General features: G+C 34.1%; 16 protein-coding genes and 1 long non-coding RNA gene across 19 annotated transcripts; 7 read left to right on the top strand and 10 right to left on the bottom strand.

Moving 5' to 3' along the window:
• Positions 1–6,011: 6,011 nt before the first annotated feature.
• LOC144557968 (uncharacterized) lies at positions 6,012–17,187 on the bottom strand. Its single transcript, XM_078306645.1, has 6 exons — positions 13,778–17,187; positions 13,173–13,300; positions 12,800–12,871; positions 7,519–11,566; positions 7,305–7,377; positions 6,012–6,227 (listed from the first exon to the last, which is right to left on the bottom strand). Exons 1-4 carry the CDS (start codon positions 17,130–17,132, stop codon positions 7,826–7,828), a joined length of 7,296 nt encoding a protein of 2,431 aa, XP_078162771.1. The 5' UTR covers positions 17,133–17,187; the 3' UTR covers positions 6,012–6,227; positions 7,305–7,377; positions 7,519–7,825.
• Positions 17,188–17,606: 419 nt separating this feature from the next.
• LOC144558120 (DHHA1 domain protein) lies at positions 17,607–20,227 on the bottom strand. The gene is made up of 7 exons (XM_078306854.1): positions 19,925–20,227; positions 19,728–19,826; positions 19,303–19,633; positions 19,075–19,209; positions 18,909–18,991; positions 18,679–18,784; positions 17,607–18,248 (listed from the first exon to the last, which is right to left on the bottom strand). Exons 1-7 carry the CDS (start codon positions 20,212–20,214, stop codon positions 18,159–18,161), a joined length of 1,134 nt encoding a protein of 377 aa, XP_078162980.1. The 5' UTR covers positions 20,215–20,227; the 3' UTR covers positions 17,607–18,158.
• A 5,642-nt stretch (positions 20,228–25,869) lies between these two features.
• LOC144558498 (histone H4) lies at positions 25,870–26,514 on the top strand. The gene has a single exon (XM_078307334.1). It carries the CDS (start codon positions 26,039–26,041, stop codon positions 26,348–26,350), a length of 312 nt encoding a protein of 103 aa, XP_078163460.1. The 5' UTR covers positions 25,870–26,038; the 3' UTR covers positions 26,351–26,514.
• Positions 26,515–28,077: 1,563 nt separating this feature from the next.
• Positions 28,078–29,420, top strand: LOC144558499 (Pmr5/Cas1p GDSL/SGNH-like acyl-esterase family protein). The gene has a single exon (XM_078307335.1). The coding sequence runs from the start codon at positions 28,182–28,184 to the stop codon at positions 29,205–29,207; it is 1,026 nt and encodes a 341-aa protein (XP_078163461.1). The 5' UTR covers positions 28,078–28,181; the 3' UTR covers positions 29,208–29,420.
• A 2,048-nt stretch (positions 29,421–31,468) lies between these two features.
• EXPA13 (expansin A13) lies at positions 31,469–34,109 on the bottom strand. Its single transcript, XM_078307066.1, has 3 exons — positions 33,814–34,109; positions 33,398–33,713; positions 31,469–31,962 (listed from the first exon to the last, which is right to left on the bottom strand). The coding sequence occupies exons 1-3, from the start codon at positions 33,968–33,970 to the stop codon at positions 31,653–31,655; spliced, it is 783 nt and encodes a 260-aa protein (XP_078163192.1). The 5' UTR covers positions 33,971–34,109; the 3' UTR covers positions 31,469–31,652.
• Positions 34,110–43,801: 9,692 nt separating this feature from the next.
• Positions 43,802–49,164, top strand: LOC144558321 (NAC domain-containing protein 54-like). Of its 3 annotated transcripts, none has more exons than XM_078307135.1 (6): positions 43,802–44,063; positions 45,492–45,772; positions 46,037–46,384; positions 47,145–47,603; positions 47,721–47,799; positions 48,419–49,164. In XM_078307135.1, the coding sequence occupies exons 1-6, from the start codon at positions 43,907–43,909 to the stop codon at positions 48,955–48,957; spliced, it is 1,863 nt and encodes a 620-aa protein (XP_078163261.1). In that variant the 5' UTR covers positions 43,802–43,906; the 3' UTR covers positions 48,958–49,164. The 3 variants fall into 3 exon arrangements, with proteins under 3 accessions (XP_078163261.1, XP_078163262.1, XP_078163264.1); XM_078307136.1 differs by having other exon boundaries at positions 43,907–44,063; positions 48,412–48,594; XM_078307138.1 differs by having other exon boundaries at positions 43,907–44,063; positions 47,721–47,808; positions 48,422–48,527.
• A 782-nt stretch (positions 49,165–49,946) lies between these two features.
• LOC144557713 (uncharacterized) lies at positions 49,947–50,963 on the top strand. Its single transcript, XR_013512766.1, has 2 exons — positions 49,947–49,990; positions 50,495–50,963. It is a non-coding gene; the product is annotated as an uncharacterized LOC144557713 (long non-coding RNA).
• Positions 50,964–61,762: 10,799 nt separating this feature from the next.
• Positions 61,763–63,038, top strand: LOC144558626 (uncharacterized). The gene is made up of 2 exons (XM_078307475.1): positions 61,763–62,199; positions 62,431–63,038. Exons 1-2 carry the CDS (start codon positions 61,943–61,945, stop codon positions 62,762–62,764), a joined length of 591 nt encoding a protein of 196 aa, XP_078163601.1. The 5' UTR covers positions 61,763–61,942; the 3' UTR covers positions 62,765–63,038.
• Positions 63,039–65,626: 2,588 nt separating this feature from the next.
• Positions 65,627–67,131, top strand: LOC144558718 (putative F-box protein At5g55150). Its single transcript, XM_078307569.1, has one exon. The coding sequence runs from the start codon at positions 65,741–65,743 to the stop codon at positions 66,923–66,925; it is 1,185 nt and encodes a 394-aa protein (XP_078163695.1). The 5' UTR covers positions 65,627–65,740; the 3' UTR covers positions 66,926–67,131.
• Positions 67,132–67,870: 739 nt separating this feature from the next.
• On the bottom strand, positions 67,871–69,964 carry LOC144558387 (Pentatricopeptide repeat (PPR-like) superfamily protein). The gene has a single exon (XM_078307231.1). It carries the CDS (start codon positions 69,947–69,949, stop codon positions 68,123–68,125), a length of 1,827 nt encoding a protein of 608 aa, XP_078163357.1. The 5' UTR covers positions 69,950–69,964; the 3' UTR covers positions 67,871–68,122.
• A 3,293-nt stretch (positions 69,965–73,257) lies between these two features.
• Positions 73,258–74,677, bottom strand: LOC144557967 (F-box protein SKIP23-like). Its single transcript, XM_078306644.1, has one exon. It carries the CDS (start codon positions 74,675–74,677, stop codon positions 73,439–73,441), a length of 1,239 nt encoding a protein of 412 aa, XP_078162770.1. The 3' UTR covers positions 73,258–73,438.
• A 1,152-nt stretch (positions 74,678–75,829) lies between these two features.
• Positions 75,830–80,970, bottom strand: LOC144558283 (nucleoporin protein Ndc1-Nup protein). Its single transcript, XM_078307093.1, has 4 exons — positions 80,312–80,970; positions 79,348–79,572; positions 77,161–77,544; positions 75,830–76,624 (listed from the first exon to the last, which is right to left on the bottom strand). Exons 1-4 carry the CDS (start codon positions 80,858–80,860, stop codon positions 76,151–76,153), a joined length of 1,632 nt encoding a protein of 543 aa, XP_078163219.1. The 5' UTR covers positions 80,861–80,970; the 3' UTR covers positions 75,830–76,150.
• A 4,731-nt stretch (positions 80,971–85,701) lies between these two features.
• Positions 85,702–86,885, bottom strand: LOC144558405 (protein SLOW GREEN 1, chloroplastic-like). The gene has a single exon (XM_078307253.1). It carries the CDS (start codon positions 86,833–86,835, stop codon positions 85,765–85,767), a length of 1,071 nt encoding a protein of 356 aa, XP_078163379.1. The 5' UTR covers positions 86,836–86,885; the 3' UTR covers positions 85,702–85,764.
• A 917-nt stretch (positions 86,886–87,802) lies between these two features.
• Positions 87,803–90,786, bottom strand: LOC144557947 (tobamovirus multiplication protein 3-like). Its single transcript, XM_078306619.1, has 11 exons — positions 90,518–90,786; positions 90,343–90,433; positions 90,200–90,252; positions 89,648–89,740; positions 89,478–89,549; positions 89,315–89,387; positions 89,165–89,210; positions 88,499–88,562; positions 88,321–88,374; positions 88,147–88,224; positions 87,803–88,067 (listed from the first exon to the last, which is right to left on the bottom strand). The coding sequence occupies exons 1-11, from the start codon at positions 90,659–90,661 to the stop codon at positions 87,978–87,980; spliced, it is 858 nt and encodes a 285-aa protein (XP_078162745.1). The 5' UTR covers positions 90,662–90,786; the 3' UTR covers positions 87,803–87,977.
• Positions 90,787–97,379: 6,593 nt separating this feature from the next.
• On the bottom strand, positions 97,380–98,328 carry LOC144558473 (heavy metal-associated isoprenylated plant protein 45-like). Its single transcript, XM_078307314.1, has 3 exons — positions 98,257–98,328; positions 98,082–98,157; positions 97,380–97,792 (listed from the first exon to the last, which is right to left on the bottom strand). The coding sequence occupies exons 1-3, from the start codon at positions 98,302–98,304 to the stop codon at positions 97,470–97,472; spliced, it is 447 nt and encodes a 148-aa protein (XP_078163440.1). The 5' UTR covers positions 98,305–98,328; the 3' UTR covers positions 97,380–97,469.
• A 5,566-nt stretch (positions 98,329–103,894) lies between these two features.
• LOC144557966 (Heavy metal transport/detoxification superfamily protein) lies at positions 103,895–104,576 on the top strand. Its single transcript, XM_078306643.1, has 3 exons — positions 103,895–104,018; positions 104,119–104,366; positions 104,487–104,576. The coding sequence occupies exons 1-3, from the start codon at positions 103,895–103,897 to the stop codon at positions 104,574–104,576; spliced, it is 462 nt and encodes a 153-aa protein (XP_078162769.1).
• Positions 104,577–104,653: 77 nt separating this feature from the next.
• Positions 104,654–106,701, bottom strand: LOC144558592 (heavy metal-associated isoprenylated plant protein 44-like). Its single transcript, XM_078307436.1, has 3 exons — positions 106,450–106,701; positions 105,377–105,452; positions 104,654–105,297 (listed from the first exon to the last, which is right to left on the bottom strand). Exons 1-3 carry the CDS (start codon positions 106,486–106,488, stop codon positions 104,981–104,983), a joined length of 432 nt encoding a protein of 143 aa, XP_078163562.1. The 5' UTR covers positions 106,489–106,701; the 3' UTR covers positions 104,654–104,980.
• Between the last annotated feature and the right edge of the window lie 36,553 nt (positions 106,702–143,254).

The following is a 143,254-nucleotide window of genomic DNA, read 5'->3' as shown; positions in this document are numbered from 1 at the left end:
GTTAAAAAAATTCAAATATAAAAAAAAAGTGAATTTTGCTACAAAATGTCATAACATTATAGAGAATTTTTTTTTTAGAAATTATTATTAAATAATATAAGAATATAGATTCCGTACGTTAATTTTTTTGTGGCTTAACATGCACTGAGTGGGTAACTCGGATTTAAATTTTGAAATTGAGTTAGTAATTTGGGTTTGATATTGCTATATCCGACCTATTGTTTTGACCAATTTCAGTACCAAAACACGTATTCTGAGCCATCAAATAACGTCTATTATAATGATTACATGTAGAATTTGGTACTGCTGTGCTTTCATTCTTACTTTGCAGGAAATTGGTGAAATCGAGAGAATTTCTAAAGTTCAGAGACCTTGATGCGACCCGCATCAGGCTTGACGCGAGGCGCATCAACTACTCAGAGCCGCACCAGCAGGTCGCAGCACCATTGCATGCGAAGCGCATCCATCATACTCTGACGCGGGTCGCATCGCGAGCTTCCAGAGCAGACAGCAAAGGCCCAATAAAGGCCCAGAATTGAAGCACTCGTTTTAAAAAGCCTATAAATAGGCCACCCCCGCTACCAGAGAGGGAGTTCCGATTTTGAAGATTCAAAACCTTAAGAATTGGAGTATTGATCAAGAAAGAGAGGAAGGAGGGAAGATCCTTGCTAGATTGCTTCATTTGGTTTCATCATGATCCTATCTCTTATCTTTTCTCTTCTCTTTTCTTTTATGATGTTGTTTGAGTAGATCTTTCTTGTTTCTAGGGTTGATGTAGTCTAAAGCTTTGTTTGTAATGTATTGAATATGAATTTGAAGTTGTTCTTATGATCAATTGATTGAGTATTATTCTTTTATTGCTTGATTGTGATTGTTTGATTGAATCTTGTTGTCTATTGTTGAATGTTTCTTGCATCTCTTCTAATATCTTGACCTTGATCCTTCTTGCAATTTAATCAAGTACTTGAGGTAGGTTAGAGATCTGAAAAGGTAGATCAATTGAACCGAAATGTGAGATTTCCATCTATTGAGAGATAGTGGATACCTTTAGTAAACCGAACAATTGACTTAGATTGAACACGAATAAACGAGAGTTTGAAGTTGTAGATCTAAGAAGGTGAAATTGCAATTCCTTACTAGATTTCTGGTGCTAATAAACGAGAGTTGAGGTTCAGGAATCTTAGGTAGGGTCAGTAGAACCTTGCACAATCGAATAACTCAGAAACAGGTTCAATGCTGCATTCACTCGAGGACCACGCGAGTCGCATGGGAGACCATGCGGGTCGCATCACTAGGGTCGCATGCGAGAGCATGCGAGTCGCGTGAGGGTCCAGAGAGGCAAAGTTGAGGATGAAATCTGAAACCCTGGAAACATCATTTTAAAATTGACTGAAACAAACATTTATTTTCTTTTGTCATCTTCTGTTATTGAATTTAGAAATTGAAACAAATTCAAACCAAGTTTGTCACTTCTAGTACCTAACTCAGATTAGTAGGAATCCAGAGTTGAATTATACCGTTCCTGAGGATCGATACTTGATTATACTATACGGATAGGATTGTGCACTTGCAGTCTTAGACGAGAGTTGATTCAAGGTTTTTAAACGGGTACAGCTAGCTGTACCTAAGACTTTGTAGCATACTTTTGTGCGAACAGGGTTCAAAGTTTAAGTCGGAACCACTAATTCAGCTTCAAAGTTTTAATTCAAATCACTAACTCAGAGCCTTCTAGACCTTTAAAAATCTGACGTACTCAATCAATTTTCTTATATTATTTAATAATAATTTTTAAAATTCAAAATTCTCCCAAAATTTTTGTGCTATAAAATGGTCAAAGTTTTCTTTTTCATTTATATTTGAAAATTTATAACTCAAATTGCACATGCATCTCTTCTATATAAATTACTTTTTTTTCATAAAAAAAATATCTTATGGTAATTTGTTATAAATTTATTTTACTTGTGGTATCATAATATAAGAATGGAGATTTCATAAAGAAAAACTCGATTTTTATTTTTTTTATTTTTGTTGACCACGTGAGTTAATTTTTCTATAGTTAGAAATATTAATGACATACCAACTAATTAATTATTGTGAAAACTATCATTGAGAGGTCCAAAACGTGGCAGACCGGGATTGGTTAGTTTTCATATATGGCAGGAAAATTCTGCCCACCGGTGGGCAGAGGATTTGATTCCTTCATTTCTCCTCTTTCTCTATAGTTTTGACAATGAAAATGAAAACAATCATATTTTTCTGTATTTTGTTTAGGGCTATTGTATTTCTGTGAATAGATAAATATCAGATCTTGTGCTGACCAAAACAATAGTTCTTTCTGATCTGAAGAGAAAATAAATAATATCTAGAACTTTCATGTACAGAAATGATATGTAGAGAAATTTATATTGTTAAAATAATTTTCATGAAGAATATATATGTAGAGAAAATTCTTATTTGAATCATTTAATTATATATTTTTTTAATTTGTTTCTTCACATATCATCTCCTCTAAATCGTTTAATGACCTATCTCGCTTGTGGAGAAAATTAGATATTAAATCACAATGGTATTTAAAAAAAAAATCATGTTATATTTGATCTTTTTTTTTCATTTGTTGTTGTTTATTTTATTGTTATTTATTATTTGGATTTCCGTTATTTTCAATTTGTCTTTTATTTTCATTTAATTTTTTTTATTTTGTGTGAATGCATGTCAAATAAAAAGTCTATTCATATTCTATTAAATATTATAATGTCTCTGTTGCAACGCACGGGCACTATACTAGTATATATATAGAGAGAGAGAGAGAGAGGGAGAGAGAGAGGTTGGCTAAGATCAAAGTGGTAGTTCCTGAGCTTTGGTACTACCAATTCGTTTTTCAATTTTCAAAGTTCAAAACGTCGATCCAAACTGTTCAAGTTGGTTTCTATATTAAAATGTGCTTGGAGATCAACTTGAACGGTTCGGATCGATGTTTTGAACCTTGAAAATTGAAAAACAAATTGGTAGCACCAAAGCTCAGGAACTACCACTTTGATCTTAGCCAACCTCTATATATATCTATATATATATAGAGAGAGAGAGAGATGAGCTACGCTACTCCATGGAGTAAAACGCGTTTGTACTCCATGCCGTATTTTCATTTTGAAGGTCCAAACGACCGATCCGAACCGTTAGATGTGATCTCCATACTGAAATGTGCTTGGAGACCAAATTTTACATTTTTTGGAATTTTTTTACTATTTATTAAGCAATTTTGAAAATTGTTGTTTTGCTGTGAACAGTAAAAATTTCTGGACCATCGGATCAGCGATTTTCAAAATTGCTTAATAAATAGTAAAAAAATTTCAAAAAATATAAAATTTGGTCTCCAAGCACATTTCAATATGGAGATAATGTTGAGCGGTTTGGATCGGTCGTTTATATTTTCAAAATAAAAATATAGTGCCATGGAGCACCAACGCGTTTTACTCTATGGAGTAGCGTAGCTCATCTCTCTCTCTCTCTATATATATATATAAATCCGTATCTGCACGAATATTCAAATATCAGATATTCACATTTAATTTTTGAATACATATTGGATATTATCCGCTCCGTCGACTTCACCTCTATTTCAAGTGCATTTGAAATTAATTGGAACATAGTTGATGGCATGTTAAAATTAACTTTTTTTTAACTTATGAGAAAATCAATATTATCTTGAATTAAAATCTTCTGAAATTAATTCTTAATTTTTGAAAAAAAAAATGTTAATAGAAAACTACATCTAGTAAAAAAACTAAAATAAAAAGTCGCTGGTTCGGAATCCAATATTCATAGTTTCATACCATAGATGAGAGAAATATTTTCACCTTCATTCTATCCAAAAAAGAAAAAAGGAATTAATGCTTATTTGCAATAAGATCCTCAATTGTAACAAAGAAGTTAAACTTGTTAGCAGATTGGTGGTTGGTTTTGTCCACGTGAAGACAAATTTGACTAATATTTCCCCATTGCAAATTAAGTAAGTGCTCCTTAATTAAATCGGTGGTTAGGAATGATTGTTGTGAGATCTTTGTCGTTACTAATTGCATAATTGGTTTGGATAATGCAACAAAGTTGGCAGAATCAAATATCCCCTTGCAATTTTCAAAGCCCCTACACCCATGTGTTAGTTCTTGCTAGTGCACAAAAAAAAATTAACAATAGACTATCTAGCTAGGTTCGGTGGAATTGGATTTTTCCCACGTTACATCCTTAACTAACCGAAATTTTTATTTATACCATAATAAAAAAATAAAAATCAAAACACTCTGATTTTGGATAATTTTTAAAGCTACCTAAACCGCCAAGTCAATCTTTAGAAATTTTTCTCAGAACCAATTGTGCTACCATCCCATCTCATGTAGATGCTTTATCAATACGTAAATTGAGAGGATCTTTCGAACTTCTTTTACGTAATCATTTCCTTTAATCTTTTTAAATCACCTTTTAACTTCCTTAATCGCTTAATCTCTTCGAACATAATTCCTTAGTAATTAGAATTAAAATTATCTCATTAGATTAGTTTTTTTTGTCCGAAATCTTAAGCCCTGCATAACTCTTAAGACACTTTTATTCTTGAATTAAACCTTCTTAACCTCTACTTATGTATTAGAACAACCGCGCAAACATTAACTCCTTAGTGCGAATTAAAATTTAATTTTACTTGTGTTGTCAAACGGTCCCTGAGAGATGAACTATTGAGTCAAATAATATCCCCTAGCTGGTCCGGTCATGGAACTAATTGAAAGCTTTTTTTAGATGCGTTTCAGTTTTGCATGTTGTAAATAGAGTCAGTAAATGCTTTAATTTGTTCCCCTTTTCTATTCTTTGAACTGAGCATATGTAATTATTACTGAATGGTTTTGGTTTTTGAAGGGCTAAATAGTAATAACTGGCAAGGCATGAAGAAGCAGAGAAGCAGCAATTGGGCCAAGAGCATGATGGCCTGAGAGAGACATGCATGCAGTGGTCTCCCCTTGCACGGGCACAGCCACGTGTGACAGGTATATAAGAGGGGCTAAATGCTAATGGAGAAATAATATTGCACCAGTGTCAGTGCAACACATTTCCTTTACGTAGGTCCCTACTTACATCTTATGAGAGAACTATGTCTCTGTCCCATAAAGCAATTTATCATGTAGGTCATGGAACTATATATGTATGCTGCATAAATTGTTGCGTGAATCATGTAACTTATTTGGCGTTAAATTGAAATTTTGGTTTCATGCAGCATAAAAGTCATAATTAGTTAAAACATTATTATTCTTCTGTGTGAAAACTAATTAGTTGTTTATTACATTAATAGAAACTTAATATTATTAAGTGATCTAATTGGAGCAAAAAAAAAAAAGTTCCGTAATATGTGAGAAATAAATTAATTTACTGAAATTTGAAAGAAGGATCAAAGTTGCAGTCTTAAACTAAAACAATTTTCACTGTACAAGGCCCAATGGGCCAATGGCCCATATTGGAACTGGACTGGATAGTAAAATCCTTCTTAAGCAGGTCATGCTGTTTTAGTTTAATTATAACATCTACAAAAAAAAAATCATGACAATAAGAAAACTTGTTTTATTACAGCTTGATTACTAATGGCTGCTAATGAACAAAAGCCTTGTTCATGATCGGTCCGGACTGAAATTGAAATATATAAAGCCCTGTTCATGATCGGCCCGAAAGGAAAGACTAATTGCTTATGTTCAGCCCGTTCAGTTTTGTTCAAAGCTGAGCTCTGTTTGGAGTTGAGCCCTGTTCAAAACAGGCCCGTTCGGGCTGAACTGTGGACAACCAAACGGGCCCTACTTTGGACAACTTATGGACAGTTGCACTTTTTGGATTGCTGCCTTGGTTTTCAAACTGGACCACTTGTGAATAATATATGGACAATTCATGAAAATTTTGAATCAACTAAATATAGCCGATTTTGAATTATAACTAATTGTGAAACTAAAATTTTGTATCAGCAACTAAAAAATCCACTAATAGAACTGATTAATTGTAGCCTATTTTGAAAGAGGAAAAAACAGTTACATAATTCTACAAAATACAAAGATCAAACAATAGGAAAAACAAAGACCGTCATTAAATTTTCCCACAACACTAAAAATAAAAACATCAATTTACAACTCCAGTCATTAAATTTTCTGAACTCCAAGCATTCAAACATACAAATTTCACAACTTGAAGCATTCCAACATAACCTGTCAAATTTCACAAATAGAAGTATTAATAAGTGAAGAAATAAGTGATTGTATGTCATGCCAGCAAAACTGGCTTTTAATCACTACTAATCTATTGTGATTAACAGAACTAATTTAATTTTCTGTTTAGAAGGAACTATCAGCTCAAGTTAAAGCCTCGGCCCAAAGATCCAATTCATTTCCTTCATTTAAGTCTATAAAGTATAAATTTCCAATTCTTACACATAAGTCCCTATGACAAGAGATATTTCAGTTCTTATCTAGGTGACTTCATAAGTTCCTAGAATTTAGAATTCAGTCCTAGTCAGAACTCAGAGGTACCAGAACCTCATTCAATGCTAGTACCGGTCTGGTACCAGTATTTCTCATCCCAAATAGCAAGCAAGAACTGATACCGGATATTTAAAATCAATTAGGCACAAGCAACAAGGAAAGCAATCAGATTAGGAAGAGAAGGAAAAACAAAAATGATACGTTCAAAAATGAATGCACTAAAATTAATTTATTAACCTTCTAATTTTGACCACTTTACTTTATACTAAATTAATTCGAATGTTTAAAAATTTCACATGTAGATGCATCACACGCAAGGTAGGCAGGTTTCAACGGTTCAAATTCGTCATTTGAAATCGATTTGATGAGTTTTAGAGTTAAGCTTACCAAAACTTTGGTGAGCTTAAGAGCACCCTAGTTCTACTCTTAGCTTAATATCATTGCTTAGTACTAAATTTAGTATCAAACAAACTCTTGATTTAAAAACCCTAGAGACACAATCTAGTTCACTTTTAAATTTTTTTTTGCATTAACAGACCTTTTAGGATCTACAGCTCAAATTTTTATTGAAAATAAAATCATCACAGTTCTTACTGGACCTACAGTTCAAATTTTCTCATAATGCAAACAAGTGTAAGAATATCACAAGTCACAGCTACAACTACAGACTTGTCATTATGTGGCACAAATTACATTATAGTAAATTCCTGTGTCCTCTGAAACATGCACAAACCATCTAACATTAAATCTACTTCAACTTCAATCATAATAAAGTATTAAATTTACATTATAGCATTAACTGACCTTGTCCATATAGCTTTCCATAAAGCTTGATCATGTGCAAAATCTTAGTAACCTATTATTAACACACAATAAACTGGAGATACAGTATGTGTTAATGTTAAGCAATTTCAAGTTCCACTTCACAGAAAATTTCCAAACAGTTTCCATTAAATCTGATCAGAAACAATTTAAAATTCTGAAATAGGAAGCAGATAACGAAAGCAGTAATGCTTACCTTTCTTGCTTGAATTTTTGTGTGGGGAGGTTAATCTCCAATTAAACCTGCTGACTAATAATAAATGGCCTTAGTTCAGTTCTTGATATATTGTTATTGGAAAAATTTGTGTACTGGTAAGATATAGTCAGATTTCTGATCCCTCAAAAAACTGCCATGCTTACAAGAAATAAGTGCTTAAAATAGCTATATACACATTACTAAAGCAACATAACATGCTATCAAACACATTAATCCTAATATAATTTTTAAAAAAATAAAACAAATGCAATGTTCCTAAAACAAAATCTAACTAGCATATAATATTCTAAGGTATTCTAAACTGGCAACAATTGCAAACTAAACCGCAGGATCTCGACCCTCTCGTTTCGGGCTCACCAGGAGTAAGATTTCTATCAACTATACTAATTATTCTGACATGTGATATAATGCTCCAATCGTCGCCGGTATTCCTCTGACACCTCCTCTCCAGCACGGGACAACCTCGAATCCATAACCCCTCCAACCCGGTAAGCCTTCTCAGACTGTCTGGTAGGGATGCCACTGCTGGACTGTCATAAATTGACAAATCTTTCAGAGACTGGATTTCTCCTATTGAATCTGGTAAGGCTGTACCAGAAATGTGTTCTAATCTCAAATGTTCAAGTGAACTAGCATTTGACAACCCTTGTAGTAACGTATCCAGTCCATTATCGCAACAACAAATGGTGAAAGAGTTGCCCGTAAACAATTTACCAGGCTGGGGATGTCGGTTGTCGTGCCCACCATGAATAGTTAATGTTTTTAGATTGGTTAGATGCCGAAGCCACCCCGATACATTTCTTTTATTATTACAAATCTCTAAACTAAAATCACTTACTGAGCTCAACCCCTCTATGTCCATTTCTGTCCATGAGGTTACATTTTGGCAATCCGCAATGCTTATGGATTGCAAACTGGTGATACCAGTCCAGTTTTGTGGCAGTGATTCTAAACTTCTGCAATTGCGGATGTTTAAATTTCGGAGGCAAGTCAGCTGTACGGCATTGAAAGCAAGAGAATTCAGTTGAGGGCAGTCGAAAATCTCCAACGATTGAAGTGTAACAAGTTGTTGCATATCAATTAATGGCAAATGCTCCAGTTGCACGCAGGAACACACAATGAGTTTTCTGAGAGAACTAAAACAAAGTAGAAAGCCATCTGGCAAAAATGCCAAACCTTGTATGTTGTCTATTAGAAGAGATGAGAGTGCCGGGAGATTTGAAGTGTTTGGTAATGACTCTAGCAACGAGGGATTACAGTGAGAGAGGTCTAATTTTTGTAAGCTTTGAACCCATGGGATAGATCTCAATGCACTGCACCTTCCGATTGTTAACATACTTAATTGTGAAAATGGCATCACTTCTAAAATGGGCCACTCTACTAATTTTGGCATGTCAGAGAATGAAAGTTTCTCCAAAGAAGGGAACCCTTTAACAAGTCCAGTGCCATAAAAGTCACCCCTGATTTGCCACACTTCATGCATGCCAATTATCTGGAGATCTTTAAGCGATGCAATACCTCCGAATGATGGTAGATGCTCGCACTTTGTACAGTATGTTAGTTTAACTTCAACTAGGCTTGTAAGTAAAGAATCGGATAACCAAGGAGGGAATTTGAGCCCATTATAACTGTGCAGCTGCAGCCGCTTCAAGTTTTCATGAGGTCTGAGCAAGTTGAGCGCTCTTTCGCTGTCATTGTTTGAAGCTGAATTATTGTGATGGTACCATGTTAACCGCAACGAAACAAGGTTTTGTTTGTTTGATAAGATTGTATGTTCGATTTCTGTATCTTCGGTTTTGAAATTTTCAAGGTGGAATATGAATAGCTCTCCTGAGAGGTTGAGGTCTTTTAACTCTCCCAATGCACAGCTAGTTTTCTTATCGCCAACTGTGAAATCAGTTAGTGTCTGTAGATGTGTTAATCTTGCCACACCAACAGGCATGTCGGTCAAAAATATACATCCCCTGATATCTAAATGTCTCAAGCTCTGTAACTTTGTAAGACTTTCTGGTAATTTCTTGATTTTGGTTTTTGGGAGCTTTAGTACCTGAAGGTTTAGGAGACACCCAATCGACTGGGGCAACAATTCAATCAAACTACATGACAGGTCTAGGTACCTTAAATGAATCAAACAACCAACTGAATCAGGTATAACTTTAATTTGACTGCTACTCAAATCTAACACCCGCAGGCATCTCAGCATAACAAAAATTCTACTGAGAAAACTTTTCTCTATTGGATTACACCTTAATATAAGCAGTGTTCGTAAAGATTTGGCTTTCTTTGTTTCCTCAATCATATCCAAACTGGATGAGCATTCATTAATTAACAGATGATAAGTTGTTTTATTAATGGTATTGCCACTGATATCTTTAGTTGCCGTGTCATGCATTAAATTAACAGATGAGAAGTGTTTTCCGGCAACCCATCGGGCTAGGTCATGCATTAAATCGTGCAACTTGCATTTTCTAACATGCCCGTCATCATCCGTCTTGGCCTCCAAAAAGAAACACCTCCACAATAAATCATTGAAAATTTCATAACCATCCCGTTCATCGAGCAAAAATCCATTAGATGTCCATTGCCAGATTAGGACCTCCCTTTCCATTTCATAGGCTTTTGGAAACAAGGAACAGAAAGCAAAGCATTGCTTTGCCTGTGGGCTTAGGTGATCATAGCTTAATCTAAGTACAGGCATGAGTTCACCGGGTTTAGATTTAAATAACTCCCACATCTCACTTTCCAATATCTCCCTCCAATTAACCACTTCACTTTTAAACCGCAATAGACTCCCTAGAGCCCGTGCAGCTAATGGAATACCTGCGCATTTCTTAACTATCTCTTTGCCAATTGCCACAAAAGGCTCAATTGGTGTTGCGCCATCCTCAAAGGCTCGGCTCTGGAATAATTTCCAAGATATATCATCTGGTAAACGGCTCAATTGTAAATTTTCAGATGACCCCATAACTGAGGAGACTTTTAGGCTACGTGTTGTTATGACAATCTTACTACCTCGGAGACATGACCTTAACAGAACCTTCAAATCATCCCACTTCTTCTGTTCTTCATTCCACACATCATCTAGCACAAGAAAAAACCTCTTCCTACATAGCAACCCTCTAACTTTGTTTTGCAATAGATCCAGTTCGTTGACCTCACATTTCTTACCCGTAGTTAATTCAATTATAGATTTCAAAAGCCGCGACACATCAAAATTATCCGATACACATATCCAAATCTTCAAGTTGAAATAGCTATCCAATTCCGATGTGCTATCCGTATACACCAATTGAACAAGAGTGGTTTTCCCAACCCCTCCTACACCCACTATTGTAATAACAGAAAAATTTTCACTGGTTGCTGCAGCACTTAACAACATCGCAACAATTCTCTTTCTTTCCTCCTCTCTCCCAATAACATCAGCCGATTTAACAAAGGAATGAGTCACCCGCGGTGGCTCATCCATGTTTTGCAACGGTCTCTGCGAGACACCTGATTCGAGTTTAAACTGAGACACCTCCTGAGAAAAAGAGTCCATTTTTTCTCTGAGGTCTTTGATCTTGTGTGCCATCAAACACCTAAACTTTAACTGGTTATTACCAGAAAAGAAATCACGCACCTCTCTACAACAGCCATCATAGGATGCCGTTTTTCTCCTTAACACCTCAAAATTGAACTCATCTAACACATCCTCAGCGTGGCAGGCCACGTCAGTGAGCTTCTCTAACCAGTCTTGAAGCGCACGGTCTTGCAACTGCCTCGTCATCGCATCTTCGAGCACACTCCGGATCCTTGTAAAGACGCTTTCTAGTTTCTCCAACTCAGCTTTGAAGCCAGACAGGAGACTCAATTCTTCACGCAGAAGTGAACTCAACAAATTTAATATGAAACCGTATGTGGTTGATACTGTTGCAGCTACTAGTGCAGTTTTCATTGGCATTGAGGAATCTGAGGTGCTCTTGTTGGCTTGAGGATCAATTTTATCTCTTTCTCTGCTTTTTAAAAAAGAATTTCTTTTAGTTGATTTTCAGGATAAGGGTTAGTACAAGTTCCTTTGAACAGCCAATAATTGGTAGGTGATAGGAACAGGCGAACAGCCAATAATTGGTAGGTGTTGGTTTTTAATTTTAATAATTCTCTGACAGGAATCTCCTACCTACCTTCTGTCAAACCACCAAGCACCGTTGACTTTTGTTATTATTTCTTATGATGCTTAATTTGTTTTTACTTTTTACTATTATTGCTATCGACATCTGATCGGAATGTAAAATAAACTGAAATTATGAAAAAATTCAAAATAGAAAAGGATTTTCTTGGGCGGAAACATTTTCTGAATCTTAAATCTTAGTCTCACTTGAATTATTCTATTCGACCACAGTATCAGTTTCTGAAGCAATTGAATTTCATAAAAACAAATTAGAGTGATTAACATATAGCACAAAATTATATTAACAAAATTCCAGGCAGATAGATTCATCAGCTGAATGTTTAGAAGTAGAAAACAAAGAGAAATAAACACTCTCTTTTTTTTTTCTTTTTTTTTTTTTGAAAACTTGGTAATAGCTACCAAGATTCGTGAGGGGGAATCGAACTCTCGACCTTTGGGTATAACAACTTTAAGACATTTTTCTAGTCAATTGTGCTACCTCTCTTTTCTCGAAATAAACATTCTCGCAATAAGCAATTCTAGGTAAGAGCACCTCCATCAATACAATTGCTACATTGATTAGCAATTGCAACTCCATCAAATTAAAAGTAGCTACTAATTACAAAATAAATGCATTTATAAAAGAGTAGTAATTGCAAAATTTTACTTTTTAAAGAATAGTAACCGCTAATTTTCTAAGATGAAAGCGCTTTTGAAAGCTTTCATACTATGAAAACTTTCAAATTTTGAAAGGGCTCGATATTTTTTAAAATAAAATTGAAACGGCCAACAAAAACTTTGCAATTGCATTTGCAAGCCAAGATGTACCATTACAAAAATCAAGCAATTCTTATTTGGAAATCGCCTCCAATTAAATACAGATAGTCAAATTCTTATTTGATTTAAGCCATGACTTAAGCTACCAAATGAGGTATAAAATATGATGAGTAAGATGTAGTGAGCAACTTAATCCTCCTTAAAATGTAAGTAGCAACAAAACATGTGACCCATGAGTACAGACTTCACTGATCCAAGTAGAACCGAAGCTATACAAGTGCTAACTATTCTCCTCAAGCTTTGATTAGTGAAAAAGCCTCAGCTTGTACTATGCACTTTCCACTTCTCAAAATCAGAAACGGGCAGCATGAATGAACTCGCATTGCGATGCCCGCCACCACCATATTCCTTAGAAGAAAAAAAATTAAGATAAATGTTTGTTTTAATTAGTCACGATCCTAATTGCATACCACCATCGTATTCCTTGGAAAAAAAATATGATAAGTATTCTTTCTAATAAGTCTCAATCCTAACTGCATGACAAGAAATCATGCTGAACTCTTAAAGCGTTGCAATTTGTGCTTACGCATAAGGGAACCAAGAATCTGTTAAAAAAAATGAATCAGTCAAAATATACAATGCCACAAGGAAATTAAAGTCGACATTATGGTTGCGACTTGCGAGGCCAAGAAATGAGGATTATATTTACAATGGGACCGTAATGAAGAAGCAGAGAAGCAGCAATTGGGCCAAGAGCATGATGGCCTGAGAGAGACATGCATGCAGTGGTCTCCCCTTGCACGGGCACAGCCACGTGTGACAGGTATATAAGAGGGGCTAAAATTATTGGAAAAATTTGTGTACTAGTAAAATATAGTCACATTTCTGATCCATCAAAAAACTGCCATGCTTACAAGAAATAAGTGCTTAAAATAGCTATATACACATTACTAAAGCAACATAACATGCTATCAAACACATTAATCCTAACATAATTAAAAAAAAAAAAAAAAACAAATACAACGTTCCTAAAACAAAATCTAACTAACATATAATATTCTAAGGTATTCTAAACTGGCAACAATTGCAAACTAAACTGCAGGATCTCGACCCTCTCGTTTCGGGCTCACCAGGAGTAAGATTTCTATCAACTATACTAACTATTCTGACATGTGATATAATGCTCCAATCGTCGCCGGTATTCCTCTGACACCTCCTCTCCAGCACGGGGCAACCTTGAATCCATAACCCCTCCAACCTGGTAAGCCTTCTCAGACTGTCTGGTATGGATGCCACTGCTGGACTGTCATAAATTGACAAGTCTTTCAGAGATTGGATTTCTCCTATTGAATCTGGTAAGGTTGTACCATAAATGTGTTCTAATTCTCAAATGTTCAAGTGAACTAGCATTTGACAGCCCTTGTAGTAACGTATCCAATCCATTACCGCAACAACAAATGGATAAAGAGTTGCCCATAATCAATTTACCAGGCTGGGGATGTCGATTGTCGTGCCCACCATGAATAGTTAATGTTTGTAGATTGGTTAGATGCCGAAGCCACCCCGATACATTTCTTTTATTATTACAAATTTCTAAACTAAAATCACTTACTGAGCTCAACCCCTCTATGTCCATTTCTGTCCATGAGGTTATATTTCGGCAATCCGCAATGCTTATGGATTGCAAACTGGTGATACCAGTCCAGTTTTGTGGTAGCGATTCTAAACTTCTGCAATTGCGAATGTTTAAATTTCGGAGGCAAGTCAGCTGTACGGCATTGAAAGCTAGAGAATTCAGTTGATGGCAGTCAAAAATCTCCAGCGATTGAAGTGTAACAAGTTGTTGCATATCAATTAATGGCAAATGCTTCAGTTGCTCGCAGGAACACACAATAAGTTTTCTGAGAGAACTAAAACAAAGTAGAAAGCCATCCGGCAAAAATGTCAACCCTTGTATGTTGTCCATTAGAAGAGATGAGAGTACCGGTAGATTTGAAGTGTTTGGTAATGACGCCAGCAATGAGGAACTACAGTGAGAGAGGTCTAATTTTTGTATGTTTTGAACCCATGGGATAGATCTCAATGCACGGCACATTCCGATTGTTAGCATGGTTAATTGTGAGAATGGCATCAGTTCTAAAACGGACCACTCTTCTAATTTAGGCATGTCATAGAATGCGAGTTTCTCCAAAGAAGGGAACCCTTTAACACGTCCAGTGCCGTAAAATTCACCACTGATTTGTCTCACTTCATGCATGCCAATTATCTGGAGATCTTTAAGCGATGCAATACCTCCGAATGATGGCAGATGCTCGCACTTTGTACAGTATGCTAGTTTAACTTCAACTAGGCTTGTAAGTAAAGAATCGGATAACCAAGGAGGGAATTTGAGCCCATTATAACTGTGCAGCTGCAGCCGCTTCAAGTTTTCGTGAGGTCTGAGCAAGTTGAGCGCTCTTTCGCTGTCATTGTTTGAGGTGGAATTACTGCGATGGTGCCATGTTAACCGCAATGAAACAAGGTCTTCTTTGTTTGATAAGATTGCATGTTCAATTTGTGTATCTTCAGTTTTGAAATTTTCAAGGTGCCATATGAATAACTCTCCTGTGAGGTTGAGCTCTTTTAACTCTCCCAATCCACAGCTTGTTTTCTTTACGCCAATTGTGAAATCGGTTAGTGTCTGTAGCTGTGTCAATTTTTTTACACCAACTGGCATGTCGGTCAAAAATATACATCCCCTGATATCTAAATGTCTCAAGCTCTGTAACTTTGTAAGACTTTCTGGTAATTTCTTGATTTTGGTTTTTGGGAGCTTTAGTACCTGAAGGTTTAGGAGATACCCAATCGACTGGGGCAACGATTCAATCGAACTACATGACAGGTCTAGGTACCTTAAATGAATCAAACAACCAACTGAATCAGGTATAACTTTAATTTGACTGCTACTCAAATCTAACACCCGCAGGCATCTCAGCATAGCAAAAATTCTACTGAGAAAACTTTTCTCTATTGGATTACACCTTGATATAAGCAGTGTCCGTAAAGATTTGGCTTTCTTTGTTTTCTTAATCATACCCGACTTGGATGACCATTCATCAATTAACAGATGATAGGTTTTTTTATTAATGGTGTCACCACTGATATCTTTAGTTACCGTGCAGAGGTGTTTTCCGGCAACCCATCGGGCCAGGTCATGCATCAAATCGTGCAACTTGCATTTTCTAACCTGCCCGTCATCATCCATCTTGGCTTCCAAAAAGAAACACCTCCAAAATAAATCATTGAAAATTGCAAAACCATCCCGTTCATCAAGCACAAATCCATTAGATGTCCATTGCCAGATTAGGGTTTCCTTTTCCATTTCATAGGCTTTTGGAAACAAGGAACAGAAAGCAAAGCATTGCTTTGCCTGTGGGCTTAGGTGATCATAGCTTAATTTAAGTACAGGCATGAGTTCACCGGTTTCGGGTTTATATAACTCCCACATCTCACTTTCCAAGACCTTCCTCCAATCAACCACTTCATGTTTAAAAAACAATAGGCTCCCTAGAGCCTGTGCGGCTAATGGAATGCCTGCACATTTCTGAACTATCTTTTTGCCAACTTCTACAAAAGGCTCGCTCGGTGTTACCCCGGACTCAAAGGCTCGTCTCTGGAATAAAACCCAACAGATATTATCTGGTAAAGGACTCAATTGTAAATTTTCTGAGGACCCCATAACTGTGGAGACTTTTAGGCTATGTGTTGTTACGAGGACCTTACTACCTGAGACATTAGACCTTAACAGAATCTTTAATTTCTCCCACTTCTCCGGTTCTTCATTCCACACATCATCTAGCACAAGCAAAAACCTCTTCCCATGTAGCACCTCTCTAACTTTTCTTTGCAATTGATCCAGTTCATCGACCTCACAGTTCTTACCCGTCGTTTGTAGGATTATAGATTTCAAAAGCCGTGACACAACAAAATTATCCGATACACATATCCAAATTTTCAAATTGAAATATCTATCCAATTCTGATGTGATGTCGGTATACACCAATTGAGCAAGAGTGGTTTTCCCAAGCCCTCCTACACCCACTATTGCAATAACAGAAAAATCACTGGTTGCTACAGCACTTAACAACATCACAACAATTCTCTTTCTTTCCTCATCTCTCCCGATAACATCAGCCGATTCAACAAAGGAATGAGTCACCCGCTCATCCATGTTTTCTAATGGTCTCTGCAAGGCACCTGGTTTGAGTTTAAACTGAGATACCTCCTTAGAAAATGAGTCCATTTTTTCTCTGAGGTCTTTGATCTTGTGTGCCATTAAAAGCCTAAACTTTAACTGGTTATTACCAGAAAAGAAATCACGCACCTCTCTACAACGGCCATCACGGGATGCCGTTTTTCTCCTTAACACCTCAAAATTGAACTCTTCTAACACATCCTCGGCATGGTAGGCAATGTTAGTGAGCTTCTCTAACCAGTCTTGAAGAGCACGGTCCTGCAACTGCCTCGTCATCGCATCCTCGAGGACACTCTGGATCCTTGTAAAGACGCTTTCTAGTTTCTCCAACTCAGCTTTGAAGCCATAGAGGAGACCTAATTCTTCACGCAGCAGTGAACCCAACAAATTTAATATGAAACCGTATGTGGTTACCAGTGCACTTTGCATTGGCATTGAGGATCAATTTCTTCTCTGCTTTTGGAACAAGAAATCTTTTGTTGTTTTTCTGTTGATTTTCGGGATAAGGGTTAGTACAAGTTCCTTTGAACAAGCAGGATTAGCGACTAAGTTTTGTATATTACTAGAGTGGCATCTAAGTTTTGTATATTACTAAAGTGGCATCTACTAAAGTAGATGATAGGAACAGCCAATAATTGGTAGGATCCGTAGAATTCGTATCCCCTCAGGCCTTGTGATGCTTAATTTGTTATTACTTTTTACTATTATTGCTATCGACATCTGATCGGAATGTAAAATAAACTGAATTTATGAAAAAACTTGAGACGGAAAAGGATTTTCTTGGGCGGAAACATTTTCTGAATCTTAAATCTTATAGAGTGATAAACATATAAGCACCAAATTATATTCACAAAATTCCAGGCAGATAGATTCTTCAACTGAATATTTATAAGTAAGAAAGCAAAGAGAAAAAAAACATTCTCACAGTAAGCAATTCTAGGTAAGATGTAACATTACAAAATCAAGCAATTCTTATTTGGAAGCCTCTTCCAATTAAATACAGATAGTCAAATACAACTTCCACTTGTTATGGCATTGGGAAAATCTCTGCTGTAATAATGATCAGACTTTTTGTCTTGTTACAAAAGAATCACTACAACCGACTCCGGGCCATGTTATGGTCGTCGAGTAAGGGGTGGAGTAACTCCTTACTCCACACTTGAGCTGTCAAATCAGTAAAATAGGAGTAAGGTACTCCACCTCGCCAGGCGATTTAACTTAATCCAAACTTACTCAGATGCAGGACCCACTGTCATAGACAAATATTTATTTACCAACATCTTAAGCTGACAAACGAGGTATAAAATATGATGAGTAAGATGTAGTAAGCAACTTAATCCTCCTTAAATGTAAGTAGCAACAAAACATGTGACCCATGAGTACAGACTTCACTAATCCAAGTAGAACCGAAGCTATACAAGTGCTAACTATTCTCCTCAAGCTTTGATTAGTGAAAAAGCCTCAGCTTGTACTATGCACTTTCCACTTCTCAAAATCAGAAACGGGCAGCATGAATGAACTCGCATTGCGATGCCCGCCACCACCATATTCCTTAGAAAAAAAATTAAGATAAATGTTTGTTTTAATTAGTCACGATCCTAATTGCATACCACCATCGTATTCCTCGGAAAAAATTATGATAAGAATTCTTTCTAATAAGTCACAATCCTAATTGCATGACAAGAAATCATGCTTAACTCTTAAAGCGTTGTAATTTGTGCTTACGCATAAGGGAACCAAGAATCTGAAAAAAAAATGACTCAATCAAAATATACAATTCCACAAGGAAATTAAAATCGACATTATGGTTGCGACTTGCGAGGCCAAGAAATGAGGATTATATTTACAATGGGACCGTAATGATCAAATTAGAATATGTAAAAATATTCTATTAGAGTAAGTTCCTTTTTCTTTTTCATTTTCTGTTTTGTTTGAGAAATAAAATTGTTCAAGAGAGACATGTTTGTAGAGAGAGATGAACCTGGGAAATAGGAGTAGTGTCTTCTGAATCTAAACTCCTAAGACTTATCTTAAGAAATTCGTCGTTCTTGAGCTCTGGAACCTTGTATACCACGGCCCCAATCCCCCTGAAATTTCAAGATCAACACCTCCTGAATAACACGACTTGCATATGATTATCAACAGAAAACTAGGAACAAAAAACAGTATGAAAATTAAGAGAAGGAAACAACAAATGAGGACACTAATGACCTTAGATTTTGACTTCGGCTCTTTTCGGCTAGTTGATTTCCAAGCTCGCTCCTCAGATTTGAAATGGAATCAGCATCAACAGCCTGAAGATTATTAATTAAAAATAAGAAACTAAATTCCATAAAGAAAAAATTAGTTGAATTTGACATTGTAAAATTGTATTTACCAGGCAATGTCCAAACTGCCCAGAGCCTAGTGAAATTTCATAGGACTTGTCAAGGCATTCATTTATTAAGTTCTGTTTATGTGCCAAAGAATCTTGTCCAAGAGAAATCACCTGATCGGGATCTAGCTCCAATAACTGCCAAATAGAGCATTAATCAACTTTGGAAAAAAAAAACCCAATAACAAATAATAATGAACCAATAAAATGAAGAAGTGAGGAACATTTTACCTGATTAAATAATAACGGGTTGATATTAACATTGAACTCCAAATTCATATCTTTTAAGCCGCTACTGAAGGCCTTGCTATGCAGAAGTTTCCACCTCCAAAGATCACCGTCTTCTATAAACTTGAAAAGTTTTTCTACTTTTTCGAGCTTGCTATCCGGTACAAACTTTATGTCAGATGTTGGTGCCCTCAATAATTTATCTCTAAAGAAGTCGAATGCAATTGTGGCACCACTTCTATTCATATCTATGATTTTTGTTACATTCTTTCCTGTTGCAGCATCATCCGATAACGCTTCTAGTGCAGTCTTATGGTGATCTAAGATGGTCACACTGAGAATGCACCAAAACACAGAATTAGAAACCCTTTGAGATTTAAGGAAAGTTGAAATAGATAGAGAGAGGCAGAGAGATGGAGCAAAGATACCTATCAATTTTGGAAGACAGGTCATTGATAAAACCTGGGGGCCCCGAAAAATCAAGGAGGTAAGCCTCGCTTATTTCATCTAAAGGGAGAGAATTACATCTAATACAATAATTAGAAAGAGCACAAGAATTTAGTAATAAGCAATTTGATAGTCACCCATAACTATGTAAAAGAGAGGTGGATGAGCAAAGGAGTACCTAATTGGATCATAGACAGTGTTAGGGAAGAAAAGAGCAGGGGAGGAGATGGCGGAGAAGTAAAGGTGCGCCGCCAGCGCCGCAAATGCTCCGTCGGGGCAGGGGTAATGATAAAGAACAGCTGGTTTCTTAATGATTTCCATGGAAGAGCAAGCGGTGGTGAATAGATGGCGGCGAGCGACAGCCGCGAGAGAATGCGAAGGAGGCGATTTTATAGGAGACTTGAGAAGGGATGATGGATTAAGGCGGCGCAACTGCCGGAAGAGCAAGTGCTTACCAGTACAAGACATCAATTTTCATTTTCTGCACTAGACTCTTCTCTCCTAAGTTCGGACTGATTATCTGCGTAGATTCTGTGTTATGAATTTAGCCCAGCCCAGCCCAGCCCAGCCCAGCCCAGCCCAGAACAGACTTACGGGCCAGTTTGTCGGAAGGGAACTCTGACTGCCGGAGTCCGAAGGGAATTCGTATCACCTGTATGCTGTATCAAAGCAGCGTTTGAGTTCAAATCCAATCCGTTTGGTTGGAGTAAGAATAGGCTATTTTTAGAATAAGATTATTCGGAATAGTTTGTTCTTTGTTTGAATGGAGTTGAATAGTTAGAATAGTGAATTTAACTCTTTTGTCTTTTTAGAATAGTCTATTCTTACAAAAAATTGAATTTAATTATTCTAATAAGACAAATAACAAAAGAGATATTCTAACTATTCTTACTTTGCAATCAAACATACTCTAAAAGAGGAAACCGAACCTCCCGCATCTGTGGATAGGAAATTCTTGTCCACAGATAGCAAGTGATCTGGTTTCCTAAAAAAGACTTTGTATATTAAAGATGTGAATCAGGTTTGATTCAAATTCTAATTGAATGTTCTAGAATTAAACTCAAATAGTGTGTTGATGTGTTTCTTTTTTTATTAAATGCTTCATGGAAGCTACCAAGTGTGAAATAGTACGTTAATGTTAACGCAGAGGATGCAGACTCGTTTCGCTATGACTCTGTCAAGCGCCAGACACAATTCTAAACCTGATGACGTCTTTATTTGATGGAGTACCAAATATAGTTTATTTTAATTAATGATTTGAAATGCAATTTGTTCATGCATATGAAATATCACTGCATATTACATATTAAATATGCGAATTTTAAAATAAAATGTTGTTGAACTTTAAATAATTTGAGAATATGTCTATAGAATTTACCATATTAATTCTTTAAAAATTAGGTGAAAATAATACCTTAAAATCTTTCTTTTTTTTTGAAATTCACTAATAATGGACAGTTATTTTCGTAAAATAAAATTCATGATAAAATTATACATAATGAAATCCTAAAAACCCGAAAGAGGTGAATTTTATATGGAATTAAAAGTTCTAGAGATAATTATGGGTGCAGAGAATGGGATATCCTCAACATAAATCCTAATCAATTCCTAAGTGTTCATGATGATGCCAAATTATATAACGAAAATCACTATTTTTAAGTACGAAAAATGACAAAAAAAAACGTATGCAAAGTAGCCATTTTTCGAATTATTTACCACAAATATGATTTTAGGCCATTTTGGCTGTTTATAGAAAGTTGCGTACTTAGGCCGAAAACGGAGCAAAAATGTCATATTTAGGCTATTTCTGAAGATGGCGTCATAATAGGGCATCACATGGAGCATGCAGCACCTCACACGAAGTGCACGACATGCAAAATGGTGAAAAACACAGAAAATTCGCTAAGGAGTCGTACAGCTAAAGCCGAGTCCACATGCGACTACGCGAAGAGGCCGCACGAGTCCACAGATTTAGTCGATGGACTGTTTTGATTGGATTAAATCTCAGCCGTTGACGCGAATTTTTGAGCAGGATCCTCTAGAAGAATGCACCTACTTGACCTCTGAGTTTAGCGAGATATTTTTGGCAGAATCTACACATCACGGGTGGGCCCCGTGATCTCCCCCATCTCTACACCCCTTTAGGAATACTATAAATACCCGTCTTATAATATGATTTAGTGTGCGTGTTTAATTGTGTTAAGTCCATAAATTAGATTAGATTAGAGAATAAATTCTAGAGAAGAGAAAAGGCACCAATCAAAGCTACGAAGGCGTCATCTAAGGAGGCAAGAGTTCTTCAATCTTCAAGGGTTATGGTTTATGACTTTCTTATTTTATTCCTTTTATTTTGCCATGGCTTTGAGAAGCTAATCCTCTTATCTCTAGGCTATGGTTATATCGAATTTTTTATTATGCTTTAGTATAATTTATATTTTGTTTATGTTGATTTGAGATTTCTTTATGCTTTGAATTGCTATTTATCGTACCCTTGCATACATAGTTCTATCTATTATATGTCAAATCCATCCACATACCAATAGATGTAAAGTCTTTGTATCTTGGTGTGAATAGGATTACATGTAAGTGCTTCGAACACTTCGGCCAACAAGGCTTGGCAGTGGTTCAAAGACTAGGGTTAGAACCCAGTGGGCTTTCTTGGCAGGATATTGTAAATTGTATATTCAATTTATATTAAAAATTACTTAGAAATAAGTAGGGTCTTTGGGATATTAATTTGGGATAGGATAGGATATGATCAATTGTGTTGGTGTGAGGAAGACAATGGCATATTTTTTTTGTTGACGGTGAAATACCGTCAACAAATATATTAATACTAAAAAGGGAGGTTTAATTACAGCCCTTAGATGCAAAAGATGCACCGTTTGGGTAAAGCCGATCAAAAGATCGAAAAACCTTTTAAATCGCATGACGTAGAAACCTTAGGCATCTGCGGGTAGTGACAGTATAGTATGCGGGGTTTCTTTATGGGACAATCTATATTGTATGTGGCAATAACAGCGCCGTATGCGGGTAGAGAGACGTCGGAATTATACTTTGCTTAATTTAGAAGGAGATAACCTAAACCCTAGAGGCTCTTTATATCTGCTTACTTTTGTGATTTAATAATAATTAGCGCCACCGCCTCAAAACTATTATAAACCCGAGAACCTAGACTACTACACGGTAGGATCATGCACTTGTGATCTGAACAAAAGTAGAATTAGAGTATAAATGGTATATTATATATATATTGAAAGCTAGTAGTACCAATTTGATCCATCAGTTCACATATACATCTGCGTGGACGGTGACACATATAGTACAATGTATCCGCATGACCGCATATATGAGACTGCATGACATTTTGAATGCGATAGCAGACCGCATATGCATATTCGCTGCATATATAGTCCATGCAATGCATTTAAAAACACTGATTTTGATGATTTGTTGAAGCATGATGTTGTATTGCGCAATTTAATTTTGAATACTTTATTAAGAATTTTTTTATGTTTTATATAGTCATGTCTTTCGTGTATCATTCGTATTGTATATTTTTATTTTCCTTTTTTAATTCAAACAATCAATATGAACTTTTGATTATCTCTATAATATAGAAAGGGGAGGTAACATAATTGGTTAGAAAAATGTCATAGAGTTGTTGTACTCAAAGGTCGAGAGTTCAATTTCTCCTCACGATTAAAAAAAAATAAAAATAAAATGTGAATGGATACTAAATTTTATATTATTTGAATGTTTTTTACTATTTATTTAGATAGATATAATTTTTTTTATGATCCAGAATTTGTTAAAAACATTGATTTTCTAAGGAATGCTGGGCGTTTTCCCTACTTTCGAAAATTTAGAAAAATGATTATTCTTGTTAGCTTTGCCGTGTTTCTATCATCTTTATTCGCCTTTGTTATTAGTTATTGTTATAATCATTTTTGCTAATCTAATTTTTAATTGATCTTTTCGATGATCAAATAACAAATTCACTAGCAAAATTTTCGCTATAAAATGATAATAATTATCGCATGTTATTGTTAATTGATTTTATTTAATTTTTATTAATATTTATTAATAAAATAAAAGTAACTGTATTTTTTGAAAAAAATCAGATTAACCGTATTAAATATTAAATATTTTAAAAAGAAAATATGATTTCTTGTAACTATTTTTAAGATACAACTTATCATTCATTTAAGCTCACATAGTCACATTCCTACAATATTTTAATAGATATTAGTTTCCATAAATTAATTTGTAGATATTTGATATTCCTACAATACATTAATTATGCCACAACCGAACACATCCTTATATTTTAGGCTTAAGCAGTTAAGCTGCTATAAAGAAAACTTGTTCGAGAATAGTTTTTTGAAGGCATTTTAAGCTACGCAAAATTTATATTTTAAGAAATTGAGCAAACTTCATAAACATGATAAAAATGGACTAAAAACATGATATTAAACATTGTAAACAATATACTTACCAAGCTTTAAACTTTGTACTGGAAACCAGAGAGCTCTGACCTCTGAGTGCGCGCCGAACAGATTCGTGGAAAAATTCCAGATTTTTTTTTTAAATAGAATTACATTGAAATAATTTAATAGAACAAGCTCAGACTGTTGGAATTTTCGAAAACTAGCCTCCACCAATCCCTAGGATCGGTGGAGCAAAAAAAACACATCCTACACCGATCCCTAGGATCAGTGCAGCCCATTTATCACTCCACCATTCTCTTGCCGCAGAATGTCACAGAAAATCAGAAAATCAAAACAAAATAGCCCTCCACCGATCCTGTGGATCGGTGTAGTTTTTTTTTTTTTTTTTAACAGAAATTTCTAATTTTTTTTTTGTATTAAAATATTAGAAATGTTGAATATATTTCTTTGAAAATAGATGGAATACAATATAATTTGATTTATTAGAAATACTGCAACAAATAACCCGGATTAATATTTTTCAGGCAGGATTTTTCGCAGCTGTAAGAAAAATTAATATATTTATTTATGTGTTATTGGAAAAAAATAAAAATGCTTAGATTCTGAGTTATTGATCCCGGTTCAAAAGTCACTTCTAGGTAATCTAGAAAATATTGTCATCCATCTAGTACATTTAATTAATAAAAAGTTGTATCTATTTTTGAAAAAAAACAAAAATTTTAATTTATTTAATGATTGTTTTTCAAAAAGAATTCTCAAAATAGATACAACTTTTTATTAATTAAATGTACTAGATGGATCACAATATTTTTTAGATTACCTAGAAGTGACTTTTGAACCGGGATCAATAACTCAGAATCTAAGCATTTTTATTTTTTTCCAATAACACATAAAGAAATATATTAATTTTTCTTACAGCCGCGAAAAATATTGATCCGGGTTATTTGTTGCAATATTTCTAATAAATCAAATTATATTGTATTCCATCTATTTTCAAAGAAATATATTCAACATTTCTAATATTTTAATACAAAAAAAAATTAGAAATTTCTGTTAAAAAAAAAAAAAAAAACTACACCGATCCACAGGATCGGTGGAGGGCTATTTTGTTTTGATTTTTTGATTTTCTGTGACATTCTGCGGCAAGAGAATGGTGGAGTGATAAATGGGCTGCACTGATCCTAGGGATCGGTGTAGGATGTGTTTTTTTTGCTAGGATCGGTGGATGCTAGTTTTCGAAAATTCCAACAGTCTGGGCTTGTTCTATTAAATTATTTCCATGTAATTCTATTTTAAAAAAAAAAATCAAAACTCCAAGGACCCAGCTGTCCAAACTTTACCCGAATTCGCATCCTCTGAGATATCTCATATTTTGCGTGACCTTTTGGAAAATCTCAACCGTTGTAATACGTTCTGCGGGAATCTCAAAGCTAAATAATACTGACGCCCCCTACTCACCCCCGAATAGGAACCGGACACGTCGGTCACGCAAAATATAAGATATCTCAGAGGATACGCACTCACTTTACCCTTGTTTCTGAGAATCACGTGCAGTCCTTCCACGTCATCGATCCGCGACATAGCACACCGATAAATCGACACCGTTGTTTACAACAACAATCCAACCGTCACAGACACTCGATCCACGAATCCACTCCGACCCGAAATTAAAAACTTCAAAACCCCAAAAAATTTCGCAATTCTCCGTCTCCGCGCCATTTCCCCCAAATCCAAGAATCTTTTCCTTTATAAACCCCGACCTCTTCGAACTCCCAATTCATCTCGTCCTTCAATTTCTTCCTCTCTCACCTCAAATCTATTCAAACTATTACCAATCAATCATGTCTGGCCGTGGCAAGGGAGGTAAGGGTCTTGGAAAGGGAGGTGCCAAGCGTCACAGGAAGGTTCTTAGGGATAACATCCAGGGAATCACCAAGCCAGCGATCCGCCGTCTGGCTCGCCGTGGTGGCGTAAAGCGTATCTCCGGTCTCATCTATGAGGAGACACGTGGCGTCCTCAAGATCTTTCTCGAGAATGTGATTCGTGATGCTGTTACATACACAGAGCACGCCCGACGTAAGACTGTCACTGCCATGGACGTGGTGTACGCGCTGAAGCGCCAAGGTCGTACTCTCTACGGTTTCGGAGGCTGAGCAGGGTTGTTTAGCTGTTAGGAAATATAGTTGTGTTAGGATTTCAACGTGGCTTATTTTGTGGTTGCATTGTTAAAAAAATGTTATTGTGTGCGTGTATGACTATGATCTGGATCTATGCTATTAAATGAAATAGATGGTATAATATCATTTGACCAATTGTTCTTCGAGGTGTGTTTTATTTGATGTTTTTGACTGACCGATGACTTTATTTTCTTGGAATCTGTTGACTCACTCTCAGTGTTGCAATCTGGTGTGTTATGTGTTGAAAGCTAGTTTATTTTTTGTGATGATTTGGGATCTGAATTGTTCAATTAGATTCAATTTGGTTTGAGGTGGAATGTATGAAATTATTTTAATGTTCTTCTCAAAATAAATCGAACAGTTTAGATCTAAACTTAAATTTGGAGTTATTTTAGGCGATATGAATTTGTGATGGCTCCTCGCGTCCAAGTGCAAGTTCAATTCATATCACATTTAAATAATTCAAATTTTGAATTATATTTGAACTATAGTGCATTTCATTTTGAAACGAATGGATTCAGAATTATATGATCGGATTGTTTGGATCTGAACTCAAAATTTGAGTTTAATTGGATCCTGCCTGTTTGATTGCAAACCATCCTATCATACTACGAACCAATTCGTTTGGAGATAAAAATGTACGGCCCTTCTAATATTCTTGGCCAATCCGGTCAGAATCTTGCAATTCTCTGATTCGGAAGGAACAAAAATCTCTGAACAAGTCTGCGGAACTTGTATGCAGATTTTTGTTCGACAATGGAAGTTTAAATTAATTAGATAATTTTATCCCTTCAAAAGTTACTTAAAATCATCATCATAGCAGCGTAGATTTTATTTTGCTGCCAGCTATGGGCTATGGCCTATGGCATTGAAAAAGCCTATTAATAAATAAATATTCAATCATAACAAGTGGCATTCAAAACAGTGTTCGATGGTCCCGTTTATTGTTCCCGCTTTTTATGAATAAAATAAGATAAAGATGTTTATTAGCGTTATAAAAAAAAAGAATCATGATTTCTAAAGAATGCATTGAACACCGCATAATTTGTTAATTTTATGGTCCGGAGAAAATCAAGAATTAGTCACTGACAATTGAAAAACCAAATAATGTGTTATACTGTATCATAAATATATTAAAGAGGGAGGTTATGGATGTACAACAGACATTGGTCGGACCATGACTTTATATTTTTGTTTCTAAAGTTTAAACAAATAATTCCAACCGCTTAATATGATAATATATTTGATACCAAATTTCATATATTTTAGGTTATTTTTTTTAGTAGATAGGTAGAAAATCAATTAATTTAAAGATTCTGAATCATATGTAAAAAAGAAACTGAATGAAACAACTGATTAAAACAGAAACTGAATCAAACGAGTGATTATTTTACATAGCTAAAAGGATTAGACGCACGTTAGTTCAACCGCAGACCCAATAACCCAAACACTAACAAAACTTCTCCCTGAAGTAACTCAAATTTAGAATTTTCATCCTAACCGTCCGATCAGAATCCAGCCCAAGGTAAAATGCAGATAACCGCATTAATAATTGTGCCAAAGAAGATCGGACGGCTATCCCACGACCTTTTCTTATACTTTTTGTTATCCCATTCACATTCCCACCTGCACTGAGGGCTCCTCGCTACCAAGTCCAAGTGCCAGTTGCAATCAATCAACCACCGACTCTCCCCCTTCCTATCCCACCCTTTCCATTCCTCCGCGTTTCACCCCCTCCCCTCCCCTCCCCTCCCCTCCCCTCCCCTCCATGATCTCCTCCAACGGACCCATGCTCTGATCCAATGCAATGCTACCTCCTGCCCAACTCGCTATTTTAGCCGCGTCGGTTGTTCTCTTCGTCCCCATGGGCCTCGCTGGGTGGCATCTCAGTCGTACCAAAATGCTCTTCTTTAGCGGCATTCTCTTTATTTTTCTCTTCGCTGCTGTACACCTCACCCCTTACTTTCTCTCCGCTTCTCACCTCCTGCTTGCCTCCGTTTTATTCCCTTCCCCTCCCACTTATCCTCTCCTTCCCCCTTCCTCCTGTCTACCTTTTCTTCATCGCATTTCCTGGACCCGTGCACCTGATCCTGTCTGGTCGTGGGACCGATCTGCCCCTGTACACTCCTGCGGTTTCCAGTCTATATCCAATAGAGATGCGTCCATTTTGCTTAACGGGTCGTGGATTCTGGTTGCAGGTGATTCACAAGCCCGGTTACTAGTACTTGCTTTGTTACGATTGCTGCTTGACCCGGCATCTCTGGCCTCCATCGAGCCTGATTTATTTAAGCGGCACAGTGATTACCACATTGCCATTGCTGACCGAGGGATCAAAATTGATTTTCTCTGGGCGCCCTATGAGAGAAACATAACGGATCTACTTGTTCGAGAGATCCAGCCTGTGCCGCGATATCCGGATGTGATGGTTCTTGGGTCAGGTCTTTGGCATATGTTACATGTCACAAATTCATCCCATTACGGTGAATCGGTGAGTCGTATTAAGGAGGCAGTGTTTTCTTTACACTCACCTGTGCTGCCTCATATGTTCTGGCTTGGTTTGCCGACTCTGATCAAATCAAAACTGAATACTGACGAGAAGCGAGAGAGGATGAGTAATGCCATGTTGGAGGCATATGTGCGGGAGGTGGCCAAGACTAAGATCCTGCGCCAGTCGGGTGGGCCCCTTGTGTTGTTAGATGTCCGGTTGTTGAGTCAAGGTTGTGGGGCTCGGTGTACAGATGACGGGATGCATTATGATGGTGTGGTGTACAATGCGGCTTTGCAAATCATGCTCAATGCTTTGGTGATTGAGTCACAGCAAAGAATTGAATAATACTATGGCATTAGCCTTGTGATTATTCAATGAGGTTTGCTACTTGTGTTGTAGTTCTATTTCTTTTATTTTGTATTTTTTCTTTTTTTATCCTTTTATTGTAGAGTAGTGTGGCATTGCTTTCCTGCAAGATTTTTCTTTTTCTTTCTTTTTGTTAACTAAAGTCTTGGGCTAAGCTCATATGTTCATAATTATGTACCGACTAGAAATTAACATCAATGTTTTTGTTCAGAATAATTCAAAACAGCTAAATTCTGTTTTCAATTTATATTCAGCAGTTATAGAGACAGGTTCTTACTATACCATTGACTTATTCTTTCTAATTTAATAAGCCACTTGTAAGCTACCACAGTAGGAACTAGACAATTGATATCTTTTCAGTGAAGTTTGGAAGAGCCCTCTGTAGATTAAATAGCTCAAAAGGTAACTTATCTGTTCCCATTCATATCACAATTATATACGTAATTAGTGAACTTCTGATTATTGGGAAAATTACACCTTACCATTCTTTGAACCCCATAGCATAATTCTCAGTTGGTGATTACATACATTGCTAGTTGTTACCTTATAACATGAGACCCATTCAAGTACACAGTTTGATCAGTTCAGAATCTTCGATCATGTGCTGTTATTTTGGTCATCAGATATCTCTGATGATTTCTAATTGGAGAGTACAAGCTAAACACCATAATTGTTTTACTTCAATCTGGAGCAATATATATGAAACGGTTGATATCTGTATACTATTATACTTGTTTAATACAATTGAAGAGGTGCAGAACTCCTGATTCACTGGCTTGTAATTAGAAGTTGCAAGCCGTGTTTTTTTTTGTTGTACATGTTACTTTGATCCCCAAAAAATAAATCACTGAAATAGTTTACATTTTTGAATTGATGTATTCAATTTTGTTCATAGTGCACCTTGTGATTTATCACAGGTTTTTAAGGTTTGCATTATCAGGATTGTCTGGTTTGTTCAATGCTACTGTCAAGTGAAGCTTCAGTTCCCTCAAAACTAATAGGGCTGCAGTTGCTTGGCGAGATGCAACTTTTGCTGCGTGCCATCTGCCATGCTACAACTTTTCTAGTGCATCTCAGGATCCAATCTATGCTATAGAAGTTATGTACATATGGGAAACTAAAATGTTATTATTTTTTGACTGACAGTAACCTTTTCACTCTTATCAGATATGATGGAACTGTCCACCAAATTGTGAACTTATGATTTTGATTAGCTGTCTAAGCACTGCATTCAGCGACATTGTTAAAAATTTGTCTTTTCTCTATTAATATTTATTGGCATCTGGTAACAGAGATCTTATTTGGATCAAGCCATGGGACCAAGTAGTTATTTCTAGATTCATATATGAAGAAATTTTATTTTAGTTTCTCAAGCTCTAATTTGTTCTTTGCCATGATTATCATGGATAAACAAAGGGTAAATATTTTAACAGAGCAAGTTTGGTTGAAGCAGCGCACGAATCAGAAGAACACTTGTTTTGGTTCTAGCCGAAACTGCACTGTTAAAATCTTTACCGCATTTCAATAAATTATGGCAGACTCTGCCTTTCATAAAAAAAAAAATCTTTACCGCAAAAAAATGTAGCTCAGAATCTTATTATGGCCCAGTGCTAAGACACTCATTCACTTAAGCACTTGCAGCATTTTATTTGGGCTTTAAATTGTGTAAATAGTCAAGCTTTTCAGTGGCAAATAAGCCCATGATTATCCTTCCTTTTTCTGCTTGCATCCTTTCATTTGTTGTCCTTTTTTTTCATTATTTTTTTTGAAAGACAGAACTGTGAATAAATCTTCTAGTGATACCTTCAACAAAATTAAGCTGCATAAGCCGAGCCTATATAAGGTTTTGTTTTGTTGCTATTCTAACGAGCTTAGCCTTTGAACTAAAGTTGCATCACATTTGCATAGTTTACATATGTCATATAATATCAAGTGGGATAATATAATAATTTACCTTAGATAAGGTTTTCAGGGAGCAAAGAAATTAGAAAAAAACAAGGTGCTCAGTACTGGACACTCACGCTTGTCAACGAGATCACTCACTATTTCAAATTTTGATTATGATTCAGGTTTACATTTTTCTGGTCAGAATTGGTGATAAATTATGAAGTTAGCTTAGTTCAGACCAGCTTATTCATGTCTTGTATTGCATGCATATTTAGATATTTAGGACAGCTCAGAATATAAAATTGATCAATTACATTATATTCTGAAAAGAACAGTCCATAATAAATATAATCAAGGAAATTATTAGTGGCATCAGTATTAAATAATGAGTACATCAGAAAAACGGATCAGCAATTTCAGTGGCTCAACTAATAACTATCCAAAATAAAAAAAAAAATATACATACAATAAATATATAACTTTCAACAACAGTACAAAAATGCTGCATCGCAAGGACTCAACCCGTAACAGTTCTCTCTAAAAAGGAAACTGCTTGCCCACATATGTTTTGCCAAACGACCAATCTTTCGGTGCCACGTTGTATGATGTCAGGGTGACACCGTCACTGCTGGTGAGCTCGAAAGAGAGAGGCTGACCTGTGAGGTCGGCGTTTATGTGCCAGATCTGGCCCCAACTTCGGCCCATTTCGAGCCAACCAGTTGTTGAGCCCTTTATTTTGACAAATTTTACATCCCCTGCCCCTGCAACATTGCTTATTAATACGGTGTGGAAGAATTTGCGCCCATTGATGGTAAACCTAATGCCGCCATCCCTTATGCACTTCACCCTGTGTAATTTCCAAAATTCTCATTAATAATGAAATTTTTTTTTTCAAACATCAATAAGTTAGTAGATCACTCAATTCTTGGTTTATGACATCAAAAATTGCCTAATTTTGTTTTTTTTGGTTCACTTTAATTGGTATATGATCGAAAACCTTAATATGGATGTTACCAACTATATCATAAGAGCATCTCCAACAGTGATTGCTTATGAATTGCTTATGCTGATGTGTCACTTGTTTTTGTAATTGCTGGGTTGTATGGCTATTGCTTATTTAGCAATTGTTGGAAATAATTGCTTAATAAGAAATCCTTTTCTAAAGATGAGTTGGCCAAATGTTTAATTCTTATTGGCCAAGTATTTAATTCTCAATTGTTTGATTGATTGCACCAATGTAGAAATGGATTGCTTAATTTCTAAAATTTTCATAATTGTTATTTAGCAATTAATTTCAATTGCTGAATTGGAGAGCTCTAAAGCAGCTATTCCTGTTATTACTGTAACAGTTCTTGACTGGTATTAGTTAGATTTGTAATCAGATCAAAAGTTCAGATAATCTCAACAATTAATTAATTACAATTTTGTACAGAACTTATATTTAGCCATCAAGCTTTAATCTGCTTTGTACATTATTAATTACTCCAATTATATTAGCCTTTGATATTCAGGTGTTACAGATAGGTATGTTATGAATACTTGTTTGATAAGAAGCTAACAACTTATCATAAATTCTATTTGAAGATCACAGTCACCTGAATCAAGTTTTCTGAACCTCTGTATATACAGTCAAATTAAAGTGTAAAGTTTATGCTAAATGAAACTAGTTAACAGTATAAACCCTTTCAATACAAAAACAACCAACAAAAGTTTTGTTGTCATCTTCTTTTAATGATAAGGCATTAGATGATATGTGGCCTATATTATTTAGGTTAAAGGCCAGCTATCCCTTTCGATTTGGGACTCACAAGCTAATGCTCTTACCCAAATAGGTTTTAAAAATGATAGCTCAGTATGTAACCAGACAAAATCGCTCTTAATTACTGGGGTCCCAGCTCCTAATATTTATATTATCAGATTCAAATAAACATTTTACTCTTAATTTTATGGGCATTTAGCAAAGTGAATTCAAACTTGCAATAGAAGTGAAAGAATTTGAATTAAGCCAACAACCTTTATATTTGGACCGCTATCTTTTGTCAGATTGAGCATAACTTTTTATGACTTTGTCAATTTGTAATTGTCTGTTGAATCATCTCCTCTCTAGCATTTTTAGGCAAAAATAGGGCAAACTATTTATTTCATAGTACAACAGTCAAGTTTCAATTGATTTGATTGTTCTGACTTTCAAACAAATAATTTCATTCTTATTTTAACAAAAAGTAAAAATAAAGTTGCTAAGTAGATTAACTAATAAAAACAATGTAACATTTAAAGAATACCTCCGGTACTGAATCGGCATGACACCGGCCTTCCAAATTGCAATCTTTTCAAAAGCCTGAATAGGTAGCAACAGATGTTGATTTGGGGTATTGCACACACCACCGGCCTCACCCGGGAGACCATAATTTGGCGCACAAAAGTTAGTAGCCGTGACTACAATCGATGTACCAGGCAAACAGAATTTGAGCTCGGATACACACCTAATCTCATAGCAGCCACCACAGGCTGCTCCCTTTTCAAACAATGCCTCACTGAGCCCGGCAGTTGCCATGCCGTAACCTTCCTTCCCCAAATTCCCAAATCCACATGCACCATCTTTTAAGAACAGAAATTAATTGCATGAGTATTATAGGATTATAAATGGGTTAATTTAAAGAAAGGTTGAATCTTTTGGTGAAAATGAAAATGAAAATACCAATGGCGTCTTCTGGATCGGCAGCGTAGTAGGAGGCATGAGCAGGACGCCATTCAGTGAGTGCTGAGGAAGCGTAGGTGGAGGATCTCTGGTGGGCCCAAGCACAGGAGAGAAGGCAAGATGCTAGGAGGAGAAGATGGAGATCTGACGGTGGCATTGCGCTTCTGAGTTGTAATCCTACGCACTTGTAGTCTGCACCTACAGACTTGGGAAGGAAAATGTGTTTGTTTGTTTGCTTTGGAACGGAATGATGGAGATGAGAAGAGAGAGAGAGAGAGAGAGAGAGAGAGAGAGAGGAGTTGAGGTACTCGGCAGAGTGTGAACTGTGAAGTGGGAGGCGGAGTGAAGAAGACCAAAGAAAGAGGCAAAAAGGCGTGGAGGAGTCGAGCTGGAGGTTTTCGGTCTGAATTCGTATCCTCTGCATTAACTCCAAAATAATCTTTTTAGTTAATGTATCTATACCGTCCGATCAGCTATAAGATTCGTCCCTATTAGATCCGCACTAATATTAAAGACCCCTATATTATAAGCGGGAGTCGGATGAGCTCCGTTTACAATCACACGGTTGATATTCATTAACTCAAAAGATTTTCTTTTGAGTTACTGCAGACGATGGGGCCTCGGGTTATCTAGCGAATAGCGATGGATATTTTTGGAAATATTTTCCGTATATTTTGAAGTCTCTTCTGAATGCTTCCAGTAATTTCAGATATATTTATACCTGTGAAATTTATTTTAATATATTGGGATGGAGAAAGCTTTTATGCGGCTATGTTTCGAGACTCCAAATGAGACAGCTAAAAAGGATGTGAAGTGTTTTTGGTAGAGATATCAGATATATAGAAAGTATAAGTAATTAAGTATACTTGTAATCAAAGTTATTGGATGACATAAAAAGGGTTGGAAGAGGCCAAATGAATCCTATATTCCTATGGCGTGGGTCGTGGGATAATCGCTTTTGTCATGTGATGCGGTGTCCGTTTCTAGAATGAAACTTTAGCACAGAGGCCACAGCCACACTATACGAATCACAGCATTAATTGTTTCGTCGACCGTACCTGAATCATTGAATCATTAAATTTCCTTCATTTAATTGCTTCAAATCAGTCCAAGCCGCGAAGCACGCTACAAAAGAAACAAAATGCAACTGCCCATGTTGCATTGAATTCCTATCCAAGTAACTCAAAATTTGAGTTTCAATCCAGACCATGCCATCGTAATCGGACGGTCCAGATCCATCCCATCATAATATTTGAATTTGATCTGGAAAAAAATGCGCTAGGGCCTAGGGGCCTCAGAACTCGGAAGATTTGAATACATTTTAGCAGGCCGGCCCAATTGGGCCACAAGCCCAAGTCACGAATCACAAGAGAAAGAGAGGTTCATCAAAATTAAAGGACAGGCTTTTTAGCCTTCTGTTGAAGCCCAAATTAGAAGCAAGATAAAATGTGCTTCATTGAGCAAGTTTGAGACCCAAATCAGGCAACTATCTTTAGCTAATGCCCCCTTCCCAAGTTTGATTTCTTTGCAATATTTTAATAATTCTTAATTAAATGTGCAAACTATTTTCTTTTCTATTCTTTTTGAAGGCTTTGTTAAAATACCTAACAGACTTACTGCCAGTCTAACTGTACCATGCATCCCCCTTTTGAACAGAGTTAATTACAGTTAAAAGGGGCACTAGGGATGTGATGAAGAAATTAACACCGTGACTGGAAAACGTCATAGCATGCCACGGTACATGCATGACATATGTATGGGTCATGTGACGTGATGTGTCTATTTGTGTGTCATGATCATCATTTGAGAAAAATAACAGAGAACGACATTCCACACGACACGTGACCAAACGTAATCAAAACAACATATAATTTATGCAATCATTTATTCCAAACATCAGTCCAATTCGGATAATAAATAGTTTGGTATACATATATTTCTTACGATTTATAACAATTTACAATATCTTTACATTTTCGACATTTTTTCTGACTTTTCTTCTTTAAAAAACTCAAAGTTTGAAAAATAGTTAAACGTAATCAAAAGTGACCAATTATGTCAGATTTCGTCATGCATGGCATGACTAACATACCGTAACCATTTGTAACAACTCTCTATAATTTTAGTCACAACATGGCACATCAAGTGAAAACTTAACTTGATCATGATCTGGCATAACACGTGATTCAAATTATGATGTAACTGGTCATGACATTGACACAAATTTACATATCTAAGAGGCACGCTGAACTATATAATTTTGATATATTAGTAATCCCAATTACATACATCCAAGCTATCATTTTGGTTCTACTTTTTTTTTTTTTTTTTTGTAATTTATGGGTTATATAACAATTTCGAATGAGTAACATATTAATATGAGATAATAATTTTTTATGAGTACACAATTGATTAAGCTTGGATTGCATTTGTTTTTTTTGATGGTACAGTTTAAAAATCTATTTGCTTCAATCAATTTTCTTGTTTCTTCTTTTCTGGATAGGGACTTGTAAATGCTTGGATTGCACTTTTCATTAATGTCAAATGATAAATTACTTTGACCAATTGAGCTCTGAAATTCCTTTCCCTTTTCGGATATAAAAGGTTCCAAATAAATTGACAACAAAATCTTCAGTTTTCAAAAGAAGTGATTTTTGGTTGGCCATTTTTCGGTTGATACTTTTTCCAATTCCCCAAATTTAATTAGGCGATACTTTAGCACTACGACACCACAGTGACACATGAATAGTTTAGGTTCAGTTTAGTGAGATCAAAAATTTGTGATTCGGTTATAATTCAGAAATAATTTGGTACAACAAGGAAGCAACCCCCCTCCCAAAAAAAAAACCACGTTTTTCTCGCCAATAATCCATGATCCGTGTTTTATTCGCGAATAAAACGTATGATACGTTTTTTTTTGCATTTTATTCGGAGACGTTAAAAAAAAACGAATAAAAACACGAATTATTTGTGAATTTATAGCGTATATTATTACTATGCTAAACATTGGAATTTAATTATACAACTAATTAAATATATTGTAGATCATTTAAAAAATATATAATTATATTGTATTTTTTTTTAGGGAAGAATATAATTATATTGTACATACGTAGCTGTAACCTATGATGCAAATTTTGTAAGGCTGAGGTAAAGAACTAATTCCTTTTGCCAATTCTAGACGCAGCCGCTAAAGCAATTTTGCACTGCAAGTATTGATCCCAATTCCATTCAATTAATATTCTTAGAATATTACATTTTGGTACTTGCGGTTAGCAAGAACAGTCTGTTATATCTATCTATTACATTAGATGTGTCGTAAACGCTTTAACGACATTTTGTGTGTTCTTCTCAATTTGTTAATTAAATAAAAATATTAACGTGAACAACAAGAGAAATGTGTTATAATATTCTCTTTGATCTTTTGTGTAATTAGTAGGATAATGATTATTTTCCATATCCGATTATAGCAAATTAATTACTATTAGTTGTTGGCTTGTTGCACATAAAACACTACCCCAACATATATATCATATCCGATTAGAGAAGATCCAAATATAAATAAATATATATAGATATAGATATATAGATATATAGATATATAGAGAAATAAATATATTGAATAAATAGCTAGTAGCACGACAGTGGGTCTTGTTTAGTTGGAGGAGAAGAATAAACTAAAAAAGGAGGAAAGGCACCCGAGATGGATTAATGGAAGATGCAAAGAGAAAGAAAAGTACCATATATGAAATATATGGAAGAGGATTGGTGGGGGCCAACTCAAGAAAAACACTAATGTCACATTTGTACTTCCTTTTTTTTTTTTTCTTTTCCTTTTCCTTTTTTCTTTTTCTTTTTTGCAGCCATTGCAATTGTTAATGAGGTGGGGGCGGTCTAATGGCCATCAGATTAAATTTAATTTAACCTCTGAGCTATCTGATAAATTACTTGTACAATTCTTAATGAGGATTAGACGATTTTGACTTGATAATCCGGTCTGATGTCCATCGATCAGACCGATACTATTGGTAATTTAGTAAATTAACAGGTGGCTAACAGAGCAAAGCTAGGGTGTAATGTGCTCTTTTTTTTTGAATCAAAACCAGGCAGAGGCTGCCAGGTGCTTTATTAAAAATACTTTAACAGTTACATAACAGGAATTACATCTCAGTTCAGAACAAAACAACGAAAGCACAAGCCCCCTTTGCAATATTCCCCAGTCCTACCCGTGCGTTTCTAATTCCTGTTTCGCCTTTCAGACCTTGATCTCCAATCTGTTACCCCCTATGGTGACACCACTTTTCCCACAGCGTTGCTTCCCTGACAATCCACTGTGCGATGACATTGGCCGGGATCCTTCTATTTTCAAATATCTTATTGTTCCTTTGCCTCCAAATTGCCCAGCAAGCAGCCGGAAACAACACCTGCCACTTCCTTTTTAGTAGAACTGACCCCATGACTTTGAGAGAAGATCTTTTCCAGACCTCTTGCACTGTATCTCCCTCTGCCAGAATGGCAAGGCCCAATAAATTTTGCAAATCAATCCAGATTTGGTTTGCATAATCACAGTGGAAAAACAAATGGATGTCAGTCTCCAGTACTCCTCCATCGCAAAGTTCACAGGCACTATTCTGAAAATTGAAATTCCTTCTTAACATTACCTCACGAGTCAGTAATTTTCCTTTTAACAGTAGATAAACGAAAATCTTGACTGATGGAGGAATATCATATTTCCATGTGCCTTTAAATTCCCATGAGTAGTGACCTCCATTTGTTAGGAATGCATAAGACGAAGCTGCGGTGTAGCTACCAGATGATCCCCACTTCCAAACCAATTCATCAGGTTTGTCAGAGAGCATTGGGAAATCCAAATCTTCAGTACTTGGACTCTGATTTTCTGGTAAGGATGCTTGACGGAGAGTGATAGCATGATTGGTCTGCCTCGAGCCTGTCAGTGCCAGTTGTTGTGGACCCCATCTGTCATACCAAAATGAAATTGAGGTGCCATCTCCAACCACCCATTCAGTGATTGTTGTGAAGATTCCCTTGATAGACAGAAGTTGAATCCAGAAGAATGATCCCCGATTGCACCAAAGGAAGGGGCCCTGTGCATAATTCCCTTGCCACCTGATGGCTTTAATCACAATAGTCCACATGGAAAGAGGTTCTTTATACCCCTTCCACCACCATCTTAAAAGCAAGGATATGTTCCTCATATATAAGTCTGAGATACCCATACCCCCCCATTGTCGATGTAAACAGGCCAGATTCCAGTTACACAATGAGATGACTTGTTTTGTGGTGCAGTACCCTCCCCATAGAAAGCTCCTTCGTGACTTGTCAATTATGAGAATTACCCATTTAGGCAACTTAAAGCATATCATATGGTAGATAGGAATTGTAGAAACCACTAATTGAATAAGTTGCAACCGTCCCCCTCTACTTAGTAATTTTGATTGCCACCCTTGTAATCTCCTCTCAATTTTTTCAACCAGTGGTAGGAATAAGTCTTTTGTCGGGGCGCGGATGGTGAGAGGCATGCCAAGGTAGGTGATGGGAAAATTGGTTTGAGTGCAGCCCACAACCGCATTAATCCATTGATCGTCACCCGGTTGTAAATTTATTGGCACGAAGGTGCTTTTACTGAAGTTGACTTGCAGCCCTGAAACTTTGGTGAACAGCCTTAGAATCAATTTGAATGTAATCAGGGAGGTGATATCAGCTCTTGCGATCACGGCTGTATCATCCGCGTACGGAAGTGCTCTTGCTGCTGTGTATTCCCATATCAGAGATGAATCTATTAAAGAGTTCCATATCAGAGATGAATCTGTTAAAGAGTTCCATCAGTGCGAAGCTGCTCATGTTAGAAGAACGATCGACTAGCCATCGGACAAGATTGAAGTCTCCTGCTATGGTCCATGGCTGGTCTACTCTTGCTGCTGTGTATTCCAATTCCTTTAAAAAGGCCGGTTTGAGTGCATCATCTATTGGGCCATATACATTTGTTACCCACATCTTTTTACCCGAATTAGGTTGCTGTAATAGCACTGTGACAGAGTGCCTAGTTGACCAGGAATTGAGCAACTGAAAGGATTTTCGCCATGCTATAATAATTCCACCAGCCGAGTTAAGAGCCAAGTTGTAAGATACCTCATAACTGAAAAAGGAAGGCAGAAATCTCATTATATAAGAAATTTCCATTTTGTTGCATTTTGACTCTTGAAACAGAACAATATCACATCTAGATTCTCTGACCACATTTCGCACCACATTACACTTTTCATCATCTCCTAGACCCCTAATGTTCCAAGAAAGCATTTTGAATTTTTTAGCAATCATTAAAACTAAATAAACACTTAACACAACAACAACCAATCTTAAACTTGGCTTTTACACCCCTATTTCCTCCTCTGCCTCTAAGTCCTCCCCAGAGTCAAAGGATAAATCAACTCTCTCAAGATCTTGGCTAAAGTCGCCTCCTTCATTATCCTTGTTGAGAGGATTGACCTGCTACACCAGTTGTCATAGCTGGGTTGCTGAATTCCTCTTCCTCCTGAAGGTTGATCAGGAGTCTCAGCTGATCTGAAGTTAGCTTAGGAGTGGCGGAGGATGTAAGGAATCTCCCTATTTCCGGTGGAATCATCGCCGGATCTACATTGTCACATAGCTTCCGGAGAAAGTTGCGAGAAACATAGAATGGTTCATCCAGATCACTTGAGCTGACCTTCTTTTTAGCTGGTTTAGAGAACTTGGGGTGAAGCTTAGGTAGGTCAGCCGGAGTGTAGAGAGGTGATCGCAGCCAGTTCTTGGTCTGAACAGTCATGATATACTCAACCCCGCCGGCATGAGTCTCTATTTCATCCGGGATACGCTCAAGCCGGTCCACTGCAACTGCCACTGTCCAAACTGATAAGTTGGTGATGCCTTCTTGAGGCACAGATCCCAGGTAGGTTCCAAAGGTTGAAACAGCTCCGGCAATCTCCTTGTCCCTTCGAAGGTGAGGTGGGACATCCCCTAGGGTTAAAAGGGCCTTGTATTCCGGCAGAACAATTCTACCCCCGTCTAACGGGGACCAAGGCTGGAATGAGAATCCAGCCTCCCATAGGTGCGGACTAGTAACATTGATGAATGTTTCGGGAGCAACCCCTGGCGGGAGAATGATGAGGAATTTTCCTTTAGCAAGGATGCCAATGGAGATGTCTGTCTTCTCTACCAGGTTTGTTGCCATCGCAAAACTGGCGACATCTTTGAGCCGGAACTCTTTTTCTCGGCTGTGGGTGTCGAATACAACGCCATTGTTGAGTTTCTGGATCTCGGCTAGGAAGGCCGGGTCCCGATCTGCAAAGTATGCCAACCTTTTGGGTCTATTACTAGGGAGAGCCGGGGCGCTCAGAGGGCATGGCTTGCTCAGGAGGTCATCAAAAGACTTGGTGTTGCCATGGTGGTTGCTCGGCAGAGGATGCGTTGCCTTGTAGTAAGGTAGAGCAGCAGGGTTGAGCATGGTGGTTTTGCAATGGAATCCGGTGTGTCCCTTGCCCCAACATTTGCCACATCTCATTGGATTCCGGCAAGCGGCTGACCCATGACCTGTTCTGCAGCATCTAAAGCAACGCCCCTTCCATTCACTAAAGTTGGATGAAGGCGGGAAACGCAGCTGAGTAGGGCTGTGAGGTGATATGTAGTAGGTAGCCTGGTTTGGTGGTGGGGATGAAGGGGGAGAGGAAGGCGGGGAAGGGTTAGCCATGGGAGCTGTAGGCTTGGCAGAGGAGGAAGGTTGCTTGTAGGGTTTGGAGGAGGGGGCCGTGAGAACTTTGGAATATAAAGGCCTGAATGGGATGTAGGGTTGCACCGAGGGGTTGAGGAGATCGCCTTGCTGGGAGCTGCCTTTGTGTCGGTTCACTGTTTGCCAATCGCCTTCTTGGCCGCTTCTGTTTCCACTCTCCATCCTTCCGCCGTCTTTTTCGTGTAATGTGCTCACCAAGAGAGTTTGGTGAGCACAACTCTAAAAGTATATCAGATCGACTTCAAATTTCGAATTCAAACGGTTGAAATCCATGTATTTCATGAGTGATGCATTTATATATGAAATTTCGAAACTAAAATTAAGAATAGCGTAGGATTAGCTCTATTCCGCTATTCCGTGAAAACGTTGGGTTAGCGATTTAGCACCCGCTGGCCTTTGCTATTCCTAACATACAATCCAAACAACATTTCTACTAATCCGGAATAGCCAAAGTTAGTGCTATTCTTGAATCTCTTGGGTTAGCACTATTCTCAATCACTAACCCAAAAATCGCTATTCTTGCACTAATCCTTGCACGATCCAAACGCACCCTTAAAGTTTTGCATGTACATGCATCACTCATGAAATACATGGATTTCAACGGTTTGGATTCGGCGTTTGAAGTCGATCCGATATACTTTTGGGGTTATGCTCACCAAATCCTCTTAATGAGTACATCACACCCTAGCTTTGCTCTGGCTGACAATATTAAGAAGAGATTACAACTAAATTCCATTGTCATATATACTTACAATATTAGGGTGAAAATTTTAAGCCTTCCTTTTCAATATTATTAATAAATGGTTCATTAATTAATTTTACCATAAATACTTGTGAGAAATGCATCCAACAAATTTCAGCGGAAGTGTTACTCTTCCTAAAATTCATTTTTGTCAATCTATAATTCTATATTAATTAATTTCAAGTAAATTTTTTTTTGTGGAAAAAAAATACTTCACTCATAGTATATTTTAAATATTTTTTTTTTTGAAAAGGTTTGATCATTTACACTAAACTATTAAAAGTGCCAACATATTTATATTTATATCTTTTATATATGTGGATGTCTCTATCCATTAAGAGACATATATATGGGTGTAAAAGTAATCGATGAAAATACTCAAATAATAAATTATAATTGTACTTTATTTATATATTAGTTTTATGTCGAGGGATTATGCATGACTAATAATTTAATTTCTTGATTGCATCAATTTATCATATGTGCCAAATAAGATCGATGTTGTTATAAATGTTCAATTACTAATTAGTGTTCATTGTGTCGATAGCTCCACAATTAATTTTGAATAAAAAAAAAACAATAACTTTGAGCACAATTATTACTATATGGGATCGAGGCGGTTTGATTGCCACCATATCAAATTTGATCTGATACTAGGATAGAGTTGTCTGATTCACATCAAGTTTCGTGCATATATAAAACTTCAAATTTTACATAAATCAAGTGTATACAAATTTTGATGTGAATCAGACGGTATGGATTCGGTCTGAATTAACTTAAAGTTTGAGTTAATGCAGATGATACGAGTTAATTCCTCATTACTATAGATCGATATACTAATTAATTAAGTAGGAAGAAGAAACGTTGGTCGAAATTAACTAATTGATCTCATTAATTAGTTAACACATGAAACAGTTCCAAATTCCAACAACCTCGTATTTAATTAGATTCAAATCAACATCGGGAAATGTGTGTGAACTGACGTCATTTATCAAAGTAGATCATTGGTATTTGAGCCAACTAGCTAGTTAATAATTTTCTTTGGACCCACAAACCAGCAAATTAGGATCTGCCACGTCAGCTTTTAGCGTGGCTGCACGGGGTTTCGTTTGAGCATATCTATGCATTGACGTAAAGCGAACCAAAAAGGGACAGAAAGCAAAAGGCAATTCAAGAGCTTGTTGATAACGGCAATGAGAATCTACACAAAAACTAAACACAAAAGATATATATATTCATGCAAGGTTCTTTATAAAGTCATTTTGTAGCATTGTCTATCTCCCCCTTTCTCTTTCTCTTTCTCTTTCTCTTTCTCTTTCTTGTCTTCTTCTCCTCCTTTGTTAATTTCCTTTAGGTCTTGCTCCTTCCCTCACACTATTTTCATAATTACTTTCTCTCTTTAAATAGATAGCTAGGTTGCTAACAATTTTTATTTTTTTTATTTTTTTTATCCTTTTAACAGGCATTTTGTAATAGTAAAGAAGTACCCACAAAAACAAAGGAAGGTTTTCATCTTGTGTTTGATAGAAACATCTTGTTTGAAGGCTTAAAAGAGATTATAGAAGACAATGTCACCAGTGAGCTTACCACCTGGATTCCGGTTTCACCCGACCGATGAAGAACTTATCATGTATTACTTGAAGCGAAAGATTAACGGAAGGGCACTCGAGCTTGAGATCATTCCAGAGGTTGATCTCTACAAATGCGAACCGTGGGATTTACCAGGTATTGTCTGCCTTAATTAAATCATAATATTTTCTTTAGAATATTTAGGTGTTAAAAGTACTTACTATGCTATGCACTCTCCCCCCTTTAGAATATTCATATATAAAATGGCAAAAAGAGAAGGAATGAAACTATTTTGGATATGTACTCAAGGCAAGAACCATAAACTTTCCTTCAATTACACTTCAACTGTAGATTTTACGCCTATATTATTTCAAAGCTAAGATTCAGAGGATAATTTAAAAGAAGATCCGATATCTAATTAATGTCTTAACTATATATATAAGCGCTCAACCATGTAGCTTATATCTTTAGTATTCTTTTCAAAACAATGTGGCTACGATTTATACGACTATATGTACTTCTTGTAATTTATATTTAATGTTATGTCTCTTTTTAAAAAAAAAAAAAAATTAATGTTATGTGAGTAGAGCCTTCCAATTAATATAAATATCTCTATAGATGTATGATAAGAAGGATAAAGATAAGTTAAAGAGAAGCCTTTTCTCTAGAATACTAAAGGAAAAAAAAAAGTGCAACCATATTTCAACTGGTGTGATGTAAGTATACATGGAATCATGGCACGTTATTTTAGTCATCTTTTAAGCTAATTTTAATCACCGACTTGAAAGAATCAAAGATTTTCATGTAACATAGTCACACTTATGAGTTGAAAATATTAAAGAGGGTCCATTATTACATCCTTTTTATCTGTTTAATTTTTTGCTGGTGCTCTTTTTGTTTTTTGAAAGAGGTGCTCTTTTTGTTTTGTTCATTATAGCTTTTGTCTCTTTCAAATATATATAGGAAGTTTGCTTTACTCTTTATATCTAACTGTTGTTGAAGCACATTCTATTTTCATGTGAAGATAAAAATATGTCAGTGGGCCCTATAGCATTACCTCTTTTTGTATTTTTAGAAAAAAGATGACCATCCCTCAAATGTCAATAGCACTACTTATCTAAGAGGAAGTTAAAGCCTTAAAGGAGATACATCGCTATCTAGTTGCATACACAAATAAGCATGTTTTAAAAAAAATCTTCATAGTGTGAACTTAATTTGTTTGTTTATACCTAAAAGCCCAGTTGTCTATGTATTCTTGCTGCAAGTTTATCAGAAGTGCAACAAAAGAATGTAGAAAATGGACATATCGCATTTGAAATATAAGACAGAGGCCATTTACAAAAAATAAACTCAACAAATTATTATTGCCTCTACAAGGATATATGAAAGGAAAATTGAGAAATAGTCTAAATTTAATACATAATTAAGATGATGGTTTAGATCCCCTATAATTTCTTTTATGCACCTCAGTAAATACTGATACATATTAAAGAAAAGTAAATGCACATAAAAGTAGATCACTTTTCAAATTTCATGCTGTATTGCATCAACAATCCTAATGGAACTTTGTCCATGTAATACCAGAAAAATCATTCCTGCCAAGCAAAGACCTAGAGTGGTACTTTTTTAGCCCCAGAGACCGCAAGTACCCCAACGGTTCCCGAACAAACCGCGCAACACAAGCTGGATACTGGAAGGCAACTGGTAAAGACCGCAAAGTCAACTCGCAGAAGAGAGAGGTGGGTATGAAGAAAACACTCGTGTATTACCGAGGCCGTGCTCCCCATGGTTCGAGGACTGATTGGGTCATGCATGAATACCGACTTGATGACCGAGAATGTGACTGCCCCTCCTCTGGTTTACAGGTTCACACTGAGACACTTGTGCATGCATCTCAATTATATTATTTATTTTCTTTAAATTTAGATACAGTTTTAGATGCATGGATGCTCATTACAATTACTGGATAAATAAGAGTACTGCCAAAGTACTAAATGACATGCTACAAGTAGCAACTTAACAGATAAAAGAGTGTCTTATTGTTTTTTTTCTTTACCTAAAAACTTATTTATTATGTTGGCTTTCTTTTTATTTAATGGAACTAATGCATGTGGATTTGTTATTTGTAGGATGCTTATGCTCTATGCCGAGTGTTCAAGAAAAGCGCACCGGGCCCTAAGATAATCGAGCACTATGGAGCTCCAGCTCCTTGCTTAGATCACACAGGATGGATGAGTTATGATCATTCATCACCGACACTAGAGATCTCCTCTGATTGTAGAGGAGATGATCTGGAGAGTTCTAGCTACTCGTTTCAACCGGAGACGAGGCAACTGGGAATGTTTCAAAAATTCGAACCGGTTAATGTCGGTGTCCCTGATGAAGGCAAGTGGATGCAGTTCCTCACTGAAGATGCATTTGATGCAACAACTGGTCCATTCATTGATCCTACAGGTTTCCCATGCTTTCCTTCCAAGGTACAACTAAACGAGTCAATTTGATATTCATTAATTAGGGATAAGAGTGTGGATAAAATCCTTTTATCAGTTTATCCTATCCATATTGTATTAGGTTAGATCTAGGGTATGGGTATTTTTTTTTTTTTTGTTAACTTTACAAAGTAAGTGTATGGGTAAGAAAAATTAAAATTTGTTAGCTTATTGTGAAAGAGTCTGGGTAAGAACTATTTCGTATATGTTATCCTATAGAATAATTGATAAATATAAAAATATTTATGGTAATATTTTATTCATATGTATCATTTTCTAGATAGTAATATAACAAAATTGATTTTTACAATATTTTCTATTGTTTTATTTAATAAATAATTTATATTGGGATTAATAATTATAATGTTATATTATGATATTCAGAACATATATACATGGTGTGTTTAATATATTTTGGATTAGTATATAAGCTATCAATTTATTTGATAATTCTCATTATTTGTTCGTTATCCATTAATCTTAATGGATAAGACTAATTATACATGGATATACATGTACAAAAATATCTCTTTTCGATCCGTACTGTACACAATGACATCTTAATTAGGATCTCATCAAATCAACCGTTGGATTAGAATAAAACTTTTTGCTTACGAAATTATCAAATCAAAACTATCAGTCGTTAATTAAGTTAATTAGAAATGCAGTTCATCGGTTCGGTAAGCCGAAATTTTCATAAATATATTGCCAAAACAAAGAGATTTACTATCTTAATTATAATTAACAGGTAAATGTGGCACTGGAATGTGCACGAATACAACATAGATTCTCCGTCCCATCGTTGGAGTTTGATGACTTCTCCGATTTTGATCTAACCATCCCGACAACATCCCTTCACTCGGGAATAAATCAACATAATAACAGTAGCAAAGAGGTGGATGCGTTGCATGAGATCCTATCAGTTGCATCGGCTTCGCAAGAACTAATAAACAACCCTAGCTACACTAATCAATGGCCTGGAAGCAGCTCTCATTTAGATGAATTCTCCTTTATGTTAGAACACAATAAAATGAAAACCGAGCCATTGCAATTCCCTACAGATTCTTTAAATTCCACATCTGGTTTTATATTTAAGTCTGGAAGAGAAAATGATACAACTAAGTTGATAGAAATAGGTGATTTAGAGGAGGAATTCAAGGAAGATAATAATATAACAAATATAGCACAAAATGATCACTTAGGAGAGGTATGTACGCAGTATAATAACTTCCTTCTAACATTATTTAACATTTCAATTGTTGAAAACAAATCTAATTCTTGATGTAATATATAAATTCCTTTTCCTTAATTTCCTAACTGCTAGATATTCTTGGAAGAGGAAGAGTGCAACCAGGAACAAACCCTAGCTGATTCTGGTCTTGTTGAATCCAGCGTTGTTGAAGGTATGATTTGTTAATATATGTTACTGTTATTGCATTATTAGCTACTGTTACTGTAGATTTATTATCCTCTCAGGGATTATTAGATTCTATTATATATGGTGTACTAATCAGCAAATTTTTTTTTTTTTTTTTTACTAATCAAGAAAAATAAGCAAAAATAACATAAAGTGGTCCATAATTTATAAGTCCGTTGACAAGGGACGAAATATGAAGAAAATTTGGGCCTAGCCCATAAAATGATAATTCTTTTTGAAGAAAATTTGGCCTGGCCCAGAAATTGTTCTGTTAAGTCAAATTAATTCTCTTTAGTAAATTTGGTTCAAGTACCATCACAATAGAACCAGCTTATTCTTCAGACCACTTTGATGATATATGGTGTCAATTTTTAAGCTACACTATATTTGATATACAATTCACAATAATTAAAAATAAAAAATCTTCATTTTTTTTTTTCATTCTTTTTAAAATGTTTAATTAGTTATTGCGGTTGCTAGACAATGAGGTATATATATGTTAATCTAGTCATATAATTATTAGAACAAAGGAGGAAAGGTAATATAGAAAAGGCAAATATCACTAATTGTAATTGTTCGCCGATTAACTCGGAGTTAGATTGCAGGAGAACCCGAGCTCCCGACGGGAGGAGCTGAGACAGAGGACAGAGTCGAGCTCAAGCCAATCTTCTCACAGTCTCAACCTGACGACTTTGGAGCCGATTTAATCATCAGTATAAGTTCCCAAGATCTTTACCAGAATGATCAAGATCAAGATCATAATCACAGTCCCAATACATCCAAATTAGAATTTTACGAGGAGAAACCTAATGTTAATCACGACTTGTGCGTGTCGAGAACGGGATCAGTGGCTAAGACATTTTACTACCAAATGGAGCCTCCAAAGAAAATAACCATCCATCTTAATCCGAATTCGATCGATAACGAGGTGGTTAAACACCGAGTTAAGGGTTCAGTTCATGCTAAAATGAAAAGGTTCTTTGAAAAAAAGTGTACAACGCAAGAGGTACTGATCTCAAGTGAGTCTACTAGCAATTTAGTTGTGCATGGGTTTGTGCAATTGATCAAGAGCATGTTAAGGTCTCGCACCTACATATCTTGGGTGGGTTTATATCAGAGAAATATGGCGGTTTTAATGATGTGAATACTGTATACTGCTGTATAGTTCATGGGTTTCAAAGTGTACATGAGAGATGGCGTTTTTACAAGTTGAGGGCTTGGTTATATTTTTTTTACTAACTGCAAATTTGGTCTAGTATTCGATTATTCATTAATGCTCCCTATGTAATTTTTTTTTCTTTCTATTATTTCATTATCAACGTTGTAAAAAACTAACATAAAGAAATGATTATTGAAACAAGCAAGTGTTATTATATATATCGTAATAGCTGGTTAATTAAACTAATTAAGCATGCTCTCTAGCTTAAAAGTCTCCTTTGAGCAGTTTCGGATCATTTTTAAATCTCTTTTTTTTTTATTATTGAAAATGTTTTTGTCCTTTCTTCTTAAGAAGCAGCTTATTTTATATTTTTATGCTCTTTCACTCTCTTTCACATACAAAATCCGATGAGAGAAATAAAATATTTTCTCCTTTCTTAGATAGTTATTAAGCAATGAATTCACGAATCTAATACCTAGGGGCGATAAGAATGGATTAAGTCTCCTTTAACTTTTTTTCTTCTCCTTTAACTTCTTTAATCGTTTAATTCTTTCAAACATTAATTTTTAAGCAAGGATTAAGAACCCATCCTTCAACCTATTTTTGTTCAAAATTTTAATTCATATCTTGGTTTTAAGGAGCCTTTACCTCTTGATTAAGTCTCTCTAGCTTCTATCTATGAATTAAGTCAAATCAAACATGAACTTCTTCACGCAGATTAATATTTAATGCTATGAAAGAGCTTTTAGGTAGGCCTGTTAAACGAGCCGGGCCGGCTCATGGGCTTTGAGCTGGGCTCTTAAACGAGTCAAATTGAGCCGAGCTCAATTCGAGTTAAGCCCGAACTCGGCTCGAACTCGAAATAGAACATCCTTTCCCTAATCGATCCGATCCGAGCCGGGCCGCCCATTGGGTCGAACCATCGCTCTGTCTCTCTTTCGCTTTCCTTCGCTTCGCTAGGAGTAGCTCCGTTTCTCTTCTTCTTCTCCAGTTTCCATCGCTCTCGTCGCTCCGCTCGGTGCGCTCTCTCTCTCTCTGATTTGTTTCAATTGAAAACAAAATCTGTTGTAACTTATAAAAAAATTGATACTGAAAACAAAATCTCTCTCTGATACTTTTATTTTGTGGGTCTCGGTGCTTTTATTTTGTGGGTCTTGTTAAATTGAAAACAAAATCTCTATCTCTGATACTGGTAGGCCACCGACTTGGAATGGTGTCGACTGGATGTGCATTTTATATGAGTTTCTTGCTTTTATTGTCCGTACACCTTTTCCTTGTTCTTCTTTTGTATTTATCTCTGTCCAAGTCTGTTTTGCATCTCTGATGGATTTCTGTATCAGTGCATTAATGATTTGAGGCTCAATCAAGCTTTGGTTTAGTTCTCGTTTTATTATCCATATACAATTAAACACCAAATAAGCCCATGTAACAATTGGTCCATAGTTTCCAAATTTATTTTGCAGAGCTCTTTGCTATTCTAGCCATGAAATACTAACTACTGTTATGTTGTTTTTGTAAATAGATGATTATGATCAGCGTATCAATGAAGCCATAAATCAAGCAAAGTAAGTTCCTAAATTGAGTTTCTTGCTTGTTGTGATGCGTGTATATTGTTTTGGTGGTTCTGGGTTTATCAGTATATGGCTGTCCCTGTTCCAAATTCAGACCTTGAGAAATAAGTTCTGGGTTTATCAGTATACCGATGAATAATTAAAGGGGTTTGAGGCTGAATCAAGTGCTCAGGGAGGTCATTCAGAACATTTAAAAGGTTTCAATGGTTACAGAGGCTACAATTCAACCTGAACCAGGTTCTGGTCAAGCTCAGGTCACATGACCATGCATTTTCAGATCTGTCTGATCCATTTGCTCATGAATTTTGTACATGGGTTGTAAATTTTGTTTTACGGAACCAAAGAGACATGGATTAAGGGCTTGTATACCAATTTGTACCATTTTAGAGATTTTATTTACATTTTTAGGAATTTTTCTCCTGTCAGGGGCATGGACTGTCATTTTGACAGGAAAATTCAGAAATCTCTCATTTTTAAATATGAACTTTGAAAATTCATAACTTTGTGTAGAAAAATCAGAAAAATGCAAAGTTTGAGTCCATTTCATGTATTTTTCAATGCTTTATCTGACTGTGGAATTGGTTTTGCAATTTAGTCCTTCAATTTGTCAGTATCAGCTGATTTGTCAGCAGAGGTCAAAATAATGCTTTTCATTGCATTTCATTGTGACAGTAGCACTTCATGGTGCATGTGTGGCTGAGTATCATACATAGGCATTGTCTAGGACTGGTTAAGGGTATTTTATACCTATGCAAAGACGATATAGTGTGAAAGATCATGCGTTTGAAATTCAGATGAAAAATCTCCTTGTAGATATTAAATAGTTTGATGGCTTAACCTCTAATATTTACTGAAAAAATAACATAATTGGAATTAACTTCAACCACATTTTCTGTTCATGTACATTAGTTATAGTTGGGTCACCTACAGAGCAAGGAATTTGTAATGAATTGAGTTACAAAAGCAGCAAGCACCGCATCAATATGCACAAAACCAGAATTTATTTTGAAAGAATTACAGAAGTTATTGGGATAGTGCCATAGCCGGACAAAAGAGGTGGTGAGACAGACATGCCTTTGAAATATATTGCAGTTAATTGAGTTTGAGCCGAGTTTTGGGTTTGAGTCGAGTTCGGGCCGAGCCTAAAGAGTCCAATGGACCGAGCCGAGTTTGGGCCGAGCCTAAAGAGTCTAATGGACCGAGCCGAGTCGGGCTTTATTCTTCAAAGTTGAGTCGAGCCGAGTCGGGTTCTAATGAAAGAATGAATGGGTCGGGCCGAGTTTTGAGCGAGTTACCGCTCATTAGCAGGCCTACTTTTAGGTCAACAAAACATTTTTTCTCTTTGGGAAAAAGCTATCTCTGCGACAAACTCTAGATCCGCTAGTTGCCTCCCCCCACCCACCTCACACTCCACATCCATCGGCCCTCTCCACTACTTCTAGGCCTCATATCCAACATATTATCTCCCCTCTTTCTCTCTCGGTTCTACTTCTTCAAGCGGAGAGGAGAATGAAAGATGGGGGAGGGAACCGAGTCAAGCAGAGCTGAGAGCGCGGTATCGTCGGAGTCCGGATCGTATAGTTCTCATCTCGAAAGAAGCGCGACGATAAGTAGATCTAGTTATCGAAGAATGATGGCGGTCGGAAGAACAGATTATGAATTTATATAAGGTATTAGAGTGATTATGAGTGTATATAAGTAAGATTAGAATAGTAGATCTAGTTGAAAAGTAGATATAAGAATTTAGAGTGTGATTAAAAGTGATTAAAGTAATTTTGAGTAATTTAGTGAATTTCATGAGAATAAAGAATTAAATTTAGACATTAGAGTCACTTGACTTGTTGTAAATATGTTTCTTATCAATCAAATTATTAGTAGACATATGCTAGTGTATGCTTGTGTTACATTTTTAGACTAAAGCATCAAGATGCATGATCATATATTTTTATAGCAAAAATATGAAAATAAAGTATGATGTTCAAATTTAGAATTTTGTTTTGAATATGACATGATTTATATGAAGTGTTTGAGTTGCATTGCATATATATAAATGATATAAAACATGAGTTGAAATAGAACTTTTGCATGATATACTTGTATGCATGATACATAGCATGATATGAATTTTTACTTGTTTTAAATGAAATGTGTTAAAGAACCACAAGTATGAAATTTGACAATCATGTAGGCGTCGTATTCGGGGTAAGCATGCAATTTCAGTTATGTAGGCGCTGAACTTGTAGCGCATAACAAAAATTGTGTAGGCGCCATTTTTTTTGGTAGCACATGACTCGGTTATGTAGGCGCTGAAATTGTAGCGCATAACTTTAGTTATGTAGGCGCTCTATTCGGGATAAACACATAATTTCAAGTTATGGCCATAACAGAAATTGTGTAGGCGCTATATTCGTGGTAGCACATGATCGGAGTCTTGTATAATCTTGACGGTCATGTAAATGCTGAACTTGTAATTCATGACCGAGATATTGTTAATACCAAAATAGTTACCAAATATAATGATATTTTAGTTTATTATGAATAGTTGTGAATAAAGAATGACATAATAAAGTTGGTTGTGTCTAAGAATAATTCGACTGGAACTGAATACTACACTAAGATTTTTCACTTCGGTGGGTTCCAGGTACAAAGCGCAAGACATGAAAACGATATGTCGATCGAACAACAAGAGTGAGACACTTTTCGCAAGGATAAAAAAGTGACTTTTTGCTACGGACTACTCTCATTGTTCAGCTTTTTCTTTTTGTGACGGTACTTTTTGCGACGGACGACCGTCGTAAAAGCGTTTTTTCCCTCGCAAAAAGTGTCTACTTTGTTGTAGTCTACGTCGTCGAACTAGAAGACTGCGGAACTTGCCACAAAGGACTTATTTGTTTATTACAAAATAAATCTGCTACGGTATTTCATAACAATTTTATTATACCGTAATAGGTTTATTTTCAATTTGTTTTTTTCATGAAAATTATGAAACTTAAAAGTATGGTCTTTTTAGTTGTATTGTGGCTTGTTTATATTTCATTGATAATGTATACTATATATATATGATTGTGTAAGCTGATTTAATCGCCTCGGTTGTCTTTTCCGTTGTCGGGGTGTACATCTGTCAATATATTTACCTCATTCACGAGAATTTGATGCATTAAATCAAAATATTACATTTGTAGTTGTAAATTATCTATTCATATGCCTACCCCTTGTTTGTCACTACACAAAAGCAAAAATTGGCAACAATACACTAAATCAGCCAAACATCAAATTACAGTGCTTTCTTAATTCTTATGATACTATTTTAGGAACAAGATCACAGTAAGTTTGAAACAGAGGGGATTCCAAGGCATTTTTTTTTTTGAAGGTCAGCTATCAATGCTGACAATTCTGATTAGATAAAAGAGTATTTACAAAGCTCGTCCTAAATAATTACAATGAAATTACATAGATGCCCAAAGTACTAAAAATGAAAATAAAATCTGTCACTCTATCCTATCCCCATGCTGATCCTATTAGAGGTGCTCGCCACCAACCAGTTTTTCGCATCCTGTTTGGCTAATTCCCCCATATTTTCGAGTCGCTGTCTTTGAGTGAACAGACATCTATTCCTCTCCTTCCAGAGAGACCAGCATCCTGCAGCCCACAACCTGTCCCACCCATCACGCCCTATCCCTGTCAATTCCCTATCCTAGTAGGAGCATAAGTCTATGCCTCCGATTAGAAACACTCTAGGACCCCCTATGTAAGTCCATTATCTCTTTGTGTATCTACAATTGTATAGTATGTGCACAGAAGTCTCTATCGCCATGCTCTCACACAAATGACATCCCGGTTGAACCTGGCATCCTTTGTAAATTAGCACCTGTTGAGTGGACTCCAAGGCATTAACCTTTTAAAAAAAAATTAGTGTTACTTTTGTTGCCAACTAAACAGGAGTGTTGATATCAAGATACTGTCCCATTAGAAATCTATTTTGACAAGTACTCCTTCAATTTTTCTCTCTGATTTTTATGTTTTTACTAGATTTCGTTGTTGGTTCTTAATTTATAGAAATTGAATTACAATTTAGTTTACACTCGCGGATATCAAATCAAAAGCCAACTAAAATTGGAAAAGATTTTTCTTTTCATGCGATCTCAGAGGAAACTTTCTATATTTGTTATTTCGGTTCATTTTGCTAATGTATAGTTGTTAATCATTGGTGTTGTAACTGTAAAAATCAGTTAGTTCTTAATTTGTAAAAATTAATTTCCGATTGTTGTCTTCATTTTTATTGTTATTAGCTATTTTTTCTTTTAATTCTTTTTGTAGAAGCAATTTAGTGTATTATGTCATATTTGGCTTCAATCACTGATTATCGATCTGGTGATTAGATACGCATTCTACTTTCCTTTATTTTTTTTATGAGAAAATTGACTCAATTTTGTTTTTGATATTTACACCACTTCATGACTTATAACCTTAGTTGAAAAAGGATTGGATATTATCCATTCATATCTGAATTCATATTAGAAATTTTCGAGATTCGGCGATTCGAATATGGATATTGTGCGGTTATGAATACAAATACTGATATGTTTTATGGCGATATTGTTTCGGTTTAAAAAACAGATACAGATACGACTACAGATTATTATCCATATATGTATTTTTTTTAATTTTTCAGATATTCATTTGTACGGATATTTTTCAAGAAAGCATTTAAGAGATTACAACAGTTGATGCATGGAAGAAGTTATTTAGAGGAGATCTATATGCAGAAATTGATCACTAACCGGTTACGTTTGAAATCCTAACACGTATTTTATTTTTATTTTTTCAGATATTTGTTTGTGCATGCTACGGCAGAAAGGACTTTCTGCGACCGGAATTCCGCCTGAAGAAAAGTGAATTTTTTTTTATTTTTTGGAAAAATTTCGCATCAGAGACCGGTATCAGCGCCGGTCGCTGATACTGGTCGCAGAAAATCCTTTCTGCCGTAGTGGCAGATACGAATATGGATATCCCCAACTGTACCGGTGCCAATGTTTTTTTTTTTTTTTTTTTTTTTAAATCTACAAATTTAGTTATTTTGACTACATCAAATGCCAACCAGAGATTCAATGTATTGCCTGAACATGGTACCAATACGGATACATTGAAATCTTGCGTTTTAAGATTTATTTTTTCAGTGCTTGTAATTTATTTATTTCTCTAATTATTCTTGTAACCTCTTCTTATCAATTAGTAAAAATAGCTAGTAAAAGAGCCCATGGTCAGTACTCAGTACCAGTGCTTGTAACCTCTTCTTGTAAATTATTAGTTAACTAAATTATTTGTAATTTATTTAATTCTTTCTTATTTCTTCAATTATTTTTTGTAACCTCTTCTTATTATTTAGTAGAAATAGCTAATAAAGGAGTTCCTGGTAATTAAGTATCAGTGCTTGTAATCTTTATGGTTCTTTTTATAGTGCTTGTACCTGTTCTGTGATTGAAATCTCTTTTTGTAATTTATTAGTAAACTAAATTATTTGTAAATTGTAATTTGTTGAAGATGATAAGTATATTAGATGACAAAGAAAATATAAGGAAGACAAGGATATTTAAGTTTTTTTCATACTATAACATATATTTTATTTTTGAGTAAATTGAAGTCAAATCACTCAATTATTTATCTATAAGGGATATTCTTATCCGGATTTGTCTTGTAAAAATGATTAATTGATTTATTTATTTATATTGAGATGGTAAATAAAAATTCAGGCGTTATCTATATGCTAACAACATAAGATAATACAACGGTATATGACATTAACAGATAAATTTAGTGTTCGGTATTTGCCATTTTTTGGCTGGTCCTTATTTTTAATCCAACCGGTTAAAAAATGGCCTGTCTGGGTATTTTTAAAAATACCCAACAAATCTTGGTATATTTCATATTTTTCATTTAATATTGGATATTAAAAAAAAATTGGCATATTCTTGAACTTGGTTCAATTTTTTTTTTAATAAAGTAGGTGAAATTGATTTGTTATAGACTTACTTATAGGCTTAGCTCATGAATTATTCGGAATTGTCAGTTGCGCTACTTAGTGGTTTGCAAACGGGTTACCCGTGACCCGTTCCGGGTAACCCGTTAGGGGTAACGGGTAGGGCGGGTAGACGGGTAGGATGGGTACGGGTACAACCCGCAACGGGTAGACGGGTAGTTTTCCCAAAACCTCTACCCTACCCGTTTATTACCCGTACCCGTTGCGGGTTGACGGGTACGGGTATCCCGGGTACGGGCGGGTTTTTTTTTTTTTTTCTTTTCTGTTTTTTCTGAATTTTTATGCTTTGAGATTCGTGCCAAGTTAAAGGACATATCCCGAAGTCCGTTTAGATATAGGAGTCCGTTTTGAGATTCATGCCAAATTAAAATTAACGACTCAGATCTCATTCTACTCAGTCAGGTATTGCACTGGATCTGAATTCTATAGGGGTCAATTTGAGATTCATGCCAAATTAAAATTGACGGCTCAGATCTCATTCTACTCAGTCAGGTATTGCACTGAATCTGAATTCTAAAAGTAGGCCGCCAAAAATATTTTGAAATTCAAATTTTGAAACGGGTCGGGTACGGGTAGGCGGGTAGACGGGTACGGGTAGGCGGGTCCGGGTAGACGGGTAAACGGGTACGGGTACAACGGGTTTTTTTTCAAATTGGGTTGTCCGGTCCGTTTATTACCCGTACCCGTCTACCCGTCTACCCGTTTGTACCCGGGCAACGGGTACGGGTACCTCGGGTAACGGGTACGGACCGGGTAAAACGGGTTGAACCCCTAACGGGTTTAGCAAAACTCTAGCGCTACTAACGTAGAAATTAGAAATAAGTATTTGAATTTGTATTTTATAAAGAGCCAGGGAAATTTTTTATTCATAGAAATTGAAAAAAAGGTAGAGAGAGAAATAAAAAGAGTGCAGGTTTTGTGATATTGATAGAAAGATTGATACAGATTTTATCGATCCTAACAATCAAAACACTTAGGATAGACAGAATTTCTACCCATCATAACTTATCTTGAATCTTCTGTGAAGACGGTGCCTGAGAAGATCAAGAATTGATCTGTTGCTATTCCTGTTTTGAAGACGGTGTCACAAAAAATCCAGAATATATTAGGATGGGTAGAGATTATGCCTATTCTAACTGTTTTAATTGTTAGAATCGATAAAATCTGTACCGATTTTTTCTACCAATATTACAAAACCTGCACTCTTTCTATTTCTTTCTCTATCTTTTTTTTTTTAATTTTTATGAATAAAAAATTTCCCATTGAATTGCCTTCGTTTCGGTGGGGCCGGACTGCGACAAAAGGGGAAAGTTATTAGATGTGTCCAAACTACTCAGATTTAGAAGAGATCCTCTCCTCTGTAATTATATCAAAAATCTCCTGTTACCAATCCTCTATAATTGATTCTGTTATAACTTATAAAAGTTACCGACAAAAAGATCATCACTCACCCGTCAGTCAGTCACCAGCATTAAAGCCATGGAAAAGGCAAACATTATCGGGACCCACTTGTCAGATTCTTGGTTCACATTTCATTACATAAAATGGGTGACAGAAATATATTGGACCTGTGAAGATAGCGGAACGGATAGCCGTTGGCTGCTTAGAATTTGGGCCCCATTTGGACCGAGAAAGTGCCGACACAGGCACCATTTTTCAAGTAAAGAAAGTGTAAGTGTAAACCCAACAGCCAATGTTTCCTGGTCCTGGAGCATGACTTTCCATTGAATTAAATTATTGAGAGAGCTCATTTTCCTTCATGCAGTGTTGTATTATATGATTCGTGAGCTGCATGAAGCAAAAATTGATTTGTCGATAACTTTATCCTTGTAACAAAAAAAAAAAAAAAAAAAAACTTTATCCTGATAAAGAGGTTGCGGGTCACTTTATTAGTCATTAATTGGTCAACCAAGACTGAACACCTCAGCAGATTAGTCATTAATTTGTGCTTTCTTCCTCCTTTTGAAAAAATAAAACGAAATGGATTGTATACAAATCCGCAGCCTTATCTTGATAACTATGAGGTTCTAAATTGCTCTGAGGTGAAGGTATGAAGCATGTGATCTTTTTTCTTTCTTTCTTTCTTTCTTTTGGCATAATTATGAGTCTATATAAATTGAACCATACTGTCATTACTTTTCTGAAAAAAAATGCAAGTTGTTATTTGTTTGGCAGTAATTGTTCTATTTTTTTTTCTAGTGATGAAAAAGACTCACAAGTTTCACATAATGTTGTGTTTTAAGATTTTTTTTTTTATCTGTAAGGATAAAAGCGATTAATATTATTGGTACCTTCGTGATACTCCGGTTGATAATAACTATATCTTAAAAAATAATAATTTATGTGGGCTTATTGTTGCCCAAAAGTTATTTTTTTTTAATCATAAAATAGGTTTTTGTAGCATGCTTACTAAGTTTGAACTCATATATTTTTTCCTTAGAAATTAATATAGCGGTTTAACACTTGAGATATTGATTGAGCTCATATGTTAAGAACAAATAATCGATTTATATATAGTAAGCTTTAACAGGGTGTAGTCTTAGCATCGATCAATCATCAATGTTGAGATCCTCCAAAAAAAATATTTGCAATCTATAAATTTGTTTTTTGAATTAGAACTAATTTTTAATCTAGTAATAAAAAAATCTATCTTTTATATGAGATATCATAAATTTGAAATTTTAATATAACTTTTTATAGATAGTAAACAATTGAATGACTTGAATCTTAATTTAAAAATAATAATAAGTTTGTTAACATTAAAATATAAAACTTCTACAAACACAGTTCAAAGTTCTATGTAATTTCGCCCTAAAAATCTCACATCAAGAGTATGCTTGATCGTGTCTAGCATGATTTTGGATCAGATAAAGTATCTGACAGAATCAGGTAAGATCGGAACCGTTCAATATAAATTTACACGAGTATACTGGAAACTTTTATGACTCCGTTAAGACTCATTATGTTGGAGTTTAAAAAATAAAACCGAGAAAGGACTGCTAAGCACCCCTTATAAATTGAAATTTTATTTTTATTCTTTAAAATTATAATTTAAAAAAAATATATACAATTAGTCCCCTCATAAAATAAATTTACAAAATATTTAATTATCCATGCATGTCTTTCAATTTGAATTTTATGGCTTGGCTCCTGCTACGTGGAATACTCACTCGTTCAGCAATGTGGAAGATATATATCATCAAGCCTTTTCAAAGATGGTTGGCATATTCAAAAAAAAAATGTTATAATTACACCATAAAGTAGTGGTGCCACTGCCACCACCTTTATAATTTATATGGAGAAGGAGATATAACGAGGATTTTGAAAGGGAGGTAATCAATCCGTTCCACGCGGCTAATTTCCTCATCAAACGCATATTTACACGCTTTCTTTTTATCTCTAGCTGTCCTTCATATTTTCGTTTCTAAAAAAGAAAAAAAAAAATAATGTCTCTTTCTTTGACAAATCATGCATAGTTATCCGCTTGTGAGTTGCCACCTAGGTTAATAGAAGGGGACATGGGCCCAGATAAGATAACGGCCACTAATTTTTTTTCTCTCTCTCTCTCTCTCAATTTTTACTGGGTCCCACTATCCCCAATCATGGGCATTGGGCAGTGCAGACAAATCAGAGGTGGTAGATTTGTCTGCAATTTAATTAATTAGATAAATTATTTACATGGAGATGTGGTTGGTAGTTAGTACTTACTACTCAGTATAGTAATTATATATATATTCTTTGTTTTATTGGATGGTGTTATATATGTAGGTAGTTCATGCATAACAATAACAAGAAAATCTATGTCAATTATTATTTTATTAATTACCGATTAGCATGGGGCTGTTTGTTTGGTGCATGAAATTTTCTTACAGCTTTCTATTAGTGGAAACCGAAGAGCAATTTACACAAATAAATCGCATAAAATAGGATAAATCTGAATATATATTTGAAGTGCATTAAAAGGTTTCAATGTCATTAAGCTGTCATGATATTTTAATATTAATATTGATAGTTCTAAATTAAGACTATGAATTCAGTATGTTAATTGTGATGTATTTAGGTAAAATTTTATGATTTTTAAAATTTATTTTATGTGAGATCAAGAAGATTAATAAAACTCTATTTAGATGCATTTCTATTATAGAAAAGCAGTATCAATGATTTCTATTCTTCTTCTTCTTCTTTTTTTTCTTTTTTTTTACTTTTATGTTTTGAAATACTGCTCCAAAAATACATGATGACAAATTAAGACAACATATTCTTTCTAAATCTATACGCAATTGATAAATCTGTAATAAATAGATTTTGATCAATAATAGCAAAATCCACTAAATATTTTTCGGTTATTGCTGAACTATTTGTCCAAACTTTGTTGATATACTTCGAGTCTTTATCTACATTTTACTAAATTAAAATTACTATCAAAATACATAATATTATAAAATAGTTTCACATAATAATTATATTTGAAAAATATAACTATAAAATAATTTAAGTGTGGCTATGGTAATACGTATACTACAGTTCAACCAATGCTATAAATTCATATATTTATTTTTAAAGTTCAAACGGTCAATCTAAATCATTAAACATGACCTCTGTATAATAATTGTGTATGAAGAAAATTTTATTGTTTTTAAATAGATAGTAAATCAATGTCTTCGGATGATTTGAAATCAAGTATTATTTATGCGGTCCGTGTATCACCAATCCAATCCAATCCAATCCAACATGAATAAAGCGTGAGTCCGATGAATATGAGCCTAGTTTAGTAATGGGGTCATAAATGCTGCTAAATGTACCGCGAGGTAAGGTAAGATAAGCTAAGGTAAGGTGGTCTTGGCTACGTGGAAGCGTTATCCGCTGGCCGCTGCTGCGTCTGTCTCCCTTCCCCAGTACTAAAACAAACATTTATTAAATCAATAATAATAATAAAATAATATTAACAGAGAGACAACAAAGCAAAGCAAGCACGAGTGGATAACACCGAATCTGTAAATTTATTTCATCCTGAGGTACCCCAAATTTGAGTTTAGAATCGGACTGTCCGATCATTCAGTTTGACGGTCTAGATCTAAACTCAAAATTTGAGTTACTTTAGGTGGTATGAATTGCTTGAGCAGCTGATCTTAGTCTTAATTCTTATCCCCACAGGCACACGGTACACCACAGCACCAATCCCAGCCTCAAACAAAAACACATGGCATCCCATCCCCTTCTCATCCCCCTTTGCCTCTCCTCCTTTTAAACAAAAAGCGCACTCCACTGGATAGATAAATACACACAAAACAGTTCAATTCATCGGAACTGATCAAATTCTATTTCTCCAATTCTCTCTGTTCTATCAATTAGTAAGTAACACATGGAGAGTACGGCTATAATGATGCCATGGATGGAAGAAGACGAAGATGACATTGGTTCCATGTCGTCTTTCTCGGATCACGACGATTCGAGCAACTCTGTTAGCTCTTTGGCCTCGTCGTCTGAAGTGACTGAAGATGCCAGCTCGTCGAATTCTTCGCTTTCCTCTTCGTTTCAATCGGTTTCGGCGAATGATCAATTCGACAAGAGCGGCCCCCTCTTTGAGATGTCTGATCTCATCTCTGATTTACCTATCAAGTATGTTCAATGCTCATAGCCTCATACTCATATTCTCGGTTAGAGATTTTAAAAGAGCCGTTACGGCTTCAAGCAGCACACCAACCTTTTGCGGTGCTGTTTTGATACCATAGTCTGTGTGCTGCATGAAGCCAAAACTGCTCTGTTAAAATCTTTACCCATATTCTCTTTTGCAAAATTTCAAATTCATATAGCAATGATTATTAATTATACATTATCTTTAAATTGCAGGAGGAGTTTATCAAAGTTCTTCGAAGGGAAATCGCAATCGTTTACTTCTCTATCAAATGCAATAAGCCTCGAGGATTTGATTAAGCCGGAAAGGCCGTACAACGTCAAGAGGATGAAGAATTGCAAGAGTTACGCCGGAGGATTAGACCGACAAAAGTCATTGTCACCTAAGCATCCAACGAAAGGCGCAATTATGAAGAAGTCATCGTCTAAGGGTTCTTTCGGCTCTCTTGGTTCGAAGAAACGAAGCTTCTTAGGGTTTAAATCGTCGGTGGCTCCGACAACTCCGAGATCATCAGACTGCCTTTCAAACCAAGCCCTTCTGTTTGCATGAAGGGTTTGGTCTCATGGTGCTTTTTTAGGAAGATCAATTGACTAATCAAATATCTTGATTTTTTTTTTTTTTTTTTCTTTTGGTGGTTTTAGCAAATCATGGTAGAGGGAATGTATATGTGTGTTGCAAGAGCGTTGTGCCTCTTAACATTTCGTTACCTTTTTTTTGTTAATCATCGGTGAAAAAAATGGCGGTGGTTTGTTGGTTGCTCATCACTTGAGTGGCTTTGAGCTTGATGTACATAAAGAAATTAAATCACATTTGACTTTCCAAAGATTCAAATGCCTTCTGTTTCTTATTTTTTTTCTATCTAATTCGTTTTGTTATGCATCGGTTTTACTTTCAAGAAAGTGAGAAATTTTAAAAATCAAATCAAATTAAATTATATAACATATAAAATGTGTTTTTCTAATCCTGTCCACCGGTATAGACTTTAAACGATCAATTTAAGTTGTTTAAATCAATCTTTTTTTAGAAAAATGTGATTACACCAAAATAAAAAAAATAAATTATTTTAGTTTTAATTCAAACTGTAAAAAAAATGATGAAAAATGATTGAGTAGATTTAATATTACATAAATTCAGAAAAATATGAATTTTGTATGTAAGTGCATTATTAGTAAAGCAAATTGATTTGAACAATTTGAATTCTTTCAAAATTGAAATTGATTTGATAAGAATTTTAGGTGTTGGTATTTAGACTAAAATTATATATATATTTTATATGTGCATATAGAGGAGATTACAATGAACCGCATTTTAACTATTTCATTTTGTAATTTGAAGTTTGTGTCACTTGTGAAGGATACATTATCAAATTTTTCTCTCTAGATTACTTGTTCTTTCAATTTGTATCTGCACTTATTCAAAATGAATTTTTAATATCCAATTATCCATGAAAATGACAATACTTTTTGCGTGAGAACATTCAAAACTAGTCAACAACTTGGATTTATAAAAAAGAGGAGACTAAAAATATATATACCCATAAAAAGGTCGTCATCAACAAAAAGCAAAACTTATAACACAAGTTTTGGATTTTATTAAAAAAATATATATAAGACAATTAGTTTTGGAACATCCATTAGCATAGTTAAAAAGTGCACTCTATCGCTAATTGAAACCGATTTCGTAAAAAATGAGGCAAATATGAGAATGATCCATTGATAGATAAATTGAAGGAACTTTTATTAATTAAATTTTAAGCATATAGACATTAAAGTTTTTTTTTTTTTTTAAATAAAGGAGGGTTCAAATGCACTATGATTGTGTGCTCCAATTATGTTCCACATTCTTATATCTATTTTTCCTCCGAACAGTTGATCCGAACAGTTCAACATGACATTCATTATAAAATATGTTTGGAGACCAAATTTTATATTTTTATAATTTTTTTTAACTAATATGTTAAATAGATACAATATCATTGTTTTCAGAAGATTCTAGAGCATGCAAAAAAGTAATATTGTGCCTACCTAAAAAAATAGTAAAAATAAAATTCAAAAAAATAAAATTTGGTCTCAAGCATATTTTATTATAAAAATCATGTCGAGTGATTCGGATCAACTATTTGAATTTTGAAAAAAAAAAAAAGATATAAAGTATAATTGAAGTACTAAATCATGGATCAAAATCTGCTCATTTTTTTAAGAAAAAGAGCACCCTCCTATTCCTCCATCTGATTTGTTCAAAATCAATCATACGACTTCAATTACTTTTTTTTATATCAATATAATCTATTATAACAAATCAAATGTAATTGAAGCTATATGATTGATTTTGAACGGCTTGAATAGAGAAATAGGAGGGTACTCCTTTTTTTTATTTAAGAAAAAGAGCAGATGAGAATCCCAAAATCATGATGCATTTCAATCATTCTCTTAAAAATATTAGAAATTAAAAAAATGTCTCATGATAAGTACGATTTATTTGTATGGCGCTCGTTAAAGCCGACATCTCGGTAGTGCAGGTGGAGAAAAGAAGCTCCTTTTCGGCCCAAACCTACTACCCGAATTATTATTATTATTATTTTTTTAAGGTATAATTCTAAAAAGTATTCCTTCTGCTGGCCAATTTTTTTTCAGTATTTTAAATTATTTTCATAGAATTTAAGTTACGTCTACGTACGTTGTATTCCAAATTATAATTTATTAGACACCGGATGAAATAAAGTCAAATATAGCAAAATCAATAAATTTATTAGACACTGGATGAATGCAAGTCAAATATAAAAGACATATCAATCCAAATTGATTCTGCTTTTAGGAATAAAATATAAAAGATATATCAACTTTCTGACATTTTTACCAGTGGTATAGTAGTGGATCATTTAGAAAATGGTACTACATGATACAATAGTAATAATAATAAAAAATGACCTTACATTTTGGATAGAAATAATTTGGTAAGATGATACAGATATTTTCTCGTTAACTTAATAGACAAGAAAATTAATACGAAATAATTTTCGTTAAATTATCAAATAAGAGCTATTTATAATTTTATATCCGGTATACAAGATGATAACAAATAAATATATTTTTATATAATAAATTTATGTAACAAATAAAAATACCAGCATGCAACTATGCCCTATACAGCAAGATCCACCTATTTCTTTTATTTTATAAAATTAAATATACACTTTAATTTATTAATCTGATCTAATTAAATTGTAAGGAAAACAAAAACATAAGGCCAATCCCAAGCCCAAGCCCAAAAGCAACGAAAATTCTAAACGTCAGGCCCGGCCCAATAAGTTGATTTCAATATCGTCAGCCCAACCTAGCCTACTAACAATTAGTTAAGAACTTAAGATGGATGGATTTAGCTGTACAAGAAGAGAGTACAGAAATCAAGAAGTCGCACCAAGGGACTCACCACTCACCAGTCACCACTACGACAAACCCTAACCCTCTCTCCTCTTCTCTGCTTCGATTCTAAGCGATTGGCTAGCAAAATAGCAAATCTGCGACGATGGGATCCGATTGGGGTAATCTCCTACCGGACCTCCTTCGGTCCATAGCCGAGAAGATCACCTCCCTCGCGGACTACCTCCGCTTCCGTGCTGTCTGTCGTCCCTGGCTAAACGCCTGTTCCCCTCGCCCCAGCCACCTCCCTCTCCAACTCCCATGGCTGATGCTTCCTTACCAATCTGACGGTAACAACAATTCCACCCGTCTCTTTTACGATCTCTCAGATTCTAAAATCCACAAGCTTGACCTCCCTGAGACTCGTGGGGTGTCTATCTGTGGATCTTCGCACGGCTGGCTTGTTCTCCAGAAAGGTCTAGTGCTGTCCTTGCTTAATCCCATCACTCACGCTACAATTCCCCTTCCCCCATTCACTGCACCTCCCCGTAATATGGGAATTGCTCCCTTTGATGCATCAGATCCTGAGCATTTCTTTGAGAACTGCGAAGATGATAGATATGCTATTAAACCTACTGACCATGTCACGGTCTTGAAGGCTATACTGACATCAAGTCCACTCGATCCCAGTTGCAAGGTGTTTGTTCTTACCAGTAGCAATTGGCAATTGGCATTTTGTAAAATTGGGGATAAATGTTGGACGGTAATTGAATTTGAGAGTATTACTCCTTGGGGGGCTGATATTTGCGATTTCACCTATATCGATGGTTTTGTATACACTGTTAATCCTTTTTTAACAGTTACAATGTATAACCTTAATAATAATCCTTCAAGAACATTGTTGGGTGACGGCTTTGATCTAATTGGCTTTCATCTTGTGCAAGGGGTATCTGGGGACATATTGCTCATTTATAACAGACCCTATGTTAATGGAGTTGTGAACGAAACTGAGTATACAGTGTACAAGTGGAGGAATCCTGGGGAACCAAATTGGATTGAAGTGGTAGATGTAGGGCAAAATGTGCTTTTCCTGGCTGGTGATTACAATGCATTGTCCCTCCCAAGTGCTAATCTACAATTGCCAGGATGGGGTGCAAATTGTTTGTGCTATGACTCAGTAAGGGCAGAGCAGCAGAACCGACAAGACAGTAGTGCCTTGTGGTATAACCACAAAATCAAATTGGCTAGGCTGGATGATGGGACGGTTACTGATATAAGTGGTGATTTAGGCTCATTTCAAGTGAATGAGTGTTGGCAGAATTCTTTATGGCTGACACCGAGTTTGCTTTAGTTGCTCCCTTATTAATGATGGACCAACTGTTTTGGTAATTTTGAGTTGGTACATGGATATCATTTGATAATCCTTCTATTAGGCATGTTTTTATGTTTATTTTTTACTGTTGTTCATGCTTCTTCCTGCAGTGAAATGCAATTTCTACATGTTTTTGAATATTGATGTATTGACCCAAGTAAATTAAGCTAGTATATTTTCTTCTCTGTTTCATGATATCCATGCAAAAGTTTTCTTATCAGGTATTATTTAATAACGATACTATTTTCTTTTATTGTTCTTAGTAGTTAAACTTCTTACTATTTATGGCTCTGCACTATTGTGAATTAATATGCAATGGTTGCTTGGATATTTCTTCTTCGGAAATGTATTATATTTCCATCAAATCAGTTATGGATTGTAGTGGTACCTGGTATTGGATGTTGTCTATGTGGTTTTGTCAAAAATTATGCTATGTATGAGTAACTGGTTCACCAAATTTGCAAATTTAAATTTCCCCGTTTGTGGTTTAGTAGCTTTCATCATCTCATTAAGTGAAAACCAGTCTTCAATTTGCAAATTTAATGTATGGTTCATCTCTATGGCACATTCTCTCTGCACTACATTTTTGCTTAGTCCAAGAACAAACGTACCATAACTTGTTTTGGCTTCAAGGGTAAAAGAGATGATAAAATGTATGCAGGTTGCATGAAAAGAAGTCTCTGCGACTACCATATGTTTATTTGACTTTGAAAATTAAGGCGTAAATGAAATAAATATAATAAGTGTTAACATCAATCTTGAAATAAATATATTAATTTTAAAAAAAAAAAAACATAGTTCAGATGTCCACAACACAATTTGGCATCATTCATTATCCTTGGGGGTCTCTTTCAGTGGTTTCTATGCAATAAATGTTCAGAGATACAAAAGCACAAATGCATAAAGTGATGGAAAAACATGATGTAGAATAAATTTGGTTAGTCTATAATCAAGACAACAACTTACAATATTGTATGACTATCTATCAGAAAAGAAAGAAAGAAAGAAAAAAGATGCCTGTACATTAAACACTGGCAACTGGCAAGTCATCAATGGACAAGCCATAGCTACGGCTATATCAGAAGTAATCACTGGTTGTATCAGCTGAATATCACCATCCCATGGCTTTGTAAAAATGGCAAGAGAATTTAATGATTAAAAATTTGTTTCTGCATATTATGTTTTATCTCCCTTGAATCCAAAGTTATTTTCAAGCCACCGTACGTGAACCTGAAGTTCTGCATCACGCAATCTATTCAGCACAGACTCGTATAACCTTCGGTCTAGCTTTGTCCCTTGTTGTTTCATATCTCGTAAGAGCTCAGTTAAATCGACGAATCTACTACTCCTTGAAAACACACCAACCATTATACCCGCTAGAACCCTATCCACCTTTCCCCCATTTTCTTTAAACTGTTGATAGAACCTAATACATTCATCCAACTCTCCTGCTCTGCTATATGCTCCAATTACACTTGTGTAACTTACTTTATCGGGTGCGATTTTCCTCCTTTCCATCTCCTTCCATAATTTCTCAACTTGCCTTACATTCATAAGTTTACCATACATATCTAAGAGAGAATTGTAAACCCAAACATTAGGTTGCAATCCCTTCTGCTTCATCTTTGCCAATAGCCGCATTGCATCTGATGCTCTGCCACTCTTACCATACATAGAAATCATGTTAGCATATGCAACCAAGCATCTATCAAAACCCTTCTCTAACATCTCTGAGAACACCTTCTCGGCTTCTTTTGTCAGTCCAATCCGACAACAGACATTGACAATTGACGCATAGGTCACCTGACCCGGTTTACATCCTATATAGATTAGCTGGTCAAATGATCTTAAAGAAGCTTTGAGGCTTCTTTTATTAGCAAATCCATTTACAATTGCAGAACATATGCAATCTGATACCTTGATACCTACCTCCTTCATCTTCCTTACAACCAAGATAGTTTTCTCAACCAATCCAGTTTCAACAAACATGACAATCAGCTTTTGGCACATTTGAGGGTCTTTCACCAATCCCTTGTCATGTGCTTCATTGAACAATTTTTCGGCCATCTCGACTTCCTTCTTAGCTGAAAATGAACTGATTAAGGAAGAATAAATTGAACTAGTTGGCAAAAGACCCTCTTTTTCCATCACCCGCATGTACCTGAGAGCCACTGAAGGCTTACCCCCTTTCGCCAATGAGTCACACAAGATATTGTAAATCTCAATTGCTTCATTGGAAGGATCAAATTTGTTTGATTTATATTCATCGAAAAGAGAAATCACCATATCTAAATTTCTGAGCTCATGGTATGCCTTCATGGTCGCGACAAAGCAGGTTGAATCCAATGGCAATTGTGCTGCTCTCATACGATCATACACTAAAATCGTGTTACGATACATATGGAGCTTGTTGTAACCACGCAATGCAGAACCAAATGCTGCTCTTGCTGCACCCCCTTTTCTCGTCTCAACAACCTCTAGGAAAGACTCCATTAACTTGAACTTTCGAGCCTTAATACAGCCCGTTACTAATGCAGAGCACATTGGTACATCTGGAAGCACATTAAGAGAACGGAGGTCTTCAATGATGTAACCAACTGAGCTCCATTGTTTAGATTTGAGTAGTTTTCTGAATAAAGTAACTAGAGTCTTTGAATCGGGTTGAAGATTTTGCTTTTCTCTGGCTTTCTTGTAATAGTCGAAAGAAATAGCTTCAGTCTGAGGATCCTCGCACAAGTTTCGAATGAGATCATTAGAGATTGTAATATCTGTAACTGGAGATGGCTGTAGGGAAATTCGATGGAGATCAATTGATGAATTTTCAAGTAGAGGTGAAGAACATGCATTGGTGAAACTGACAATTGGAATCCTCTGTTTTTTAGAGAGGTGAGCTAGTGAAGTGGTGTAGAGAAATGAGAGAGAGGGTTGAATTTTAGTGAGAGATTTAGAGAGAGGGGACAGAGGAGCAAGAGACCAGTCTGAGCTCCATATGGGCATCATCATCAGAGAAAGGAGATTTTAGAATTTAGAGGAGGAGGAGGAGAAAGGGAGGAGATGCTTAAATACTTCTTATCTTTTAGTTTCTAGTTCTGAGGTGGAAATCAATTTGGATGAATGAGAAGTGAAATCGTGGACCACATGGGAGCCTTTGGATTCAACTTTTGGTTGATGTATTTGTGTGGGCTATTGGGCTTCTAATTGTTACGTGGACCACCATGTGCCTTCAAAAGCACCCAACTGAGATCCGTGTCAAGCTTATATAGTTCATTAGTTCAAGTTGTTCACGCTCATTGACTCTTTTGTTGGGTTGGAGAGAGCAAATCATCCACGTACGAAGGGCTGCTTAAAATTCTAGAATCGTCTAATAAAAATCTGGGCTAAGATATTGTTTCCAAAAGAACGGGGGAGAGAGGCAGCTAATGAAAACCAAACAGTTGGACTCACATCCCCCGCGTCTTCAATCAGCATTAATTATTCATAGAAATATTATTTCAGTCTACGAATTTTTTTATGAATGGTATTTGCAAAGGATTGTGGTAACCACACATCCATTTTGATCACGTGGAATGTAGTCACCAAATCGTGATTTATTATTATTTCAAAACTCATGTCTGCCACTTTGACTGTCTCAATTGCAATTATCCATAATTCATTTCTATGAACAGTGAATCAAATTTGATTTGATATTCAATCAAAATTTTCTGATTATATTAAAATTTGTTTACACTTAATTGGCAGAAATTTTAAAATTGTCCGTATGAATTTTAATATAAATTGAACAGCTCTAATCTGACATAGAACTAAACTTAATTCAGACCGCTTTGATTTACAACCATGCTATATTGTATGGATGAAACAGTCGATTCCTCTCGTCTCTATCAACAAGTGGCCAGTGTTTAGATCAAGCCATCTAACTATTTAACATCTACACGGAATTTTAAACCTGCGACCTCCTAAACAGAAAGCATCGTCTTTGTTATTCGACCAAATAACAGTTCTTGTCTAGTCGTATTTATTAACAGGACAAGCGAAACACTGGATCTGCAAAGCAGTCAACAAACGCCAATCTCAACAATTAATATAATTATTGATTAAAATGATGTCACTCATTTCATATTATTAATTAATTTTTTTAGAAAGAAGTGGCATTGCCACCAATTTTCATTGAATATGAAAACCTTACGTAGAGTTCAACCAGTACCAACATACTAGTACAGAACAAACAAACCTAAATCAAACAACTGGTATTAAGAAAATACCATAACACCAAAACAACAAATCGAACGTAAGAAACCCTAATACATCATAGCATAATGGATAAAGCCATAGCTCAAAATAAGCACAACAAACCCTAAAAAGTGCCATATTACAAACAAAACGAAAATAAGCATAAAAGACCTGAATCTGTAAGTAATCTCAGAAGATCTCCCAGAGGGCCTGTACTGTCATCTTCACCATCTGAAATGGTCCCTAATAACACTGCCAATTATTACATAGTTACGCAAAAAAGTCCTTGCACTAGTAAAATTCACAAAAATCTCCAGTTCTTCAACTCCCTAGCCCTTCATCTTCAGTCTCATCATCCAAAGAATTCCCTATCCCAAGCGTAGGTACTGTATCCTGCCCATTATCCACAGAGGTAACAAGCAAACCTCCTAATAGGCCCTTAACATTAGGAAGTAACACATATGTTAGTTTCTCAAGTGCATTATACTTTTGATTTGAACACCAAAGCTTACCAATTGCTAGAATCTGTGCTCCTAGGCTACTCGCATGTTTTGCAATATTCCCCTTAAAAATGATCTTATTTCTCTCAAGCCATAAAGTCCATAAACCTGCACCTATAATAGTCATAATTATATTGTCATCTCTCATAGATATACATGTACCTATGTCCCACAGCTCATCTAGTATTGTACAAGTGAAAACAAAATTGTTAAATTGAGTTATCCAAGCCCACAACTGGTTAGCCAAAGGACAAAGCAGAAATAAATGAGAAACAAATTCCTGTGAATTGGAAAAGATGCAACTTTGGTCACCAATTCACCCCCTTTACCTAAATTATCTCTGGTTAAAATTCTATTTTGTTTGGCCAACCATAAGAAAATTCTAATTTTAAGGGGTATATTGGTATTCTAGATACTGGTAAATGAAGAATTAGGTATTCCCCAAAAGCCAACTAAGTATAAAGAGAATGCATACTGAATCTATCAGTGCTAGACCACCTTCAAACAATTTGATCATTGTAAGAACTCAACTGAAAATTATGAAACTGAGATAATAAAGCACACTACTCTGTGTGGTAAATACTAACTAGTTGTCTACAAAAGTCTAAATGCAAACCAGTAGGAGCAAACACCTGTGAAACTAAAGCATTTTTATCATGTGCAATATTAAGCAAGTTAGGATAGACAATATGCAAAGCACTATTACCAATCTACCTATCAAGCCAAAAATCTTATGGAATGTCCATTCACCACTTGCCATTCAGTGCTAATTTCAACTATATCTTTATTTTTCACGATATCTTTCCAACAAGAGAAAAACACATATTATTAATTAATTAAGATGATTGCCACGAAATTGTACCACTGAATTAATTATTTTCCCTTTTACATCCGTATAGATGGATCATATAGTGCAACTTTTCCGTACTGACTTATCGCCTAGAACAGCTTCATCGATTACATCTAAAACAGCCCAGCATGCATGGCAGCATCCATAACCAACATAACAATTAATATAATCCGGGTCGAATGACAGATTAATTCAATATGAAGATGACACATGAACAACATCTATATACATAAGAAATTGAAAGCCTTCAATTAAACAATCCTAAATTAACATGTTAAAGATCCCAATTATCAACTAGCTACATACTGCAGGTAGTAATTCCAAATAACTAAAAGACTTCATCCTGTTTTTAACTATAGTCTATATGAACAGCTGATTTTAAACAACTGTTGGCTGGCATCGTTTAATTAATGCCCGATCTTCTTCTTCTTCATCATCCATTATATAGGCGAATTTTGGTACACACATAGTTGCAGAGGTAGTTATGAAATAATACATAACATATAAGAATATGGACCGAATCCGTATCCTCCTAGGTACTCGACTCAATCAAATTACAAACGGACAGCCCAGATTAATCCCAGCCAGGCCAAAGTCAATCCGGTGCCTATAGAAACTATAGGGGGTCCATTTTGAGATTCGTGTCAAGTTAAAAGAACTAATCTGGGCTGTTAGTTTGTAATTTGCTTGAGTCAGGTACATGGGGTGATCCGAATTCATATGGACAAGGGTCCTAGTGATAACTCCGTTTGCTCACATAAAAGCATAAATGTCAATTAAGAAGTAACTGAAAACTACATTTTATTTGCTTTCTCTCTATATAGAACTTACAAGCTGAGTTTATAAAAAAATAAAAATAAAAATGAAGATTTTTCTAACTCAAAAGCATGCTGTAATGAAATCCACCTCCAACAGCTATACAAAGCTGGGCTGAAACCACATAGCTGGTGCAGTTGGCCAAAGTCGTGGACTCTCACCAAGATCATGCACCACCAACTTAGACTTCCCATCATCCAACTTGGTAAAATAGATGCCGTAGCATGCTTCACCCTTATCTTTACTTGCAGATGGTGCACACACATACTCCATATACATACAACCCCCACGAAGCAAGTCCCAATCGTCAGAGCAGACGGCCAAGCAGTGGTGGTTATCCCCATAGAAAATGGTTGTGTTGCTTGTGTCAGTAATCTGACGTATCCCCAATGACTGCTCTAGGAACTGGTACAACTCAATTTTTTGCTTAGGGCCTTCCTCAGTACCCTCCTTTGTCTCATCTGAGAGATCATCTTGATCTTCTTGAGCGACTTCTTCTTCTCCTCTATCTTCACTTTCGGTTTGATGGACAACAACCATGTAAACCCCTGATTTCCCTTCCAGTAAAATCTTGGTAACAGATTGTAACTCTTGCGGGAATGAGCAAACAAGCCTCCTCCCAGGATCATTAAGGTGATAAACCCTCAGGACTCCCTCATGAGAGAGCAAATAGAACCGTCCATCATGGTAAGTCGCATCTGCAAATGCTGCGGTTCTTATCTCCCTAGGTTGCATGTTGACCATTGTCCAGCATGTATCACCAACCCGGCAAAAGAAGGTCCGGGAGGTTCTCTGAAGGAACACCATAATCAAGCAGTTCGGGTCGGTGAGATTCGTGGAGAAAGACAACTTGCTGATAACAAAGTTACCAATGTATGGCTCAAACCAATAGCTAGCCTCAAATTGGCAATCCTCCTTGTCAACCCCGAAAACTTTCACTGGAGTAGTAAACGGAGGAAGGTGGATACGAGCCCGGGTTAATGGGTTAAGTAAGAAAACCTCTGTACCTTGAGTGGCCACAAGCACGAGCCAACCGCGGTATGAGGCGCAACACATCTTGCCACTGGTCTCTGGGAGGTGGAGCTTATGCATTTTAGATTGCCAGAGATCGTAGAAGAGGCGGATCCCGTCATCCTTTCTGTTGTGTTCTGGATCGGGGTAGTACGGAATCATGAGCCATGAGAGCTGAGGAGGGAGGTGGTGCGGCTGTGGAAGGGAGGCAGAGCGCCATGGCAAGCAGACAGCACGAAATCGAACAAAGTCGGTGATGGATTTGACTTTTTCTGAGATCAGTTGAACAGCGACTGTGGGGAGGTGAGCCCAATCGCGAAAAGCCATTGAAAATATAGCAATGGTTTGTTTTTACTTTTTAGAGAGAAAGAAAAGCGGTCGGGAAGGGTTTTGTCGGCGGAGGTTTAAGCAAAGCGAATTGTTATGTGCTATGCCTGCAGCCTGTTCGGTAAAAATATTCGGATTAAAATCTCTTCGGTGCTCTTACCCACAAAAAGTTCTTATTGTACTGTTTAAAATCTTGATCCTACAGGCTACAGCTAGGCAAAATCATGGACAGATGATGGTTATAGTGGGAAAAATGTCACAGCGGAGCCGGCTCCGTCACGGAATGATACGGTTACAGCACAATATGTTTGTTTGATACATGCCGTGATTTGTGTATCTTGTGCTGTGAACATTCGCGTGTTGTGATTATTTTTTGAAACTTTAGCACGGTACGGCACGTCACGTGAAAGTTCTAGTCATAGCACGGCACAGCACGTAATCATGCGAGTCACATGTATTTAGACCATTAGATATTGATTAAATAGTGAATCTTTAATAAACTAACTTAAATTATAATTAAATAGTCACGTGAGACACGCGAGACACGTTTAGGCACAGTGTGACTCACGTGTCTTGATTATTCGCGTGCCATGACTACTTGATATTTTAGTCACGACACAACAACATATGAAAAATTAATTTAATCACAACACGGCACGAGATCAAAATCACGGCGTGCTAGTCGCAGCACATCACGTTTTTTCCACTCTAATAATGGTACCGCTGGTACCATTACTACTAGCAAATTGATACGGTTAAGATTGCTGACACAGTTATGAGGACGGAAAAATTTTAGTTCATGAACCGAACTGTCTTTGAAGTAGTGGATGTAAGATTATAGAGTTCAGCGGTGGGCTGGTACAAGTTTATCAGTAGTAAAATTGGGGTTTCGAATTTTTGTTCGAATTTTAACTCAGTTTAAACTTTAGAGAGTTCATATCATCTAAAGGTAACTGAATATTTCTGTTTAGATCCGGACCGTTCAATAAGAATAGAAATATTCTGTGATCTCAGATGATATAGACCCATCTTTAAATAAGAATAAATTATATATTAAGAGAAAAATTTCTCTAGTTCAATAATATAATTATTGTTCTCAAAACAGCACCCTTTTTTTCTTTTAGAATAACATTTACTAAAGTGGAAAGGACAGCATTCTATAAAGATATATCTTGAAGTTTCATCAGATGTACACTCAACAGAATACTATCACCTCTTACCCAAAAAGGAAAAAAAAAAAAAAAGGAAAAGAAAAGAAACAGATCCCCCTCTCGGGTCTTTAAATACAACCACATCTTTCAAGTAACATTGCAGGGGTAAAATTACCATTTATGACCAAAAAAAGGAAAAAGAAAATCATCCCCTCATCTATCAGCCAAATGAAATTCCATTAATGATCGCATCGAAAGCCTTTTGCAAATCCTTCACTTGTGCCAAATCACAACTTCTGAATACTAAGTTAGAACCACAACTTCAAACAGCACGGTACTCAATAAAATTGAACAGCTTCTGTACAAGAACTGCACGTGCACCAAACAAGGGCTTACCACCAATCCAGTCCCTATCCAAAGTCATCGACTTTGCACTTGCTTGCATGTCAGCCCAAAACACTGACACAATCTGATAAATAGAAGTCCTAAGTACATCTGCTATTACATAAGCCTTGTTGTGCAACTCATGCTGTTTTTTAACCGTAACTGCAGTTACGCGGTAGTCTTTCTTACCAGTGCTCACTGTTGCCCATTTCATAGTTGTGGGGCTTAGGAACTGTGAGGTGGAGGGCCCACCAGTCTTCTTCCCTATACAGGCCTCAACTGCAAGCAAGGATGCCAATAGAGTGGTAATAGCAGTTGTGTTGCAACCGGAGATCTGAGCAACTCCATAGCGGTCCTCACGGCGTGAGCGTGCCGTTAATGCAGCTAAACTCCTGGCCGACCATGCACATATCTGTCTCATAGGAGAAGTTTTACATTAGATTCTCACAAAGACTAGCAAAGATAATTAGTATAAGTTAATTTTCAGTGTAAAAGAAAAGAATTCAACTCTTCCAAGCTAAATACAATGCAATAAGAATTAAAGGTATACAATTTGAGATAAGGGCTTGAGAATACAACACCAGTAATCTACTGCATACTCAAGTGACATCCAATATTTGTTTCAACCAATTGAGCAAAAACAACACAATGGACATAAGGGCTTGAGAATATAACACCAGTAATCTACCGCCTTTGCAAGTGGCATCCGATATTTTCTTTAACCTTTTGAGAACTGAACGAGTACCAAATTTAAATCAATGCTTATCTTTTTCTTTCTTCTTTTTCTCAAGTGAATCACATATTTACAAACAAAGTTGGTTCTGTATATAAAAAAAGGTTAGGGGCAATTGTCAACTTATTAATAAATTTGAGGAATCTTGCTTAGTTTCTGAATATATGGTAAATGCGGGGTGCAATTTGCAAAAGAAAAGGATGATTCAAGCCAACCTCAAAATCATCAAAAGCTCCATAAAGTTTTGAATAAGCATGAGAATCCATGGGCGGGCTCATCTGCTCCAAGAACAAATCCGAACGATCTCCATATTTCCCTTCTAGGCCCTCGACAAGCTTGGAGGTGAAATTCTCAAGAGGCCTCAGGCATGCACTGACAACCCGTCTATATGTCTCACTGCTCTCCTCAAAAAACGCAGCCCTTCGCCATGGTTCAGTGTTATTCTCAGAGACCATGCACAGGTCAAAATATGCAAGGTGCTGTAGAAGTGATTTTGGAGGGCTTTGTTCTAGAGCTTCGAGCAGGGTTTCACTCGGGTTGGTCTCTGCAGCAGCTGAGCCTTGTGGTGGTGCAAAAGTGAACCTCCTTGTGTGCACCACCTAAAGTATTAAAGGGAGAGGAAATTTGAGAAATAGAAGGAATGGGTTTGCAGGAATAGAAAACGAATTGTGTATCACTGTATTAGTACATCCATGCATATTTTTTTGGCATGTAATATTAGTCGACAAAATAGAGCTCAGCATGCAGGTGCACAATGGACTTGTGGGCCTTCTTAATATAATGCGAATTATTACCAATTTGCTAGTGAAGTTAGTTCTCTAAAATTAAATATATATATATATATATATATATATATATATATATATATATATATATATATATATATAGAGGAGGGATCAAGTTACAACACTTGAAAGTTACAACAAAGTTACAACATCATTTTTTTTCATTTTCAAAGTCCAAATCGTCGATCCAAACCGTTAGATATTCAATCTATATTAAAATGTGCTTACAGACCAAATTTTACATTTTTTGAAATTTTTTTGCTATTTATTAAGATGGGTACGAAATTGCTGTTTTTAATGGTGCAGAATTTTAATAAAAACAGCGATTTTGTACCCATCTTAATAAATAGCAAAAAAAATTCAAAAAATGTAAAATTTCGTTTGCAAGCACATTTTAATATAGATTGAATATCTAACGGTTTGGATCGACGATTTGGACTTTGAAAATGAAAAAAAATGATGTTGTAACTTTGTTGTAACTTTCAAGTGTTGTAACTTGATCCCTCCTCATATATATATATATATATATATATATATTCTCATATAAAGAGTGACTAATGTGCATTCGAATGTATATGGGCCGAAATACATATGGTCCAAATTCGACTTTTCAAAATCCAAACGATCGATCCGAACCGTTCATCTTGTTCTCCGTATTAATATGTGCTTGGAGACCAAATTTTACATTTTTCTGAATTTTTTTACTATTTATTAAGTATTTTACAAAATTGTTGATCCAACGGTGGCTTAACAAAACAGTAAAATCAGCAGCCACCATTGGATCAACAATTTTGTAAAATACTTAATAAATAGTAAAAAAATTCAGAAAAATGTAAAATTTGGTCTCCAAGCACATATTAATACGGAGAACAAGATGAACGGTTCGGATCGACCGTTTGGATTTTGAAAAGTCGAATTTGGACCGTATGTATTTTGGCCCATATACATTCGAATACACATTAGTCACTCTCTCTCTCTATATATATAATTGAGTGAGTCTATGGTACTATGCATATCACGGGTTGTTACCGTCCTACGGCTCTATATTCGAGTTTTCAAATCCTAACGGTCGATCCGAACCGTTCATCTTGTTCTCCATATTAATATGTGTTTGGAGACCAAATTTTACATTTTTTGAAAATTTTTTACTATTTTTTTAGATAATTCCAAAAAGAGTGATTTTCAATAAATCTAAAAAAATAGTAAAAAAATTTCAAAAAATGTAAAATTTGGTCTCCAAACACATATTAATATGGAGAACAAGATGAACGGTTCGGATCGACCGTTAGGATTTGAAAACTCGAATATAGAGCCGTAGGACGGTAACAACCCGTGATATGCATAGTACCATAGACTCACTCTATATAATTTTATGGTATAGTAAGATAATGAAAATCATCATTGAAGAGTCCATACTTGTAAGGGTCACAGAAAATAGATTAAGCACCAAATTTAGTATTACTATTTCAGACTTAACTAAAATCTACAATTGCATTAGCTGATGAGTCTATGCTAGTATTTAAAATGATTTTCTAAAAGTAGCAATACCAATTATTTATTAATCCCATGTAACAGAAAGAAAATAAGTTTACAATAATTTAAGGAATAAAATATGACCTGGAGTAAATGGTGGCTCATTTCCCAACAGAATGAGACGATGAAGATCCCCAAGAAAACCCTTATCTGGTTATTGACCCATCTACCTATTGTTGCTTTGATTTTGTACTCATCATGTAGAAATAAAAGCAACACAAATGAATAGACAAACCCCTGAACTGACATCTTCAGAGCTCTGGGAAACGATAAAAAGAAACCCTTCTTAAAGCTGTAGAAAAGTGGACGCTGCAAGATAATAAAAACAAATTCATGAAAGGGGTTATTAACACAATGAAACCTTCTCGTAATTACCATTTGACTAATAAATGGAACAACATTTTTGACATCAAACTAATTTGCAATTTAGCACTTTCATATAACAAAGCCGTTTTTTTAATATATTCTATAAATGAACAAACTAACTAGATAATCTCCTTTTGTAATAACTGGTAAATGGGATCAACCAATAATGTCTTCAATAATTCCAAATTCAGTTTTAACCATGTCGATTGAAATCATTTGATCTGTACAAAAATTTCCAATATCATTTTCAATTGTCCTAGCAGTTAAATGCTACATGAAAATGCCTGAGCTAATAATAATTCAACTCCTCTTAAGTAAACCAATATCTCGGAGAATTATATAATCAAAGAAAGTAGCAATAGACATAACTTTCACAGTCCAATAAGTAGATTTAGCTGATTTACAAAGGAAGTTTCTAATAGTGTAAAATTGAACTTCAATCCTCAGAATACAACTACAATTTCAAATGCACATTTAACAAAGTGGCTCATCAGTACCAATTCTACATTTTAACACCAAAGATCAAATCAGTTCAAGCGTCAATCTTATATATTTCAAATAGGATCCTTAATTTTTTTTTTTAATTCCCCTGAAACATTTCAGGTGTCAATCTTAATTTTTTTTTTCAAATCAGTTCAAGCTTGAGCTCGAAAACAAGGAGGAAAACAAGAAAATAAAATACCTGAATAATAGGGAACTTCAAGATCCATCTCTTCCTAAAGAGATAATGAGCACCATACACCAACCCAAACACAGCCCCTCTCATCCCCAGTGCATAAGCCCCCTCATCCAAATCCCAGCAAGCCGCAACCACTGAAAAGGTTCCAGCCACCAAGCAAACAACCAAGAAGAAGATCGATTTCAGAGATCTCCATGCCGTAAATCCTGAGTCTTCAGTAAAAAACGAGCCAGAAAAACCACCGATGACGCACTTGAAAGTGGAATTGAGGAGAGAAAAGAAGAGCTTGGGAAGAGAGGCAGCCGGGACAGGAGAAGGAGACAGTAGAATAAGGAAGGAAGAGGAGAGGAGGAGGAGAAAAGCTTGTAAGGAGAGAAAGGAGAGGAGAAAATCAGAGAGGGAGAACAGGCGGCGGCGTAGCGGGAGGAGGAGGAGCAGGAGAGAAGAAAGAAGGTAAATAGAGGCGGTAGAGATGGATTGCCATATGAGAAATCCTAGCCGTCGATCTTTTATAACGGACGGCGGAGATGGGCCAATTGCGGCCGATGACATGGCCGTCAGAAAGCGAGAAAGAGAAAGGGAAGAGGGTTTTGAGAGTGGGGTTTTGGATTTTGAATTAGTGAGAGGATGAGCGTTTAGCACTTTAGCTCGCTCGCTGATCGGACGAGACTAGTTTTGTTTTGTGATTTACTGATATAATATTTAATTGATGGAGTATTATTGCTTGAGCCCGCATCGTCTGCATTAACTCGAAAGACCATCTTTTGAGTTAATACATATCGACCGTCCGATTGTAAACAGAGCTCATCCGACGGTGTGGATCTAATTTGCACGAATCTTGAAGATTATCCGACGGTCTAAATACACTAACTGAAAAGATACCTTTTTGAGTTAATGCAGAGGATACGAATTCGGCTTGCTTAGAAGTTAAGTAGTTCAGCTTCAAATGTTCAATAAGCAGTTGGCCCCCCAAAACTTATCCAATTCCGAACTTTGACTTGACTGACTTCTGAGAAACGGACAACTATCATTGACTTCTGGTAAACGGACCCAATAACTACCCAGAACTTTCCTCTAGATATTCCGATCTTTTTATTAATATAAAAAATAAAAAAATATTGACAGGATATTATTATTATTTTTTTGAAAAATAAAAAGACGTTATAATTTATAACATTCATTTACATTTTTTTTTCTTTTTTTTTGCTTCAACTGTTGTTGTTGTGAAATTTGCTTTTAACGTAGTTGGACGTTACCATAACGTCTAGCTACAATGTTATTTTTAAACAATCATCAATGATCATATTAACTGAATATTATGATTTATAATATCCGGCTACAATATCTTGAACATTATGAACCATAACGTTCTTCTTATATTTTGAAATTTCATAAAACTGTACTCTATTATCAATATCCTTTTTTGGTTTTTTTTCTATTAATAAAAATATCGGTCTAGATATTCTCAATTATAATTTTCATGCACCGTTATTTATTCACTCGGGTATTATAATGTACTTGTTCCAATATAATTTTTCATGCACCATTATTTATTATGAGGAGGGTTCAAATGCATCCAAATTTTTGTGCACCCAAATGCACCCTATCTTTCAAATTCTTTTTCTTCGTTTTCAAAGTCCGAATAGTCAATCCGAACCGTTAGATGCGATCTATATATTAAGATGTGCTTGGAGACCAAATTTTACATTTTTTGGAATTTTTTTACTATTTATTAAGCCACTTTAAAAATCGCTGATTTTGCATTTTCTGGACCATTGGATCAGCGATTTTCAAAGTGGCTTAATAAATAGTAAAAAAATTCCAAAAAATGTAAAATTTGGTCTCCAAGCACATCTTAATATATAGATCGCATCTAACGGTTCGGATTGACTATTCGGACTTTGAAAACGGAGAAAAAATATAGAGTGCATTTTGGTGCACAAAAATTTAGGTGCATTTGAACCCTCCTCATTTATTATTATAAATTACTTGTTCCATTATTATAATACACATACTCATCTGAATTACATTCATTTAGTACGAAATATAAATTTTTTGACCGTGGTTAATAATTGTTTTGAACTTTCTAACTTATTTTTCTCAACTCTTTAAAATTCACGTTGGAATGCTGATGAATACACACTTGTTGTTTTATGTTTCTGCCCTCATTAATCATTATTCACACCAATGTAAATATATATTTATTAAGAGTAGGATTAAAATGTCTCATTATTTCGCGCCTCAATCATGCTCCGCATTTTTATCTCCGTTTTCAAGGTACAAACAATCAGCCTGATAATGTAATCTTTATATTAAAATGTGTTTTTAATAGATACAAAATTATTGTTTATAGATGGTTCATAATCTTCTGATTTTGTACCAATCTATTAATAAACAAATTTTTAAAAATATAAAATTTGATCTCGAAGCACAATTTAATATGAAGATCAAGTTGAGTTACTCAGATCAATTGTTTAGACTTTAAAAACAGAGATAAAGATGCGAAGTATAATTAGGACACCAAAACAATTGAATATATTAACCCTACTTATTTATTGCATAATGTATATTTGAACCAAGGTTCTAAATAGCGTTTATCGCGTCATAGCGGGAAGCCGAAAAAAAAGCTATAGCGAAAGCTATGCCACATAGCATTTTTTTATTTTTATAAAAATTATATCATATATTTGTACTAAATATCAACATTATCTAAGTCTCATATAACAATAAATAACATCAAATTGATTAAAAAAATTATAATATTCATATTGAATCAATACAAAGTCCAAATTGTGACTCAAAATATCAATAGTAATACTAATATCATAAACTATCGATCTTTTTCTATTCAAAATATATTCAGTATTATGACATAATCTATCTTTTTTCTATTTAAATTTCAAAATAACCTAGACATCATGGCATAATTAATTATCTTAATCTATTCAAAATATTCAAACTACCATATAGTAAGTATCATTTTGTTACTTCAAGAAATATTTTAATATATTCAATCTGAGCCTTTATTTAAAGTCCATATAAATTGAAAAGAAAAAAAAACAACTCATGTTGCATAGCGCGCTGTAACTTTCTTATTTGATTTGACCGAGTCTTAACATGGTAAAAAAACAGCTCATCTGCAGCTATGTCTGTGAAGTATTTATCCATGTAACATAAAATATTTATCATTATGTCTGAGAAGTATTTATTATTGATGTTTTACTAAAAGTTACAATTATGTCTGAGAAATATTTATCCATGTAACATAAAATACTTATCCATGTAACATAAAATATTTATCATTATGCTTGAGAAGTATTTATCATTGATGTTTTACTAAAAGTTGCAGCTATGTCTGTGAAGTATTTATCCATGTAACATAAAGTATTTATCCGTAGTATAAAATATTTATCATTATGTCTGAGAAATATTTATCATTGGGTGAGGGGATTGTTTATTTAATTGTCCCCAGTTGTACGGGGATAACTGACAAGTTTTATGAGGGGATTGTTTATTTAATGGTCCCCAGTTGTGCGAGGACAATTCAAAAAAAAAAAATTGTGCAGGGACAATTGATGGATTGATTTATTCAGTCACAAATAGAGATCATTGCATAGGGATTAATATTTTACAAATTCAAGATAAATACTTTCATGCTTCAAGTTAAATACTAACAATTTCTGCGGAGTATTAATGATTGAGCCGTTCCCCCATGACTTTTTTGACAGTTTGTGCGGGATTTTTTTGCAGAGTTGAGACTGCAGGGATTGTTATCAGGATCCAAACTAAAAAAGTTTGCGTGTTGAAGTATTGCTATTTTTTGTTGTTCTTTTGTTGAATATAGGCTCTAGTAATTTTGTGTTAGAGTTTACTTGTAGAAAAAAAAAAAAAAAAAAACCTTTATGTAAGTTTACACTGCAAATTACCTTCTATTTACCAGAAATCAAAGCATTCCCAAGCTACGGATCTCAAATATTCCCTTACGCCATATTAGTTGCCGAGCCTCTTTTTGCATAACCGGAACAGATCGGGCCCCATCCCGACCGTGGATTTGACCGAGTCTTAACATTTTAATGAATACTTAAAATTAAAACTAAAGGTCAATGAGTAAATATTACCAATTCTAATTAATGCTCTTTATAAAAGTATTTTATCATGGTAAAATCCTTAATTGGTGATTAACAATGATATGGGTGGCTAGCCCATAATTTCACCAATAAAAAAATAACAAGAAAATAATATATTTCTTTTAGTAAATGTTTCAACTGAAAAAATCATAAGAAAATCAAATCAATGTAATTTTAAATCATTTGGTAATGGATATATCAAGTGTCGATAAAATTTAATTCTATTTTTGTTTGTTTGTTTTGCAAACCGCTTAACGGATGACCAACCAATCATCCAACCAGCGCTATCTTGCATCGAACTTAATTAATACATAACATATCAAAATTATAGAGAAGATAGATGTAAATATTTATTTTTTCATAGCTATTTGATCCAAAATAAAATCTATTTCGATCTCATCAGTTAAATGTCTTTATATTTAAAAATTGATATATTGAATAAGATGGACATCACCGGAATCCAAAGTTTAAGCTTTGTTTATTCTTGGCAAATGGTTTTATGCTAAATCGTCAGATTTATGCTTGACAATTTAAGCTAAAGCGTGTCGTGCACGTGTCCGTGTCAGATACGGACAGACGCACATCATAATATATATTTAGATGTGTCTATGCTACCTGACCAGTGAGCCAAACCAACTGTATTAGTTGTATGAATTTCATTTTCATGTCTTTTGTAAAGATCCAGTATTTCTATATTGCAAAATTAATCATTCATTACTTTGAATTATGTTCTTGCAAAAAACTATTTTACTACAAAAAAAACATATATTTTGCGGCAAACAAGTTTGATATTGCAATTTAGAGCACATATTTAGTATTGCTTGCTTTAGTAAGCCGACTCTGAACTGATTCAAGCGTATAAAAGCCTCCTGTGCCCTCTGTATCCTGTCAGTTTGATGCTGAATGAAATAAAATTGAAACATTTCATGTCTCTCTCTCTCTAAGAGTTCATTAGGCGTAAATGGGTTCGAGATATCTGTTCTACACCAATTCATGTAAGTTTGCCAGGTAGAGAACATCAGCAATTGCAGAGAAAGAAAAGGAAAGCAAGAATTAAAAAAGTTGACAACAGAATTTCATGGTACATAAAGAAAAGGGTAACCCCTACAGAAAATAGTTCACTGATTTAGTTGCTATGTATCTACAAATTCAGTGACAGCATTTATGTTCTTACTGCAATATCTTGAAATCAACAAGAATTGAAACAGAGTAAAATGCTATACAAGGCACTATCTGTATAGAAAAGACACATCACAACCCACCAGCAACTCTAGAACTACATCTCCAACAAAATTTCTCACATGAGATCCATCAAAACATAATTTTTGTTTACCTATCAATTCCATCATAAGAGAAAACTCTAAACTCTGCCTTGTGAACCTTCTCTTCAGTCCTAAAGATCACCATGCCCAACCTCCCATTTTTCAAAACAGTCTCAACCTCAATATTTCCACCAGAAAGATCCTTCAATTTCTGAAACACCTCTTTTGCTTCCTTGCTTTTATCCATCAAGGAATAAACCACACCCAGCGCAAAATATGACCTATGATCCTCTGTGTCCTCAATTCTCAATTCCTCAAGGCTCTTTAGTGCCTCCTCCAATTTACATTGAAAAATCAACATCCAGGCCTTTATGAATCTTATTCCCCGCACCTCTTTCTCCTTGTTCTCGCCATGTGCAATCTCCATCGCTTCTTCTAACCTTTTGTACATAGCTGAGTTATCTTTGGCCAAGTCCATCAAAATTGCATACTCACGCAATGCGTCGAGAGATAACGGCTCTTGGGACAGAACCTCTTCTAGCATCTTCCTTGCCTTTGCAATTTCATGTTTGTCAGACAGGAGCCTAGCTGCAGAGATCTTCCATTCAAACTCAGAGGGACGGCTAGAGATCACCTTGCAAAGGAGGGAAAGCTTCTCCTCATCGTAAGATGCTGTATCAATCTTGGTGTAGATTATCTTGCGAAGGTCATCGCTTAGTTGTTCATTTGAGTCAAGCAACTGAGACAGAGTATAGATTTGGGATTTAGATTCAGGGCTTTCAGATAGAGGGATGGTTTCTACAGTGGATGGAGGCGGGATTGATGGATCAGCGCGTGCTTTGCCCGAGAGTAGTGCGGCGGAGGTGGTGGTGAGGAGGACAGCGCTAGAGATAGTGGTGCGGAGGGTGAGGAAAAGCGTGTTAGCGGTATTGGAGGATGAAGAAGCGATAACAGGAAGGTGTTTTGATTTGTGGAGAGGTCGGGAAATGGAGGGGAGGAGGAAGCGCTGCGACGGGATCGGCGTGGCTCCGACAAGGTAATCCATGGTTTTCGGTTCTTGGCTTTCTTGCTGAGTAGTTGGGGTTTTGGAGGGATTTTTCTCGAGTGATACAAAGTCCAAGGTCGGAGAAAAGAACATATATAAATAAGATTTGGGCCTACGAGTGTGACTTATTGGGCCAGTACAATAAAAAAAAGGCTTATTGGGCCAGTACAATTAAAAAGTCATGCTTCCCAGTTCCCCTCTAATTTTACAAGAATTCATATCCCTAGCGGCTGCGTAACGTAATATTTCTGATCGGACGGTCCGGATCTAAACAGATATATTTTGTTACCTCAGAGTATATGGACTCATTTTGAAGGCATTGGACTAAATTCAGTCTGACATTTAGTTGATGTCCGATTTATATTAAAATTCGTGTGCACTTGATCTGTTAATCTGTACAAATATATAAATTGTTCTCATGAATTTTGATGCATATCGCAGCTCTTATCTAACATCAAACCGAATTTGATCTAATAAATGCTTCCAATTGAGCACATATTTCTAGTGCTGCTGGTTGTTTTACGTTTTATCGTTAAATCTAGCCCAAAACAAAACTAAAATTTCCGGTACGAGTGTTCAGTTTTTAGTGAAAGCTCTTTGTCATAGTTTATCAAATCATTACTAGTAGATAAAAAAAAAGTAGTGTTTCCAAGATTCTTGATCATATCGCATCACCTATGATTTTTTCAACCATCCGATCACACTTCCATCTTTTATTTATTATAATCAAACGGCTCATATTTTACATGCTTCTCTTCTCATCTAAAAGCAAAAGTATTTTATAAGCCTGAGATGCAACAAAATACTTTAAAAAGTAATACAAAGGGTATAAGCAAATTTCTTGCGTGATTTACCTTGTTATTTTATATAACACATAACTTTATTCAAAATTTGTTATTTTTTATTCAAATTGTATTATTTAAAAAAAAATTAACTTTTTCTTCAATTAGATATTTCTCTTTCCGGAGCGAAGTCCAAAAATAACCTAGTTGTACATAAAAATGGATTGTCAGATAAAAACTTATTTCAACAACAATTCAGCAAACCGAGTCTGTTATTATAAATCCAGAAGAAGTATAAATTAATTCCTAAATGGATTTAAATTACAAGGTAATCCCGAATCTCAGAAATGTCTTGAATGACACAACTGAATGAATAAAATTCAAAGCACACACTTTCGTATTGGTCTATGGGGGCATATAAATAAGAGTTAGAAGAAAGAATCGCCATTTTTGTCAGTGAAGCGGGTTAATCGGGCTGATTTGCCGAGCAGGTAGCTTCCTTAAAATAATTAGAACCAGAGCTGATGGCAAGAGTTCAAGTAGCTGCATGTACCGATAATTTCATTAGTAAAAACTTTAACAAAAAAAAAAGAGGAAATAAAATTAAAGAAGGAATCCGTACCACGTAATATGAGAAATCAAGGATTGGATGGTTCATGACATCTAGGTCTGCTGACTCATAAAATGCACTAAAACACATCTGCAAGACAGAATTTTGAGAATATACACGATCCATATAATGAATGGAAAAGAAGCAAACTTCAGTAGTTTGAAAATATTATACAAGAATACTTACCGTAATACACTTCACTAAGAAGCAAGTAGAACATATTATTGCTACAGAAAAGACCTATAATAGTATTGAAAATGTCAGTAAAAAACCAGAAAAAGAATATAATCTTTTTTTGTTTTTCTTTTTGCCGTGGTAGTAGTGGGGTGTATGTGTGTGAGGGGTTGGGGGCGAGGGGGGGTACCTCTTTCATTTTTCTAGCCCTCCCTTGTGACTCTTTTGGATATTGCTGTAACATCATGAAAAGCCTAGCAATATAGTTAAATAAGAGCGGTTATATTATTGACAAGAAATATTTACAAAATCCAACTCTAGTACTGCATAATTTATCTGCATATAACACCCAATTTTTCTCTTACTGCAGCATTCTTCATATTTGCAAATGTTGCACCAAGTTTTTTTTTTTTTTTTCCAATAATGAACTACTAGTAAAGTATTGTCAGTAAAGAAAAAAGACAAATTTCACCCAACATTCTAGGTATTACCTCAATTAGTCACTTAAAACCAAAACTTGGATATACCTGCCGTCAAAATTCTTTATCATATTTGGCCTCATTGTAGCTAATTTGAAATCAAATAAAAGGATGATAATGATAATTAAAAGTGGAGCAAAATTAACAATCCTGAATTGTGTCAAATAAATGGTTATTATCTTAGAAAGTCCAAAGAAACTTTGTGCATTGCATCCAAGTACATAAAATGATGGGTGATGTATGCAAATTTTGTAGTATTGGGTAAAATTTGCCATAAAAACTATGTCTATTTCTCAAGAAAACTTGTCAAAAAAAAAAGTAATGCACATAGTCAACAAAATTGATAATAAGACTATAGAATGTCACTAAATACTAACCGCCCTCCATAGAGAACAAAACCAAAGGCCGCCAAGAATGATACACCTAATTAATTTAAAAAGCAAGAATTTGTCTGGATAAATGAAGCCAGTAGGAAGGTAAAGAAAAACAGTTTTAATTAACATCGATTAATGGTTCAAATACTTCACCAGAAAGGAATAGCTTGCATAATACAAGCATCGGTTGAATGGGCATCCACCATAGCAATGACCACAGGGCAATCTGAAAATAATTTTGACCATTAAAAATAATTAAGTTAAAAAAAAAACAATTGCCCATGTAATTTAATTTGAAATTTAGGCAATCAGATACCTGTACTGAATAGACAACTGCATTGATAATGTAGAATGTGGGTTTGAGTGCATCAGTTGGCATTGCTCGTGCCTGCAGAATTTAGCGAGAAACAAAATTTAGGAAAAGCAACATTTGAAAAATGAAACAGAAATAAAATGAGAAAAAGAAAGACGAAAATTCGGCTGAACCTGATAGTAAATCTCAGCCCAGAAGAGAACTAAAAGAACATAGGTCGTGAAGAAGGCCAGGCCAGGCAAATCAACAAGAACATGTTGAAACACCTAAAACCAAAATTAAGGAAAAATAGAACAAAATTAATTATGAATTTGACCTGCCACACTTGGGATTTTTGTTTGAGAAAAGAAAAAAAACAGTAAGAGATAGTATCATTTCACAATAGTTGGCAATTATCTTCTTTTGAAGTAGTTTATTTTTATTTTTTTCTGAAATAGGACAATTGCTGACAATTATATAAGGAAATTTGGTATCTAAAACTTAACTAGTGGGATGGGATATCTATATATACAAATTGTTTATATAAATGATGATGAGATTCTATACATGGCACACTATTAATTTTTTTGAAATTAACACTAATAGCATGCTTATGTTTCTTTCTTGTTGTGATAGTCAATTGATCATTTCAAATTACAGAGTAATTAAGCCTTAAATAAAATATCCGATGTACACCCATATTCCCAAAATATAATTAATAGAAAGGTATAATCAAACAAACAAACCTGAGGCTTTGTCTTCTGAACATCCCGTCTAAGCGCAAAGATGACCGACCGGACTAAAAAAGGAAATAACAAAGTAAGTATGTTATTGGAAACTATCACATAGTAATTTTAACCCAATGCAACTAAAATTAGTACATACATACCAGCACTGACTAAGAAATTCAACAAGAAGAAAACCTTTTGAGTCGTCCATCCAAACTCAGGAACTCTGTGCTCAATCCTAAATAACTGAATCTGCAATTATGAAAGCTTGATTAAAACCTCTTTCAATTAATATATTTGAGAAAGTTTCAATTAATATCTTTGAAACAAACATACAAGAGCTACAGCCCCAATTAAACCATAGAGCGCAGCGAGGGAATAGTAGATCAGATCCTGACAAGTGGCGGAGCTATCCACGTCGTCCCACCAACTGGAGCTACCGGTTAGAGCGACCGCCATCTCCGGTAGCAAGGAATCCATCAATCCAGCCAAGCGGACTGGACAAGATTCGCAATTAATTCGAAGAAAAAAAAATTCAGCGGAGAAAAAGAAATGATGAAGACCGGATAACTGGGAGTGAGTATCCCTAAGGTACCTGACAGTGTAGAATACTCGCAGCCGGGCCAGTGCCAATTTGAAATATAGAGGATCAGCTTTGAGATTCGTGCCAGATTAACACTGACTACTCAGATCTAATACTACACGGTCAGGTATTGCACTGGATTTGTATTCGACGGGCGGACCTTTCAGTAGTTTCATGCAATAATTGCAATTAGTTAGCAAAAGACAGTTTTTAGTTTCTTTGCAAATGGTTTCGGATTGTCTCAAATTTGCAGTCAATAGCCCATTTACATTACTAGGCCCAGGATGTTTCCCTTGTCAGTTGGGAAATGAATTTTGGTCCCGAAATTTTTTTAGTTAGCGACTCATAAAATTCGAATTAAGTGATTACCAATCTATAAGTCATATTTCAAAACCTACCATCTAAGCTGATTCAGTTAGCGTATCAAATTAATTTCGGTTTTATAATAAATTAAGTACAAATGAATCTAAATTGTGAACCTCGATATCTGTCAAATAAATGCACTTGATGGTAGTTGGGAATTTCCTCATTAATCAGAACAAAAGTATTTTTTTTTTTTTGTAATAAAGGAGACATTTAGCTTAATGTATAATATATTTATTTGGCACATCATATCTGCGGCCATTTTTATTAATAACCCAAAAAAAATAGTTTTTTATAAATATACCCTCAAAATATGAGTTTTTTCAAATATACCCTAACCGCCCGGGACACGGGCGGTTTGCTCTTCTTTTTTTTTAGAGATCTGATTTTTTCTTAATATTTTCATTTGTGAAGTTTTAGTTTTTTTTTTGTTTAGGGTATTTGCCAAAAAATAAAACATTTGATATATTTATAAGTGATGTCGTAACTCTCGGTTAATTATGAATTTTAAGTATGGATTGATACAGCATGTAGAGCATTCAAAAATACACAAAATTGATATAAATTTCAACTTATTTGGATTTTTCTACAGTTAATTATGAATTTCCAAAGTTTAATTTAAAAAAAAACTTTAAACACCCATAACTTTGGCTAGGAAAGTCGAATTTATGTCGCACATCTTGATGGGTAACTTATATTAATCTGAACCGCACATCTTGATGGGTAACTTATATTAATCTGGGCCGTCGGTTAAAGGATTTTCATTCAATTGACTTCTCTGAAAATAAAATTCTCCGGGCTTCGTAACCTCAGACACCGCTCGCAAGGAGCTGTCGCCCCCCTGCCACCCCCCGCATACTCCTAGAATCAGGCCCACATACATAACACTAGGTGTAATATTTTTTATTATTGTTTTTAAGGAACCTTATGTATGTGGGCAGTCAGGTCTCCTAGTGGACCGCCCCACCACCTGGCGGTTCATTATAGATCTGGACTGCCAGCATGTCTGGGTAGATATAAAAAAAAAATCAAAAGATTGGTTAGTTTGGTAAATTTGTTTTTTATGTTGGGTATTAAAAAAAATGACCGAGAGTTACGACACCACTTATAAATATATCAAATATTTTATTTTTTTGGCAAATACCCTAAACAAAAAAAATAAAACTTCACAAATGAAAATATTAAGAAAAAAAATCAGATCTCTCTCAAAAAGAAAAAAAGAAAAAAAGAAGAGCAAACCGCCCGTGTCCCGGGCGGTTAGGGTATATTTGAAAAAACTCATATTTTGAGGGTATATTTATAAAAAACTAATTTTTTTGGGTTATTAATAAAAATGGGCATCATATCTGCGCAATCGAGTCCTCAGTACTCTTATATTTATTTGGCACATAATATCTGCGCAAAGCAGATCTTGGTAATCGAAACAAAGAGAAAATCACTATGTTGCATACTTCCAAAAAACAAATGGATTGTATATGAATTTATTGCAAAACAGAAAAAAAAAATTTGGTGCGCATACTCAGTTGGCGCACCGAATTGGTGCGCATCAAAAGCGTAGATGATATGATATTAAATATGATTGATTGGGTGGTAATCATTTAATTTCGATTTTCTGAGGTGCTAACTTACAAAATTTTGGGTCTTTGAGATGGCTTCGCAAAATTATTAAGTAAATTTACGTGCCATTTAATGCTTTGGCGTACGACATGTACGCGGCCAATGATTTGTCATCCCATATCTGAAACAAACATCTTCCGGACGTTTTTCTTTCTCATTTTTTATTAATACGTATTTACAACGTCAGGTTATTACTACCATAACTTCGAGTTATGATAAATGAAAATGAGATAAATTTAAACTTGGTGAGATTTGCCATATGTACTACAAAATGAAAATGAGATGAATGTCATAACTTCAAGTTATGATAAATGAAAAAAGAGATAAATAAAAGTAAATAAAAGAATATGTAAGTTGAATGAATAAATAAATAAAGTTAAATATATTAATAACTTTAGGTTATAATAAAATATTTATTTAATAACTTCCGGTTATTAAATTACTTGACTGCTCAATTGTAGAATTTAATTTGAAATAACTTCGGGTTATATATTCATCCAATGACATATAATAACTTATGGCTATTATATTGATTTTATATGAAAATTTCTAATAAAACTTCAGGTTTTTAATTGAGAGTGACTTTAGGTTATTATTTATCCAGTGGCCTATAATAACTGCTGGTTATTATATTAAGTTTATACTAAAATTTATAATAGAACTTCAGGTTCTAAACAGAAACAGTTCCTGGCCAAAACAGATAGTTCCTAGCTGAAACAGAAAGTGCAAGAAAACAGTGTGTTCGACCAAGGTTGAAACAGACAGTTCTTGGATGAAACTGAGGCCGAAATAGATGCGCAGGAAAAATTGTGTTCGGCTTGGCCGAAACAGACAGTTCCTGGAAGAAACTGAGGCCGAAACAGCTGCGCAGTAAAACATTTCTAACAATAACTTCAAGTTATTATTTTATTCAGCTAATACGAATTTTGGGTTCTTGAGAAACATTTAGTTGTGACAATAACTTCAGGTTATTACTCTTATTATTATATTCAGGTAATAAGAACTTCAGGTTCTTGACAAATATTTAGTTTTGATAATAATTTCAGGCTATTATTCTATTATTCACTTCAAAGAATGATTCTTATAAACTATAAACAAATGTAATAAAAAATTTAAATGAAATTTAAATTAATGAAATATATAATAATTAATCACACAAATTACTTACATAATAACTTGAGTAAAGCTAGCGTGTGACATGCTCACCAAGAAAGTTTGGTGAGCATAACTCCAAACGTATATCGGATCGACGTCAAATGTCAAATCCAAACCGTTGAAATCCATGTACTTCATGAGTGATGCATATACATGCAAAATTTTGAAAGTTTCGAGTTTATTTGCTACACGGTCAAGTGGTCAAAGAAATGAACATTTTATTATAAGTTATTTTATATATTCAATTTTTATTATTTCTTTGACCACTTGACCGTGTAGCAAATAAACTCGAAACTTTCAAAATTTTGCATGTATATGCATCACTCATGAAGTACATGGATTTCAACGGTTTGGATTTGACATTTGACGTCGATCCGATATACTTTTGGAGTTATGCTCACCAAACTTTCTTGGTGAGCATGTCACACGCTAGCTTTACTCTAATAACTTTGCAACTTCTTCCGAGCAAGTCGTGCTGATAACGTGATGTAAACTTAAAATGAAGTTGCAACAAAAGTAACGTAAATAATAAGAGAGATAGAGAGAGCAGTAACATAATTTTATTCTCTTCTTTTGTGTGTTTAATATGTGTACATTATCTATTTACAAAGCCTCTATTTATAGGCTAGAAAAAGATGTTACAATAATAAAGGAGAAAATGAATGCCCGTGATAGTGGAGTAGTGGGGGCAATGAACATGAGAATTAATATTGAGGGTTATAAATTGAACATCCACATAAATACTATTTTATAACACCTATTATTTTTTTGGAAAAATTTCTAGTGTACCCATGAAAACTTTTAACATAGCCAATTTCCCCATAAAAGCATGATAATATCCAATATCCCCATAGAAATTTAACATCATTTCTTTTATCCCCATCTATTCTGCGTTTGGATGAAACAAAGAATAGCTCAGAATAGCAGCTATTCCTGAGTTCGGAATAGCAGCTAACCCGACATTTCTAAGGAATAGCAGAATAGCAGTTAATCCGAGCTATTCCGTTGTTGAGAATAGCATTTTTTTTATCCAAACGTGCTTGGTTCGGAATAGCAGCTATTCCTGTGTCACCCAAACGTACAAGTTGATTTTTTAGACAAATATACCCCTTCCTTTTAAATGAAGATATCCATTTAAATTAACGACATGATTGAATTTTAAGTCTACAACAAGCTTCCAAGGAAATTGAAGCAAATTGCTAGCTATTTCATAAACCGTAAACAAGAAGAAAATTGGGGGCACAAAATTTTGAAATAACCCGCATATTACGATTCAGGTTGCCCTATTCTTCTAATCTGATTACCTCTTCAGCACCACTGATCAGTCTAATCTTCGGCACTAATTTGCTCAAGGATATTTTCTTAAATAAAAAAATGGTAATTATCAAAAGGACAAAATTAAACGAATTATTAGTTGTACTCCTTGAACCCATAGTTCTGTTAAGTTTTTTTTTTTGTATAATAAGGCTCGTAGGGAGTATATGTACCAGTAAACTAAGGTTACATAAATTCAATAATACCAGTAACCACGCTAGTACCAGTAACCCGAATTTCTTACGAATTAACTTAAAGTTTGAGATATCCTAGAAGTTATGAAGTAAGACCAAATTCGTTGAAGATATCCCATCTTGATTTTAGAAGAACTCTGGAATCCTGGGCCTTAAACTTATTATTTGGTTGAAGCAGTAGGCAAAAGTGCTAAAACTAATTATTATAGATATATTAGTTGGAATCTTCTTCTAACCAAGTTATTTGTGCTCTCAGTTTTCTTCTTGTTCTCAGTTTATGAAATAGCTAGCAATTTTTTTCAATTTCCTTGGAAGCTTGTTGTGGACTTAAAATTCAATCATGTTACTAATGTAAATGGACATCTCTATTTAAAAGAAAAGGGTATATTTGTCTAAAAATTATATTTAATGAATAGATGGGGATAAAAGAAAGGATATTATCATGTTTTTATGGGAAAATTGACTATTTTAGAAGTTTCCATGATTATAGTAGAAATTTTCCTTTCTTTATCTAAAGAATGGATCATATTCTTTTGAAATATTTTTTTTTATGCCACTCCAAAATATGAAATTTAGAAATTTGCCACCCCAAAACCTTAAATTAGCTAATTGCCACTCCAAAATCATTATATTTAGCAAATTGCCACAATTATACATATAATTCAAATATTTGATTAAAATTTTTCTGAAAATTCAACAAATTTCAATAGTGACCAAAATACCCCCGCTGAAGATGGGATTGCCCCAAAATGCACCCCAACTACTGTCGCTTCATCTTTTTTCAGAATTTACTGGTATTTCAGAGGGACTGTCGGAAGGCTACAGGTGATACTGTCAACTTAACCAGTTTCAACGGGGTGAGAAATGAGCATTCTAGTAGATACTGGTAAGGAATCAGCTTATCAGAAGATGGGGGCAGCACTTTTTACCATGAGCTCCTCAACCTTTCTTTATTCACAAAATGGAAAGGGCGGTAGTTAGGAGATTTAAATTCCAGTATTGTTTTTATCATTTAACTCCTCTGAAGGTGGCAGATCCATTTTTAATTTTTGGTTCTTCGGAGAAGAAGAGAGCAGAGGTGGTGGCAAGGGTACCAACTCCGCTGCTCTCTAAATAGGAGAGCAGGACCCTGTTATTTACAATCGGATCGTTTAATTTTTTTCATGCACGGATCTCAACACAGATGAACGGTTCGATATTGAATAACAGGGTCCTGCTCTCCTATTTAGAGAGCAGCGGAGTTGGTTCCGGTGGCAAGTGGTGAAGGGCAGATCCAATTGAAGGGTAATTTTAGAAATACCAAAATACGTTTTATTATACACTACTTTTCAGCAATTTTTAATCAAATATCTGAATTATATGTGTAATTGTGACAATTTGCTAAATATAATGATTTTGGAGTGGCAATTAGCTAATTTAAGATTTTGGGGTGGCAAATTCCTAAATTCCATGTTTTGGAGTGGCATAAATATTTTTTTCCCTATTCTTTTACAAAGGGATGTGCTGAATTTTAATATAAAGCATTAAATTATTTTCTAAGGTTCCACGGTTAAAAAATGACCTGATTTTCAAAAGAATAATGACTATGCTTTTAAAGTAAAACTTAATACTTTAATGGTTTACATTAAATTATTTTATTCTAATTTAATTTTACAAAAAAAATTCGAGTTTCTAATCTGATTCAACCAATTCCTAACGATTTGCTCATTTTCGCTTTTCGATGAAAACTAATAATATTTCAATAAAACAATGTATCATAAAGAAATTAAACAACGTACAAAGCTGCATCATAGAAAATGTCTCTTAATTGTCAGCAATCAAGCACTTCTTGTTGTTGTTTTTTTTTTAGAAAGAGCAAATTAATTAGCACTTCTTATTTCTCCCCAAATTATTTTGTCAAATATCAATGATTGTCATTGGATTGAATGGACGAAAGTTTCTGACAAAGTCATGCCTAATGAAAGCAGTACTCATCTCTTCTGTTGTCCTAATGAAAGTAGTACTCATTTCTCAGAGAAAAGATTGCTTCCGATATTTTTCATTTAATTGGCTATATATATAACTACATGATCACACATGCATGAACATTATCTTCGTTAAATATCCATGCTGCTTCATCATCAACGATGACTGAATAAGCGGGATCAGGATAGTAACCGTGCATCGTGGGGTTGTATCCATGCTGATAGTAATTGTGTGTAGATGTATACGTATTGTCTTCTAAATATTGTATCGCGAAAGGGTAGAATTCTCCATCATACGGGGAAGGCCAGTACTCAGCCTTCCTACCAGTTCGCCTAACCGCTTTCAACACCTCCTTGCGACCCACGTATCCAGTAACTGTCACCTTTTGCTTGTCCATGTCAATTTCCACATTATCCACCCCTATGTAAAATATGGCATATATATATGTTGTTACTTTCTAAGATAAGACAACCTTAGTTAGGTAAAGGCAAGCAAAAAAAAAAAAAAAAAAAACAGATACAAGAAATGATAATTGAAATTAATTCTTTAATTAATCCATTAGTTGATTGTTGCCATTGCTCATCAAAGTTAATACAAAAATATGAATTTGATGTGATCTGTGACCTTCATGATGATTGTGTTACTGATAATCTGAAATTAACAAATTATTGATTGTTTACGTACATGAGTATCGGTAGAAAATTCATACCATGGAGCTTAACAATTGCTTTTCGTATTCTCTTCTGGCATCCGTCGCAGTCCATGTGAACATTTAGCTCAACAATCTCAACATATATATAGGAGAGGAAAATATTATGTTAGTTAAGATCTTTTTAATTTCATTCTTTCACCTTAATTTCATGTTTGTCTCAGAGATAACTTACGGACATAGCATCAGAAATGGAACCCTTCTGCTCCCAGAAACGAAACATAATTCTATTAATTGTAAGTAGTAAGGAGCCCTAAAGCTACAGAGGCTTTAATATATAGGTGAGGAAAATGAAGGAATCGGATGAGAATTTAAGAAAAAGTGAGATACTTAAATGCAATTTGTTTGCTTTATGTCCCATTGGTAGAAAAGCAAGACAAGATCATGCAATTTGTTTGATTAGTAACAAAACAAGCTGATCCATGTTATGTTATGTTTTAACTTTACATGACATGCTTCTTGTAGAACTATATATTGATGATTACCTAATAATGTATAAGGTTTATGTTAATTTAAGTTGCGAATAATTATCGTAATTTGAACTGAGAATAAAAAATGATTCGTTCCAGCTGGCGGTAAAGAGCACATCAATCAAGTAGAGCTCATTTGTGCCGATTGGTCTTCAACTATTGCCACCCAAATCCAAACGAACAAGTATCACTTTGGTTGATCAATTTGGAATGGGACCACAATCAGGTGCACAACTATTATTGCCCAATAAAGCCCAATATTGCCCAATAAAGCCCAATAATCGATTCTGTATTTCTGCGAAGGTACATCGAACTTTGATTAAGATGCACAACTATTATTGCCCAATAATCAGGTGCACAACTATTATTGCCCAATAAAGCCCAATATTGCCCAATAAACGAACAAGTATCCTGCGAAGGTACATCTATTTTCTGGAAACTGTCCCAAACTTTGATGTTTGGTTTGATTCTGTATTTCTCAGTAGCACTTGCCTTATGGTATATTATACAACGGTATTAATATTAAAATAACCCTGTAATTGATCTAGATGGCTCACTGCAAGATCGATAATCATCAAAATGTCACAAGAAATATGAGGAGAGGCACGTCGCACATGGTGGGTTCCAACAAAATTATCCATAATTAAGCACACATTAACTTTTATCAGTATTTTTCTAGATATCAAGCTCACATACTATAAAAATTGAATGAACTAAAATTACAGATCAAATAAAAGCAAAGCTTAAACTATTAGAAACTAAATTACTGAAGTAAAATTTAATAGATTATGAATATATATTTTACGGAACATAATATGAGTAGAACTAGGGTGTTCTTAAGCTCACCAAAGTGTTTGGTGAGCTTAACTCCAAAATTCATTAAATCAGTTTCAAATGACGAATCCGAACCGTTGGAACCCGGCTATTTTACATATGATGCGTCTACATGTGAAATTTTTAAACATTCGAATTAGTTTAGTATAATTAAAGTCAATCGGTCAAAATTGGAAGGTTAATAAATTAATTTTAGTGCATTCATTTTTTGAATGTTTTTTTACCGCTTAACTTTATACTAAATTAATTCGAATGTTTAAAATTTTTACATGTAGACTCATCACTCGTAAGGTAGGCGAATTTCAACGGTTCGAATTCATTATTTGAAATAGATTTGATGGATTTTGAAGTTAAGCTCACCAAACACTTTGATGAGCTTAATTAAGAACACCCTAGTTCTACTCACATAATATAACATACCTTGCATATTTCTTTCATTACTAAGAAAATGGAAATAGCACATAAACACCTGTACTGGATTTCTAACCAATAAAATTTCTATTGTTGATCAGTTAAGAGCTGAGAGAGGAAAGAAACGGAGGTTATCTATGGTTGTGGACTAGAGATTGAAGAAATTCATTAATATTTGTTTAGATAAAGACATAGATCAAGTCATCAAACTTTTTAAGTATTCATAAATCTTTTGAGTTTAATTTCGACATGTTATTTTAACCAGTGTTATAAATAATGGTATGCGGTCCTCGGATGGACATGGTACTATCAAGCGATTAATAAAAAATAATAGAGAATAATCGGCCATAGTCGGCCGATTAGTCGGAAAAATTCATGACAGTTTAGTCATCGCCAACAACTAATCGACCGATTAATCAGCTTAAATGGACATTTTTTACAACACTGATTTTAACTATTAGATCAAAAGATAGTTTTGAACTTCAATACTAGTTAAAATATTGAATTTTTAAAAATTGACTTTTGGTCTAATGATAAAGGCACATGTCTTCTCATGTGAAAGATGATAAATTCAAAATTGAAGGAAAAACTTGTATAAATAATTAAATGAAAGTTTGTATAGTAGACCTCTATCTTTCTCTATTATTTTTTTCAATTTAGTCTGCAACGACTCAATTCTAAATTTGGTTTGAACTTAATTAAGTTGTGATGCTCTTGAGACTGTTTAGTTCTACTATAGGTAGAAAAGCCGAAATTTTTTATTAATATTAAAAAAAAAGAGTTGGGCTATAGTGGGTTGCGAAGTAAAGCGATTATTTTACTTTACGCTCATATTTTATGATTTTGAAGTTTAAAACGTCGATCCGAACAGCTCAACATGATCTCCATATTGAAATGTACTTGGAGACCAAATTTTACATTTTTTGGATTTTTTTTACTATTTATCAAGCCACTTTGAAAATCGCCGATCCAGCGGTCCAGAAATTTTTACTGTTTTTACTGTTCACCCGGATTTTCAGATTTTCAAAGTGTCTTCATAAATAGTAAAAAAATTCCAAAAAATGTAAAATTTAGTTTCCAAGCATATTTTATTATAGATTAAACATCTAACGGTTTGGATCGGCTATTTAAACTTTGAAAATGAAGATATTACGTGAAGTAAAAACGTGTTTTACTTCGCAACTCACCGTAGCCTTACTCAAAAAAATATATGAAATTTCAGAAACTATCCAGCTTTTTGTGGTATTTCGAAATCTACCCAAATCACAAATTTTTTTTGGTGATTATAGACTGAATTACTGTAAAAAAAAATTTGAGCTTTAAAAAAAAAAATGCAAAAAAAAATTGCCGTTTCAACTTTTTTTTTGCATTTTTCAATTTTTTTATTTAAATAGAAATATTTCTAATTTATTTATTTTTTGTATTAAAATATTTTATATATTTCTTTAAAAATAGATGAAATACTATATAATTTGATTTATTATAAAGACTGCTACAAATAATCCGGATCAACATTTTTCATACCAGATTTTTTGCGACTGTAAGAAAAATTAATATATTTCTTTATGAGTTATTGGAAAAAAAATAAAAATGTTTGGATTCTGAGTTATTGATCCCGGTTTAAAAGTCACTTCTAGGTAATACAAAAAATATTGTGATCCTTCTAGTACATTTAATTTCTAAAAAGTTGTATCTATTTTGAGAATTATTTTTGAGTAACAATCATTAAATAACATAAATTTTTTGTTTTTTTTCAAAAATAGACACAACTTTTTATAAATTAAATGTACTAGAAAGATGACAATATTTTCTGTATTTATTTAGACGTGACTTTTGAATCGGGATCAATAATTGAGAATTCAAGCATTTTTTTTTCCAATAATACATAAATAAATATATTAATTTTTCTTACAACCACAAAAAATCCGGCATGAAAAATGTTGATCCGGATTATTTGTAGCAGTCTTTCTAATAAATCAAATTATATAGTATTCCATCAATTTTCAAAAAAATATATTAAATATTTCTAATATTTCAATACAAAAAATATATAAATTATAAATATTTATATTTAAATTAAAAAAATATGAAAAATACAAAAAAAGTTGTAACCGCAAATTTTTTTAATTTTTTTTTTTTGAAATTGCACTTTTTTTTGGAGGTTTTATCCTAAATTACCGTAAAAAAAAATTTCCAGTTTGAATAGATTTCGAAAAAATAGAATAACCTGGATAGTTTCTAAAATTTCATATTTTTTTTGAATATTAATAAAAATTTCGGACCCTTGTAAAAACTATTTGATGTATTGATAGTAGCAGTTTTGGACCCTTGTAAAAACTATCTCCACATTTATCAAAACAATAAAAAGGACATTATAGAAAGGGAAATTTCAATCTTATAGAAGAAGCTGAATTAATAATTCAAATTCTCTATGTATTTAAAATACAGTATTTTTGAATGAACCGTAGCTAGTCGGATTTTTTTGTGACATTGATTTAGGTCTGTATGAAATTAAAGAATTTAGGAGCCGAATTTAATTTGTTGTGTGTCTAACCGAATCTATTGATCAAAATCTCCATATAATTTATCTATATTCCTATAATATTTTTTAATATACTATAAATAAAAAAAATTCTAAATTACGTCAATTGAAACTCTTATAAAATGCCACGTATCAGTCAGAACATGGCATCCTGACATGATTGCAACCCTTTTTGTCTCCGCCGGATTCACTTTACACCTCAAATCACATGGTAGCCAAGCTCTCACCCTGTCAGCAATATCTATAAAGAACCACAATTCCAAAACAGATGACACACTTTGCTTTGCTTAGGGGTGTCAATCAGTTCCATGACACGGGTAGGGTGAAAATATTTTCATATTCTATCCATATATTAAAAATGACTTTATCTATATTCTATTCTTATTCATTAAGATTTTATTTGATTTTATCTTATTCTTATCCGTTAAAATTATCGGATAACAAAATGGTAGCGGATGAATAATGAATAATACTACTATAATAATTAGTTTTATTATATTTTACAAATAAAACATCAAAACTCATTTATTTCGCACATATGTAATAATAATATTACTAATAAAAAATAAAAATAAATGTGCAATCAATTTCAACTAAATTGTATTTTCTATAAAACAAGAGAATTCAAAAACAAAAATACATCTTCCGACAAATTTAATTATTTAATTAAAGAACAAGACATACAAATACAAATAATATGTTTAGTATTTTTCTTACAACAAAAACAATACACCAAATAACAAAAGTACTCACTAATTATTGCTTAAACATTATCATATTATTATATTTTATATAATTACTCTATAGGTATAAAAAAAAATCTTATCCATACTCGTTATATCGAATATGGTACAGATCGGATAAACGACAAAAAAGATATCATTAACACCCCCTAACTTTGCTCCACTTTCCATGCCAAATTATAAAATTCACACGCCTATAGTGGATGACAAAGCACAAATTAGTGGGGAAACGCCTGAAACTTTTTTTTTTTTAGAAAATGAAAATCGTTTTTTAGTAAATGAATTAATTGTTTTTTCCTCGTAAAAATAACAAGAATTGAATCAAAGTTTCAGTCGAGACCTGTATGATCTGGGTTGACTGAAACTTTGATTCGGTCTTTCTCCTTTCACACCACACCATGGACTACACAAGATTTCAAAATTAAGTTGATCGGTAAAGCAAACATGTTTGTGTCTCCACAGATGGATCGGTGGAGATGTTTTTTTATAAAAACCAAATCAATAGTGCTTATTCTGTTAAAATATTTAAAATTTGTTCTATTTAAAAAAAAAAAATTCATGCCATAAGTGAAACTTAGTTCGACAATATTTCATAATTTTGGTGAAAAAATTAATCAATAAGTTGTCTCTGATAAATCGTTTTTTTTATTTTTTTATTTCCTAAAAATAAAAAAAATTGTAACGCCCGCCTCAACAGGACCCATCAACCCACTTCTCACTTAATGGAAGATCACTTTATGAAGTCCTATATAAAGGGTGACATAGACATTGGTATTAATTGATCAGTTAAGATTCAAAATTAGTGCAATAGCAATGGCGGATATGCAAATTGTTCTCGCCGGAAAGAAAATAGAGCCGCAACATGTCGAAATGAATGTACCTCTCTATTCGTATGGATGCGAGAAGAAGATTAGGAAGGCGCTTTCGAGATTAAGAGGTAATTATTCTATTATCTTGTCTATTGTACATAAAAAAAATACACTGAAATTCTTTAATTAAGCTTGATGGGAGAGTATATTAATTTGACATATATGTAGGTATACATTCAGTACATGTTGATTATCATGCTCAGAAGGTAACTGTGTGGGGAATATGCAACCGAGATGATGTGCTGGCGGCGATTAGAAGAAAGCGAAGGGACGCATATTTCTGGGATGAACCGGAGTCTAAAATTGCACCTTCGTCAACGAAATATGATGGGATCGAGCTGGGTAGAAGTTCGCGGTTGACGGCAACTTTAACCGTATATAAATTCAGGAAATCATGGAAGAAGCTATTTCCTCTGGTATTATACTAGCTAGGTTCTGAAGAGATAATTCTGCATGTTCTGTAAATAGTGCTGAAATAAGCATGTCAATTTTCTTTAGTTATGTTTGAACTGAATTTCTTTTGCCTTTGTTATCAGTCAACGAGTAATTTTCATGCAACTAGGTTCATGAACTGGCAAATTGGGCATTCATATGCTCTCCTCTTAAGCAAAATGTTAGTAATATAAGATTCAAACATAGCAATATATGTTGAATTTGATCTCTTAGTAAAGTCATAAGCTAAGTTTAATCAAAGATAAAGACATATGAAGAGGAGTTTGAAATTAATCAAGGACAGTGTAGTCCTAAACACATATATAGAAACAAGCTTAATTATATACTATTCTACCAACATAGAATTCACATCCGTTGCCATTGCCATAGCACCCGATGACACTGGGTGCCATTTCGTCGCTGACGGATGGACCGCAAAAACCCACTTTTAAGAAAAAAAAGAAAACTACTACGTGGGGCTTGCATGTCCGCAATCCAATAGCACCTAGTGGCATTGCATTTTATGGCAGCTAGCGTATTGGAACAGCTATATACAACATATATACCCTTAGATTATAGTTTTCTTAAGACTTCTTTATCACATAACAACACAAGCATTTACATCATCGTCATTGAACATGTTACTGACACGATCTTCGCCCCTTGGAGGCGCTGATAGTTGGCCATGTTTGTCTCCATTGTAACCGTGCTTCCAGTAATTGTAAGTCTGCCTAAACGACTCTTCATCCCGGAAATAATCATTTGCACAGGTGAAATACATAGGCAGGTCCGGGTTAGGCCAGAACTCAGCTCGTTTTCCTTTTCGTCTCACCTCCTTCAAAATTTTCTGCTGGTCCACATAACCTGTAACAGTCACCTTCTCCATTGGCAAGTCAACTTCTACTGCATCAACACCTATACAATTAAACAACGATTTGTTGGTATGAAATGATTAATTGCACGATATGCGTATAAGGTGCTAGAAAAGAGGTACCTCTGAGTTTCAGCAGAGCATTTTTGACAACCCTTTCGCAACCAGTACAACACATCCTAACTTTAAGATCCACTGTCTGAAAAAGGAGCAAGGCGAGAACAAATATTGTAATATTTATGTTTTATCGAAGCAATAAGACAATTAAGAATAAGGATTTCAAGAACTATGATTTCAAAATTTAAACATAAACATTAGGTAGTCAGGGGTTTGGGACCCTCTGCTGTAGTGCACCGTGCAAGTATATATGACCAAAATATGCCAAGCAACAAAGTCATGTGACGTTTGATATTTCTGAGAGACATTTTAACAAACACGTTGCAAGCACTCTAGAATCAATTTATCAAACATATAAAGTGCACTAATTAAGGACAGCCCCCACAATACTCTCAACATCTACCTCCTTCGCCCATGAGTTATTCCGGGCTCTTTTAGCCCATCTTAGGCCCATCTATTTTGGGCTTAATTAAAAAGAAGGCTGAAAACATTGGACTAAAAAACTAATTTAATGCATACTATGAATTAGCAATGTTTATCTAAAGTAGGTTGTACTTGTATCCAAGGCCAGTGTTTGATCTAAAACTGGGCCTATTTCTGATCTTATTCTGATACTGATACTGATACTGATATGACACACATTCATTTGAATTTTGAAAGAAAAAGGGTTCGGTTTCCAACAAAGATAACAAGATAACAGGGGCCATCTGATTTCGGTCTGATTATAGTCTTCTAGATTACTGAATCAGATTAAAAACTACCCTGTTCTAGCCTTCTAGTCTAGGCGACGAATCAAAAACTGCTCACATGGAAGAAGACCTATAGGCTATATATAGTGCAGTTTTGACATTCATATCCAAAAAATATAGTTTATTTGGCAAGTGAAACAACAATATGATAGAGATGGGTAAAGATATATATCAACAGAGTTATTTTGACTTCATGCTAGCAGTGCAATATTAATAGAGACAAATGAAAAAAAAAATATATATATATAACTGGTGCAGTGCACGAGCCAAACCAGCTCTGTCAGTATCTTTGCTCAAAAGAGGTTCCAATATGGAAGTAAAACAAAGTACCTGTAAAGAAAGAGCACGGCGTCCCTTGCCCTTGCCCATTATCCTTTGTTCAAGTTTCTTGTTTTCTTTTCAAGATATATATCATGCAACGCAACGAGTCCCTACTTGCAAAGTGCATGCAACTATAAATATCACGGTAATTAACTTGGTAGTGTACCTAAGTTTATAGGTAGAGAAAAGGGGAAGGAAGTGTGCTTGCGAATAAAGAGAACCTTTTGTGGGCCTTATACAAATACAAGACAAGACAGCTTCAGATGTTCTCACTACAATTTGGAATTATTATATATTCCATGTTATGAATTTGTCTTTCATTTCAGTAGGAAAGCAGAGGCATAAGAATCGAATAGAATATATATATATATATACTTTTGAGTTTTGGATTAATTGAAGACCTGCTGTGGTGGTATTGTTTTTCTAGACATCAGGATTCGTATTTATCTTTTACTTTTTCCAAAAGCAATATGCCCTTAATTATTCCTACTTTTTTTTTTCTTTTAAAGTTTAATTCATAGGAATTATATTGTTCAACTTCATGAAAATATTTTCAGCCTAACATATAGATCAGTATTCAAATATTCAAATAATAAACAATTAGTATTCTATTATACATATCAATATTCAAATATTCAAACCGTTCAATAAAATATCTGAAATATAGATGGGAAATCTATAAATTTGTTGTCTTATTATAATATCTATTTAGAGGAGGGTTCAAATGCCTCTATTTTTTGTACCTCCAACATGCCTTCATTTTAAAAAACTTTAATAAGTCAAAATATGAAACTTAAAAATCAAAATAAAACCGTTAGATGTGATCTATGTTATTTTCTTTATGTGCTCATAAAAAATTATCAAATTTTGATTTTGTTTAAATGTTAATAAATAATTTAAAAAATTAACGTTTAGAAATTATTCACATTAGTGTGTTTTTTACAAGCTCTTGATGACAATCAAAACAAAATTGAAATGTTATAATTTTTTACATGTGCATAGATAAAATGATATAGATCATATCTAACGGTTTTATTTTAATTTTTAAGTTTTAAATTTTAAGTTATTAATGTTTTAAAAAATGAAGACATGATGGAGGCATTTGAACCCTACTCATCTATTTAATAGATTTTCACAAGTTGGATAAAATTTTAGAGTAAACTAAGCTAACGGCCTAGCTAGCCAGTACTGGCCTGTAGTGTCACTATCAAGAAATGCTTAGTTATTTATCTGTTCCTTCATATCCAAAAGTTAAGATTCTAACTTGTTATCAACCGCCTTTTTCTTTCTTTAGGAATCAATGATGGAATATTTGATTGAAACAGTGTATTGTCGTCCATTAGTTAAGCATGATCCGTAACGGGCACCGCACTGCCTAACATCTCCTCTCCTGTCAATTAGTGGGAATAAGGAATCATTTTCACTTTTTATTTTTTGGGGATTAGTCAATTAGTGGTCCACACGTTGCAATTAAAATTATATACTATAATTTAAAGCAAAGAATATTAAGATAATTTCAGGAAATTTTGTTCCAACTATTAAATTAAGTTATAACCTATATATATATATTCATCAGCATATATACTATATTATAAAATGTTTGGATCAATTAAAGAGCGGTTCGGCGGACATAAGAACAAATTCAGTTCGATTTTTGGTCAGAATTTGTCAATTGTTTAATCATCGATCATCAAAATTCGTACATATTATATATATATGTGTACACATATTTTAAAACTTGATGCTAGTCCAACGACTCTAATTTGTAATGTTCATCGGACCATCTCCATTCTTAATTATTTACACCAACTATTTCTAGACAATAAATGAAAGAATTTAAGCTTTACGCCATGATAAAGTTCTACATATATTTGATCGATGATGATTGATTACAAAAATGAGACAATATTTATGAGAGTAAAAAATAACTATCTGCGATGGTATACCGACATAAATATACTTTTTCTATTGGCGATGAGAGTATCCGCGTATCCCTCGCGAATACTATTTAATTCTTGTATATATCGAACGAACAGCTAAAATAGATTTTGAAGAGCCATTTAATGAACTCTCGTATACAATTGGAGATCAGTCACTTTGTTGTATTATCCTGGATAAGAGGGCATCTTCCATAACTTTATCCTCACAATGTGTCGTGTGATTTTTATCTATCGAATCAATTGGATATTTATCTATCGAATCAGTTCTAATCCTATATCACGCTTCAAGCTGGACTTCTGTCAACCAAATGTTAAACAAGAATTTCCTATGTCATGCGTATAAGCATCTTTCGCCACTGGACTGTCACTGTCAACGACAAGCTATGCAAAATTTGAACTCAGTTCGTGTCTGTTAAAATATAGATCTCATTACTTAATTAATATATAAATAGAAATTTAATTATTTATAAATATAGAAAGATAACGGTAACGTGTACCGTCATTATTAGAATAGAAAATAGTACCAACAGCTAGTTTTAAGCCTTTGTAGTTATAAATAGAAAATCTTGTAATAAGAAAAATATATCTTTTCAATATATTTTTCTCTCTTCAATTTCATACTCTCTGTCTCTAAAATTCAACATGGTATCAGAGTAATAGATCTGAAACTATACCGCCAAAGTATCACATAAACTAACAAAGCTAGTCGGTACCAGTGAGAAAACACAAAAATTTAGCAACAATCAAAATGGCTCAAGAGGGGGCAACAAAAGCTAACAAACACCTTGCTCAATGGACAAAATTATTTGTCATGGGCAAAGGCAGCATTTAAAGCTCTAAGTGGTCGGGAGGTGTTAGAATACATCACCGGCGAGACGAAAGAGCCAATGGTAGCAGATCCATAAAATAAGACCGAAATTGAAAAAAAAGGAGCAAAAAATTGGAGAACAAAAAATAATAGAATCATAACCTTGCTCATATTGTCAATGGAGCCAACTGTAGTCGGTCTCTTTGAGACGACCGACACGGCGCATGAGTTATGGGAAGCCATAAAATCCATGTACGGGCAACAAAATAGCTTTTCTCACATCTATCAACTCATGCAAGAAATCTAACAAGAAAAACAAAGATCAAGAAGTAATACTGAATACCTTGGTGCTCTTAAAAAGAAAAAGGTCGAGCTTCGGACTTATCGGCCTCTAACCATATATCTGACCATATTCCAGAAACAAGATGAAGAAGATGACATCTTTCAATATCTCGCCGGGCTAAATATGAGCTATGAAGCGGTAAGGTCTCAAATTATGATTACGGTACCTCTTCCGTCTTACTCTCAAATTCAAAACTTGATTCAACAAGAGGAAAGTAGGAGACCTATCATGGGTGGTCCACAAATCACAAAATTTGAGAAACACGAGACTTGTGGCCTAGCCATAAAAAACTCCAATTTCAATAAAAATCGACCAAATCAAACCAAAACAGAAAAATGCAATCACTGTAAAAAAGAGGGACACACTCAAGATCAGTGTTGGTTTCTCTATCCGCATCTTAAACTTAAAAAAGTTAGAGGAGCGGAGAAGGGAGGAGATGGGCAAAATTGGGGAATAAACGGTGAAAAAAATAAGACCTACGTTGTTTCAAATGAAGAAGAAGGGGTCAATAGATTAACGGGTCCGAATCAATTCGGATTAGGAACCCACATGTATCCTGGTGGATCCATTAACCAAAGTTTTGGACCAGCATGACCCTTTAATCAAAGCGTCAGACCCAATAACTCACCACATTACTCTAACGGACCCGCTAACTGCTAGGGTAGTAATATAGAAGTCAATCATTTTTTGTTCATGAATTGATGATTAATATCATTTTGTTCCTTGAGTGTTATTGCATTTATGAATAATTTCAAGTTCATGACTGAAATTGCAAAACTACATAATATAGATGATATACACTCTTAATAGTCACTAACCGTGGTAATTAGCAGGGAACAATAATTATCCATTAGAATGTTAGTATGTGGATTAAATGATGGTCAATTTTGCAGACCATAGACAAATAGTTGTCATTTAATCACATAGATACATGTTGTGAACATGATATTTGACTGACCCTAAATGAAACGTTATATGAAATTGTGTTTGTGTCATTAACGGTTTTATTTGTGTTAAGTTCTAAAGTATGAGGTGTGGTCTTTCCTACATGAGAAATGTGTATTTGTAAGTGTTATCTAACGCTATATGTAAAAGAGAGTAATAAGGATAACATTTTAGTACACATGACTTGTGCGGAGGAAGAGATGCTCACCAAGACTACTATCGTCCCTCGTATTATTATACCAGTAATAGTAACACTGGGCCCACTTGATAGAGTAGGATTATCTGTATACGGTATGATTAATGGAGATTAATCATATATGATAATCTACTCGATTAAGTCTGCAAGGATGACACATATCTACCTTGGATTTAATCAGTTACTATGAGACGATATAATTAACACGAGTAAATTGTTTACTTAAGAATCGTGATATTGTACCGGACAACATCATCTGTGTAATTGGGGGTCATAATGTACTGCCAGGTACCACCTATGATCTATAGAAGTTAAAACAGTTTTAACTCTATTGCCAACATAACACAGATCATATCGGGTCACACCGCATAGGAAGTAATCAGAGAATCTTATTATTAATTATAAATATTATAATTAATCAATAAGATGGTTTTATACTTAGTTATAAATGTTATAATTAATTACAAATGTCATATAGATGACAAGCTTAAACAGATTAAAATTATAAGCGTGTATGACACGTTGTGTAAAAGCTATCACAACTACTCGCAAAGAAATATAATTGTTCAGAACAATTATATAAATGGATTAGTATATTTGGGCCTTAATTATATTTAAAATATAATTAAGAAAGCCCAAAAGCCCAGGTCCATTACTATTCAATCTGGGTCTTTCCGGGCCTTATACTATTTATTCTGGGCCTTTTTAGGCCGAGGGGCATTTTGGTAATTTACTGTTCATTTCCATTTGTAAGATCGAAAAGTCTGACTGATCGTCTGACGAAGTCAGGTTCTTTTCTTTCTCGATTTTTCCTCTCAAATAGTGTTTGAGTTAGGAAAGAAATATATACGTATAGACGTATATATTTCTGAGTGTTATGAGTAGTTGTAATCTCGTGAAGTCTGCGGTAACTTCGCTTTTGCACGAGGTTGTGAAAGTGGGAGTATCTGCGGATCGTGAGACAACTGTTTTTGTTGAATGCCTCGAGTATAGTATTTCTGGCAGAAAAAATACCCGATCTCTGGTTGTTCCGGTGGATTACTGATAGAGGCACTAGACATCTCGTGCTCTTGTCCAACCAGTAGCAGTAGCAGTGAGGCAAGTCTAGCGGCAGTTCCAATTCGAATTTGGAACCAAGGTATAATGTTGTGATAATTTATTTAAAAATTTAGTTTTAGAAATCAATCGGGGAGATAGATCCTTAGCTTAAGATAGACGTAAAAATTTTGTTTTACGGTCTTTTCTGCACTTAAGCCAATACGAGAGTTTTGGTTGTATTAGCAACTAAAACCCAACACTAACCATATCAACAATACTGGTAGACCCGTTAGTGTTTTTTGCGGACCCTATAACTCATCCCATGTCAGAAACGGGTCGACTTCGAGCGGGTTAATCAGTTTGGAGTTAGCTGGTCGGTTTCAAACGGGTCAGGAGGTGTTCATGGCTCTGGGGATAAATGCAACATGTTCTAGAGCAGCTTTCTGCACTGCTTGGTAGTCAAAATACCCCCAGTATATGTGGTATTGTTTCTAACTCAAAAGATTTATTTTCTAACCAAATTATTATAGATGGTGGTGCAACATACCATATGTTTGGTAATAAACAATTGTTGTCAAATCTAAACCCGACCAAAAATGATAAATACGTTGGGGTTGCAAATGGCATGAAAGCAAAAATAAATGGCATAGGAGAAATTAATTTATGTAATAAGTTAATTAAAAATGTTTTGTACTTAGAAACATTATCTATAAACCTACTTTTTTATAAATAAATTAACACAATAATTAAATTGTAATACAATTTTCTCTTATAAAAATGTTATATTTCAGGACCGGGAAACCAGAGTCAAGATTGGTAAGAGATTTTTACAAAACGAACATTAATTATTAAACTCCAAACAATTAAATTTTTGTGCTTCCGCAAAGACCGTTAACTTTGATCTTTAGCACAAGAGACTTCGGCATCCATCCGATAAGACTTTAAGTAGTATTTTAGATTTTAAAAATTCTAATTGTATGAATTGTGAAACATGTAAGTTAGCTAAGCAAACAAAACTTCCTTTTGTACCTTCTTTTAGCAAAAGTAAAGCTTTATTTGATTTAGTTCACTCCGATGTATGGGGACCGACCCCAATTGATTTATATAATGGATTTAAGTATTTTTGTTATTTTTATTGATGATTACTCAAAAGCTACTTGGTTGTATTTATTAAAAATCTAAAGATGAGGTGTTTGGATGTTTTTTTTTTTAATTCTTATGTCTTATAGAAACTCAATTTAATGCCAAACTCAAAATTTTTAGATCGAATAATGAAACTGAATTTATAAACAATAAAGTTTCAAGCCTTTGTAGAGAAAAATGCATTATACACCACACGACTTGCATAAATACTCTTGAACAAAACAGAGTATCAAAAAGCAAAAATAGACACTTATTAGAAATGACATGTACTATATTATTTCAAAATCATGTTCCTAAAATTTATGGGTCGAATGCCATACTTTGTGCCACACATTTAATTTATATATTGCCAAGTGTCGGTTTGTATAATAAAAGTCCGTTAGAAATCATCCACCAACAAAAAATTAAATATTACTATTTAAGAATATTTGGTTGCACAAGTTTTGTGCACATCAAAAGAAAAGATAAACTTGATTTTGTGTCACAAAAAACTATTTTTCTAGGATACTTATATTACAAAAATGGTTATAAGTATTATGATTCAATTAATAAAAAATTATATATTTCTAGAAATGTCACATTTTTTGAAGATGAACCATACTTTAAAGAAAAAGTACTTGATCAAACAAATATAAATAATCAAGTTCACCACACTGTAATGCCTTACATAGATGACTTAGATTTTCCACCAACCAATATTCATGAAAATGAAGTTAGTGAGATTAACAATAACACTAGTGAAGGTATAGTGCAAAATAACTGAGGTTAGAAGGTCACCTAGGATACCAATACCATCAACTAGACTTAGATATTATGAGACCTACACGGTTCAATACCCAATAGAAAATTTTGTTTCTTATGACAAAATTTCACCTGAATACCATGCATTTTTCACTTGTGTTGAAAATAAATTAGAACTAAATAATTATCAAGACACCATTGAAAATCCAATTTGGTGCAAAGCGATGAAAGACGAACTTAATGTCTTAGAACAAAATAAAACTTGGAAAGTAGTCCTCTTACCAAAAAATAAAAAACCGGTTGGGTGTAAATAAGTATATAAAATCGAATATAATAGTGATGGTACCATAGAACGGTACAAGGCAATATTAGTTGCCAAATGATTTACTCAAACCTATGGAATAGATTATAACGAAACCTTTGCATCGGTGGTAAAAATGAATACTGTTAGAATTTTATTCTTTATTGCTGCAAACAATGGTTGGGACCTTTACCAAATGGATGTGAAAAATATTTTTCTTCAAGGAACACTTGAAAATGGGGTGTATATGACATTACCACCCAGTCATAAATTAGAAAACAATTCTAACTTGGATTGTAGGCTAAATAAATTAATCTACAGATTGAAGCAATCTCCAAGGGCATGGTATGACAAACTTAGCTCTTATTTAATTTCTTGTAATTTTAAGGTCAGTAATGCTGACCATTCTCTATTTACCAATAATGATGAAACAAATACAACCCTAATTCTAGTGTATGTTTATGACATTATAGTTACCGGAACTAATTTTGAATATATCCAAAAAATAAAAATAAAACAAGTAAAAGAAAATTTTGATATAAAAGATTTAGAATATCTTAAATATATTTTAGGAATAGAATTCGCTTTTTCAAATAAAGGACCTTCTATCTCACAAAGGAAATATACACTTGATTTATTAAAAGAAACCGGTAAACTATGATGCAAACTAGCTTCTATCTTAATTGATAACAAGTGTAAATTAAATAGTGAAGATGGTGAACCTATAAAAGACATGAACCAATTTCAAAGACTTGTAGGAAAATTGATCTACCTAACGGTTACCCGTCTAGATATATCTTTTCAAATTAGTAAGTTCATGCACTTACATAGAACACCATATTTAGAAGCTATAAATAGAATTTTGAGATATCTAAAAGGGAATCCTGGAAAATATATTTTGATGAAAAATAATAATTCTAACAACCAGTGTTCTAAATAGCTAACTATAGCTTTTCCGGACCATAAACGCTAAGCTATAAGATAAAAGTGCGTTAACTCAGCTACGACCGCTATAGTTATAATAGCTAACCGCTATTACCGCTATATGAGACCTGCTATAGCTACCGCTATGCTACATGGATTTTTTTTTTTGCAATTTATATAGGCTTCTGTACTTCTATTCTTATTTTTAATGCTACATGGTCTTCTACGATAAGTATATTAAACCAAACTATATGCTTATATTTTTATTTGTGATTTATTCTATCATTATATATCGAGAAATATTCAAATATTAATTCTTCATTTTGATTGCTCTTCGCATAGTATTCATTTGTAAAATTATTATCGTTCGTTTTATTGAAAGCTGATTTTGATTATTATTATTATTATTATATATAAAATATTTAAATATGTATATTGACTTCATTTACCTTATAAAATTCTCTTTGTCTATGATAATATGTAATACTATGAAGTATAAACTATTAAATAACGTTACTTTTTAGATTTTTTTTTCCTTCTTATTTGCATAATTGATAAAAAGTATAGACTTAGATTAATTGTCATTTAGTTGTTACATTAATTTTCTAATGTTGATTATGTTGATAATTAGTAGAAATATATAATATAAAATTTGAAAAGGGAAAATTGCTATGTATAATAGCTTTCTCTATAGCTACGCTATTCCCAATAGCCTTTTTGTTTTTGTTTTCCCGCTATGCCGCTACAATCGCTATTTAGAGCCTTGTTAACAACATATGTGGTTATTCCGATGCAGATTGGGCCGGAAGCTTCGATAGAAAATCGACAACCGGCTTTTGTACATTTGTAGGTGAAAATTTAGTCACATGGAAAAACAAAAAAATAAAATGTTGTGGCACGTTCAAGTGCTGAAGCAGAGTATCGTGGCATGACATCAACCGCAAGCGAATTAACTGGGATTAAGCAACTCTTATTGGACATGAGGTTTAAAACTCAAGGACCTATGAAAATGTTTTGCGATAATAACTCGGTACGACACATAGCATCAAATCTCGTGTTTCATGAGCGAATGAAACAAATAGAAGTAGATTGCTAGTTCATTAGAGAGTAAGTACAAGTAAAAGAAATTGAAACACCATATATTAAAAATGAAGATCAACTTGCGAATATATTCACCAAAGGCTTGGATCTTAATACATTTGAGAGAATTACTAGCAATCTATGATTGTATAATATATACATTTCTAGCTTGAGGGGGTGTTAAAATATAGACTTCGTTACTTAATTAATATAGATATAGAAATTTAGTTATTTACAAATAAAGAAAGATAACAGTAACGTGTACCGTCATTATTAGAATAGGAAATAGTACCAACGGCTATTTTTAAACTTTTGCAGTTATAAATAAAAAATCTTGTAATAAGAAAAATACACATTTTCAATATATTTCTCTCTTGAATTTCATACTCTCTGTCTCTAAAATATTTTACACGAACGAGCTAAGCAAGATTTTAACTAAGTCAATCACGAGCCGAGACAAATCAGCTCATATTTTTCTGTAACTGTTGTACAGATTAATTTTTTTTTGTTAATTTGATGCTGTTAATCGCTCATAAATAATAAGTTGGAAAAAAACTATCATCTTGTTCTTACAAATAACTTCTTCTTGCAACGCGCTGAAAAATAAACCGAGCCAACCCAATCCGAGCTGAGTCAAATTTTAGTTCGCTAATAACGAACCGAATTAATAATAAAACAATCTAATTACGAACTTTTTTTTTTTATTCAATCTCGAATGCGCCATGGAATAGGAGTTTGATAAAGTCCTTTATTAATTTTGGTTATCCTCTAATGAGGATAATTGGGCCTAATTGGGCCGTTTTAGGCCTTCGTACTATTCTGACAAAGCATATATTACCTAATTATTTTGGCACAAATACTGCAGCATTAGCCATATATCGACCACGTTTTGGGCCGAGATCAAGCTAGACTGCTAGAGATTCTAAAAGGGATTGTAGGGTCCTAGAATCCTAAATCCAACCTTTTAATTTGTTTTGAGATTCGTGCATAAAAACAATATCTATGGAGATTCGTACAACCAAAAAACTAAAAGGTTGGATTTAGAATCGTAAGACCCTACAATCTCTCAGGATCGTAGCAGATTTATTTCTCTTTTTATAACCTATCTGAACTAAACACCAAGATCCCAAAATTTCATCCAACATTCTTAATATTCACAAAGAATTCTCTAACTGAATTTACAGCATACAATATTTTACCAAAAGAGAATTGTTTTTTATTACTATATTAAAAATTAATGATTGAGTATTATCTATCTTATTATATTGTCTTCCGAGTCAGTGACAATTGAATGTAATATTCTACGCTTTAATTTAAATTAACAATCTCAACGACCAGGCCTGAAAATGAGCGAGCTACAAACCATTTTTTTTTTATAACTTGAACTCTTTGTTAGCTCATTCATGGCTCGCTCGTTTTCAAAATGAGCGAGCTCTGAACTACATCTAGCTTGTCTTGTTACCATCTGGTGAGTTGTTCATATTTAAAAAAAATAATGTTACAAGTTACTAAGTTGTACACAATGTATAATAATATATATTTTTTTATTAAAAATAAATACGAGTCAACAATACAAAATTTCATCATTTTTAAGATACACATAACATTTTACTATAAATTACAAAAAAAAAACCAAACATATATAATAATTCCTTTTTAAAAATGAATGGAGTCAATTAATCTTACAGGCGCCTCTGTCTTTAGGGATCAATTTAGGAACTGTTATCATAAATCATAAATTAAACCAGATATTTGACAAGTTGAGATTAAACAATTTGCAATGTAGTACGGATACTATCGTTGAGATAATATCTTCAATTACTTTGTCGTCATTCAGTTAAAATATCTAATCCCAAAACGACTTCCCCAAGTTGCACTGAATCTTTATTGATAGTCACAGCAGCAACAGCAAGTTCGTCATTTTGCTCGAGTCATCATCGCATATGGTATAATATAGTGTTATTTTAGTATACTTGTAAAATGTTCGGATTTTTCGATTTGATCCTCTAAATTTCTTTAATGGCTTTCTCTTTGTTTCTAGGATGTCAATGCACTGTTTATTCAATCTGTACCATATTTAGATAATATTTTTTTATAACTTACTAAAATTATATAGACTTTTTTTTTTATTAATTTACATGCATATAAAGATATGAGTAAAGTTTATTTTATATTAATTTGTAAAGATAATTATAAAAATTATATAAAGTTAGTTATTTATATAGAAATAATACATAGTATGATATAATTTTATCTATAATTGAAGTATATATGATATAATTTTAAATTTAACTTTTTTTTATCCATTTTTGTCATTTATAATTTTTTTTCCTTATTTCAAAAAATATTTTATTAAAAACACAAATAGAAGTGTCGCACCTATTTTTCAATTTATTCAATTCGTATTATATTTGATAAGACGAATATAATTTTTTTTCCTTATCAAATTATTAAATATGGGTACGGAAAAAATTTATTTTTGTTAATATAATAAATATGGATATGAAATGGTTGTATTGTATCGATCGTATTGTAACACTCCAATTTATTTCGAATAAGGGGGATCATTAAATTTAAAATAAATATGGATATAATTTCAAAGTTTAGACCTAATCCAATAATTTATAGAGATCGACTAACTATCCCCCAGTCAATTTCCCCGATTCATCCCCCAGTCAATAACTACTTGTGGGGGCCGTTAACTAATTGAACTTCATTAATTACTTGGGGGACCACCTAATACTTGATAGATTTTATAACTGACGCGTGCAAATATGGATACCTATGCGCACAAGTGTTAATATATAATATATCAAGTATTCATACATAAGATACCAAGTATTTCGAAAAAAAAAACTGGACACATCACACACACATCTTTTACACGTTTTTAGAGTTGTGTTTTTTTTCTCTATTCAATCTCGTCAATATTTCTGATGATCTGTGATAAAATTTGCAAATCTAAAACCATGGACGTCTTCTACGTAATTTTCTCTTTCAAATGAGATCCATGATTGAAAGATATGTGTTTTAAAAGTTATCATTTTTTGTAATGATTTATGTATTGTTCATGATTTTGAATATTATTATTATGTATTCATGTTCCTTGAGATTAATATGTTTATATTTTAGAAGTGTTTAAAAAGATGCACTTGGTCTTGAACCATATAACTCTTAAAAATAAGAAACATATAATCCTAAAAATACGTTCACAATCGTGGTAATTAAGAAGGAACATTAATTACCGAGGAAGATTGTTATGTAGATTAAAGTACATTGAAGTTCTATAAATGTTGATAAAAGATTATCATTTATTACATGAATATATAAAAATGTGTATTTTATATATTGAACATGACCTAAATGAATGGAACATTATATGAATTATGTTTTGTGCCATTAATGTTTTCATTGTGTCTTTAGAATCTTAGATATGAGATGTGTAGGTTTTTCACATGAGAAATATATAATGTGATTACTATTTAAATACTATCTTATTATAGGAATGAAATAGTAGTTCATTGTGTACAACTTGTGCGGGAGAAATTTATATGTTAATATTATCATCATCCCTCAATTTGAGTTATGATATTACGGGACCCCTTGGTAAAGTGGAATTATATCGTATGCAATATAACTGATGTAGTTATAATTATAATTCACTTGAGAGACCAAGAAAACGAATATAATGTAAAAATGACACGATCCTATTTTGCATATTATTCATAATATCATGTGACAAGGATAAACACAAAATTAGTGGATTGAGTAAATGATTACTATGTCGTTTGAATAACTATAATGTAATGATAGAACATTTTATATTCAATAATATAAAGTTTTATATTATTGCTAAGATGACATAGATCCTCTATACGGTCATACCAACTGAAGAGAAACAACGAGTATTTTACATTTCATAATGATGTATAAAATAAAATACATGAGATGAAATCCTAAAATAAAATATCATAATATGACATGCTTAGATCATAAATAAATTTGTGAAATTGTGCAAATATTATTTGGTATAATGTTTAAATACATTATAAGAATAATAGATACATTGTATAAGAGAATAATATGACTAATATTATTTGTTCATAAATTAATTTATTAAACCAATCACAAGATGAGATTAAAGAGAGCATGAGATGGCTAAACAAGGCTAGTGGCATTTGTGTAATTAATTTAAAACCTTACACAAATATTGCCCTAACCCTTTCCTATTAAAGGAGGTGTAATTAAGGAAAATGGGGCTAATTTTTCTGCCAAATATGTAGCTAAAATTGACCAATTTTCAGTAGCCATTTTTCTTCTTCTCCTTGGCCGAAAGTTGAGAAGCTTGTTCTCTCATCTTCTCTTGTTAGGTTTAGCCACCAAGAAATTAAATAGTTCGTTGATTTGAATATCAAGATGTTATTGTATCTAAGCCTTGAACTTCACATTCATCTATCTAAGAGGTGTGGTAGTTCGTTGTTTAGGTTCAAGGTGAACCAAGAGGTGCTTCCAAAAGAACGGCAGTTCCAAGAGATATAGAAGGGAAATCGACTTCCCTCTAACAAGAGATTTGACAATCTCTTTAGGTATGAATTCCTATCTCATCTTATGTGAAAAATAAATTTATTTGATTTTATTTGAAGCACATGAGATGCTAAAAGAATTTATTTAACGTAATATTCCTTGCAATTGTCATACAAATGAGATCCGTTGTGTATTGAGTTAAAAAATTTAACTTTTACCCTCTTGACATACACATGAAATCCCTACAATGATGACGTACTTTTGGGTTGTCCGTCGTGCAAGTATTCATACCTCGTTATGCAAGTATTCATACATCATCGTGAATACCTTGTCATGTAAGTATTCTTATCTTGTCGAGCAAGTATTCATACCTCCTGGTTCAAGTATTCATATCTCGTAATGCATGTGTATATAATTCATGTCTGAAGTGTTTGTACCTTACATATTTTACCAAATTTTTTTCATATGACACAGGATGACGTCTGAAAATATTAATATTAAGTAGTGCAAGTATTTATACATCGTCATGCAAGTGTAAATAGTTAATATGTCAAGTGTTAGTAACTAACAGAATCTATAAAAAATTTATTTTTATTTTCATATGGTACGGGATGATGTATGAAAGTATTAATTTCAAATATTGCAAGTATTCATACATTGTTATGCAAATGTTAATAGTTTATGTATCAAGCGTTTTATCTAAAATATTTTATCAATAATTTTTTTTCTTTTGACATCAAATGACGTTTGAAAGTATTAATATAAAATATACAAGTATTCATACCTCCTCATGTAAGTGTAAATAGTTCATGTATTAAGTATATGTTTCTAACAAATTCTATTTTTTTTTTCATATAACATTGGATGATATCTGAAGTATTAATATAAAGTATTGCAAGTATTCGTACATCGTCATGCAAGTGTGAATAGTTCATGTATCAAGTGTTTTTATCTAACAAATTCTATCAATTTTTTTTCACATGACACTCGATGATGTCTGAAAATATTAATATCAAGTATTGCAAGTATTCATATGTCGTTATGCAAATGTGAATATAGTTTGTGTATCAAGTGTTTGTACCTAACAAATTCTATCATTCTTTTTCATTAAATGATGTTTGAAAGTATTAATAGCGAGTATTGCAAGTATCATATCTCGTAATGTAAGTATTCATACTTATAACTGAAGTTGGGGTGTTCATTGGGTCTGGTTTAGTCAGTTTTGAACCAAACCGAATTAGTTTGGACGGTTCGTTTTTTGGTTTAATGGCTCGGTTCGGTTTTCTTTTTTAAAACCGAATTATAACTTCGCTTTGGTTCGTTTTGGAAATTTTCAAAACTGAAATAATCGAACCGACTGAACTTTTATATATTATGATTTGGTTCGGACCGTCCCGGTTTATTTCTTAATTAATTGCTTTAAATATTTCGGTTTATTTCTTAATGTCCTGGTTTATTTCTTAATATATTTTTGTTTATTATAAATTAATTGCTTTAAATAAAATATTTAATATATTTCTGTTTGAACCGAACAAACCGAAATAAAACTTTAGTTTGGTTCGGTTGCAATGCTAAATCGGTTCGGTTCGATTCTATTTTTGAAACCGAATTATAACTTTGATTTACTGGTGTGCATGCTAAATCGGTTTAGTTCGGTTCGGCTCTTATCTCATGTGCATACTGATGTTCATATCATACCGGTTGGTTACTGGTGTATGTTTCCTTTCTTCAATTGGTACACATCACTGGCAACCTGCTACATACCATTTATGCAGCTCCATTGTTAGTACCGTCTCGGGTTTACCGGCACAAGTTTGGAAGGATGGCATTATGCAGCAATATTTTTGATTTTTCTTATTGGTATTACTTCGGGCTAGGAGATTGTAAGATACAGGAATGTATTATGGATGTTTTTGAGAGTTGTGTGATTTATTTTCTTCTTTTTCTAATTTCAAAGAGTGTCAAACTTAGATGGTTATAAATATCTAGATATAAATATCTAGATATAAATATCTAGATATAAATATCTAGATATAAATATCTAGAGGCCACTTTGCCAAAATATAAAAAATAAAATAAAAAAGAGAGATTTTTCGCAAAACCTTGTGATGGTTTTTTCTTTTTTCTTTTTCTTTTATATTTCTAAATAGATTATTAAAAATAATATTAGTAATTATTGACTTTAACCGAATTGAATAAATGAATAAGATAGTTAATGTATATATTGGGACCATGTGGGATGAATGGGAAAAATAAGATGGAAAATAAAAATCTTTATTCTAATTTATATTTCCATTTCCTTTGTATCTTGACTTGTCAAATTTTTTTAAACACAAAAAAAAAAAAAACAGTCGGTTTCATGTGTTAATGCAGTAGTCGCTTGGGAAAGAAACCATAATTGTTGACAAATTGCAGGAAAAGTCAATTGTTTACCTAAATAGCACATAAATTGATCTATACAAGCATCACTCTTATAATAAAGATTTCTCTTACGCAGAACAGAAACAGCTAAAACACCAATAATAAACGCTCAAAAATAGAAATAAAATGTAAAAAAATCTACCATATTTACAGAAAGAAAGATCGCCATTAACAAAATTAAATTGCTCCACTAGCTACAAAGCAAATACACTAACAAACCAAAACTAAAGATAAAATCTACAACAACGCAGCACGCGTGTTGATGGGGAGAGCATATGGCGGCGCGGGGAGCGGCTGAGGTGGCGATGCAAACGGGAGGCTCCGTAGCATGAGGAACCGCATCCGTCTCGGAAACGGCGCGTCGTTTAGGAGCTGTTCCAAAACTCGTGCAACCAACGCTGTGTATTCCTCCAACAGCTCCGCTACAATTGCCACTAGTATCATCTTAATTCCCTTTCTGATATTCTAAAATTATTTCCTGTTGCTTTTGAATTTTTCAATTCAGTGCTCAGAATGAGGATTTAATTAAAAGGAAAGGAGGTGGGGTTTTGAGTAACGGTGTGCTCGGTTGATGGGATTGTAAGAGACCGCTTACAAATGTACCGGCTTGGGGGAGAAAGTTAAATCCAGACTATCCAGGGTGGGTCCCACTGATCAGAGGATGAAGTTAGGTGGCTTTATGTTAAACCATGTGTAGGCGTAGTTTTGTTAAAGTGATAGCTGAGCTTATCCAGTATTCACTGCTGGTTTTATCCTCCTAGAAAAAACCAGAAGTTGACTGAGCATCTTGTTTGATTGACGTAATAATATTATTTATTATTCCTGCGGGTACACAAAGTTATACCCACTTTAGCATTTGAAACTTTTCTTTTTTGGTTTTGGAAATTTGGTAAAGGGAGTACTTCAGCTTGTTAACTTGGGGGGCACTTTCTGAAATACCGAAGCATTTGTCTACGAGGCGATTGCTATATATTATATACTGGTTAGTGGTAATAGATAACGCGAACTTTATTAAAGCATGTATATATTCAAGGTGGTAAGGTAACTAACTAGAAGACCCCAGAGGCAGTCGCGCTGTACAGGAATGGGATCTTTTAAAGTGATATTTTTCCGGACATAATTTATCTTCCAATGTACTGCTCCTTAAGCCTCCTTCTCATTTTTTATGTTTTTTTTTCCTCTCCTGCTGCACATTTCCGAAATTTGTATTAATATTTAAAAAAGAAGAGGGTTCAAATGCCTCCATGTATTTGTGCCTCCATCATGCCTCCATCTCTCTCCATCATTTTTAAAGTTCAAACAGTCGATCTGAACCGCTCAACCTAACCTCCATTCTAAAATATGTTTGGAGACCAAATTTTATATTTTTAGGAATTTTTTTACTATTTTTTTAGATAGGTACAAAAATACTATTTTAGATGGTTCAAATTTACTGATTTTGTATCTATCTAAAAAAATAGTAAAAAAATTCCTAAAAATATAAAATTTGGTCTCCAAACATATTTTAGTATGGAGGTTAGGTTGAGCGGTTCGGATCGACTATTTGAACTTTGAGAATGATGGAGAAAGATGGAGGCATGATGGAGGCACAAAAACATGGAGGCATTTGAAGCCTCCTCTTTAAAAAATATATTAAACTTCAAAATCTACCTCTCATCTTGGTGGAAATTCGAAATCTGTACGATCTGCAAATTTTTTTTCAAAAATTCGGCCTAAAACAAAAAAATAATTTTACAGTTTTAAAATCTAACACAATATTACATTGATTATCATACACATGGAATTCACCATTTTATCTGTCGATAATTGTTTGAATGTTGTGTTGTAATAAAATTTATTAGTTATGCTGTGAACTTATTTGTGCTAATTTTTAGTTTCTTTGTCTAATTTTAACGAAGAATAAAATTATAACAAACAAAATTCAACACTCCAAAACAAAATTCAGAATTCTAAAATTTCTAAAAAAAAAAAAAACCACTTACCCTGGGAAAGGGCATCAAATTGGTGCCCTTCCTTAGAATACACACCAGTCAGGTTGGTGCCCTTCTCCAGGTGTGTGGATAGTTTTTGAATTTCAGAGTTTTAGGTGGTAGTTGTTTAATTTGAAATTATTAGAGTGCTAACTGAAAAAATTTCGGCCAAATATCACATACCAATGCAAAATCAAATTCTGCTTGGATTCATTTTGGTTCTCAAACTGAAAGCTGCTTGGTTCTCTAAAATGCTCATAATTAGAGAAGGGTATTTCGGTCTTTATAACTATAATAAATATTTTATTCATTCTAAGTCCATATTATTAATTTTGCTATCAAACCAATAAGTACTTCTTAGTAAAAAAAATAATTCTTAATCCTCACCCTCTCTAGGATTGACAGAATTAGTTGATGTTCTGATAATATGCATGTCCTGAATTTATATTTATATTTTTAAAATTGAAACAATCAATTCAAACTGTTAAATATATTTTTCATATAAAAATATTTAGAGATCAAATGTTATAAATTGTAGATCTTTTTATTACTATTAGATAGATAAAAAATTACTTGGATCTAAAAACTCAGAATTATTCAAAAATAATGATTTTTGAACTATCTAAAAAATAAAAAAAAAATCATATGGAGATTACTTAATAGAGTTAGGCTAATATGACACTAGTGTTATATCAAACTAAATAACACCACATCTTAAACCCTTAGATCTGCTTTAAGATTCGTACAAAATGAAGTGCTTGAACAGTAAAAGCGGATAGTACGAATCTTAAAGCAAATCTAAAGGTTTAAGATGTGGTGTTATTTAGTTTGATATAACACTAGTGTCATATTAGCCTAACTCTACTTAATAAGGTGCAACTAGTTTGGACCTGATTTAGACATTTAAGTTATTATTACCGTTTAACGACCCCATCCAACCACTCTTTTGAGTTTGACAGGTGTATCTAATTGTTGGTGTCTTTGATCCTAAATGCAGAATTTTCTTGATGAGATTGTTCTTCACTTCTTCATTTGAGAGGACAACCCCACTGAAATCACTTTCATTCTAGGTAGCCTTTCGCCATCGTTAGTACTTGCAACCATTTGATTAACTATATATATATTCTGTTTATTCAATTCATTAGATCTGATATTTTTTTAAACTGCTGATGTCTACTGTAGAGAGTGGGACGGAGGCATGGAGCCGTCCAATATGTATCAAAATTCGTGCACCCTTTGATCTGCACAAATCATGATGTGGAGTTGATACTTGATAGTAGTGGGGCCTTTTTTATTTAATTATTAATTTGGGCCTTCTTTGTGTTTAGTAGAGTTAATATGGACATTGATTCTTACAGCCCAATAAAAATTATGCACATAAAATATTGAAGAAAGCATCAATTGGGCCGAAGTTGGATAAATTCTGAGAGAGATGAGGTTTTTGTGAGCATCGAAATAGGAAGCTTTATCAGTGTTTGTCTGCTTGTCAATTATCATCCTAGAAGAAAATTCTGCAAAGCTTAAAAAAGAAAAGAAAAAAGAACTCTGCACATTTGGGACAAATAATTATCATAGTAATTCAGGCTTTTGTCTCTATTGACATACTAAACAGAGCTACGTGAACTGCTGTATTCTTTTCACAGACTAAAGACAATAAAAGAGTAAAGAGGGGGGAGTATAACTTTTCGAATGGCAGCTTTTATAATGCATTGCATTACTTTATGTGAATTTTTTTCAAGAGAAATATGTAGATCTAGTATTGCACCAACCAATGTATTAGAGCATCTCTAATAGCTTCTAAATGCAATTGTAAAATCTTTGTCGGCAGTTACTATTCTTTAAAAAGTAAATTTTTGTAATTACTATATTTCATGAATGCATTTATTTTGCAATTAGTGACTACTTTAAATTTGACAACTGTCTTACAATTACTAATCAATTGCATTGATAGTTAATCCACCACGACATGCAATATTTTCTACTTTTGCTATAATATGCATAAATACTTCTAGACAAAGTTCTAAATAGCGCTTTATAGCATTTTTGGATCATAAAAGCTATGGCGTTATTGATGCTATAACAAGTTGTAGTTGTGCTATATGAGCATAATGTCATTTTTTTAGCCATTCTGTTATGATGTGATAAATGCTATTTAAATCTTTGGTTCTAGATAATATTTCACGTACTTAAACACAATTTTTTCCTTATGCATGATAGTTCCTCGGAGAAATTAGGTAAATATATGTATTTTTTTAAGAAAATGTCCGTAAGCAAATTAAAGTGTAGAATTTTTTTTAATTAGGGGCATGCAAGATAACATAATTAGAAACATACAGCATTAATTGGAAATATTAATATTTAAATTAACAAAATAAACAATCTACCAAGTTTAACTATATATTGAAAAATCGGAAAGAAATCTTAATTAGCAATTAAGCTAGATCTTTGTGTACTGAACGATAAACAAATTAAATAAAACATGAGTCCATTCACATTAAATTAGTATTTTCGGCATAATTTTCTTCGGGAGTTGAGAAATGAAACATAATTTTATAATTATCAAATCTATCTGAAATTTAAAAATTGCATATTTTCTCTTCTGCAGAACATAAAACACTCCAAATTTACCCTGTCAAATTTCAGAACTTAGATTTCTTGTTCAAAATTACAATTATCATGATCTATCTTTTAAAATATAAAAGTTCTTCAACAATCTCTCTATCTCTCTCCTTTCTCTGTGGAAATAAATCTGCTGTGATTCCGAATAATTAATAACAGGGATCTTGTAATTCTCAATTCAATTATTTATTTTTCTTCATGTACGAATCTCAAAAACAGATAGTTTAGATACACAAATCTCAAAATATGTGAGTGTGTGGATTGAGAATTGCAGAATCCAATCCCTGTAATTCTTTGGAATCGCAGCAAATTTATTTCCTTTCTCTGTCTCTACCAACTCTCTTTCTCTCCTCTTATATATCTCACGTTTATCTAAATTTCAGAAGGATACTCATAAATTTCGCAATAAATACTATTGCTACTTTAATTGTTCTTAACTTATTTTAATATTTTTCATGTCTAATTTCAGAAGGATACCTATTTTAAAGAAGAGTACTAAGACTTCTTTTAGGTATGAACCAAGTTAGTGCCCCGGTAAAATGCACTTTCTTTGGCTCAGGATAATTGTTATGTCCTAAACAATATCATCTTAGGTACTTATTTCCTCACTTGTAGACTGTAGTTTTATACTATTGAATCAATGAAAAACAGTAAAAGCCGACCTATTTTGCGCTTACATAAAAAATATGAAACACATTCAATAATTATTTTTAACTAATAATATAATGAGAATTAAAGTCTTTTAACTACTCATCTCTCCAATATAAATACTAAAATTTGAATTTGTAACTTTCAACACGGAAAATAATTTTCTAATTATTAAATTCACTGTTATAATATAATCGAACCGGATTATTAATCCGGTAATATTTCGAATCAACGATTTATAATGGTTTAATTTAAACTACATGTGAAGAAACTATTTTGAAGTCGGAGCCTTTTGCGCTCTTCGCTTTTTTCAGTGATATTTGACTATTCAACTATCGACCAAAAACCTATGATTTTTATAGATGCACTCCTCTTCCTCCTTTCCTTTCACTTAACTTTATTTTTTCGCTCCTTATAGTCTTTATCTCTAACACAACACCTCTCTCAATTCTACCTTCTCGAGCAGAGAGGAGAATGAGAGAGGGGGAGGAATCGGAGTCTAGCGGAGCTGATTGAAGCCAAGAATGTGGTATCGTCGGAGTTCGAAGCATGGAGTCCTCATCTTGATTGGAGCGCGAGGGTAAGTAGATCCGGCCATTGTTAGAACGCGGAGGAGGTTGAAGAAGCGGATCCGGTCGTGGAGCGAGATGGCGATTAAAGTATTGCAGTGATCAATATCTCGATTGGAGTGCGATGATAAGTAGATCCGATTATTGTCGGAGTGCAGCGGCGGTCGAAGAAACGAATCTGATTGTGGAGCGAGATGAGGATTAGAATACTTGATTAGTTTAGAATATTTTATAAGAATAAAAGAGTTAATTTAGAAATTACAGTCATTTGATGACCCATTGTAAATACGTTTTTTTATCAATGGAATTGTTAGTTGGTATTTAAAGCCACTATTTTAAAAAAATTAAACTACATGTAATTTTTCCGTTCAATGCTTGTTTATTTATGAGTAAATTTTGTTGGAGGTCAGTACGTAAACTTTAATTTGTTCCTCACTAGCCATTGAACTTTGTATTTGTTTTGATTAGATTGACTTTTTTTTCATTCAAAAAATTAACGGAATCTGACGTAGGAGCAGTTCAACTCATCTTATGTTATAATTAACTTGAGTACATTTTTTAATCTTCATGATTCAGTGATTTTTGTAATTTTCATGATTCGCATCTTGTTAATATCTGACATTCTAAATAACTCGTGTGAATCTTCCATTAGATTATTTGTATTAAATCATTCCTTATAGCTCGAGGAGATCATGTATTTGATTATATATCTTGTACAACTTATCACGTCAACTTGTCATAATATGTATCTTTGACTTGGTTTGACATTTGAACGCAACAACTAAATCTGTATACATCTCAAACAAAAAAACTGTAAAATTCAATATTTATATATATTATAAATTAATTAAACAACACAAAAATCACTTCTTTTTTTATAGTTAGCGGCGAACTGCCACCAACAGATATATTAATACTAAAAAAAGTTATTTATAAATCCAGAAAATAAAAAAGATGAAGATCCAGTTGGATCTTTTTAGAACCCAGAAAATTACTTGCAACATTAACAATCCCCCGACGAAACGTGAAAAACATAAAATATTTAAACTCTCATCCTCATTGTAAAAGATCCTTTCCACAGTTTCATCTTCTATATATGAAATTGTCCATTCTATCTCATTATATTAGGATATATACAGTTTTTTTTTTTTTTTGTTACCTTCCATTCAGTTGTAATCAATACTTAATTAATTTCGCCTCTTAGATAGATCCAAATTAAATAGAGGAGGATTGGTAAAACATATGAGAGAAATAAATTTTCTTTACACCGCTATTTCGTACAGAGACGGAATCACATTAGTACAGAAAACACAATTATATACGCGGTATATCATATACGGATATGAAAAAATTGTACATTAACAGTATATATATAATGAAAGAAAGTACTCATGCGAATTTTTTTTTTTTTTGTACATACACGGTCCGTTAGTTTCGAACCGTATTCTGAAGTCACATTAAGAGTAAGACTTATTTTTTGAGGTATGAAACCAAGTAATAATTGTTATCACCTATTTAAACAATACCATTTTAGGTACTTTTTTCCTCACTTGTAGTTTTATACTATTGAATCAATGAAAAACAGTAAAGGCCGGTCTATTTTCCGCGTACATAAAAAAAAAAAAGATATATATGAAACACATTCAATAATTATTTTTAACTAATGAGAATTAAAGTCTTTTAACTATTCATCTTATCTCCAATATAAATACTAAAATTTGAATTTGCAACTTTCAACTTTCAACACGAAAAATAGTTTGAGATACAAAATCACTGTTTTTAGATGGTCCAAAATTTTCATAAAAATAATAATTTTGTATTTATTTTAAAAAAGAGTACAAAAAAAAACATAGAATTTGGCCTCCAAGCACATTTGAATGTAGATATCATATTGATCATTTGTTTAAATTTTGAAATAAAAAACAAATATATAAAATATGATTGGAGCATAAAAAAATTATTGATGCATTTGAGGCCTCCTCTGCGTATATACAAATTAGTACTGAACAAAGCTCCACTAATTCATTAGTGTATTATTATTTGAATCAGTTTGTACATATATAATATTTTAAAGATTCCACATTCTCTCTTGCGAAGATAACTGGAATTAATGCTATGCCACACTAATTATATGCAAGGTGGCCCGGTCAAAATTGAACCGGCCTTCTTCTTAAAAAGTAAAATAAAAAAATAACAATCGGCGTCTTAAAAAAAAAAAAAAAAAAAAAAAAAATTGAACCAGCCGGACAATTTAGAAAAAAAAAGAAAAATATATAAAAATGTTTATGTTAGTTTCATCTTCACAGGACTATTCACAAAAATTCTAATGTCATCGTTTTTATATAACATAATATATTACTATGATTGCAATTTTGATATATATATCCGATATCCAAACACACAATATTTAAACTGTTTATTGGTTGACGCCGAAAGCTTTTTTTGGAAAAAAAAAACACAATCAGTTTTGAAATTTGAAATGAATAATCTGAATATTTTTACCGTAATTTAAAATATGAATGTCATAGTATTTGTGCTGTTTACATATTTTTTATACAACAAAAAAATTACATATATAGCAGTAAATATACATTAATTTATATTCAATAATAAACTTTATTTTTTCAAATTGTTATCTGGTTAGAGTTACACACAAGAAAGTAAATTATCTAATTAAGGCTATCATTTAACAAACGAAAAGAAGTAATAATTTTTTTTTATTTCCAACTGATTCTCTTTTAAATAAATCTATTTTATTCGTAAATTTTGAAACCTTTTCTAAATGTATAATATATACATCCAATATTATCCACCGGATTTACAACTGTATATACCGCTTGTGCTTGTGTATATATTAGGGATGAAAATGGTATGTATAATATCTGATTCATATTTGAAAATTTAGATGTAGATATTTGATATCCGAATATCCGTGTGGATAAGGATACTTATATGATTTTATGTTTCAATTATTCTCATCCGAATAATAGATATATATCATATATTTTAATATATATTATGAAAAATTTATGTTATTCACCATTATAATTAGATAAATATTACGAATTTTAATATTTTTAAATATTTTTTTATATTATTTTCATAAATATCCGATTTGATCCGAACTCGTATCCATATCCATTTGATATCCGCTCTGTACCCGTATCCGAAAAATAACAAAAGAAATATGGTTTTTGTAACACTGTGAACTTTTAAAATTCAGATTTAATTAAAATAATAAGTGGTTAAATCGAATAATATATATATATATATATATATATATATATATATATATATATATATATATATATATATATATACGTATATACGAAATTAGTGACGTGGATGGGGAACAATAATTATACGATTAATTGTGTTAAGAAAGAGGAGCAATAGGTGTTATATAAATCATTTAAATCAATATCGAATAAGTGGAGGGTTTATTTTGCAAAAATACCACTTACAAGTGGGGCCCCTTGTCATTCTTTTCTTCCCCTCCTCCCTTTCCTTTCCTGCGCCCCCATCTCTTTCTCTTTTCTTTTCCTTTGTTTCCGCTAAGAGAGAGAGAGAGAACGAGAGAGTGAGAGAGAGATCCCCCGGTGACCGTATTGCCCGAAAACGGAGATTTAGGAAGAGGAGCTCAAACCTCGCTCATCCATCCGTTCCATTGGTAATTCCCCTTTCTATTTCTCTCTCATTTCTTGATTCCATGTTTTTAGGGTTTCGGTGAAAACCCGTAGAATCGTACCAAATTGATTATTCCGTGCCTTTGTTGTTTGTAAAGTGTAAATTGATTGATTCCGTGTTCCAAAGTGCAACCAAATTTCCAATTTACGGATTTTCCCAAAAAATTGATTAGGGTCTAAATTGCAAAAGTGCCGGAATTTAATAAATTGACCTATGTATAGATCCTAACGAGCACGGCTAGCGGGATTGACGAGCTTACCGAGTCGCGAGATCGCGGACCCTCTACGTGCCCTACATAACCAGGTGCGGGGGTTCACGGGATCTGTTTTGGGGTTTATTCGTAGAACTAAATAACGGTGCATATTATTATATTTATGTTGTTTGCTTGATTTAAATAAACTGTGCATAGCATGTTGAATCTCTGATTGAAAGCATTTGTTGCCGCATTGCATTAATTGTGATATTAGCGTAATTGAATTGTATAACTGTTATGATTCTCATGTTGGTACGGTTTATCGATTGTTGATCTGTCGTTTTGAATAAGTGAGTGGAACCACAGTATGACTTGGATTGATTGTGTGAAGTGAACAGTGTATCATAGTGGAAAGTCTAGCTAGCTACTAGACTTTCATCCAGGACCCTTATGCGCATCTGGAGAATGGCCCTAGTGAACCCAGTACCGGTTGGGTAAGGGAAGTGCAGTGTAATTTTAGGTAGAACTGTGGTTCAGTGGTTCAGTGATTCAGTGAAAGTGTCAGTGATTTCTTTTTGAGAAAATTGATATTCTGTTGCATATTCGTGGAATATGCTCGTGTATATTTTAAGTGATGAATTGATGAAATTGTATGACTTGAAACCAGAAATTAGAACTGTTAAGCCGGAGGTGATGGATAGTTGATATCTGTACCTCATAACCAGACATATATATATTATATCTGTGAAACCAAATCTTTCTGGAAATTCGTTGATTGATGTTGATGAGATGTGAATTGAAATCCGTTTGAATCTATTCCCGGTACATGTGCATTTATTATTATTGGTGAATAAATAAATAGATGCTCTATTGTTAGTGTATTTAGTTCTGGTGATGGATTTCTCACAAATCCAGTAGCCCTTTAAATTCCGCACTGAGAAAACGGATGACAGGTTTTCTCACCCCCTCCCCTCGGGGAATTTTTCCCTTTGAACTGATATGTGCAGGTAAACGCGAGTGAAGTGGGGCTCGGGCTCGACGCGTGAGTTTAGGCCGAGCTAATAGGTTATGCCAAACCCCTTTTATGCCCATTTTGAATGTGTAGTTGAACCCGTAGTCGGTTATTTTGATGTATAGGTTATTATCGAACCGTATTATGTTATAAAACCCTAACGGTGTGTTTGAAATTGTTATTATGACTTAAATGTTGAAATTGCATATTAAATGTCATTCAAATTGCTAGTGCATGGGGAATAATTGTTTAATTATACGGGGATTTAATCGGGTTTGAAAACGGGGTGAAATTTCACGAAAATGGGCAAAGGAATGAAAAACAGTACCCTTATTGCGGGCCGCAATGAGAGTAGACAGAGAAAAATTCGCAGCTTAAAAAGCCAACCAGGTCATTGCGGGCCGCAATAAATTCATTGCGGGCCGCAATGAATGGAGGCAGAAGCGCTTTGCAGAGGCTGGGAATTTTGGAATTTGTTGCGGGCCGCAATGAATGGAGACAGAGGCAAATTTCAGAGGCTGGAAATTTTGGGAAGTGTTGCGGGCCGCAACAGCCCTATTGCGGGCCGCAATGGGTTCTGAAAAATGCTGTTTTAGGGTATAACTTAGTCAAATTAAATCGGTTTTGAACCAAACTTGTTTTAAATCAAATCATATGATAATTTGACTAATCTGGGCCGTCGGTTAAAGGATTTTCATGTAACCTCAGACAACGCTCGCAGGGGGCTGCCGCCCCCCTGCCACCCCCCGCATACTCCTAGAAGCGGGCCCACACACACATAAACATAACAATTTATATATAAATCTACATGAACAAAACCGCATTTTAAAACAAAACTGCGCGACCCCCTTTTCCGGGGTGTGACAGTTTTACCACTATTCGCTCCGTTTTCAACCTTAGTATAGGCTGGCAAAAAAGTTCGTGGATCGCGCGCTCGTGACTCGCCTCTAGCTCGCTCGCTAACAGCTCACTCGATAGTGAACCGAGCTATTAATGAGCCAGCTCGGCCCAGGCTCGAGCCAAAATAAACAAGCTGAGCCAGAGGTCAGCACAGACCGAGCCAGCTCGGTCCATAACCAGCTCGGCCCATTAGCCCCCCGCCCCCCATATGATTTCAGGTCAAGTCCCATTAATTGTATGAATTGACTTGGTTGTTGAATGAATTTATAATATTTAGTGGGTTGTTGCATGAATTGGCTTGGCTGTTGCATGTATTTATAATATTTAGTGAGCTTGACTGTTGCATGTATGAATGAGCTTTCTTATTTTATATTTTTGAATTTGTATAATAGTAACCTAATAAAGCTCAGTGAACTAACTCGTCAGCTCGCAAGCTAGCTGGAGCTGACTTGTCACAAGCTAGACCAAAATTTTTGAATCGAGAAACCTAGATCCAACTTGCTCGGTCCAAGCTCGAACCAGAATTAACAAGCTGAGCCAAGGCCTAGCTCGGCCCGTGGCAGATCGTACTAGTATATATACATACAATAATAGGCTTATATATATAAATATTAGAAACAACGTTTGAAAAGAATTGGTCAACCTGACTCCCATGGTTAGTAGATATATAATGTTAATGTCATATCGATTGCCCATTCGTCTCGATCTTGGTGCCTCGATTCACCAATTAACTAATTAAACCCCACCACCTAATCTCAGCTCTATCACGTGCTATAAACACGCGCTAGCCGCTAGGAATCCGACACATTAAACTATTAAACAGGATTTACCTAAAAAGCCACCTAATAATTATATTCAAATGCCTTTCAAATTTTCAATGCCAGAGGACGTACACTTTGTTGATGTGATATTAATTTATGAATAAAATAAAAGATAGCTGCATCGTTGGCCATGGCAGCAGCCTGAAACAGCTGTTTGTGTTTTTTCATTTCTCTATTACTAAAATATTATTTATATATTTTCTTTTTCTTTTAACACAACAAAACTTTCAGGCCCCTGCCATCTCTGTCCCTGCGGTTTCCTGCTTCTCTTTTGTGCCCCCTCGCTTCCCTCGAGAGAGGGGAGAGAGAGAGAGATAAAGTGGGAGTGGGGCAGTATGAAGAAGGTTTTACTGTGAAGTTACATGGATGATGGCAGAGGCAGACAGATTTCTCTCTCTCTCGTGAAGGATTGATGGAGGAGAGTGGGAGCCACAGTTCCATGCATTCTCTCAAGGCATTAGAAGGGAAAGCGACCTAACATAAGGGCTCAACGGTTTTGATCAGTTTAGTGGAGAGGTGGGGAGGGGTGGGGTGAGGGGAAAGGAGCTTCTTTCCTCTGCAATGCTATAACTGTTACAATTTCATAATTCATACTGTTCTTTTTTAGGCAGCATCAATGGTTAAATTTTACATACATAAAATAATTAGGTCCATTAATTTGTATAACAAGCACCTGCTGCTGCTAGTATGTATTCTACTAAATTCTTTGTCAGAATTAAATACTATATTTTGTATATATACTTGTGTAGTTGTTATAATATTTTGCGTATTTTTACATCTTTATAGACAAATGATAAATCTGTTGAACTAATTAAATAGAGAAAATCATTAAAGTTAGATGTAATAAAGAGTGAATTAACTGACAGTGTTGCAAATGGATATTGCTTTATTTTAAATGGAGAAAACATTTTGTGCATTAATTACTTGATCGTACAAAACATTACTTACAACTGTTGTTTCTAATAATTACAATTGATTGTACAAAACATTACTTGCAACTGTTGTTTCTAGTAATTAATAGGGCTTTCTTTGCATCTTTGCTAGTAGCCCGTCATATCTGGCAAGCATGTGAATGTTCATTGTCTTTCTCACACTACAATCATCCTAGTTATCTTTCTACATCTTTCCTATTATATTATCTGTTTTTGAGATTATGAAAGTGCTTCATTTAAAAATAACATAACAGGTTTCTAAATAACGCGCTATAGTGCCATTATAGTATTTTTGGAGAATAAGGCTGTGCTCCAATAGAGAAGAAGAGACCTTCATTAAAGAAAAGAAAAGACAGCGGAAGAGAAGAGCGATCAAATCGTAACTAGCCTGGACTCCATCACCTACTCCAAAAGCTGGGAAGCGAAGAGGAAGCGGAGGGGAGCGAAAGAGAATTGACACTGTTCGGATGTGACGACGGTGTGTATTTCGTTGAGATTTGTTACTCCCAAATCGGGGTGTACAAACTACTGTTCGGAGGTGACGATGCACTGATTACGTTCTTTCCGTTCCTTTCCATTCCTCTCTGTACACTATTTTTGGAGCACAGTCTAAAAGCTATGGTGCTATTAGCGCTATAGCAGCGCTATATGAATATAGTGTCATTTTTTTAGCTGTTCCGTGATGATGCAATAAACGCTATTTAAATATTTGAAAAAATAATAATAATGAAAAGTTATATTTTTTTTTTCCAGTTATCTAATAACTCATTTACAGATTTTGTATTTTTTAAATATTGTGTGAGTACCAATTTACCTTTGGTTATGTAAAGCACAGTAACTCGCATATATTAATATCACGACCATTGATGTCTTTTTTACTTTAATTTTTTTTTTTTGGTAGTCTGTTTTCCGTTGGCATTTTCTGATTTTAAATGTTCTATGTTTTATTTGTATCATCTGCGCGTTGTCTTTTAGTAGGTCCGAACATAATAATGGGATTTAAGTTTGGATCAAATTTCGTTTAATAGAAATATTACTATATATGCTAGATATATAAAATTTGTTGAAGGTTTATACTTTGATGTTTAGTCAACAAAATTAACAGCAAAAAGACAAAATGAGCAGATGAATTCATTTATGTATAAATTGAAATGATGCGATCAGTGTAGCCAGAGTTCAGATACAGTAGGTGGAATTTTTGTCCATCTATTCAATCTCTTTTATGACATAATTAATAGTACTGATCTCTTTTTGTTTGTAGATGTTGTCACTAATTAATTAATAATAACAAAATGTTTTATTGGACTTTTTTTTTTCCGACAAAGTACATTTTAATTAAATTATAAATATCAATATCTCAAAAAAAAAAAAAAATCTCAAGGACAATGATACCTATTTGTAAGTATTATCCAAATAGAGATGGTTCGGTCTCTACTGTTATCCCTAATATGAGTCGTACGTACGTAGGATCCTCCTTTTTGTTTGCATATCATCCGATTTAAACAAAACACATCAGATTTCTTAATTTGTTTTTTTTGAAATGTAGATTTCTTAATTTGTTAATGTCATAAAAAATTAATACCTACAAAATTAATTCACAGAATCGATTTGTTGCGTTCATTATTATAGATCAAACTATATATGTCGGATAAAAAAATAATTCTAAAATTCAAATCACCAATAATTATAAATATACAAATTTTAAGCAAGTATTTTTGAGATAGATTCAAATTTCGAACCTCGTTTCAGAACAGTTTATATTTCCTTTTAATTATTAATGATGTCTCGTACAACTCGGCACTTTTATATGTTTTTTACAAGAATTGAACACGTATTTCTCTGTAGAGAAAAAAAATCTCGCATCACTATGATATGTAAGAATGAGCCATTACTATGGTCATATAGACATATTTTATAGCCCCCAATTAATTACAAAAACAAGACAGTATATTTCCACGAGGGTATTGTCGCGAATACTTCTCTCAGTAATATTTACCTACACACTCGGTAAAAGTACCTTAACTGTTTGTTGATATACATTCGCAGATACTCACTTTTTACTCTCGAGAATACTGTTCCCATTATGTAGACGTACACCCAATGTCCGCCGCTTTAATTTTCTAGTGCTGTCTTGCCACCCACTCACTCTCTTAAAATTAAGACAACCCATTAATGCTATCAAGTACTAAATCTACTGATTACCATGCATTCATGTTCTATCAGTAAATCAATTTGGAAAATTATATAAAAGCCCATTTCCTCTTATTTAATCTGACATCCAATTTAAGGTGTTATATATTATATACATCATCAGTTTAGTGATTGTAAACGGGGTCTGGTATAAATAATTTCTTGAAATCAAACTTAAAACTCATTGGTTTCAAGGGAAATCAGTGAAGTTTAATTACATATTTAAAGTTTTACTTACATGAAATCCTAGGAAATTAATAAACATAATTATGCATATTAATTTCAACAAACACAAAATTATTAGGATCAAGTAAATTGATATTTATGAAGCAGCAAAAAGCACTAGTACGCGAGGTGTGCTACTGTGAGTCTGTGAGTCTGTGATTCAACTTGAGCAGCCAAATTCCAAGTGGATTGCCTGTTTGCCTTGAGTTAAGCCTAGCTAGGACATGTATGTAGAAGGTTGAGAATCTATATTCCGTAAAGAAAATTAAGTTAAAAAGCTTTTTATCTATGCGTGTCACATAATTAACATTCTCATCCATCTAATTCTATTTTCTTTTCTTATTTATATATATTATGATCGGAGGACTTATAGTTTCTCATTCTCTGATCTCTTATTATTTTAAAAGATAATATATATATATATATATATATAATATATACACAAATAATGCCACAGGAAATCTGAATCATATCTTCTAACAAGAAACATAATGTTTTTCATTTTTGCTGCGCCTGAAAAGGTTTTTGGCCTGATATTAATGTACTGCGCAAATGGGGAGCCCCATGGCCTCATCAGTTGCTTCCTTAATGACCCTTGTTTTCTTCTATATGGATTCATTCGTGCACGGGGACATATATCAAAAGTCAGTATTTGCGTGGAGGTCGTACAAATGATAATGCTTTCGATCAGTACAAAAAAATCTAATAATTTTCATGATGAGGATTTTTAATGTGATAGATTTCATCCACAGTTCATACTGACGCATCTTTCATTGCATTGCTTTGATTTCATTTATCTTATCTTCTGGAGATTAATTTTTAGTGGTCCAGTCCTGGAGGTTTAATTAAACATGAAATTAAAGAGCGTTAATGCTTATATAATAATAGTATGATGCGTGTACAGCAAAATGGTCTCTCAAATTGAAGAGATAGAGGCAGGTCCCCCAAGGAGGCAGCTTTATCTTATATATATATAGAGAGAGAGAGAGACGAAGAGGTAGATGGAGAGAGAGAGAGAGACATCAACCCAACCTGGCTGTGAACCAGGACCATTGCATGAATTAAAACAACTACCATCTGATAAATGATAATATCCTTTCGCTGTTTCTTCTCTCCGGAGAGATCTCCCTATCTGTGTTTCTTTTTGCTTGTATAGTTAAAGTAAGAAGAAAGAGAATGAGAGCAAATACAAATTACAAAGAATACCAAATGAAGGAAACTTCGTAGGTGCAATATTCTTTCTTCAGTAAATATTGTCTGCAGGGCTTATTTAATTTCATATTCTCTTAATTGACAATCCGTATTATATTTAATATAATACATTCCTGTGTAAATATTATTGTTAAGCACAAATATTTTATTCAGAGTAGTACTAAAAAAACGCTGTAGGCATTCAAATGAATGGGGGTAGATAAATAAGAAAAATAAATATTTATCATAGCGTAACAAAATAAAAGAAGCAAATATTTTAGTAAAGAAAAGTAAAACCTACACACACATGCCGAATTGCATTGAGTGACTTTTTTTTTTTAATTATTTTAAAAAGGATTTGATTTAATTTACAATTAATCTTGACGATGCATTTTCAATTATGTGAAAACAATATTTCACTTGATATAATGACCTGCGCCAATATATATATATATATATATATATATATATAGAGAGAGAGAGAGAGAGAGGAGAGATCCAATTACACCTTTTTTGGTGACACCGAATTACACTTTCGATTTTCAAAGTTTTTAAAGTTCAAATAGTCGATTCAAACTGTTCAACATTATGGATATATTAAAATATGCTTGCAGATCAAATTTTACATTTTTTTGAAATTTTTTTAATATTTATTAAGTATTTAACAAAATCGCTATATTCAGACCATTGAATTTTTGTACCCATCTTAATAAATAGTAAAAAAAAAATTCAAAAAAATATAAAATTTGATCTGCAAGCACATTTTAACATATTCATCATGTTGAACGGTTTGGATCGACTGTTTGGACTTTTAAAATATAGAGTGTAATTTGGTGTCACCAAAAAATGATGTAATTATGTAATTGAATCTCTACTCATACACACACACACACACAGATTTCTCTATAGTTGGTTGTGTATACATTTCAAGTTTAATATCATTTGATATTCTATCAAATGGACAGTTGTAATTGTTTCTCGTCATATTGATAAACAGTGGAACTTGCATTAAATTTCATCATTTTTCTTGTATATGCGTTGTCTATAAAGTATATATTATTATTTACTTGCCGAATTTTAAAAATATATATAAGTTATTTTCTTTTTTACAGTTGTAAAGATTTCTATATAATCCATTATCAATGAATCTCCGCTCTTTTACAAAAAGCCTGTATTTATATATCAATAATATAAATCTTTATAATAAATGTGAAGATCGTAATTTAATTACATGATTTCTTATGACTATTTATGGTCTCAACCAACCCTTAATTATTGTTTGCACTTCCCTCAGAAGTCCATGCTTGCTAGGTACTATATAATATTGTTGTTACATAATAGCATCTTAATTATCATGCGTTTAAAAAAATGCAGTCACAAATTTCATCTTAATTAGATCTGCCTTACATTTGTTTGTAACAGACTGTGTTTCGCCTAGTTAGCTACTAGTTTTGTAATAATATATATTTCTTAATCCACAAAAAATATATTGGAAAATCATAATTTGATGCTCCCCTATATCTGGTATTATTAATGGACCATACTTCATACTTAATTTGTTCGTTGATTTGGACGCAACTTCTGTAAGAATAGTGGCTCACAAATAAAATGTTCGCAATTTTGAACCGTTGAATTTCGATCCAACGACTCTTACTTCCAATCTGGTAAGCTGGTAGTGGTAGCATTTGCTTGGCTCAGATTGCACCATCCAAAAAGGGTCCCATCCCATCCCATCCCATCCCATCCCATCCCATCCCAGGTCCCCATTTGCTTGGTTTAGTAACCACCTCAAAGCCTCTCTAGAATTTAGCTAACTAGGCACATCCCAAGCACACATCTCATGGCATAAGTTCCCAATATGTATCTAACAACCAGTACCACTCTAGCACGCATAGATGTACGTAAGTCTCAGGCATGGCAAGTATGGGTGTATAAAAGAGGCAGGTTATGGGTATATACCACTGGGCCGTAACCTAGAGGGCTACAATTAATATATATATAGTACAAGAGTGAGTCTATGGTACTATGCATATTACGATTTGGCACTGTGCTACGGCTCTATATTCGAGCTTTCAAATCCTAACGGTCGATATGAACCGTTCATCTTCTTCTCCATATTAATATGTGTTTGGAGATCAAATTTTACATTTTTTTAAAAAAAATTTACTATTTTTTTAGATATTTAGAAAATCACTTGATCTGAAAATTCTGGACCATCCAAAAACAGTGATTTTCAATAAATTTTAAAAAATAGTAAAAAAATTTCAAAAAATATAAAATTTGATCTCCAAACACATATTAATATGGAGAACAAGATGAACGGTTCGGATCGACCGTTAGGATTTGAAAACTCGAATATAAAGCCGTAACACGGTGCCAAATCGTAATATGCATAGTACCATAGACTCACTCTATAGTACAATCCAAACACAAGGAAAGGCGATGCATGGGAAGAAGAAGACCACACAATTGGTTAGATGCTTTTTGGGGCAACATCAAAACAGAAAGCCTAATAGGGATCAATTAATGACCAATTTCTGTATCTCTGTTTTAATTTGTCTCTATACATTTGAACCAAAATATGCTATTACAAACTTTCTAACAAGGTCATCTATTATAAATCAATGACTTATTTCTGAATGTTTCTTATTTTAGAAATTAACATATTAATATTCAAAAAAAGGATTGATCGGTTTTTTTCTTTTCTTAATTTTCTTTGAAAAATATATAGATAGAACCGGATTTCGTCAGTGACATGCTTATGGAAGCACACCAATAGTACGGTTCTAACAGTTTTCACCTATACCTATGGTCAGACGGGGTTGAACGTCTGAAAAATATTAGAACTTTACCATTGGTGTGCATATATAGGTGGTCCCAGAAACTTGGAAATAAATCTGCTGTGATTCTTCGGGGATCGCAGGACCTGTGTTATTCAATTCTAACCTTTCAAAAAAAATTTGGAATGCTCAAATCTTAACAACACTTATTTTTATGCACGAATCTCTAGACAGATAAATGAATGGATTTAGAATAACAGGGTCCTGCGATCCTCGAAGAATCACAGCAGATTTATTTCCCAGAAACTTGCACTTGGTGCATGCATTGGGCGGGTTTAGTATTTGAGTTAAGGGTAGGCATAAAACACTAACAAGTGTTCAATTTTTTCTTTTCCTAGCGAATCAGAACAAAATAGCGGATAGAGATCTAAAAAAAGTCACAGTGTGACCGGATACGTCATGGCACAACTTAGTTCCGTCACGACACTATATGTGTGCCGGTCATGTGCCATGACTCGTGTCCCGTATCGTGACCATTTTCATGACGTGACATTATTTCAAAAATTTGACACGACACAACACGCGAAATATTTTGTCACGATACGACACGTGGTCATGTGAGTCATGTATAATTAATTAGGACCGTTAGTCTTGATTAAATGACGAATCTTGA

This window comes from Carex rostrata, chromosome 8 (genome assembly GCF_964058835.1).
Source record: "Carex rostrata chromosome 8, lpCarRost1.2, whole genome shotgun sequence".
Lineage (NCBI taxonomy): Eukaryota > Viridiplantae > Streptophyta > Magnoliopsida > Poales > Cyperaceae > Carex > Carex rostrata.
Note: the sequence above shows the minus strand (reverse complement) of the source record. Positions and strands in the feature narration are given on the sequence as shown.

Excerpts from the sequence above, each read along its gene's own strand:
- LOC144557968 (XM_078306645.1), bottom strand. The coding sequence starts at position 17,132 with ATGCCAATGCAAAGTGCACTGGTAACCACATACGGTTTCATATTAAAT. Across the intron at positions 12,872-13,172 it reads TTCTTCATTACGGTCCCATT|GAATATGGTGGTGGCGGGCA; the intron begins GTAAATATAATC and ends TTTTCTTCTAAG. Across the intron at positions 11,567-12,799 it reads CTGATTTTGAGAAGTGGAAA|AAATCAACTAAAAGAAATTC; the intron begins GTGCATAGTACA and ends CCCTTATCCTGA.
- LOC144558120 (XM_078306854.1), bottom strand. The coding sequence starts at position 20,214 with ATGTCTTGTACTGGTAAGCACTTGCTCTTCCGGCAGTTGCGCCGCCTT. Across the intron at positions 19,827-19,924 it reads ACTGTCTATGATCCAATTAG|ATGTAATTCTCTCCCTTTAG; the intron begins GTACTCCTTTGC and ends TTATTGTATTAG. Across the intron at positions 18,249-18,678 it reads ACACTACTCCTATTTCCCAG|GAATATGGTGGTGGCGGGCA; the intron begins GTTCATCTCTCT and ends TTTTTTTCTAAG.
- LOC144558498 (XM_078307334.1), top strand. The coding sequence starts at position 26,039 with ATGTCTGGCCGTGGCAAGGGAGGTAAGGGTCTTGGAAAGGGAGGTGCC.
- LOC144558499 (XM_078307335.1), top strand. The coding sequence starts at position 28,182 with ATGCTACCTCCTGCCCAACTCGCTATTTTAGCCGCGTCGGTTGTTCTC.
- EXPA13 (XM_078307066.1), bottom strand. The coding sequence starts at position 33,970 with ATGCCACCGTCAGATCTCCATCTTCTCCTCCTAGCATCTTGCCTTCTC. Across the intron at positions 33,714-33,813 it reads CGATCCAGAAGACGCCATTG|ATGGTGCATGTGGATTTGGG; the intron begins GTATTTTCATTT and ends TGTTCTTAAAAG. Across the intron at positions 31,963-33,397 it reads ATGCCGATTCAGTACCGGAG|GGTGAAGTGCATAAGGGATG; the intron begins GTATTCTTTAAA and ends GAAATTACACAG.
- LOC144558321 (XM_078307135.1), top strand. The coding sequence starts at position 43,907 with ATGTCACCAGTGAGCTTACCACCTGGATTCCGGTTTCACCCGACCGAT. Across the intron at positions 44,064-45,491 it reads CGAACCGTGGGATTTACCAG|AAAAATCATTCCTGCCAAGC; the intron begins GTATTGTCTGCC and ends ATGTAATACCAG. Across the intron at positions 46,385-47,144 it reads TCCCATGCTTTCCTTCCAAG|GTAAATGTGGCACTGGAATG; the intron begins GTACAACTAAAC and ends TATAATTAACAG.
- LOC144558626 (XM_078307475.1), top strand. The coding sequence starts at position 61,943 with ATGGAGAGTACGGCTATAATGATGCCATGGATGGAAGAAGACGAAGAT. Across the intron at positions 62,200-62,430 it reads ATCTCTGATTTACCTATCAA|GAGGAGTTTATCAAAGTTCT; the intron begins GTATGTTCAATG and ends TTTAAATTGCAG.
- LOC144558718 (XM_078307569.1), top strand. The coding sequence starts at position 65,741 with ATGGGATCCGATTGGGGTAATCTCCTACCGGACCTCCTTCGGTCCATA.
- LOC144558387 (XM_078307231.1), bottom strand. The coding sequence starts at position 69,949 with ATGATGATGCCCATATGGAGCTCAGACTGGTCTCTTGCTCCTCTGTCC.
- LOC144557967 (XM_078306644.1), bottom strand. The coding sequence starts at position 74,677 with ATGGCTTTTCGCGATTGGGCTCACCTCCCCACAGTCGCTGTTCAACTG.
- LOC144558283 (XM_078307093.1), bottom strand. The coding sequence starts at position 80,860 with ATGTCATCGGCCGCAATTGGCCCATCTCCGCCGTCCGTTATAAAAGAT. Across the intron at positions 79,573-80,311 it reads TGAAGTTCCCTATTATTCAG|CGTCCACTTTTCTACAGCTT; the intron begins GTATTTTATTTT and ends ATTATCTTGCAG. Across the intron at positions 77,545-79,347 it reads TGAGCCACCATTTACTCCAG|GTGGTGCACACAAGGAGGTT; the intron begins GTCATATTTTAT and ends TTAATACTTTAG.
- LOC144558405 (XM_078307253.1), bottom strand. The coding sequence starts at position 86,835 with ATGTTCTTTTCTCCGACCTTGGACTTTGTATCACTCGAGAAAAATCCC.
- LOC144557947 (XM_078306619.1), bottom strand. The coding sequence starts at position 90,661 with ATGGATTCCTTGCTACCGGAGATGGCGGTCGCTCTAACCGGTAGCTCC. Across the intron at positions 90,253-90,342 it reads GAATTTCTTAGTCAGTGCTG|TCCGGTCGGTCATCTTTGCG; the intron begins GTATGTATGTAC and ends TTCCTTTTTTAG. Across the intron at positions 89,388-89,477 it reads CAGTTGTCTATTCAGTACAG|ATTGCCCTGTGGTCATTGCT; the intron begins GTATCTGATTGC and ends AATTATTTTCAG.
- LOC144558473 (XM_078307314.1), bottom strand. The coding sequence starts at position 98,304 with ATGTTTCGTTTCTGGGAGCAGAAGGGTTCCATTTCTGATGCTATGTCC. Across the intron at positions 98,158-98,256 it reads CCATTTCTGATGCTATGTCC|ATTGTTGAGCTAAATGTTCA; the intron begins GTAAGTTATCTC and ends ATATATGTTGAG. Across the intron at positions 97,793-98,081 it reads AGCAATTGTTAAGCTCCATG|GGGTGGATAATGTGGAAATT; the intron begins GTATGAATTTTC and ends TATTTTACATAG.
- LOC144557966 (XM_078306643.1), top strand. The coding sequence starts at position 103,895 with ATGGCGGATATGCAAATTGTTCTCGCCGGAAAGAAAATAGAGCCGCAA. Across the intron at positions 104,019-104,118 it reads GGCGCTTTCGAGATTAAGAG|GTATACATTCAGTACATGTT; the intron begins GTAATTATTCTA and ends ACATATATGTAG. Across the intron at positions 104,367-104,486 it reads GGAAGAAGCTATTTCCTCTG|TCAACGAGTAATTTTCATGC; the intron begins GTATTATACTAG and ends CTTTGTTATCAG.
- LOC144558592 (XM_078307436.1), bottom strand. The coding sequence starts at position 106,488 with ATGGGCAAGGGCAAGGGACGCCGTGCTCTTTCTTTACAG. Across the intron at positions 105,453-106,449 it reads GCCGTGCTCTTTCTTTACAG|ACAGTGGATCTTAAAGTTAG; the intron begins GTACTTTGTTTT and ends CTCCTTTTTCAG. Across the intron at positions 105,298-105,376 it reads TGCTCTGCTGAAACTCAGAG|GTGTTGATGCAGTAGAAGTT; the intron begins GTACCTCTTTTC and ends TTAATTGTATAG.